The sequence below is a fragment of the Podarcis cretensis genome, assembly GCF_951804945.1.
Source record: "Podarcis cretensis genome assembly, chromosome: 10".
In the NCBI taxonomy this organism is placed as follows: Eukaryota; Metazoa; Chordata; class Lepidosauria; order Squamata; family Lacertidae; genus Podarcis; species Podarcis cretensis.
In genome coordinates, this window is record NC_137179.1 from 36,643,376 (window position 1) to 36,744,327 (window position 100,952).

Below are 100,952 nucleotides of genomic sequence, written 5' to 3' on the forward strand. Positions count from 1 at the left end.
GCTTATTAAAAGTAATCTGTTGATATGTGTGTGATTCTCCAATGTAATTATAGAAAAAGGATACAGTACTTAGAACATAAGCAGTTTTTTATTGGGGATGCATCTGCTAGGTCTCTCTGCTTTTTGAGTGATAAGGCATCAAGGCTCGTTTTAATATTATTAAAAGTGCGTAAGACTAACAACAAAAATGCAGATGAATAGCATTAATAATGTAAGATAACTATACAAAATAGAGCAAATGCTATACAGTACAAGAAATATTGAAATTGCCTCATACTTTCCATATTTTAGAGAACTAATATTAATTATTAACATGATTTAAAAACTGAATCTGTCTGAATGTTGAGCCAATCAAGTGATCTCATTGGGAGAACATTCTTTCTAGTGTTTTGTATGTAGAATGTATTACAAGTGATACATTTGCGGGTGGCGCTGTGGTCTAGGGCTTGCTGATCGGAAGGTCGCTGGTTCGAATCCCCGCGATGGGGTGAGCTCCCGTTGCTCAGTCCCTGCTCCTGCCAACTTAGCAGTTTGAAAGCACGTCAAAGTGCAAGTAGATAAATAGGTACCACTCTGGCAGGAAGATAAACGGCGTTTCTGTGCGCTGCTCTGGTTTCACCAGAAGCGGCTTAGTCATGCTGGCCACATGACCCGGAAAAACTGTCTGCAAACAAACGTCGGCTCCCTCGGCCAGTAAAGCGAGATGAGCGCCGCAACCCCAGAGTCGTTTGCGACTAGACTTAACTGTCAGGGGTCCTTTACTTTTACCTTTATGCAGAATGTATTACAAATGAGGGAGCTGGGTATGTTTAGCCTGGAAAAGAGGAGACTGAGAGGAAATATGATAGCCATCTTCAAATATTGTCAAGGGCTATCACATGAAAGAGGGAGCTTGTTTTCTCCTGCTCTGGAGGGTAGGACCCAAACCGATAGATTTATGTTACAAGAAAGGAGATTCCGACTAAATACGTATCAGAAAGAACTTTAGGGCAGTAAGAGATGTTCAGTAGTGGAATGGACTTTTCTGGACTCCATATGCAATTTCATCAGTCGTTCCCCGCCCCCACCCTGGCTTCTTAATCAAAAGTGTTACTTTACTGGTTTCCTTTTCAATATACTTTGACAGTCAAGGCAGCATGAAGTCTGTCTGGCACAACAGCTCCACTGTAGCAATTAAATGTCTGCCAGCCAGTCAGCCGACTTCCTGAGACATATTTCCAGTGTTGGAAAGTATACATTGTGTGGTATATTAGCAACTGAGTGTGCTGCTCCAGTCCAGTTCCTTCAGTGGTGCCAGTGTTTGTGATAACTGATACACCTGAGCAAATAAATGTGTGCTATTTTGTGCAGTTTCAAAATATATGACACAGTACCAAATGCATATGTAATGTTATACAGTTGCCAGCCAGAAACCTCTGGTTTCTTTCTTCCACCCTGCATTGTTTTCAATCAGGAGTAGCCAACATGGTGCCTTCCAGGTGTTGCTAGACTACAACTCCCATCAGCCCCATCCCACATGACCAGTGGGCAGGGATGATGGGACCTGTAGTCCAGCCAATATCGGAAGGGCACCAAGTTGGCTACCCCTGTTTTAAGTGGAGACACATTTTGTGGATGGGAAGGGGCAGGGAAGGTTCCTAATAATGCTTACCTGGACTATTAGCTCTGAAATTTTTATACCAGTTGTAGCTATGAGAGATAAACTACTTCCCCAAACCCCATAGAAGGGAGGCAGAAGGTCCAGTGGGAAAAGAAGGCTGAGGTTGCAATAACAATAGAAATGAAATTTTCTTGGGACACACTTGGCTTAAATGTGGGTGTGCATATACCAGTATTGCAGGGTGGGGAGCTGGGTGACATCCAGATGTTGTTGGACTACAACTCCCATTATCCCTTATCGCTGACCACTGGCTAGGCTGACTAGGGCTGATGGGAGTTGGGTCTCCAACAATATTTGGCGGACCACAGCAGGCATTTAAAGCACATTCAGCACACCTTTAAGGCACATGGTTTCCCCCAAAGAATCTTTGGAACTGTAGTTTGTTAAGGGTACTGGGATCTATAGCTCTGCTACATTCCCCAGGATTCTCTGGGGGGTGTTGGGTGTTTTAAATGTGCTTTCAATGTATACTGTGGATCAGCAATTTTGCTGAATAGCCCTCGGGTCAGGTGCAAGTTTTTCCTGAGCTGTGGTCGGAAAAAATGGTCATGAGGAAATAAGTAGGGACAGGAAACCTGCTCCTCCTATCTATTAACTGAATCTTAGTCCACTTCCTAACTTGGATTTAAAACAAAAACAAAAAACTACTTAAGTCTGGTTAATTACATTAGTAGTGCAGAATGTACTACATACTATATAATTCACCCTATTAGAATAGTGACTTCCTTCATATACAGTGGTACCTCAGGTTAAGTACTGTATTTTTTGCTCTATAAGACTCGCTTTTTTCCCAGTGGCGTAGCGTGGGTTGTCAGCACCCGGGGCAAGGCAAGTAATTTGCGCCCCCTAACCCGTGGATTTGCGCCCCCTAACCCTAACCCTACCTCTAACCCTAACCCCCAGATGTTGCGCCCGGTGCAGCCGGCCCCCCCTGCACCCCCCACGCTACGCCACTGTTTTTTCCTCCTAAAAAGAAAGGGGGAATGTGTGTGCGTCTTATCGAGCGAATGCAGGCTGCACAGCTATCACAGAAGCCAGAACAGCAAGAGGGATTGCTGCTTTCACTGTGCAGCGATCCCTCTTGCTGTTCTGGCTTCTGAGATTCAGAATATTTTTTTTTCTTGTTTTCTTCCTCCAAAAACTAGGTGCGTCTTGTGGTCTGGTGCGTCTTATAGAGCGAAAAATACGGTACTTAATTCGTTCCGGAGGTCTGTACGTAACCTGAAACTGTTCTTAACCTGAAGCACCACTTTAGCTAATGGGGCCTGCTGCTGCTGCTGCGCCGCTGGAGCACAATTTCTGTTCTCATCCTGAAGCAAAGTTCTTAACCTGAAGCACTATTTCTGGGTTAGCGGAGTCTGTAACCTGAAGCATATGTAACCTGAAGCGTATGTAACCTGAGGTACTACTGTATAAGCTTTGTTTTTCTTTTAACCACCTGCTTATCGGTTTCATTTACCTCAGTACATGCCACAAACTTACAAAACTTAACACACTTGCAGTAGAGATCAGACCTTGCAACAAGTTTCAACTCTAACACTGCTTAGCTTGCCTTTTTTTTTTTTTAACTGCCAGTTAACATTGTTTAAGTATTCTTGATGAAGAAGCTGATAGAAATGTGCAGGAAAACCTGGTTGCCTGGATAATAGTAACACTGAAGTATCGCTACCAAAAACTCAATAAAGTAAACAAGCAGCAAAGGGCTGCAAAGGACAGAGAGTACATATGGGAGCAAATTTGGTTGAGTGAGGCTTCCCTCACAATCTAGGCCAGCCTCCCTGGATTTGTCATGGAGGGCTAAAATCTTGGTGACACTGGGTCCTACCTCAGGACTGAATTCGCTATTACTGAAATTGCATATATTTATTATGTTGTTACTTGTCACCCCAATCTCTGTCGAGAGGTACACAAGATTACAGGGGGTCTTGGAACTCAACTAGGGTCTGTGTTCCTTTGGGGGAAATGAGGTGTGGTGCAGTCTACAGTGTCTTTGAAATATGATTTATTTCCACTGAAAGCTTTCAATGGAGAGAGATTTCATGGCATCCACATCTCAGGAGGAGCCGAGCCTTCACAGCAGCCCAGCATTATCCCCCAACCTCTAAATTTCAAAGGGACGCATTTTTCCTGTGTGACACCATGCCCTGCCTGTTACCCTGGCAACCTCCCATTCTCAGCTTTGCTATTGTCTCCTGTTGTCTTCTGCTAATGGGCACACAGCTGGGGGAAAGACAGCACCTGCCTGGGGCTACTTAGAAATACTTTTATTTCCCCCAGGGCCCAAGGACCCTCATCCCTGCCCTAGAATCTGCAAAGCCCTTTTTTGTTGCTATTGCCTTCCAGTTTGTGTAGTTTACTGTGAATGCTCTTCCGCATATTCCATGGCAGAAACAAGTAAGCAATGGGCTATGAAAAGCCATTCCTCAGACTACATAATAATAAACTTATTATTCACTTCAGATGTGGATGACTGTGAAAGGAATCTGACTCGAAATACAGAACTGTACACTAAAGATCTTTGCAGGGATACTAAAAGCTTACCACATTATTAATATTAAAAACAAAATTCTAATAGTCTACCCAAAGGTTTTTAAGCTGGAACACAAATATGAATTACTGCACATTCTAAGTTTACCAGATTCTGTTCTTACTGTTTCCAGCTTCCAGCACAGAGCATCATTTTTAACTGTTGTAGATAATCAGTCCAGTCAGCTCGAAACCAACCAACTGCATAGCAGCCTGCTCTTAAGTGGAATAATCCCCCATTTGTGCCAGTGCCACAAGATAAGGGCATTATTGCCTTCCATTGTCTATAACCTTTTCTGACTCCCATTGCATTACTGGTAATAAATATGTAAATTTTTTGCTTGCTTTCCTGATACTCATTTTGTGTTTTTATGGTTTCATAGCTCACTGAAGAGAAACAATTTATATTTCCCTGTGAAAATTTGCTTGCAGTGTTGTTTTTAAATATAAGGCTTTAAAAGATTAAGAACTGGTGGGGAAAATACTATTGCTGCATGTCACATTCACTTATCAACTGTATATTTTGGCAAGTTGTTTGCTGTGTATTTGGACACCTCTTAAGATATTGTAACTGAATCTTGCCTGATGCTTTCTGATATCAAAGAGATTCTCTTCCCCATTGTACATATCGCAGAAGTGCCACACATAATAGCAGAGATGAAATTCACACCAGGATTTTTGTTTTATTTCCTATTCCAAATTTTAATTTAAAAAAACTGAGTTAGTTTTGAAACTATCATTTCCAACTCTCTCCTCTATTTTCACAAAGTATTTGTTTGTTTGTTTGCTTGCTTGCTTGCTTGCTTATTTGCTGAAGCATTGACAATGGTACACCCTAGTGGTTGGCAGCCAATTTATGGAATGCAGACTGGGGTGAAAACGACTTCTTCATAAGTTGAATTGAATCTGAGATAGTTGCTGTAGCCCCTCAAACAAACCAGGACTGGAAGCAGCTGTAACAGTTATTCTGAATCTATTCAGTTTCCTCTGCAAATAATAAATTGCAAATAATACTGGTGAAGATAATACCTGTGGTTGCAAAAGTCTCATGCAAGACATTTTGGACTTCAACTTTTATCAAACTTTTCTAAATATATAAAAAAAACTTGTACTGCTCCCTCTAGCAAGTCCACCTTTGTACCTAGAGTGCGAGGTGTTTAACTTGTACTCCTGCTTCTCCATTGCAAGCTGTCTCCAAATTAAGTACTTTTTGAGTTCCTTGTTTTAATTTGGCTTTATTTTATTGTCATGGCATTCTGTTAGCTGGTGTCTTAAAGCCACCTTGTAGTAAGTTATAATTGCATTTAACAGTGGCAGGAGAGACAGGATATAAAGGTGTCTGCCTTGGTTTGCTGGTTTTTAAAAAAGACCTCTATGATGACATGCAGGTTTTTCTTATTCTCCTATTTCGACTGGGCTTGCATATAAACAGCAGATGGTTAAGTAAATAACAAACCTATTTTTGCTGCTAGCTTTTGTTTTGGGGGAGGAAGAAAGATGGAATGAATAAAGTGTGCAGCCAATGGTTGGGGAATAAACCAAATGTAGGTACATATCTCCTTTATTTCACCAGCTTCCAGCTTGAAAGACGTGGTTCTTATTAAATGCAAATAATATATTATATTTGGTGGAGGCTGCAACCACAAGTGTTATCAATGCGTCCTCTCTCTCTTTCTCTCTCCAGTAAAGGTCTTGTCACATTGGGGGGGGGGTGTCAAATTTATTTGAACCAACCAGTAACTGAAAGAGTTAGGACACAGGAAACTGCTTTGGGCTGATAAGACTATTGAACTCTTTTGCTCAGTATTGTCTACTAACTGTGACTTCCAGGCATTGAGAAAGGAGTGAAATTACATTAGCTTTTGAATTACTTTTAAAAGCTTATGTCCCGCTTTTCCCCACTAGGTGGACTCCTAACAGCTCACAATATACTTTTTTAATGGAAGAGTTCACAGCCAATACAGAATCTTAGAACTGTAGAGTTAGAAGGGACCCAAGGGTCATCTAGTCCAACCCTTTGCAGTGCAGGAATTCTGCTCACAGCCATCCCTGGGTGTGCTTGAACCACCAACCTTCTGGTTAACAGCCAGAGACACTGACCCACTGTGCCACAGGAGAATTTGTTATCCCGGGGGGCCCCAGAAGCAACTTTAGTCCACATTACTTTTTTAAAAAATGGGTTGCACAACACAAATTTATGAGTGTTTTGTTGTATGTATTTAAACAACCCCAAAGTCTGAGAGTCAGTAGCACAGCTGTTGTAAAGATGGTTGTGAACAACCCCACTAAAGAAGCCTTAAGTGGTTACCCAGACTTCATTGCTGGTTGCAAAGAGGCACCCATAAAAGCTTAAACTTCAGGGTCACAAAAATGTAGGTCTACCATTATTGTTAAGAGTGGTTTAAGTTCATATGGTGGTACGCTGAAGTGACTGCAGCATTGCCTAAACGAAAAATAAGATGAAATGTGCGGCAGCTGAAAGAGTGATGCTCTGATGCAATAGTAGTTCCAGCTTGCATGCAGAAATATTGATGCATGCTTAGCACTGCGTGGGGCTGCCCCTTACACTTCAGCATGGAGGAATGAGGTAGCCACAGATTATGTGGAGCAATCTTGAATGTCCGATCCCTGTGAAGCTTCAGATCATGTCCTAACCGGTTTGCTCTTGTGTAAGCTTTCAAAGGCAACGGACAGCAGTGCCGTCCTTCACACCACGGGGCAATGATATGATCGAATGGATGGAACTTACTACAGCGCCTCTTTATGCTTGCACAACACACCCATTGCACTAGCAAGTAGTCAGCCCCCAAATGCTCTTTGCAATGAGAACGGGGTGCAAATGTTAAAATAAGTGATTAGAAACTGACCGTACTATAAATATGCACGTCTGCTTGAACTTGTGATGCCACATGCTTAAAGATCAGTATATATTTTAATGCAGTGTAGCAAGCAAGTTAAATACAAAGGGATGTACCACAAGAAAAAGGAAGTTATCCATAACTCTGAAGTCAGGAAATTAGTTCTGAGGAACTAAAACTACTGGTTTTGCAATGCATGGTCTTAGCACAGAAATTTCAGCATTGTAGATCAACATGCAGAAAGCAAGATTAAGTAAGCAACTGGCCATGAATATAATGCTTTTCATATACAGTAAAGCTAACACAAGTAAGACCATTAATTTCTATAACCAGATTTTTTTGTGTGTGTGTGAGAGAGAGAGAGAGAAAGAGAGAGAGAGAGAAACACAGTTCCTTAATTTTCCTAAACTAGCATATCTTTGAACTGATAAAAGGTCCTTAAGAGAGAATAGGCTTCCATTTACAAGTTTCTCAGTGCCCAACACCTAGGAAGAGACTCAGATGCCCATGTCCAGGCCCTCCTTCCCCACAGTGACTTCACTTCAGAGAGGCATAAATAACCAATGAAATGAACACATGACAGAAAGAGCATTCTATTGGCAGGTTGTATGATAAACTTTATATTACTGCCGTACTGGGAAAATGTTACAAAATGATCCAAAAATTACCCAAAGTCAAACACAACCAGACTCAACTCTTTACCAGAATTTTTTTTGTGTGTGGCATCATTTTATTTCTTACACAAAAGCACCACACATCAATCTTCAGTGCCCTACATCTCAATCTGGCTGCCTCAAGTTTTCTTCTGCGCTGAGGACTCCAGTATAACATAGATTTTCAGACCTGCGCACAGATGTACCTATACAGATAAAAGAACAGACTAGTTTGTCTTTTTTTTGGTTGTTTATATTTGTAATTTGCGGCTAAGATCAAGTGTAGAACCTTTCGTTAAGAAACAAATGAATACAATTTTTTTAAACAAGCAGACCTGATCCAAAGATCCATGTGGTTATCTATTAGCTGGGCACATGGGAATCTCTGTATGTGCTAAAAATCAATGATTTTAGGAAAAATTATAAGGATTGGTGTTTTTAGATATGTTGTAAGCTGCCCAGAGTGGCTGGGGAAACCCAGCCAGATGGGTGGGGTATAAATAATAAAATTATGAGTTATTATTATTATTATTATTATTATTAACGGAAGAAGAGTCCCTCTCTACATTCAAGTTCCATCCCAAGCCACTCCAACAGGTGAGCCACACAGTCCAAGTGGACAGTTGGAATCAACTATCCATTTGCCACGATTGTGAACACTATTCATAATGAATAATCCACAATTAATTTTCATCACTGGTCATAATTATACATTTTGAAATCACAGCAGTCTTGCAAAATTCCCCCATCCCTGATGAAACAGGATGGCACTTCTTTAATCAAGTAAAATGCACTAGCACTAATCGCAACCTAAAATATGAATTCACTTAATGATGCCACCCTAGGTTTCCTGTAATCGCCTGAGGTATGAATAATGAACTTCTATTAAAAAGCTGCTTTTCAGCTTAATATCATTAGCCATTGCTGTAAGCATTGCTAGTGCAAAACCGGCACTTACTCTACAAGCAGAGACAAGTATTAATAAACCAGTAGGTGAATTGTACATGTTCGAAATAGTTGCTGTAAACTGTATTATATATACAGTATAGACAGAGCAAAGGAAGGAAGGAAAAAACGTAGTATCTCCCCGTCGGGGAATCGAACCCCGGTCTCCCGCGTGACAGGCGGGGATACTCACCACTATACTAACGAGGAACCACTTGGTCAACCCTCTTCCTCTGTCAATTTAAATTCTTCCTCCGGAGAATTCGCGGCGTGCCATAGGATAACCGGCCCATCCAAACAGAGCCATTGAACGAGGCTTTCCCGTAGTGGATTGTGGGAGTGGTAGTCCGCCATCCGTATTTTCCTTGGGCTCTCCCCATCTAAAGAACTGTCTTTCCCAGAATCCCTTTCCCTTGACCCGCCTCACGAGGCGGGGCCTGCGGGCGACAGGCCGGCTCTTAAGCGCCGTGGGCCGGCTGGCGTGAAGGCGAGAGCGCAGCCATGGCCGAGGCGGATCCCAGTTCCTTCGCGTCGCCTGGCTGCTGCCGCACCCACCACCTCCACCTGCGCTGCCGCGTGGACTTCGCCAGCCGCTCGCTGAGGGGGACCGCGGCCCTCACCGTGAGGGCGGAGAGGGACAGCCTGCGCAGACTGGTAACTTCTTCCCTAGACGGGCGGGGCGGGGCGGGAGAGGGGAAGACCGGCCGCCCTCCGTCGTGGAGCCGGCAGGAGCGCAGGCCCCTCTGTGGGGCGGAGGGCGACGGCCGCCCCAGAGGGGAACCGGAAGGGACCCCTGGGAAGCCGCACCGGCTGGAAAGTTACTGGGTGACACCTTCTCCTTTGACGCCTCCTTCGTCCCAAGATAATCTCTCTTTCTCTCTCCTCCTCTTACCTGGGGGCGCGTTTACCTTGGAGAAACCCAGCGGAGCTTCCTTTGGAGCAGAGGTTCCCTTTTTTTTGGCCATGCCCCACCTAAGTATCTCTAAAATCCTGATGCCGCGCCCCCCCCCCCGTGACATATAATTTATTATTTAAAATTTGAACTCCTGTTCACGTGGAGGAAGCCTAAAAGGCCACTAACTTGGTCTAAACAGGCTTCCAAATTGCCGCCCTTAAAAATCAAATTGCCCCCCTGTGGGGCATGTGCCCCGCATTGGGAATCACAGCTTTGGAGGAAACGGGCGTAGGGATTGTGCGCAAAGCAGGCTTGGGCTTCTGTTTTAAGTTGGTTTGTCTTAAGCAGATGCTCTTGAGGCTGGCGACTTTCTCTTGTGCCTGCAGTATTCGCATTTTGTTTCCTTGGAAGTTGTACTTTGTCACGCTGGTATGGTAGGGGCTTGCAAAAGCAAGTTCCTCAAGGGCTTTCTCTCTCTCTCTCTAAATTTAAGTGGCCGATTTCTTGATAAAGAACGGTGGCGATTGCTAAAGTCTTTCGGTTGATTTGAAGTTGGAGAGATCGCTGGAACATGCAAGGAAAGGCTGGGCTACATTTTTGAGCCTTTGTAAATGTCTGCTTCTCTATTTCTTTGGGAATTTATGAACAGATAGAATTTATACTGGCCATTTGGCCATTTAAAATATTGAATATATTGATTCAATTTTCAATATATATTAGTGCGTTTGTCAATAATAGCTCATGAACTCACTTACAGGTTTTGGACACAAAGGATCTAACAATACACAAAGTGGTTGTCAATAAGCAAGATGCACAATTTGTTCTTGGGGAACGTCATAGCTTCAAAGGAGCACCGCTGGAAATCACACTACCTTTTGAGTTGGGAAAGTATGTGTGTTCAGTTTATACCCCTTTTCTGGTCTCTTGATGATCTTATCTTAAAATGTGCTAGATTAAGAGGCTGTGTCATGCTAAACTAGCAGTTGCGCTTGTGTAATATCGTAGCATATGACATGATGCCATACTTGCAGAAATTTGCTTAAGAGTCTGGCAAAATATACTTACTTTGGGCCCGTATAGGTTTTTTCTTGCTATAAAATCTGATAAGACTTGTTCCTTGAGGTAGTTATGACTCATTGTCCTGAAATTCTAATATACACCACTCAATGTATTTGTGAGTTGGGGCTACTGTTGCTCATGCACGAACAACTTTGTAGTTGTTTGAATGGAAGATTATTTGCCCACTACATATTCTTCATTAACATAATTAAATTGCTTGGCTGTTAAAATTTTAAGAAAACGACTGCCTAAGTTTGTCCCTAAATTTGCAGTTACAAATTTAAAAGTTAGAACTTTCCAAAGATGATGGAAGTATCACATCTGACCTGTTCTCAAAAATGCACACTATTCCAATATTCACAGGGGGCAAGATGTGGTTGTAGAGATCACTTTTGAAACGTCTCCAAGGTCTTCAGCACTCCAATGGTTCACTCCAGAGCAGACATCGGGGAAAAGGCACCCATTTCTCTTCAGTCAGTGTCAGGTGAGCAAACCATTGTTTTCCTTCTCTGCTATGGGCAACCTTTTCCCACATGTTACTTAGTTTTGTGTATCCTGCACTGCTTCCACTTGGCCAAACGGTGCCTGTCAACTGAATTGACTTGAGCCAAGACTGTCTGCCACAGACTCTCTTAAAGTATATATCATACAATCTTACAGTGTGTTGGGGGAGTGAGTAGCAGTCTGTAAAGGCTCTCAGGATCCCATTGTGTGATAACTTCCCATTGCATAGTGGGTACATTGGCTGGGTGCAAAGGCGTAAAAGGCCTCGGTTATATTGGAGCTGAGGAATTGATCCTGGTTGTTGCTTATCTCAAGAAATTGAACATTCTTTAAAAGAAGTTTTATGACCTGGTGGCTAAGAGAACAGGGTCATTGTGTCTTACAAATCTTGTGTACTATCTTCTAAATGTCAGACATTTATGCTTCAACACATTTGTATGAACTATAATACTAAGTGCAACTGTTAATAGGGTTGTAATTCTTTACCAAAGGTCAGAAATAATGTGATAATAGTGTTGAACAAGATTTGCAAAACGAAATCGTTTTGATACTTAGAACTTACTTTTGATGGTAGCAGTGTAGTGCAAAGAAATTTAAAACCATTTAATTTCCACCAAAGTCAATTAATGATGGAGGTGCTGTCTAGACTTTCCCTGTGGTCTTCTGGAGATGAGCAGTAAAGGGAGAAAACTTTACCCATTTCCTAAAGTCCTTATCCTGGGGTATGAAAATAACTTAGTAGAACCATTCCTGTAAGGAGCTTGCTTTAGATCGATCCATTAGGTGCAGGATGAAGCAGATGTAGGATGTGCTACCAGGTAAATTCAGAGAAGCTCATATAATTACACAGAAACAGATACGGTAGGGAGGGGAATGCTTCATAGTTGCTGAATTTTTGGATAGAACACTTTTTTGGTGGAAAGTCTAGGAAATTTCCTGCTTTTTCTCCAGAAAACCCATATCACTGGTTACTGCCTTTTTATGATTACTTGGAAGCATGTATGTTGTATAAAGTTCTGGAGGGTGCTCTATTATGACATTTTTGAAGCAATGCTTATAATGTGGTGAGGCAATCACAAATAGTACATGTGCTTGTGATCTTACTGGTCCACTTGCATTTCAAATTGCCTTCTAAACTAAGGGGCATTTGATTGGTGGACTGCATTAGGGAATGTGAAATGTATATATGAATTTGAAGCAGGCACATGAGCCTTATTAAATTGTGCCTAGATGTGGTTACTTGGGGGTATTATGCTTTTGATGGTAGCAGTGTAGTGCAAAGAAATTTAAAATGTAATATTAAAAAATGTTCCTTGTGCATTACTTTATCTGCCTGTAAGAATAGCAGCCTGTAATCTGTGTCACTTTGTTTTTTAGGCCACACACTGCAGAGCTGTTCTTCCCTGCCAGGACACTCCTTCAGTGAAGCTAACATACTATGCAGAAGTAGGTGAACCTGAAAGCGCTGTACCCCTGAGGTGCAAACTTCGCTCTCTTATTTAGAAGTCATCCATAATCTCAATTAGTGCATTGTTAATCATTAAAACCCTGCCTCCAAACTGTGCAGCTTGAGTGAACATGCAGACTAAAAAACTGAAAATGTATAGCGGGTACCCAATTGTTATTTTGTTCGTAAAGCTTTGGTGCACAAATTTAAGTGTCTACTGCTTTATAAGATTCCAGTTGGTTGCCTTATCATGCACTATCTGGAAGGTGCCATTGTCTTTCAACAAATAGATGGGGTTTGGAGAAGAACTAGGTGTTAGTACAGACCCGGGTGCTCCACGTGCTGATGTCACTCGCACATGTCGCAGGGCGTGTGAACGCCTAATGGTGTGTGTGCAGGGCTGCTGTAGAACTTGGGGAGGCTTGGCCCCCATGGCCCTGCATAGATGGTGCGCCTGTACAGACTAAACAGTCAGATTCTTGCTTAATCAAACTTGTCCATTTCTATAAATCATGGCTTAGGAAGCCAGGATAGTTATTTGATCTGGAGCCACTCTTGAATATGCAGAAAACCAGTTGGTTAGCCTCCACTGTAAGAGGGCGCCATGGGATAGGTGTTGACAGATTGAATTTGCAATGTTGGAAATAAAATACCTTGTTCCATGGAGGATGGCCCAGCAGGTGAGAAACCCTGCCATCTAGTGTCCAAAGGCAGGAAAATTGACTTCTGGAAGCAGCTGGTCTTGTGTGTCCCTTTTCCTGCCTTTTGTCCATGGTGGTTTCTCTTTTTAGCTTCAATTTTTTTCTTTCAAGTGGATTTTTTTCCTTTGACTGCTTCTCTCTCCTGGGTTTGGGTGAGTGTGGAAGAAATGTTTGTATATAAAAGTGACTGTTCGAATCCAACAAGCACTTGTCAAGCTGTCTGTTTGTTCTAGCGCTTGGCAGAAACTGCTTAGGATTCATAACACAGGAATCTTAACAAATCGGCTAAAGTAAATTGACTGAGTAGAAGTTTTTCCCACTATAAGCTTACAGTAAAACCAATTTCTGTCTTCAGGGAAATCCTTAAAGAAAATGTTGCTAAATAAAGGAGGCTTGAAGATGTTTGTTTTCCCAGCCCAAGGAAGCCAAGCTCTCTGGCTTTGAAAACTTTCTTCTGAAATGGTGCTTATGCTCCATGACATAAGTCCTTTGAACAATTGAGCCGTTCAGTGAGCTGGGTAGAGTTTGATCTATTTGCTTATCATCAGACTTGCATGGTAAATTTGCATCAGATAATTAGGAACATATGAAGCTGCTTCATACAGTATCAGAATTTGGGTCCTTCTAGCTCAGTATTGCTTGCATCAGGGGTGGGGAACCAGTTTCAGCCCATAGCCACATTCCTATCTGGACAACCTTGCAGCGGCCACATGCTAGTGATTGCCAGGGCTGGAGGCAAAAGTGGGCAGAACAACACTGTGAATGTTACCTTTGCACAGTAAGCTAGTTCCTTTATACTTTTACATCCCTCTCTATCCTCCATCCATGAAAGATTTATCAGAGTTTGAAGACACATTCCAGCAAGGCAAAAACAGTCAAGGAGGTTGCAGAGAAAGTCTGGTCAGGGGTGTTGCTCAGGAGGGTGTGGCTTGGGGCTGGTTCTCCTAGCATTCAGACAAGTGACTCTCCCAGTCCTGCCTGGAGATTTCAAGAACTGGACTTGAAATTGTAAAGCATGTTCTCTCTCACTGAGCCACAACTTCTTCCCTAAAAGAATGGGCACACTGACAACAGTTACTTGGCTGCATCTTTAACATCTCAGACTCATCTGGGCCCTGGACAAGGGTTTCTGGAGGGACCAGTGGGATAATTATGTATCAGTAGAGAATGGCCACAGACAGGCTTCATGTAAATTAGTTGCCAAAGCCTGCACCTCAGCAGCAGGAGCCGTGGAGTTCCTTGAACTCATTGCTTTCCTAAACCTGAAAACAAGAGGATCTGGCAGGTGACAAGTCATGTATAGACTGGACCACATGACATCTCCCCAATCTGGCCTTAAGACAAATCTGAGAAAAGTAGGCATGTTTTTCCAAGATCCATGCAAATATCAGAGTTTGGATAAAAGGATTAAGGATGCATGCACAAAGTACATTTTTTTAAAAAAAATCCCCTTCCTCCCTCCTTCCCACTTCCTTTAAATTCCTATAAATGTTAATTGTTATTGATACAAAATACCAATGCATGTTACCATACGTCATTTCATATCTGCAATTATTGCAATAATTTGGGTAGATACTTTGATACAACTTTCTTAATATATTCAGAAATGTTTATTTATTTTAATTTTATGTAATTGTTGCATATCATATGCTCTAGTGTAAACAAAGGTAGATGGGTATATCAATGCTGCAGCCATGTTAAAACGCTGATAATGAATAAAAACTGTTACCAAGAAAAAGAGGGGACATTAGGAAAGAAGAAAAGTGTAGGCAGATTCTTGAGGGTACATGTTGCAGCCACACTGCTGAACCCAAGGAGGCCTGGGCATGACCAGTGCCTGCTGGGAAATCACTGGAAAATTCCATGTGCACCACTTTGAATTCTGTAGTGGAAGAAGATGGGCAATAAATATTACCAATAAATAAAGCAGAGAACATTTTGCAACTTAGTCTCGTGCAAACTGTCTATGCTGCAGCCTCAACCCAGCAACTTTTCAAGTTGCTGCGGTGTTGCTGTTTGTGTAAATTGCACCTTAGAACACACTTAAAACATTCAAGGGTATAATTTACCCTTGCCTATAAAGAATGCCGTAAGAAACAGATGGATATAAAGTTAAGTTTATTGGAAGTCAGAATCTCTTGCTTACCAGCCCCAGACACTTTATTACCCATAACCAGATGGCAGAGTGACAAGTTTCGCATCATTTGTGCCAGATTTGTCATGATAAGCACTTAAATAGCTGAAGGGGGAGGTTGTGAGAATGCAGTTTCAGCACTTAGAACTCCAGAATGTGGGAATTGTTGTGGCATTATTAACATAGCTGACTCAACATTTTAACATCAAATCCACATGTTCTCCTTGAGAGTATCTTTCTTTATGCATTGCAGAACATCAGAGGTTACTTTTGTCAGAAATCTGGAGAGGGATATGTTGGTGGTTGGTTGCTCAATGTTGGGTGCAGGTTCCCAGACCTTATGGGCTGTTAAGCCCTTGCACAGCTTTTTTTTTTTTTTTTTTTTTAAAAAGAGTTGATGGGGAAAGCAAAGCAGGCCAGGACCATGGGAGGCAGTTTTAACCTTAAATTCTCTGTCACACTTCCAGTCTAATTTGGGGCAGAGGACCTGCAACAGTTCTTACCTGCCAGAAAGTGTTTTACTGCCCACACAGCACTGCTCAAAGTGTACGTCTTATGGGTGTCTTTTTGCAGGAACAGTCACTGTTTATTCTCTCCAAGAGATCAGTATGTTACAGGGAACCAAAAGATCAAAATTGCACATTGGCATGTGTTACTTGTGATCAAGTAACTTGGTGTTTGTCATGACACCGGGGAATGTGTCACTTAACACTTCTGAAAAACCCAAGTGTGAACATGGCAGAAAATAAGGGGAGCTTTCAGGTAAGGAGAGAAGTGAATTATTTCTGAGCTGCACTGCTACGGAATTGCCATTCTAGGGTATAATTGCCTGCAAGGTGTGAAATAGTTAACACTATTAAATAAAAACAAATGTATTTTTGTACTTCACTAGATATCTGTTCCGAATGAGCTGGTGGCACTTATGAGTGCCAAGAGAGATGGAGACTTGCCTGACCCAGAAGAAAGCACAAGGAAGATATACCGCTTCATACAAAATGTAAGCCATTATGCACTTTCAGCCCACAATGGTCGGTTACATAATGTAGATTTGCATCACTGGATAACTTTGGCTTCAGCCTTGTAGGTGTAAAATATGTGACATGTAGCACTGTTATTGTTTCTATTATTTTTCTCTCCTTTGGGGTTAGGTTCCAATACCCTGCTATCTGATTGCTTTAGTTGTTGGTGCTTTGGAAAGCAGGTGAGTATTACTCAATAACTGTAGAAATTCCTTGATTTGTAAAGTGTAGAAATTGCTTGAGTCTGTCCCCTCTCAAGGGATCGAGAGTGGGCTGCAGCCTATTTATCAATATTACTACAATGACACTTTGGAGGACGGTAAAAATGATTCAGTAGGATTCATATCTGAACAGGAATCTGAAAGCACACTTCGTCTGTTGTTCTACATTGGCTGCTAACAAAATATTATAGTTCAATCTAGCTTGTGACAGGCAAGACAACTTTCTACTTTCCCTTTCTAATTACTTTGTATGCAGTAAGAATGGGCTGTTTTGGAAGCGATTTCTAGAATTAGACGGTATTTCTTTTGTTGCTTCCTCACTGAAGAATATAGTTGAGCTACTGGAAGAAGTAGAAGTTGCAAGACAGTTGTGCAGAAACTGACTGGTACATGCACATTGTTTGGGCAATGCATCTTTGCATCAGTCCTTCCAGGTCACTCCAATTGTTGGGCTACAGAATGCTTAAATAGAGAGGAGTGTATGACAAAGGCTGGCAGGGAGAACTTGCTTGCAAAAGGTAAAGTGTTGAAGGGTTTGGTGAAGCCCTGTCACCTTCTCCTAATGCACAAACTCTGGCCAGGATATGAACTTATGTCTGCGCCAATCTTTGGAACCAGAGGCAATTAAAGGAACTGTTCACATCTGCTGTTCCCTTTCAATAATGCTTTCTACAGCCACTCGCTTGTCCACAAACAGCTGCATTGAAATTTTCGCTAAGATATAAGCAGCTAGGAAATCCAAGATGGTATTCCTGGTTTTTCTGACTGAATTTTGTTCTTCAGAGAGATTGGTCCCAGAACTTTGGTGTGGGCTGAAAAGGAGCTTGTGGACAAATCAGCACATGAATTTTCAGAGGTTAGTGAAAATTATGATTATATGACTTTGGTATATTGTGAAAAGGTGAATACCTGGTAGAGGCAGTGACCATTTTAGGTATATCTAATTTACACGTAGTTGCCGATGCACAGGTCCTTTTGGACCTGGAAGAAGGCAGAACGGGCAGGGCTTAGCTGATATTTGTGGGTGCTGGGAATAGAGCCCCTGTGCGAAATGGCCATTGCCTGTACTTAATTATTCCTTAGATGGCTGTACATTTTGCATAAGAAACACAAACTTGAGTGTTCTCCCAAGACCCTATGTAAAGCAAACATATAGCAAGTTTGAACATTAAAAGCTAATTGACTAAGCTGACTGCATTCTTCAGCTTCAAGATAGTCTCAGAGGATCGCTCCACAACTGTCACCTGCATATAAGATGACTTGAAAGTGATTGTATCCTACCTCTATCACAGTTGTGTTTGTATTACTGCAATTCAAAATGCCACGTTTGTGACAGGTTTGCAAGTTCTTTCCCACTTCTTAAAATATGAAGCCACTTGTATTATTTCCCCACTAATAATGACTTTACAGATTTCCTGAATTTCAAGTCAGGAGGGACATGGTTTCTATTGTCTGAGTAAAATTCATTCTGTACAAATAGGTCAACTACCATCCTGCCTGTGATGTATCTTATCTCACTAATTGGGCATTACTTGCATAAATATTAGAACCTATCTCAGTTTACTGACCTCTTTTTTTTCAGACAGAAGCCATGCTGAAAATTGCAGAAGACCTAGCAGGTCCTTATGTATGGGGTCAGTATGACTTGCTAGTGTTGCCACCATCATTTCCATATGGTGGTATGGAGAACCCCTGCCTCACTTTTGTGACTCCCACATTACTGGTAAGTGTGTCTTCCTCTCTTATGGGTTACATTACATAGCTTTCCTTAGGACATCATATTAAAGCCATTTAGAGTTTGGGACTTGCATGGTGGCTTTCATTTTGCTAAGTGACCTTAACTTAGCCTGAATTGGGAAATGATACTATATTAAGCTTTCATCTGACATGGATTAGAGAGGTAACTTTTTTATCTCTGTTTGCTGCAGGCTGGTGACAGATCATTATCCAATGTAAGTATAAGTCCAGCTGTACTCAAGTATTTATACTGAAGGTGCTCTTTTCCCCTGAAATCTAAACAAGGTGCCTGAAACATTAGGTGCTATGTATGTTTTCTAAGCAGTAATCATACTTGGAATAGACATAGACCCACTGAAATGAATGAAATTTATTTTAGAATTTGACTAACATTGGAGATCACGTACTATTTTTCACTGTTTACTTGTCTTGTAAGTTTTAAACTTCAGTATTAAGAAACTGAAAACGTTGCAGCTTTATATAGTTCTGCACAATACAGACAGTCTGTTAGTTAACACTTAGACCAACGGTTCTCAAAACATTACGTGAATTTAAAAAGGCAACAAATTATGGTGAATTAAAAAGACGACAATAACAGCAGTGGTAGTAGCTGCTGGAGTGGAGGTTGATGGTGATTTGGAAACCAGATCTATGGAGCCTCACTGGGATATTGTACATTAAACCTGCCTTTCTTGGAACAAGTGTGGTTTTATTTTTATGTTGAAGTTGTTTTGGGACCCTCTTCTGTATGTGAGAAAGGCCAAAAAATCTATTTAGGATCATGGAGTTGCTGGTGCTCCCCCCCCCCCCCCAAGTTTTTAAAAAAATCAAAAGGCTTCTCTATTGAAACCATAATAAAGCTGAAACCAAACAAATTTAAAAATGTTAGGTTAGATGCCACTAAAATGTGTAACAAATTAAACAGTATTTTGCATTTGGGGAGTTGATGATTAATTTCAGTGGAGGATAACCCAAGTACCTCCATGAAAACTGAAGCAACTTCTCCATGGTTATTACCATGTCTGCATGGGGCCAGTTTAGGGCATCTTTGCCACCTTAGTGGCACCCTTCTTTCTGTTACGGATATGTGTGTTTGTGACAAAAGAGACCGCTATGTGCTTATGCCACTTCTATACATTTCAGGTTATCGCCCATGAAATTTCTCATAGCTGGACTGGGAATTTGGTAACAAACAAGACCTGGGAGCATTTTTGGTAGGTGAAATCCAAGTGCTTTTAAGACGTAATTGGTTTTTCTTTTGGTGTGTGTTTAACTTATTAAAATTTCTCTAATTTACAGAAATAATGACTTGTGCGCTTGGTGTTTCAGGCTAAACGAAGGACACACAGTTTACTTGGAACGCAGGATCGGTGGCCGGCTCTTTGGTGAGCAGTTCAGGCATTTCCAAGCTCAGGGAGGCTGGAGAGAATTGCAGAACACGGTGAGTGCTTCTGGTTGATTTGAAGATTAACTTACACATAACCTTTCTTCAGAAACACTGGGCACATGTAAAATTAAGAGCAAATTTATTGCTTTTATCTAGTATTGCAGATAGAATTAATTTCTGCTCCATATTGCGGTAATTATCTTTAGGAAAGTTCTATCCTGCCTTTTGGCCTCTAAGGCAGCTTCCAGATTAAAAAGCACAACTTCAGTAAAAATTGGAGGGAAATAAACAGTATATCAATTAAATAACAAAGCAGCAGTATAAGCATGGCATAAAATCAATGGGTATGTTTTAAAATACATTCCAGTGCAGGAGATGAATTAGGATACAAATACTTTGTTACTCTCCGAAAACACACAAGAGGAACAACCAGACTTCTCTTGGGGCAAAATTCAGCAATTTGGTTGCTGGCAGGTAGAGTTCTGTTACAATTTACAAGCATATCAGTTTCCAGCAATATGTGTCTCTTTCTAGATAAACACCCTTGGAAGCACAAACCCTGTGACTCACCTGATCCCTAATCTGAAAGAAGTAGATCCTGATGTTGCATATTCTTCTGTTCCGTATGAGAAAGGCTCTGCTTTACTACTTTATCTAGAACAGCTTCTTGGAGGGCCAGGTATTGGTTAATTTACTTTTAAATATGTGTGGCTTTTTTTCCCTGTTGCAGCACTTTATTTCCTGTTAATGCATCTTATATGTTCCTAGATGTCTTCATTGGCTTCTTGAGGGCATACATCCAGCAGTTTGCATACAAGAGCATAGACACGGAAGACTGGAAGAATTTCCTGTACTCCTACTTCAAGGACAAGGTTAGGTGCTAATCTTCCAATTCAAGATGGAGTATAACCCCATCAAGAGCAGCCAGCCTCCAATCCCTTTGGCTATGCAACAAATGTCAGCAAGAGTTATAGTGTCATAGGAAAGTAAACTTCCACCTAGAAAAAACTTGTACTGCAGGTACCCCTCTCTCCTAGAAGTTCCCATATTGCAGAGATATGTGTACCTCTCCTGATTAGCTGCCTGCTTACTTGTGTTTATCATGCAACAACAGTGTTAATTGAAAAGTTTAATCTGACAATGAGTCATTCTCCCCGCCCCCAAAAATGTCCACTTTGCTGAATGATTTTTTTGAGAGCTTAGTCTTAAGTCTGTAGCTTTCAGTTTCATAAGGCCTTCTCAATTATGCCATCTTTGCTCTGTCATCAGTGTGGCAAAATGCTGGTAGAACCACACATTACACTGGTCTTGTTATATGGAATTAAGCATGAAACGAGTAGAAGAAACTTTAGATTTCATAATTCAAGTTACTCAAATCATTTCATTGTATATGCAATTCCCATTAAAATTATCACTGAACAGTTAAAAATAAGTCTTCAAAAATATTGGAATCAATATGAGTTTCAAAGAAATAAAACACTTCCAAGATTTTGGATAATTTGTTGGTCTGTTCATTTTAGGTTGACCTTCTTAACAAAGTTGACTGGAATGCATGGATGAACACTCCTGGCATGCCTCCAGTAAAACCAACGTAAGCACATAATCTTTTTCTGTAACATTTCTATTTGTTTTGAAAGAGCACCTCTGTATAATAATAATATTTATTTAATTATAATATAATTTAAATCATTAAATATATAATTAGAGCTATTTATATAGCTGAATTTATTAGAATTTAATATTCAATTATATATTTAATAAAAATATATCCTTGATTATATTGGATCCTTAATATAATCACTTTTCCTATTTTTAAATTTTTTATTTATAGTCAATTTTACACACACACACACTTGATTTGATCCTTTTGGACTGGGGTAAGAAATGTTTTAAGTATGACTATAGCAAATGATCTAAATGCAGCATAAGCATGTCTCTTTCAATGATTAAAAATATTCCTCAAACACCTGCACAATTTTGGTTATGCCAGTTTCTAAATGTGTCTGCTCCAAAAAATGTCCCTTTAGACTTCACTTTCCATTTTCTACTGTTGGTTGTGACAGTAATAGTCTATTCTCTTTCTTCAAAGCCAGATGTGATCAGTGAGGAGTATAAAAGAGAGCTGCTCATAAGCTATATTGTAGCAGCTAGCAAGATAGAATTTGGATGTGTGCTCTAGATACAAATGCGTGTGTTCTGTGTATGTTCAAGATACATTTTCTAAACAAGACATACTCATTTTTATGTCTTCAGGTATGATTCAACATTGTCAAATGCTTGTGTTGCCTTGAGTCAAAGATGGGTCAAAGTGAGTTAATGTCTCATGTACATAACGTGTTAAACACATGTTGAGTCCATTACTTGTAAGTGTTTTATTTTGCATTGTCTTTCAACATGCATAACTAGGGATTCAATGCAATGTAGAATTTAGTAAAATCAATTTACAATTGAGGCAAACTTCAGGTTTTATTGATTTTATTTTTTTGTGACTTCAGACTTCATATTTTTTTGACATGAGCTTTCAAACTTCTCTTACATTAGAGGCAATAAATGTGGTATAGGGGGAGATAGGGTGTTGGAGGTTGGGCAGATCAGATAAAGAGAAGGGGCTATTGCTCAAAAGCTAAGCCATTTTCTGAATCTTCCTTCAGGGTCGTGGCTGCTGTCTCAGCCTGCCTCTCTAGTCTGGTGCTGTTTTAAGAACAAGTTAGTCATAATACAGTACTTTATTCATGATTTGATTATGGATTGGGGGATAGATAGAGGTGGGTTGGGCTGATTTGATCTACTTGTGCCCATCTGGCTATCTACTGACACATTAGCTGAAAGGTCACTGTAATTCATAAGGATTCCATGCAGATAGCATTCCTCCCAAGATAAAAGAATCCAGAGCCCTTGAGTTATTCTTTTGACTTTTATGTATCCAAATGAGGTTTTCTAAACAAATTAAATTCAAATCTTAACTGCTGGTGTTTGGAATCAAAGACAATATCCCCCTGTAATTTCTTAAAGGCCTGCTTCTCCAATTTCCTTCTAATTCTGCTTGTCTTATAGGCCACGGAAAACGATCTTGGCTCCTTCAGCTCAGCTGATATAAAAGAGTTGTCTTCACACCAGCTTATTGAGTTTCTTGCACTACTGCTGCTGGAGGTAAATATAGGCAAAAGGTGTTTTTTTACCTTTCAGGATAAACATTTGTGCCACCATCTTTCTTGTTGTGTTTCCAAGTTTGTAGAGTGAAATTTAGGGGAGGTTGGCATCCGTTTGTCTCAAGAGACAATGGAGGAGTGCTTTTGGAAGGTTTCAGTTCCTGCTGTGGCTGAGGAGACAGATGCAGGAGAGGCGTGTTTCGTTGCAGCTGGGGCAGATGAAGGCGTTCAGTTATTAGTCATAGCATGTTCATTTCTCAATGACTGTTAGATCTTGTCATCTTAGTGGATAAGAGACTAAGTCTTAGTCGTACCTTGGTTCATGAACGCCTTGCGAGTCGAATGTTTTGGCTCCCGAACGCTGCAAACCCGGAAGTGAGTGTTCCGGTTTGCGAATGTTCTTTGGAACCCAAACATTTGACATGGCTTCTGCGGCTTCCGCTTGGCAGCAGGAGCTTCCTGCAGCCAATCAGAAGCTATGCCTTGGTTTCTGAACATTCTGGAAGTTGAAAGGACTTGCGGAACGGATTCCATTTGACTTCCGAGGTACCACTGTACTTCTAACTTATTGCTGTGCTTATATAGAATTGTAGAACCACTGTGGGATGTTGGTATCTTGTCCTACTGTTCTGACCACCCTGAACAGTATGCATGCACTTTGGCAGCAGACTGCAGAATGAGTGCCATTTTGTTGCTTACAACTTTGGTCTGTGTGTCATTTCAGAAACATGTGGTCCTATTGTGCGGGCACAATGGCTTCTTGCTTCAGGGGTGAACTCTAGAGCTGGCACAATTATTTAGAAGTGAAGAGTCGTTGACTTGATGTTGCTTTTCTTTGTACCCCTTGTTTCATATTTTTAGAATCCTCTTCCAGTGAGCCATGTAAGGCGAATGCAGGAAGTTTATGACTTCAATTCTGTGAACAACTCTGAAATTAGATTCAGGTTTGTAAAATGTAGGAATATTCTGAAATTTTATAAATGTAATGGATTGATACTATATAGTAGTAACTTGTATTAAATCTGCAGTCGAATTGCCTGTTATCTATAAAATATAAATGAAAGCACAAGTACATAGAACTGAGCAGTGATGTGTGTGCCCATTCATACCTGAGGTTGTAGAACAACTGTGAAAACAAATAATCCTGTTCGTCCCTGGTATAGATCCCTGAAAGTAGTTTTGAATACTGTCCAACCAGGAACAGCTGGTTGCAAAGTTCTAAATTTACCTGTTTATTTAGAGATACATGCAAGCATGTGGTTTGTGGGGCCCTAACATCTTGCCAATGAGATCCAAATTCATTGAATAAGCAATCTTAGATGCAGAATAAAATATGCAAGCATTTTAAATATATATAAATTTAAAGATTATTACTTACATCTCACATTTCCTCCAAAGAGCAAAGGGTGGTATAAATAGTTTGGTCTTCACAGAATCCCTGTGAGGTAGATTAGACTGTGACAGTGACTGTCCTGAAGTATCCCTGGTCCTAGTCCCAACACTTTGGAGACTGCTTGTTGTTAAACTTGGATTTTCTTGATCTTGATTTTGCTAACTAAAGCTAATTCTGCTTTTCAGATGGCTGCGTCTCTGCATTCAAGCCAACTGGGAAGATGCCATTCCTTTGGCCCTGAAGATGGCTACAGAACAAGGCAGAATGAAATTCACTCGTCCTTTGTTTAAGTAAGACAATTACCTAAGCGGGCAGGCAGTGGTTCAATATAGGAAGTTCTCTGCATCTTACATGTTAAATATGTACAAAGTGGTTCTTCAAAGATACATGGTACTTGTCTTGATTTTTTAAAAAGTTGTTTAAAATTTATTTTATGGCGTCTATTTCAGGGACCTCTATAAGTTTGACAAATCCCGTGCTCAAGCTGTCAGCGCTTTCCACCAGCACAAAGCTTCCATGCATCCAGTGACTGCGATGTTGGTAACCAAAGACCTGGGACTCGACGGACAAACAGCCCAACCTTTGCAGACCTAAGGATAAACTCCAATAAGAAAACAACTTTCTTCTCCCCGCTCCCTCCGTGAAAAAGAATCATTGTAACTTGCATGTTTGATTACTGAACTGGCTTTTTGTTCTGATGCTGAATGAATAAGTACCCTCCTGCCCCCCCCCCACCCCTGATTATTCATGCTGGCATCTCAATCTTGTGCCTCATTTAAAATTCTGCAAAACCGGGAAAATTAAGATATATTTTGACACTGCATTTGGCACTTCACCACAAGTAGCATTCATAGTTTTGCTACATGTACTGCTTTATTTGAAGCAATAAATCTTTTATGATAAATCAGATCGTCTTTCCGTATATTTAATTGCCTCCAGTATACAGAGTAAAGGTAAAGGGACCCCTGACCATTAGGTCCAGTCGTGATGACCCTGGGGTTGTGGCGCACATCTCGCTTTATTGGCCGAGGGAGCCGGCGTACAGCTTCCAGGTCACGTGGCCAGCATGACTGAGACGCTTCTGGCGAACCAGAGCAGCACACTGAAACACTGTTTACCTTCCCGCCAGAGTGGTACCTATTTATCTACTTGCACTTTAATGTGCTTTTGAACTGCTAGGTTGGCAGGAGCAGGGACCGAGCAACAGGAGCTCACCCCGTCGCGTGGATTCGAACCTCCAACCTTCTGGTCGGCAAGTCCTAGGCTCTGTGGTTTAACCCACAGCGCCACCTGCGTCCCAGTACACAGAGTATGACATGCAAAAAGCTACTGTCTAGCCCTTGCATTCCCAGTGGTGAGTGGGACCAGAACTGGTGTTGGGTGTGAAACACAAACATGCACATGCTCTCTTCCCCCTCCATATATATATATATATATATATACTCTTATGCATACCCTTCCATTCCATTCCCTTTTGTCTCCATCCCCCACCAAGCACTCACCATCCAGCAAGCTGCTAGCCTGCAGGAATCCAGTTGCCATAAGGAGAAAGAGACGAACCAGACAGACACATGCAGATGCTAAAGGCCTGAGTATGCAACACAGTTGCTTTCCACCATGCTCTGTTGTGAAAGGGACCATGGCCTGAATCAGAAGGTTCTGCAGGCCTGATCTAGTCTCAAGGCTGCCCATTCTCCACCCCTCTCAGAGACCTTAACACTGGATGATAAAGCAGTTAAATTTCTGAACTCCATTTGATCTCACTTGCCATGTTCTCTCCATGGAGGTGACTTAATCTGTTTTATTGTCTGTAAGCCACCCTGAACGTTCTTAATTGAAGTTTCATTTTTTTAAAATAATGGCAACATCACTTTCCCACTGTTTTGGAAATGCATATTATCTGAATTCTGCCATATTTGTTACTTAAATTACCTTGTCTACAGAACCCTGAGTGGCTAACAACAAACAAGTATGAAATAGCAATAACATTTAAGACCTGAAAGTGCTACATAAATGTTCAAGGTCCTTTACATGTGTCACCTAGTTGTAATCGTTAACAGTTCTGTAAGGTAAGTCGGCAGTATTCTTTATGGCAGCATAAACACTATTCTCTCTCCCCCCCCCCCCATGCATTGTAGAATAATAAAAGTACCAACAGGCATGAAAGCAACTTAATCAGATATAAAAACAACTTAGTCAGAAATTGCCTAAGTTAAGAGCAGTTCAGTGAGAGCAACCATGTATACTTACATAATACAGTGCCCAAAAGATGCATCTGAATTAATGATTAATAGTTAGCCCGACTACGAACGACTCTTGTTCAGGTTGCTGAAGTCTAAAGGTTGTTAAATTGCCATGGTTGAGTAGTGCTGATTTTGTAGCTGGGATTGCAGTAGCTCATGTTGTTGTTTAGTCGTTTAGTCGTGTCCGACTCTTCGTGACCCCATGGACCAGAGAACGCCAGGCACTCCTGTCCTCCACTGCCCCCCGCAGCTTGGTCAGACTCATGCTGGTAACCTCGAAAACACTATCCAACCATCTCGTCCTCTGTCGCCCCCTTCTCCTTGTGCCCTCCATCTTTCCCAACATCAGGGTCTTCTCCAGGGAGTCTTCTCTTCTCATGAGGTGGCCAAAGTACTGGAGCCTCAGCTTCACAATCTGTCCTTCCAGTGAGCACTCAGGGCTGATTTCCTTCAGAATGGAGAGGTTTGATCTTCTTGCAGTCCATGGGACTCTCAAGAGTCTCCTCCAGCACCATAATTCAAAAGCATCAATTCTTCGGCGATCAGCCTTCTTTATGGTCCAGCTCTCACTTCCATACATCACTACTGGGAAAACCATAGCTTTAACTATACGGACCTTTGTTGGCAAGGTGATGTCTCTACTTCTCAAGATGCTGTCTAGGCCTGTCATTGCCCTTCGCCCAAGAAGCAGGCGTCTTTTAATTTCGTGGCTGCTGTCACCATCTGCAGTGATCATGGAGCCCAAGAAAGTAAAATCTCTCACTGCCTCCATTTCTTCCCCTTCTATTTGCCAGGAGGTGATGGGACCAGTAGCCATGATCTTCGTTTTTTTGATGTTGAGCTTCAGACCATATTTTGCACTCTCCTTTTTCACCCTCAATAAAAGGTTCTTTAATTCCTCCTCACTTTCTGCCATCAAGGTTGTGTCATCTGCATATCTGAGGTTGTTGATATTTCTTCCGGCAATCTTAATTCCGGCTAGGGATTCATCCAGCCCAGCCTTTCGCATGATGAATTCTGCATATAAGTTAAATAAGCAGGGAGACAAAATGCAGCCTTGTCGTACTCCTTTCCCAATTTTGAACCAGTCAGTTGTTCCATATCCAGTTCTAACTGTAGCTTCTTGTCCCACATAGAGATTTCTCAGGAGACAGATGAGGTGATCAGGCACTCCCATTTCTTTAAGAACTTGCCATAGTTTGCCATGGTCGACACAGTCAAAGGCTTTTGCATAGTCAATGAAGCAGAAGTAAATGTCTTTCTGGAACTCTCTAGCTTTCTCCATAATCCAGCGCATGTTTGCAATTTGGTCTCTGGTTCCTCTGCCTCTTCTAAATCCAGCTTGCACTTCTGGGAGTTCTCGGTCCACATACTGCTTGAGCCTTCCTTGTAGAATTTTAAGCATAACCTTGCTAGCGTGAGAAATTAGTGCAATTGTGCGATAGTTGGAGCATTCTTTGGTACTGCCCTTCTTTGGGATTGGGATGTAGACTGATCTTCTCCAATCCTCTGGCCACTGCTGAGTTTTCCAAACTTGCTGGCATATTGAGTGTAGCACCTTAACAGCATCATCTTTTAAAATTTTAAATAGTTCAGCTGGAATACCATCACTTCCACTGGCCTTGTTATTTGCAGTGCTTTCTAAGGCCCATTTGACTTCACTCTCCAGGATGTCTGGCTCAAGGTCAGCAACCACACTACCTGGGGTATATGAGACATCCGTTTCTTTCTGGTATAATTCCTCTGTGTATTCTTGCCACCTCTTCTTGATGTCTTCTGCTTCTGTTAGGTCCTTTCCACTTTTGTCCTTTATTATGGAAATCTTTGTACGAAATGTTCCTTTCATATCTCCAATTTTCTTGAACAGATCTCTGGTTCTTCCCATTCTATTGCTTTCCTCTATTTCTTTGCATTGCTTGTTTAAGAAGGTCTTCTTGTCTCTCCTTGCTATTCTTTGGAAATCTGCATTCAATTTCCTGTATGTTTCACGATCTCCCTTGCATTTTGCTTGCCTTCTCTCCCCCGCTATTTGTAAGGCCTCATTGGACAGCCACTTTGCTTTCTTGCATTTCCTTTTCATTGGGATGGTTTTCGTTGCTGCCTCCTGTATAATGTTACGAGCCTCCATCCATAGTTCTTCAGGCACTCTGTCCACCAAATCTAAATCCTTAAACCTGTTCCTCACTTCCACTGTGTATTCATAAGGGATTTGACTTAGATTGTATCTTACCGGCCCAGTGGTTTTTCCTACTTTCTTCAGTTTAAGCTTGAATTTTGCTACAAGAAGCTGATGATCTGAGCCACAGTCAGCTCCAGGTCTTGTTTTTGCTGACTGTATAGAGCTTCTCCATCTTTGGCTGCAGAGAATATAATCAATCTGATTTCGATGCTGCCCATCTGGTGATGTCCATGTGTAGAGTCGTCTCTTGTGTTGTTGGAAAAGCGTGTTTGTGATGACCAGCTTGTTCTCTTGACAGAACTCTATTAGCCTTTGCCCTGCTTCGTTTTGATCTCCAAGGCCAAACTTGCCAGTTGTTCCTTTTATCTCTTGACTCCCTACTTTAGCATTCCAATCCCCTATAATGAGAAGAACATCCTTCTTTGGTGTCACTTCTATAAGGTGTTGTAAGTCTTCATAGAATTGGTCAATTTCAGTTTCTTCAGCACCAGTAGTTGGTGCATAAACTTGGATTACTGTGATGTTAAAAGGTCTGCCTTGGATTCGTATCGAGATCATTCTATCATTTTTGAGATTGCATCCCAGTACAGCTTTTGCCACTCTTTTGTTGACTATGAGGGCCACTCCATTTCTTTTACGGGTTTCTTGCCCACAGTAGTAGATATGATGGTCATCCGAACTGAATTCACCCATTCCCGTCCATTTTAGTTCACTGATGCCCAGGATGTCAATATTTATTCTTGCCATCTCATTTTTGACCACCTCCAACTTACCCATGTTCATGGTTCTTACATTCCAGGTTCCTATGCAATATTTTTCTTTACAGCATTGGACTTTCCTTTCGCTTCCAGGCATATCCGCAACTGAGCGTCCTTTCGGCTTTGGCCCAGCCGCTTCATCAGCTCTGGATCTACTTGTACTTGCCCTCCGCCCTTCCCCAGTAGCATGTTGGACGCCTTCTGACCTGAGGGGCTCATCTTCCAGCGTCATAACTTTTATATGCCTGTTGTCTTTGTCCATGGAGTTTTCTTGGCAGGGATACTGGAGTGGCTTGCCGGTTCCTCCTCCAGGTGGATCACGTTTGGTCAAAACTCTCCACTATGACCTGTTCATCTTGGGTGCCCTGCTCGGCATAGTTCATAGCTTCTCTGAGTTCTTCAAGCCCCTTCGCCACGGCAAGGCAGTGATCCATGAAGGGGGCAGTAGCTCATAGAAGTAATAAATTGTAGATCACACTTCTGCAGCTTGTCCCATCGTCTTGATAACAGTGTGCAGTGGCATGTATGGTTTGCTAAACATGCTGACTGCTATAAGTGGTGCCAAAGGCTGAGAATCATGAGATGTGTCCAAGGGTAGCATCTACTACTGGGGACATAAGTAGTTGGGGATGGAACAGCAGAGAGCAGACTGGAGTCCTTGAGGCTATTACATTTGTTGCTTTGTGATGAAAAGTGGAGTGCTGGCATGCAGTCTCTTCCACTTTCAAACTAGTAATGTGCATAGCATGTATGAAAGACACCCACCAGCTCTGACTTTGATGGTGCATAATGACATTCTCGTGCTCACTGACTTCTTTCTGGTGCGCATGCAGAACCCAGCTCAAGTGCTGCCATTTTGTGTATTGATTTTTGAGATTTTTTGCCTTGCCAGATGGTTCTGCAGAACCTTCAGCATGGCTTATAACAAGCATGGTAAACCTTTCACCATTGCTTTTGCCTAGCTGGAGTGTGTCCTTGAACTATGATAATTCCTCTTGCTCAGGTAGATTGAGAGGTGTAGGTGTGTGTGTGTGTGTGTGTGTGTGTGTGTGTGTGTGAGAGAGAGAGAGAGAGAGAGAGAGAGAGAGAGAGAAGAGGCTTAATGCAGCCTGCTCCGCAAGGGCAACAGATATATTTGCCCACTATTGTCAGTGTAGCCCCCTGAAGACTTCCTCTAAAGTGGGGGGCGGAAGGGGGGAATAACTCTTAAGCTAAAAAAATGATCCACATCCCTGACTTGCAGTCTATGAATAAAAACAATAAAGTGCAGTGGTACCTTGGTATGCATACGTCTTGGTTTGCATACGTTTTGGATTACAAACACGTCAAACCTGGAAGTACATGTCCCAGTTTGCAACCTTTTTTTGGATTACAATCCTTTTTTTGGCGGGGGGTGGGGGGGATTGCGAACAAAAAAATTTTGGAGGCTCCATTGGTGAAACAACCTGTTTCGGTTTACAAACTGACCTCCGGAACGGATTATGGTTGTAAACCAAGGTACCAGTGTAATGGATAAAGGCAGTAGAGCCATATTGGCTTTAGGAAAGCAGCATAAAATGTCAACTGCTGCTTAAATAAATAACAATTTTTTGGAAGGGTCCATGGGTCAGGTTCAATCATGCACCCTGCCCCCAATGAAAAAACATCTGAAGCATCCTTCCTAAAACTGAAAACTGCTTGTTTGCCGAACTTATCAGGAGATGAAGTTCTATAGTGAACTTAGTAGGGCAAGGTTGGAGTATGGATGTGGGAGTGTGCTGAGTCCGGAATAAATGCCAATGTGTACATAGCTTTGGATTCGTCTTTTCCCGTTTCCTCATTGCTTTGTTGTGATAGGGGTGTGTCACCCGTGTGTGTGTGTGATTTGATACTTGGCTTAAATACACATGCTTGTTTGCAGAGTGAGGGAACTTTTGGGTGGGTGTGTAGCTTTTTGGCCTTTTCTGATTGGGACAGTGGAATTCAGTCAGGTGGCATGTGCCGCAGATTGCACACCTATGCGGTGCTCACACCGACCCTCCGCAGTGGAGGGACAAGCCCAGGCGGAGGACAAGCATGCCAAGGTACACGGTGCATGTCCGAGGGGAATGGCTTGCCGTGCCATGCCGAAGTGGCGCAAGCACAGTGAGGTGGCTGGGGAAAGAAGCCGTGAGGCGTTACATGAAAAACAAGCCTGACAATGGAGGCTTTGGTTCTGTGGAAGAAGTACAGTTCTACGTTCGCCGTTGCAAAGGCCTTGGATTGCTGGATCAGGATGATACTTTGGAAGATGCCCTCGAGGACAATGAATTTGTGGAAGTTGGTAAGTAAGCGGAAGACAAGTTGCAATGTTTGCACATATTAAGGAGAAGTTCATAAAGGGAAACACTTGGCAGGAAACAATGAAAATGTTTTGATATTGTGATGGGAAGTCTCTCCAAGTACCATCAATGTCTGGGGGGGACTAGCATGCATTTTAAGCGTGCAGTATTTCAGCCAGTTATTTTCACAAGGGTTGCTTAGAGCACTGTTTCCATTTTCCATGTTGGTAGGCTGAAAGGAAACTCCACATGTATCCAGATATACATTGGACTTAAACTGGGGTGTCTTCTGCATCTCATTAACTGTAACATCCCAGACTTTAACTACAGCAAATAGAGGAAGAAAAGAAGCAATTGCTTCCATTTTGTGCTGTGGTATTCCTCCTCGTTTCCAACTCTCTGCCATATGTAAATTAGTTGATAGGGTCTTTGAAGCAGTAGCTTGTGGGTCTTTTGGCTTCTGCTGTAAAGCATCAGACACCCCCACTGATATGGATCATATAGTAGATTGATCACATCCAGGCCTCATTGATATGTTGCTTACATACTGGAGTTGCTGGTTGGAAATCAGAAGTGCAAAGAGACTCAGGAAGCTGCCTCACACCAAGTCGGACACTTGGCTCATCTTGTCTACACTGACCAGCAGCTACTCTTTGAAGTGTCTGGCAGTTCCCAGTCCTACTCAGAGATGCCAGGGATTAAACCAGAGACCTTTTGGCATGTAGAGCAGATGGTTTCCCAGAGTACCACTGAGCCACAGCTTCTCATGTGAGAAAATGGAATAAAGGTGTTTAGGAGCGATTCCAAATGCTTAGCAAAATACACTTCTGATTACAGGGATAGCCTGTGAAAGCATAACTACACTGGCCACAGAATAAACAAAATGTCATTGATGGTTGTCTCTCTTTCCTTTCAGTGATACAAGGAGATGTAATGTCCCCAGACTTCATTCCATCACAGCCTGAGGGTGTTCATTTGTATCCTTGATAAAAATGTGTCTATTGTTTTTCTGAGGCCTCATAAGTCGAGGGTGCTTAGTTTTTGCATGTTGTCTCCCCTATACCCACAAATGTGGACTGAAATCTAAATGATCTTGTATTACATTATATATTTTCCTATGCTGTGATTCAGATATAGTAAATATCGAGAACCAGAACAGGTATGGAGCAAGAGTAACTTATGAAGAACTGGTGTTTGAATTATGTCTTTCCCTGTCCTTAATTCTCCTCCCTATGTGCTGAGTTCTAAGTCTGCTATATATACTATGCTAAATGCTATGTGCCTGTACTCCTATTTAACACGGTGGGATTTGCTTCTGAGAAAACATTAACAGGCTTGTGCTGCACAATAAATAGTAACGAAATAGAACTAAAAAAAAAATAAATCAGTTCTGTAATGCAACATACAACATAGTCACAGATTTTTGAAGTGCTGAAAAATATTAACTGCAATAGTTCTTTTAAACACTTATATGAAAATGTGATATTCCCACTGTAGCAACACTGACTCTACAGAGACATAAATACTGTGTCCACATAGCACAACTGGTTATTTACGCTTATCCATGGCATATTCTCTTATACTAATGCTGTTCTTTTATACAGTATATTTATTTAGATGGGAACCATTTGACAACACAGGATTTAGTCAATTTAGGAAAGGGGCTGTATAAGATTAAGGTGAGTACTGGAAAGATTATAACTCTAAAATACCCAGGTGTGGAATTTAGATGATTTTAGACCCTGGACCTTTGACCCACTTCCTGTTTTAGCCCGCCCTGTTGTATCTGGGGGCCCTTCTGCATGTTTTCCTGAGTGGGGCCCTAGACCTCTGCCCAAATGTCCTACAGTGACAGCACCGCTGTAGATACTTTATTTGCACTTTAGCTCGAAATAAATAAATAAATAAATAAATAAATAAATAAATAAATATATAAAGGCAATTTTATTTCTAGTTAACCCCTGAAGCTGAAACTAAAGTCAGAGAATCAAGAGATGTTATTGAAAGTATTCTAAAGGAACAGAGAGGTAACCATTAATTACTTAATTTTTTAAAATTGGGTGTGAGCAGTTGGGAATACTGCAATATATGTAAAAGTGATTGCATATATTCAAATACAATTTTTTTATTTAAAATATGCAAGTAAAGCATTTGTTTTATCATTCTTCTTTCAGTTGTCTATGGAATTACTACAGGTTTTGGGAAGTTTGCACGAACTGTTATTCCAAACAGCAAGCTATGGTATGTCTCTTTTTTAAATTTACAAAAGAAACCTATAGAAAATGCAGCAAACAGATTCTAACATGTTTTATTTAGTGAGGTTACTTTCCATTGGGTAAAAGTTCTGTCTATAATTTTATTTGTTCAGTTTTTGCAAGAAATTTAAAACTTTGCCTGCAGTTGGAACTAATTGTATTGTGTTCTTTCTTTCTCTCTCTCTCTGAGGGAACTTCAAGTGAATTTGGTTCGGTCACATTCTGCAGGTAAGGAAGAGCAGATCTTCCAGATGCTTTCCTACGATTTATTATAGGCTATACTGAGGTGGTTGTTTATCCTTGCAGGTGTTGGGAAGCCTTTGATTCCAGAGAGATCTCGTATGCTCTTAGCTCTAAGGATCAATGTCTTAGCAAAAGGATACAGTGGAATATCACTGGAAACTCTTCATCAAGTCATTGAAGCATTTAACGGTAATGTAATCTGTGCTATGCCACATTTTTGCAGGGTTTAGCTTTCAGTGCAATAGGCATAATTTTGAAAGGGGATGAAGCTCCCATCAAAAAACCAATTTTGTCTCTTTGTGCCAAAAAAATGCAGCAACTTTCCCATTTGTACCTAGAAGAGAGGCGGTGACATTCTGCGCCTTGCAGTTTAACCTGCACCTGAAGCTTCTAAAGAAAGATTGATTTCAGATTATACTTTCCAAGAGAGGCAAGGCCTATGCAATGTGTTGTGGATTGTCTCCTTGAAAGGGGCAGTACCATTTGGGATATTGGTGGTCAATAGAATGTTGTAGCTATGAAAGGCAATAGGCAAGTTTGGTTTGCATCAGTGGCGTAGCGTGGGGGGTGCAGGGGGGGCGGCCGCACCGGGCGCAACATCTGGGGGGGCGCACGCTCGCACTCGCAGCTCTCTGCCCCTACCTGGCTCCACGGGTTAGGGGGTGCAAATTACTTGCCTTGCCCCGGGTGCTGACAACCCACGCTACGCCACTGGTTTGCATAAGGCACTCCTTCTGGTCACTGGGAGTAAAACTCACTGCTAAATTTCAAGGGGCAGGGTGAATTCTGGTATGTGTATTTCTGTAACCAAGGTCTGCTTCTCTCTCACCCTCTTGTTATTATAGCATCCTGCCTGCCCTACATTCCTGAGCAAGGGACTGTTGGAGCCAGTGGAGACTTAGCCCCTCTTTCCCATCTTGCACTGGGACTCATAGGAGAAGGGAAGATGTGGTCTCCAAAGAGTGGATGGGCTGATGCAAAATATGTAAGAGACAATGCTCTGCTGGTTCCTTTTGGTTTGCTGAAGCATTCGTGAGAATGGTGGAAGGTGAAGAGGGGTGTTTCATTCTGATGCTTTGCGGATTAATGATTTGTAATAAATTTAGGCTTCTTATAATGCAATCCTATAAGTAAATGTAGGGTCTCAGTCCTAGATTTTAATGGGGACGAGTTATTGACCAATTATAACAGATGTGCAAGAGGGAGACATATGAGGGCTTTGTGTCACAAACTGAATGTTCAGAACTTATTTTTAATGTGTGCTTGAGTGGCACGCGACCATCCACACACTGTCCGCTGCCCCGCCCCCCGCGTCCCACAAAGTCTTAGAGCTTTCATAGATTGTCCACTTTTTCTTTGATGGAATGTTTCTAAGTTGTATTTTCTGCCCTCTCCCTTCAAACGCTACTCCCCACTTTCAACTTACTTTCTTCTATTCTGGGCATGTGCAATGGTATTTCTGTACCTGTGTACCTTTTAATTCCACCCCCTCCCAAAGGAAGAGTGCAAGAGGAAAAATTTGATTGGGATTGCATCCAGTCTCTTGGTATTCTAAGTCTAACGTTACTGATCAGTATGTATGGAGAACTACAAGTTGAAGAACTGGAAAAAGACAGCAGTAGAAATAATCTATCCTGAATGTTTTGCCGGCTTTGCAGCACGATGGGAGTGGCAAGGTGCCCTTCTGTTGTTCAGTGACAGTGCCTGAGTGCTGCTCATGATTTTCTGGTAGCACGAGCAAATGATGCTGCACAATGTCTACCATGGTTTTAATATAGATGTCGTAACCCATAGACAAAGCAAAGGATTTGTGTATTCTTAGCATGCAAATGCTGGAACTTTTCTGAAGCCAAAATGCTCTGCCAGCAAAGGATCTGTTAACTTCAAATGGTTTCAAGTGATGAACATAAATGAATTCTGACAGCAACTGTGGTAATGTTTCCTTATAAGCATGTCCCACTGATTTAACTGGGACTCACTGCCAAGTGAGCATGCACAGAATTGCAGCTCAGAAGGAAACACGGGGTCATGTTTTTAATTAATATTTATGCTGATAAGGCAATATAGGGAGAGGCTTCCTAAAACAAATATGTTGTTTCCAGCGCAAACTAGAGGAACTGCTTGAGGCGGAAAGGGCATGTTAAAAGAATGCAGAAGTGGGATTCCATGTATGGAACTGAAACTACTACTAATTTAAACCATTAGTTTTTTAAAAATTATGGGTGTTGAAACATCCTTGAAGCCACTTCTTCAATTCTGCTCGGGCATCTTCCTTCTCAGTAGAGTAGTTAAAAATATTTAAAGGTAAAGGTAAAGGTACCCCTGCCCATACGGGCCAGTCTTGACAGACTCTGGGGTTGTGCGCCCATCTCACTTAAGAGGCCGGGGGCCAGCGCTGTCCGGAGACACTTCCGGGTCACGTGGCCAGCGTGACATCGCTGCTCTGGCGAGCCAGAGCCGCACACGGAAACGCCGTTTACCTTCCCGCTGGTAAGCGGTCCCTATTTATCTACTTGCACCCGGAGGTGCTTTCGAACTGCTAGGTTGGCAGGCGCTGGGACCGAGCAGCGGGAGCGCACCCCGCCGCAGGGATTCGAACCGCCGACCTTTCGATCGGCAAGTCTAATAAGCCCAATAAGTTTGTTACTGATACTGTTTTACAGGTGCTGGAAGCTCATGGACTGAAACCAATTACACTGAAGCCCAAAGAGGTAATAAAATGAATAGAATCTCAGCAATGGTCCAGTAGGCAGAAGCATGTACTATGTAGCTAGACCATGTCATACGTACCCTCCAATATTCTGCTGATTAAAATTGGGATGCACATTTTTTAGTGCCAAACGCACATGCGAGCCGGCTGGGGTTTCCCCGCCACAGCCCCCTGTCTCGGTTACCAGTAGCAGCTCCTTCAGCAAGCCCCGAAGTGGCTGCTCCCCCTCCCCCTCCCCATTGCCATGCCTGTCTTTGTCTTCTCCTCCATCAGTGGTGGTGGCCTGGCCTGCACCACCAGCAGCTCCCTCTCTCCCCCACCCCATGGGCTCCAGCTCAGCCGCCTCCTTTTGCGTGAAAGATGTGAATCTTTCAGTGTCAAACTTTCATGGGAGCCAGCTGACTCTCAAGAGAGAGCAGCACCAAAAACGGGACATTATGGGATCTAATCAGAAGCCAGGGTGGCTTCTATAATTCCAGGATGTCCCAGTCAAATCGGGATGCCTTGACAGGTATCGTAATGGTGAAGGGAGCGTTTCTTATTCGCACTGTTCCCTAGAAGGCACTTTTATGGTGAAGCGGCTTTAAGTCAGGAGAAGCTTTTTCACTCCAGTGGGCAGGGCCAGAGCAATGGATGTCAAGTTCATAAACTCCAAATGTCCCTATTTTCCAGGGGCTGTGCCAGAATTACGAAAGCAATCCCAGCTTCTCATTTGATCCTGGAATGTCCCTATATCCCCCCAGCCGTTGCCTGTGAAGGGAGAGGGGGGAAATGCACGTGTCTTTATACAGAGAGAGCCACTGAACATTAATACTTTCTGTTTCTTTGAAGGGCCTGGCTCTTATAAACGGGACACAAATGATTACTTCTCTAGGATGTGAAGCAGTTGAAAGGGCCAGTGCAATTGCTAGACAAGCTGACATAGTGGCTGCCCTCACACTAGAAGTTTTGAAGGGCACAACAAGAGCCTTTGATACTGGTTGGTATTGCATTTTCTGAGGTAACTTTTACAGAACATACTTAAATCTGGGGCTTTGGATATTTGCTTTGTCGCATCTCCCACATTTCTGTGACAATGTGATTCTGATCTTCACAGTGCCAGCAGAATTGTGGCCATAGGAACTACCAACGTCATTGCTTTTAGTGTCTGCTATGCCCTATGGAAAACGGTTTAAGTGATCTATACTGCTTTAAAGCCCAGTCATATATACTAAGCTCCAACATCTCATTCTCCCAAGTGTAGATTCTTAAGGAGCCAAAATGGTGCCATCCACACATAATAGCCAGGTACCAGTAGGCTTAGGAGAACCACAAAGTTTGCAGAACCACCCAAAACAATGTAAGCGAGAGAGACTGAGCATGCTCAGTGTCACTGAATGTTAGCTGATATGGGATGAGAGGCAATGGAATGGAATATACTGGAAAGGGCATGGCTGGCTAGAATCCTGGCCAGAATCACTCCACACTGTAGCATTTGTTGCAGATGCTACTTGCACTATATATCTTGCAGATCATATCTCTTCAAAGGAACAGGAAAATGCTGTAAATGTATTAAATGGCTTTTTAAGGGTTTTATCGTATGAATTTAAAATTTTGCTGTATATTTCACGTAACTATAGTCCCAGGCTTAAAACACCTGTCCAAGTGCTGCTTGCAAGACTGTCCTTAATTTGAAGAGAGGGGATAAGTGTTATGCTGTAACTCTCTGTCTTTATTTTAAAACAGATATTCATGCACTGCGACCACATCGAGGGCAGATAGAGGTGGCTTTTCGATTCAGGTCACTTTTAGATTCTGATCACCATCCTTCTGAAATAGCAGGTGAATGGCCATTTTGGGTGATACCTACTTGGCATATTCGCTTAGAAAAGAAGCTGGGACAATCTGATAATTTCAACTCGGTTTATTTTTAAAATGCTGTATCTAGCCCTCAAAAGTATGTAAGAAAAAATAATTAAGTCCTGGGTATAATTTGCTAAAGGCCAAGAATCCTAAGGAATGTCTCTTCTTCAGCTGGGTAATTGTTTCAGCCCCATCCACAGAGTTTTCAGCCCTGGTCCAGTCACCAGAAAGGCTTTCCTTGAATTTTGCTCCCCCGTTTCTTACTAAAAAGTCCCAGATATTAAAAAAATATGCAATTGTTCATTAAATATATCCAACTGTCAGACTTCAGCCTGACAATATGCAAATCTCATTTCATTTTCTTTTTTAAATCTTGTTGTAAAACGGTTAAAACAGAATACACTATAAGCTACAAAAGTGGAAGGAGATCATAACATTTCACATTATCCAAGCATGTGATACTCCAGGGCAAATCTCATATTTTGACTTGGCGCTAGAGAGGCTTAGTATTAAAATACTAACCTTGCTATGTTTTCCTCTTCTTAAAATAATAAGTTTTCATTTTGCTGTGTTGCAGAATCCCATCGATTTTGTGATAGAGTACAAGATGCATACACACTGCGTTGCTGCCCTCAGGTAAAGCTGAATGTAAACTTGTTTCTGACACGTGTAGCCAGGAACTCAATTATCACTTCCACATGTAAAGAAAATGGTTCAAATCTACCAGTGAGCTGAATTCTATTCTTGTTAACAAAAGTTGGAACCGTGGAAGGCAAAGCTTGGAGGTCCCAGGAGCAGGACAGAAATAAAACTAGGTATTTAAAACAGTAATTTACAAAGATGCAAGATATGTGGCTAATATCTGAAATTTCTTTTAGGTTCATGGCATTGCGAATGACACGATAGCATTTGTCAAGGACATAATCACCACAGAACTCAACAGCGCAACAGACAATCCTGTATCTTTTTCGTATAATTCTGCTGCCTGAGTCAAGTTTATGTTTCACATGGTTCCCCATGGCTTTCAGTGTTTCTGTAGGAGCTGTCAGACAAAAGTGATTCTGCATACTTGTGCATTTAGGTTGTAAGTTTTAAAGCGTATTGTTCTTAACTTACCTGAGGCCTATCATCTTTAAAGTCCTAACCTAAACAGTTTAGGACAAACAAAATAAAATTTTTTTTTCCAGTACTAGTTTGTTACTAGTATGAGCTTTCGTGTGCATGCACACTTCCTCAGATACATAGGCTACCTACCTGTAGTTTAGGACAAGGATACCTTAAGGACCATCTCTTCCCATATGAGCCTATTTGCTCATTATGATCTACTAAGAGGTCTTCTCTATAACCTATTAGTATTGGAGTGCAATTGGCAGGATTGTGGGAGACTGTGCGGCCACACCTAGCCTTTGGAACTCCCTGCCTCAAGAGGCTTATATCAGCTCCCTCTCTGGTCTTCCACTGTCCCATATGAACACCTTGTAGTTTGGTGGTCCAGATGAAAAATAAAGTATTTTGTTGACCCTCTGGAAATATATATATTCTTTATCATACATTATTGGTTTAAAAACATGTTTAAACATGTGCCTTTTTTGTAATGGAAAAGTAGAATAGAAATAATTCTAACAAATTCAATAATAAATGAATAACTTGGGCTTTGCTATGGCCAACCCCACTACTGTTGAAGCCTTAATGTGTTCCTTAAGATGGTTTTTGCTGAGAGGAAGGAGACAATTTCTGGAGGAAATTTCCATGGTGAATACCCTGCCAAGGTAGTTAACAACATTCTCCCCCCCCTTTTTTTTTTTTACTTTTTACAGTTTAGGGCTTTAAAAACCATCACTAAAAACCAATATATATTTTTCAGGCTCTGGACTATCTTGCAATTGGGGTCCATGAACTTGCTGCGATTAGCGAAAGGAGGATCGAACGGCTCTGCAACCCATCCCTCAGTGAGTTGCCGCCATTTTTAGTCACAGAAGGAGGTCTGAACTCTGGATTCATGATTGCACACTGCACAGCAGCATCCTTGGGTGAGTACAAAATGACTGAAGGGGCTGCCAGAGGGATTGAATACACTGACCTCTCAATATCCCAGAGTTAATCTGCTGCTCTGACCAGTCTTCTTGCATTTCCCTCTCAGGTATTTGAGTCTTGGGCTATGTATACATGACCATTACACTTGGGGTGTGTCTCCTAATTCCTAGATCCAGCATGAATTCAATTGCTGGAATAGCCAGGCCATTTCTAGAATGCCAAGGCATTTAAATAAATCACATGCAACCAGTACGTTACAAGAAACTACAGGATAGCTCTAGATATTCCCTAATGTCCTGAGTACGCAGATTCAAAACTTAATGGAGGGAGTGCACTGGAGCCAGAGTTAACAGTAATGTGTACATGGCCCATCTCTGGTTTAAATCTCTTCTCTGCCCATTTATTCTCTTAATTCACTCTCTTGGCCTTTCTCCCATTGGCAGCACAAGGATACCTTGCAGGGCTGCTGTAAGCATTACTGTGATAAACATTGCTGAGATAATGTATAGGAAGCTTTGAACAGGTAAAAAGAACCCTGTTAGGTCTGACCCAGAAGCTCATCTGATCCAGGCAGATGCTTATGGGAAGCACAAATACAGGGCTTGTGATTGTGTTCCTCCCCTGTTGTCTTTCTCCTTGGCAGTGTGAGCACTTTTGGAGTGTCCTCTATATTGGGGGGAAAGAAGGTTTATGGGTGCTATATATTGATATTACGCTGCTGATCTGCACAGAGTACTGTTACAAAAGCGTTTTTGCGTTCCTCATTTCCCTTGCTGACGGCTGCTCAAAGTGGGGCATTGTTTACATCAAGCGTAGTCAACCCTTTTATACCTACCGCCCACTAATGCATCTTTCTTGATGGTAAAATTTCCTTACCACCCACCAGTGCTCGATGGAAGGAGGATTCAGCTTGTGCCATAGAATCCCCTACCGCCCACCTAGAATCCTGAAACGCCCACTAGTGGGCGGTAGGGACCAGGTTGACAACCATTGCTTTACATGGTGGTTTGCCTCAGAGGCTACCATTTATTCAAACTGGACTTTTGCAGTTTCCGAGAACAAAGCCTTGTGCCACCCGTCTTCTGTGGATACTCTTTCGACCAGTGCCGCTACAGAAGACCACGTGTCCATGGGAGGATGGGCTGCAAGAAAAGCACTCAAAGTCATTGAGCACGTTGAACAAGGTAAAGTCATAGGCACAACTGGATATTAACAGTGGTCACATCTACGCCACACACTGAAAGCATAGAGCTTCCCTCAAAGAATCCTGGGAACTGCGGTTTGTTAAGGGTCCTGGGAATTGTAGCTCTGTGGCAGATAAACTACAGTTCCCAGGATTGTTTAGGAGAACCCATGTGCTTTAAATATGTTTTAAATGGGACTTCCGGAGGCGGCGCGAACGGCAATGGCGGTCCTCTTCCTTCTGTGAAGAGGAAGCTCCGTGGGAAACGGGTCGTCTGCTACGGCGAAGCGGAGACCCACGTCGGAAACCCACAGGCAGCAAAAGCCTGTGGTCTCGGGACCCGGCGGGCGCCAGAAGCAACCCCTGAAACGTTGAAGGAACCCCGTAAGGGGCTCCGGAGCGGGGAGGGGGTACTGGCGTTGTGGGTCGTTTCGCAAGCTATGGAGTGAAGCCGCGCTGCTGCTGCCGGTGAGCGCTGACCTCTTTTCCTGAAATTTCTGATTTGGAAAAGCAACAATCCGTGAGTAAAGAGGACTTTACAAAATTTGAGACTAAAAATTATTGAATTTGGCTGAAAGCGGAGCGACGTAAAACAGGAAGTCCGTCTTCGCTGTCACTGAACTTCAAAGCAAAGAGCTGGAGGAGTGGAGGCAAAGAAAGAATTTTTAACCTAATCGATCCGAGCAACCGTTGAACTTTCTTGTAAGCAAAATAAGGACTTTAAGCATTTGATTTTATGCTCTTTACTTGCATTGTGATACCTTTCTTCTATCGGAAATATAATTTGAGTAAGAAACCCAGGTTCTGGAGCTGCCTGAGTGACTGAGCTGTCAGTCTGCAGATTTGGTTACTTTGAATTAAAAATTGCAACATTCTGAGGGAGTTTGGACTTGCTACTTTGAAGCATCATTTGAAATACCAGTTTGCACTGTTTGAAACAATGTGGTTGTTAATACTAACTCTGCTTAAAACCTGCTATTGAAGGTTCCTCGACTTTAAACTTGATTTTAGCAATTTTACCAGAATTGATCTTTTCCCCAAAGACATTTTAAGCTCCCCCTAGAGGATTCGGGATTTACAGCAGTGACATTATTTTACTTTCCTTTCCTGGCCTCCTGTTTGACTGTTAACATCTGGGCTGTTGTTTTCTCATGGGAACAACTCAGCTTGACCTTGACTTTTAGATAACTCTGGAATGAGTGGCGCAAGAAAAAAGGGACCAAAAACTAGACAAACAACTTTAACAACTTTAACCGCAGCCTCTCAGGCACGCAGATCATCTGTACCTACTCTGCCTTCAGAAGAAGAAGCTGCTTCTCGGCCACAAGCAGGGGAGGGAGAAACTGAGCAATTACAACTGGAAGATATGGCCTCAGGAGCAACTGCTTCTATTTTAGAGAAAATCTACGAAAAACTGGAATCTTTGGACAAGAGAGTAGAATCTCTGGATAAGAAAGCTGATGAGCAAACAGCTAAAATTGATCAAAATACAGAATGTTTAAATAGATTAACTGGACAAGTATCTCAGAACGTACAAGCAATTGGAGAACTGACGGAGGCCACGGCAGAAAATCGGAAATTGGCTGAGGATACTAGCCAAAGACTGGGAAATTTGGAACAAGAGGTAAGACCACTCAGCAAACAAGTAGGTGAACACCAGACCTACCTCTCCATGATAGAACTGCGGAACCGGGAGAGCAACCTTAGGATAAGGTCGATACCAGAAGCGGAAGAAGGCAACTTAGCTGAGTTCCTGACTAAAGAGTTTTCCAAGTTTTGGAATTTAGAGGAAAAGGACTTTAAAATCGTATCAGCCTTCAGGCTTGGAAGACTTGTAAAGAAAGAGAAGCCCAGAGACTGTTTGATAACATTGAGATCAAAGGAGGAAAGGGATAAGATTTTGGGCCTACACTACGGAAAGTCACTGGACATTTCGGACAGAAGAATTGAATTTTACAAGGATATCCCTAAACAACTGTTGGATCTTAGATCTGACTATCTTGAACTGGCCAAATTGTTGAGGAGCAACTCAATTATCTTCAGGTGGGAATTTCCCCAAGGAGTATCTTTCACTTTTAGAGGGAAGAAGGTTAAAATTAGAACATTGGAAGACAGAGATTTTGACTGCATACGGAGAGGACCTTCAAAAGGGAATTGAATTACCCTTTGGGCCTGGAGCACCAGCGGTACCTGCACCCTCGGAACCTGAAGATCCAGTGAACAAGACACCACCCCCAGGAAAATAATCAGATTAATTCAGGATGTCTCTGCAACTCTTGAGTTGGAATATAAATGGCTGTAAAATCCCGGAAAAAAGGAGGAAAATTTTTCACATATTAAAAAAGGAACAATTGGATATCATTTGCCTACAAGAAACACATGTGACTAGGCTTCACAGAAAAGTGTTAATAAACAAAAGACTTGGCCAGGAATTTATATCTTCGGACAGAGTAAAGAAGAGAGGCGTGGTGATATATGCAAAAGAGAGCCTGTCACCCAAATTCTTATTTAAAGATGAACATGGAAGAATTTTAGCAATTGAGATACAACATCAAGGAGAGAAGATTTTGTTATTAGGAATTTATGCACCAAATGAAGGGAAATCGGAATTTTACAAGAAGTTGCATGAGACAATGCTGGATTATCTGGACTATGACAACATCATTATGATGGGAGATATGAACGGGGTCGTATCAACTAATATGGATAAGTCACAAAGCCAAAATGTTACAAAGGACGGCAGACTACCAAAGACTTTCTTTGAAATGACAGACAATATGGACTTAATTGACATTTGGAGAACGAAGAACCCATTGGGAAGAGAGGGAACATTTTTCTCTGAAGCCCAGCTGACTTGGACAAGAATCGACCAAATATGGATAACTAGAGGTCTGGCACCCAAGGTCAGAAAGGTGGAAATCTGCCCAAAGGCCTGCTCCGACCATAATGCAACGAAGATGGACATGACACTACTACCAACCGGCTCCTTTAGATGGAAGATGAATGACAATTTGTTTAGAGATCAGGAGATTGTTGAGAAGGCCCAAAAAGCCTTGAAGGACTATTTTGAGATAAACATGAACACTACGGTGGAAAAAAGAACTATCTGGGACGCAAGTAAGGCTGTAATGAGGGGGTTCTTGATACAACAGAATGCTGTAAAGAAAAGGTGACAAAATGAGAGGAAAGACAAGATATTGGAGAAAATCAAAGAATTGGAGAAGAAGTTAAGATCAAATCCGAAGTCACGGCCGACCCTGAGAGAAATCAAACTTCATCAAGCACAATATTCTAAATTGATAAACCAGGAAATAGAGTGGAAGATTAAATTAATGAAACAAAAAACTTTTGAATCGGCAAATAAATGTGGGAAACTGCTAGCTTGGCAGTTGAAGAGGAGACAAAAACTAAATACAGTTACAAATTTAGAAATTGAAGGAAGAAATATTCAGAACCCTGTGGAGATCAGAAAGTGCTTCCAGAGATATTTCAAAAGATTATATACTCAAGGGCCGCAAGATGAGGTTGAGATTAAACAATTTTTGGAAAAAAATGGACTAACAAAATTGTCACAAGAAAATAGATCAATCCTGAATTGCAAAATAACATGACAAGAGATTGAACAAGCCATTCAGAACATGCAATTGGGCAAATCCCCAGGGCCAGATGGGCTGACCTCCAAGTACTACAAGACATTAAAAGACTATCTGATACAACCACTGATGGAGGTCAGCAATGAAATTATGGAGGGGAAGAAGGCGCCGGAATCGTGGAAAGAAGCTTTTATCACATTGATACCAAAATCGGAAGCTGAAAAGACACAACTTAAGAACTATCGTCCCATCTCCCTTTTAAATGTGGATTACAAAATATTTGCAGACGTTTTGGCAAGTAGACTCAAAAAAGTATTAAATGAAGTAATTCATAAAGACCAGGCAGGCTTTCTCCCAGGTAGACATTTGTTTGCTAACACAAGGAATATCATTGACATTTTGGAACTTTTGCAAACAGACATAAATACAAAAGCAGTGTTAATTTTTATAGATGCGGAGAAGGCCTTTGACAATATCTCTTGGAAATTTATGAAGGGAAATTTAAAAGAAATGGGAGTGGGACGGGGTTTTGAGAATGGGATTGATGCAATATATTCAGAACAAAAAGCTAAATTGATAGTTAACAATGTGGTTACAGAAGAGTTTAAAATTGAAAAAGGAACACAACAAGGCTGCCCCATTTCCCCTCTGCTATTTATTTCGGTTCTGGAGGTGCTCTTGAACATGATCAGAGGGGACCGGTTGGTGGAAGGAATCCAGGTCGGAGCGAAACAATACAAACTTAAAGCTTTTGCAGATGACCTAGTTTTGACCTTGCAGGAGCCAGAATCTAGTACGAAAAGAGTGCTACAGTTGATTCAAGACTTTGGTCGGGTGGCGGGATTCAAATTAAACAAACAGAAAACTAAGGTGCTGGGAAAAAATTTGACAGATACAGAGTCAGAACGGTTTCAGAGAGAGACAGAACTAACTGTGGTTAAAAAAGTAAAGTACCTAGGGGTTAACATAACAGCAAAAAATCTGAGTCTTTTTAAGGATAACCATGAAAAATGTTGGTCTGAAATTAAAAGAGACTTAGACAGTTGGACAAAATTGAAACTTTCTTTGTTAGGCCGAATTGCTGCTATTAAGATGAATGTATTGCCAAAAATGTTGTTTTTGTTTCAAACACTACAGATTGTGGACAAGACGGAGTGCTTCCGGAAGTGGCAGAGAGACATCTCTAAGTTTGTCTGGCAGGGCAAAAAGCCCAGAATTAAGTTTAAGATATTAACTGATGCGAAAGAAAGAGGGGGCTTTGCCCTGCCAGACCTAAAGTTGTACTATGAGGCCGCAGCTTTCTGCTGGCTAAAAGACTGGCTACTTCTCGAGGACACTGACGTTCTGGATCTGGAAGGTTTTAACAATGCTTTTGGTTGGCATGCATACTTATGGTATGACAAGGTTAAGATCAATAAGGCCTTTAAGAATCATATTGTCAGAAAAGCAGTGTTTAATGTCTGGACAAAATATAAAGACTTATTGGAAAATAAAACTCCAAGGTGGCTTTCACCGCTGGAAGCTAAGGCCCGAAAAAGACCCAATATGGAGGCCAAATGGCCAAAATATTGGGAAATACTAGAAAAAGATGGAGACAATTGGAAATTGCAGAGTTTGGAGAAAATGAAGGATAAAGTGCGAGACTGGCTACACTACGCTCAGATTAAAGAAGTTTTTAAAAATGACAAAAAGCTAGGGTTCCAGGTGGAGAAATCGAAATTGGAAACAGAACTGTTAGAGCCTAAGACTAAGGTACTTTCAAGAATGTATAACTTGCTGTTAAAATGGAATACACAAGATGAAATGGTTAAATCGGCTATGATAAAGTGGGCACAGGACATTGGGCACAACATTATGTTTGAGGACTGGGAAAGGTTGTGGACCATTGGGTTGAACTTCACTGCATGTAATGCTTTGAAGGAAAATGTAATGAAAATGATATATAGATGGTACATGACCCCAGTTAAACTTGCCAAAATATACCATTTGTCTGATAATAAATGTTGGAAATGTAAAGAAAATGAAGGAACATTCTTTCACCTCTGGTGGACTTGCCCTAGAGTGAAGGCTTTCTGGGAAATGATATATAATGAGCTGAAAAAGGTATTTAAGTATACCTTCACTAAGAAACCAGAGGCCTTCCTTTTGGGTATTGTCGGCCAGAAGGTGTTAAGGAAGGACCGAACATTTTTTATGTATGCAACAACAGCAGCAAGGATACTTATCGCTAAGCATTGGAAAACCCAAGATCTACCCACACTGGAAGAGTGGCAGATGCAGCTGATAGACTATATGGAACTAGTCGAGATGACTGGCAGAATCCGAGACCTGGGAGAAGAGAAGGTTGAAGAAGACTGGAAGAAATTTAAGATTTATTTTAAAAAGCATTGTAATTTGGTTGAATGTTAAGAAGGATGCTAGATCATAAATAATTGTGCACCACTAAACTAGATGGAATTAGGATGACAAGTGAGATTGAGGAAAAAACATAAACCTTTGGGAGGATTATTAGATTATATTTTAAATGAATGGGATATAAGAATGTAAACAAGATGATAAATTGCGGGTAAGAATTGACAATGATGCAAGTGGGAGCGGGAGACGTGAGGGAGTCCAATGAAGTTAAGAAAATATGTTATGATATATGTTTCATTGTTTTTATTTCTGCATTTATGTTTAAAAATTTTAATATATATATATATATATATATATATATATATATATATATATATAATATGTTTTAAATGTATAGTGTGGATGTGACCAGTGTTTCATACCACCTTAAGCACACTGACTTGGATGTAAGCTTCATGGAAATCAATGGGAATTGCTTGCATTTTAAAAATACATTTGACTGGATTTCACACTTATACATATATATATATATATATATATATATATATATATATATATATATATACACACACACACACACACATTGCAATTTATATATATAAAAAACCCTGTAGAAATGAGATGAAGATGATAATAAGTAGGAACAAATATAAATTATAAAGAACAAATAATTTCAGAAAACGTTACAGAGGAACTGCTGTGGATTGTCAATAACAAGACATAATACTAAGAATTGCCTGCATTATTTCATGCCAAAGTGTTTAGGGTCAGAATAGCAAGAGACTTAATGCAGACCCCAAAACTATTTAAGAGATCAGGAAAGGCCCTGCAGTACAACAGAGTGGAGCAGCCTCCCTCGGTTGGCTTCTTGAGGGGAAGATAGATGAACGCAGGAATTGGTGTCAGTGCTGCTACATGTATTTTTAAACTAAGTGTGGGGCTCTAGCGGATTTGGGCTTCATTCAGGCAACAAAATTTCTTAGACTGACACTGTAAGAAGAGATCCTGGTTCATTGTGCTTCATTGCATAGATCAGTGGTTTTCAACCAGTGTGTTGTGGCACCCTAGGGTGCCGTGGGCAACACGGGCCTCTGTCTCTCTTTCCTTCCCTCCCTCCTTTGATGCTCTCTTGTGTCTCTGCCTCCCAAAGGCTTGCACAGCTGTTTGTTGCAGCAGCCCTGGCTACAAGCTCCGCAGGTGAATGGTGCCTCTGGGGCTGGCCAGGTTTCCAGGAGCTGAGGCGACCTCAAAGTAAGCAAGCAGGCAGGCAGGCGAGGGAGCCCAGCCCAGCCAGTCCACCAGCCCTTGCTGTTGGGAATGGGCAGACGAGTCCTAGGTCCCTGTGGCAGTAAGGCAAACTAATCTGACTTCTGAATTTAGGAAATCCAAGCCACAGGGAGAAGTCAATTCTTCTGCCTTTGATGCAGAACCTCACCTCCACCTTGGCATCACAATTCCTCTTTCCAAGGCTTCAAGTCCTGACTCAGTAAAACTGTTCTAGAATCTTTGCATGCTTTTCATGTCATGCTTTTGTGTTGTGTGTCTGTATAATTGTTCACATGTGCATATATATCTGCACAGAGTGCCACAATATTAACACACTCCATAGGAAAGTAGATTTAAGTTTCTTTAGTCTTTTACTTGCATCTAAATTCATAGAACCATTTCAAATATAAGATTCTGCATTTCATATATCCAGTCAATGCGCCCATTTGATTGTGAGCACTAGTCCCAAGATCTCATCTCATCCTCATCTGTTTACATCGAACGTTTTAAAAATGACCAGAATTTGCCATGGTTTTTTATGTTGCCTTTGTTTTCTAGTATTGGCTGTAGAACTCCTTGCGGCATGCCAGGGCATTGAGTTTCTACGCCCCCTGAGAACTACGACCCCATTGGAAAAAGTCTATGACCTTGTGCGCTCTGTTGTCAGGTATGTCAAACAAACACTTGCCCAGAGACGGTAACTTCTGAGAACATTGGCCAAACATTAACCACTTACCACCACTACTAGCAGATTTAGAAGTTGTTCAATTTGTCTCCTTTCAGGCCTTGGATGAAAGATCGCTTCATGGCCCCAGACATTGAGGCAGCTCACAGACTGCTTGTGGATCAGAAGGCAAGTGTTGATATTGGCAGCTAATGGGAGTCTGATGAGGAGACTCCATGATTTTTAAAAGTTCCTCTGTGTGTTTAGCTACTAGCTGCATAATATGTGCCCTCATGCTTATGATTTATTCTGACATTCTATGAGGAAGGAAAACAATCTTGTACCAAGAAGACTTAATTTGCTATCTAGGAAAACAGGTTGGAGGAAACCATATCTTTGACACTTGTTCAGCACCACAAGTCTACCACCAAACATTTGAGTGATTGGGGTTAGAGAAGTAAATCTTATCATAAAGTGAAAGATGGATTGTAGCTGGGCAAGCGAATCATGTTTATTTATTCCAAATATTTCATTCCCACTATTCAAAGCAGCTCACAATCAAAGAAACTGAAAGCATGCAATAAATACACAATACAATAAATAATTAGAAGAACAATAAAGCCAAATATTAAGACCAGAGCCAGGTCAGATTAAAACAGCATCTAAAAAGCCTGGAAAAATAATTCACCTGGCAACAAAAATAACAAAGCTTGAATTCACGTGATTGGGGGAGAATCTTCCAAAAACAGGGCAGGGTGGGAGGCAGAGGTGATTAAAAAGGACCAAAGGTCACCACCAATCTCACTGATGATGGCAAAGGGACTCAAAGAAGGACCTCTTAGGAAGTTTAACATCTGGGCAGGTTCATGTGGGAGCAAAGGGCCCTAAGACACAAAGGGCTTTAGCCAACACTTCAAATTGTGCTTCTTAGTGGACTAGAAGCCTGCGCAATTGTGTTACAAATGGCAAGTCATATTCTGTATGTCTGGCCATAGACCACATGGAATCCACAGCTGAATTAGCATGCATGTCTGCAGGAGGCTTGAGCTTCTGACAGGAAGTTCATAATAAAGAAATGAGAATCTTGTTTTTGATCATTCTGTGTTGAGTGTGTTTTATTGTTCAAAAAGAACATGTTGCACGTGCTCCATCTGGCTAGTATACATTTTTCAAAGCCATCCCTCAGCATACCTGAGTCCCTGACAGCCTTCTAAGGCCAAGTACATCCTCTGGATATATTTTTTCTCAAGTATTAGTTCCAGCATGTGAGAAGGGGGTGGGTGGAAATGATAGCAGCCTCCTGTGCTGAGTTTGGCATTTGTTTGCTAAAGTGGGCCCACCATAAAATGCAGCTCCCTCTTCCCCTCCCTCCCTCACTTATAGAGCCGGTCTTGTGTTTCCTTGTAGAGAGTGATGGAATGGAGTATGAAGGCAATATACATTGGACACACATCAGTCCTCTTCAGAAACCACCATCTGGGCATGCCCACAGGGCCTATTTTGTCCAGATGTTTGCACTGTATATTTCTACTGAAAGTAGTTTTTTTGCTAACTTGCACCAATGGTTTTTAAGTATATGATTAGGATCATGTATGAGAAATGTTGTCTGCCAATATTTTGGTCCAAAATCTAAGTCTTTGCCTTTTGCTTCTGACACCACTTTCTTTCTCTCTTCCTACCTGTAGGTTTGGGAAGTAGCTGAACCATACATTGAAAAATACAGAAGGGAGCACCTTCCTGAGTCCAGGCCAATCTCCCCTACTGCCTTTTCATTAGCAGCAAATGAAAATGCCTCACGCTGTCGCCACCAACATCATCATAGCGACTCAGAAGAATTTGATTAAGAGTAAATGCTATCAGAAACGAACCTCAGTACTTCAGTTGATAGCAAAATCCTGTGTTTTCAATAACTCCCGTATTCTGTACTTTATGCCAAAGGCCAAAAAATAAAGATTCCAAAGCCGAAAATATTTGTGGGCATTGAGAAAGTGCCATATCAGTTTGAATGATTTCACAATGGCTGAACTTTGTACAAAAACAAGGTGAATGTTAAATTTATCTGTAGCAAATGGGTGGGTGCGACAAAACCTGTGCAGATGTGACTCAGCCACACTAACATCAAGCTATAATTTAGCCAACTAAAATTAGCTAGCTTTTTTTTAATTTATAAGAACAATAAATCTAATGTTGCAATCATTTCAGAGACTCCTCCTCCTCCTTATTGCATTTATATCTCACCTTTTTCTCCAAGGTGCACAAGGTAAGTTAGGCTGGGAGTCAGTGACTGGCCCACGGTCACCCAGTGAACTTCATGGCCAAGTAAGGATTTAAACCCTGGCCTTCCAGATCCTAGTCAGACACGGATGACTATACCATACCAGCTTTGGTCTCTTACAAAAAAAATTAAAAAGCCAATGTGCTGATTCCTGGGCCATATAAATCTTGCTTTGTGAAGTCATCTCTATAAACGACATATCATGTTGTGGAGAGGAGGTTGCTACTCAAAGAAAACACACGTTCATAAACCACCTTAGGTAGATGGAAGTAGCTGGGTAGTTATTCAAATCCAACCCACTGCGTAAATGTTATCTGTGAACTCCCTGCAGTCATCGGGGCCTGCTTGTGGGCTTTCCAAAGGCACCCGCCTGACCACTGTGAGAACAGGACGCTGGACTAGATGTAGCAGAACTCTTCTCATGTTCTTAACTCTGGTTGTGAAAAATTATGAGGTGTATGTAGGCACACTGCAATGCAGAGCTTTGATTTCTTTATACAAGAGGACCTTCATTAATGGAAAAAAAACCAGAGTTAATTGTTTGCATACATGTAGGTTTATTTTCTAGCGGACCATAAAACTACCAAGCAGATAAACATGGCCTAGTGTTCCTCATGCGAATACAAACGAAGAACTAAAATAAAAACCAGTGAAATTCTGAGCTTTGACCGGTAAGGAAGTATGATCTTATAGATGTGAGTCCCTGCCGATTATCATCCTGTGTTTGCCTCAGAGAGTCTTGCAACTGCTGTATTTCTTCCTTCTGGAATTCCTCAGTAGCCCAGAACACTGTCGTTTTTATAAACAACTTTTCCTTTAACAATTACGTATTCAATCAGTTCTTGATGGCCGCCAAACTGGTAAATCAGGTGTTCCCATCTAAAGATTTTTAAAAGGTTACAATCATATTTTAGAAAAACAACAACAATCTCTCATGTGCATAGGACTAAAATATAAAGCATGATAGATAAGCTGCATGTTCAAAGTAAATAAACAATGCAGACAGAATAGCGTCAAACCAGCCTCCTTGCCCATTTAGCCCTAGGTGCACAATAGGAATTTTTGTTGTTTCATATAGCAGAGCTATATGCTATTATCAATTAAACTTGATAACTTAAAACTGACACACAGTAGTATCTTTTATAGCAGGGGTAGGAAACTGGATCTAGCTAGTGGGATGGATCCCTAATTCCTCACTCCCCATAGGCAAACTTTGACAGGTGGGTGGGACTGCTCACTTAGACAATCACCAGGCAGCATAATGACATCAGGTGACTGACACATGCAGAAGTTCAAAGGAGCTCAATCACTGTAACTGTTGATTGGCAGTTACAGGGAGCCCCTTTGAAGTCAGTTTGGGTTCCAACTACTACTTCCTCCAAACAAAGCAATTTTACCTCTGCAGTGGAAGAAATGCACCATTTGGAGGAAGCAGTTTGAATCAAAAGAGTTTCTTCTAAATTGAGATAGTAAGTCCCTCAGCTGCACTGCAGAGTTCTCCACAAGGGTTACATGGCAGTGATCATCAGCACTAACAGGGAGCCAAGCTTGCAGAAAGAATAATTGGGAGCTCACATTAAGCTCCTGGTGGTTCTTTTGTAACTGCCCCATACGTAACCTCACCTTCGACATCAGGAATGTGGCAGGAGGACTGTTTTAAAGCATATAGTTTTAACATAACATGTTGAGTGATTAATAGAAAGCAGGAGCCAATTGCTATCAATTCATATGCCTGTTTTGTAAAGACATTGTGAATGTTTGTAGTCATTTATTTATATGCTGCCCTTTGGGGGCACAGCCTACTCAAGGTGGCTCATGGTATATAAAAAAGCACAATAAAGACAAATCTAAAACTGACAAGCGTATCAACATTAAAATATACTTGAAAATATAGATCAGTTTAAATAAATAACAAAAACTGAGGGTATGTTTAGTTCACAACAATATATGATATGAAATTTGGGCTCTGGCATGGTGCCAGAAAATTGTTACCTGAACAATTCAATGTTTATTTTTAAAGAACAACTTTCAACTGACATGGCTGTAAGGCAGACTGAAAAAAGTCTGAACTGGGGGTTTAAAAGCATATAAAAGTATGACTTTTTTTAAAGGATTAAGGTTTCCCTTTATGTCTGGTCAATATGTTCTGTATTGGGAGAAGACTCAAATACTGCACTTGGATTGAGTAATTATTGCTCATCATAATGCATTTAATTTATTCCGAATGTTAGATTCTCATTCCAACTTATGCAGAGCATTAGGCCTTTAAGAGCTATTTGCATCCTCACCTTGGTGAGTTGATGATAATGAGGTCTCCTTGCTTGCCAGTTTCTATGGAGCCATGCATGTGCGATTTCCCAAGAGCATAAGCTGCATTGATGGTGGCAGCAGCTAAAGCCTCTTTCATGGACATCTTCATGTTTACACAGGCCAGGTGCATAACCATAAGCTAGTAAGAGAGAGGTAGTTAAGCCTGAAGTCACACATAGGTGCACAGAAACCAACAGTCTGTTAGCCATTGGAATTGCCATCTGAAAGCCTGAGTTCACTGTGACAGGTAAAATTAATTTAACTGTAACTCTGGCTCTGGCTCTGGCCAGAGCAGTGATGTCACGCTGGCCACGTGACCCGGAAGTGTCTCCGGACAGCGCTGGCCCCTGGCCTCTTAAGTGAGATGGGCGCACAACCCCAGAGTCTGTCAAGACTGGCCCGTACGGGCAGGGGTACCTTTACCTTTACCTTTAACACTCTTCAGCTGTTCTAACTGCAGGTGGGGCTGTGGAGACAAACTCACTAGCACCCTGTTGTCTTCTGTGATCTGGAGATCAAACTCCATGGACTTTTGAGAATCCTGATTCCCCAAGGTTTTAAAAATGAGTGGGGGGACTTCACAAGCACAGAAGGCCTCTGTTGCAGACAGTTGCCCTCTACAAGTTGACAAATGAATGGAAAAGTGATGCGTATGTGTAGAATAAGTATGCTTGTTTCTGCTGTCCGTAGCTCATGCCTGAATAGGGCTCATGTCTGCAAGAAAGACAGGGCTTATCTGTGCTGAAAGCCAATATCCTGCTTGATAACCATCGGCTCCAAGCAGAAGCTGCTTTTCAATGGCCAGAGTTCATGGGTGAATTCAATAGTGTGTGTATTTAAATTCATGTGGTCTACTCAACTGCCCTGCTAGTACAGAAAATTAAATAAGATTCCCAAGGAATCAAGGCAATAATCAATACTCCAAGCCTGACGCTCAAACTGACAGAAGAAAATTAACATTAATTTTGCATCCGCTCTAAAGAAACATCTTACCATGGAACAGCAATAAGCATTTGGGTTAAAATCACTGCCAAGAGCGACAATCACTCCTTCTTTTAACATCTTTCTAGCTTGAGGCTGCTTTAATCTGCAAAGTAAAAAAAAAAAAATGGTTACTACCATTTGAATTGCAATGTAAAATGCAGCAAACCACTTCAGCAATATTATATGTTTTTATCAGAATCCAGGAGAGGGAGATATGAAGAGAGAGAGATGAGACTCTAGGTTTCTCCATTGTCTCTGTTAAGAGACCAGCTCCATTAGGCTCCTCCCTAAATTGTCACTCATAAGCAGCTATTCCATCAGGAGGGAGAGAGATTGAACTGCAAAGCATCTCCATCGGCTCTACTAAAAGACCGGCAACGTTTTGCAGCCTTGGAGGATCGCTCTTAACAGCAGTTGTTCAGTGGATGCATTCTTTCAAAAGATAATACGTATTTTCCCAAAGGCATAGCAAATGACAGTAAAATACAGCCTAGCAATACATATTAGAATTATGATTACCTCAGTATATAGGCAGTGGTTGGTAACAGGACAGCTGCACACTTCGCCTGGGCCATTGCAGCAATACCTTCATCACTGATTTCTTCTAGATGACTGACAGCCTGAGCTCCTAGCTCAGCTCCAAGCTAAACAGATGCCAAGGCAAGGTTTGAATTAAAAGTCAGTCACATAAGAACCTCCATTATCCGTAAGGCTGCACACACAATAACCTGTTTATATAGCACAAAAATGCAGTTCTCCTCAACCCAGAATCATTTATGCTCAGCTTCAACTTGCTGCTTTCAATCTAGGTTGAAGTGGGGCTTAATGCAGCAGTGTAACCAGAGCCCTGCTACTCGTACCAGACAGAATGGAAAGGAGGGTTGGGGGGGGGAATCTATTTGCTACACCAGCCTGGGCAGCAAAGAAGCTTGGATCATGCCCAGTACCATCATGTGACAGCAGCAGGCCTGGCTCAGGATCCAGCAGATCCTGTGCTGGCTCAGCACAGCCCCTTCACTGCCCTGAAACACCCCATTACTGCCAGTAGCAGCTTCCACCTGCCTGGGCAGGAGCATTGAGGCATTTATAAATGCTACAGCTCCCCTCCCAGTGGGAGCAGGCAGAACTGAGAAGAGGGACAACTATGACACTTCCAAATCCCCTCCAGCATCGGGTTTGTTCATCCTGTCTTGACAGAGTGGCTGGAGCAACCCAGTAAGGTGGACCAGGTACAAATAGCAAAATTAATAATAATAATAATGATGATGATGAAAAATACTATAGAAATATTAGAAGTTATAAATACATTGTAATCACCACAGGTGAAACAAATGTACCCTATGAAAGATATTAAAGACACAAACATTAACTATTAAAATGTGTATGTGTATCTAGCAATGTTATCACCAATGAAAGAGTTTATCAGATGCTCCTCTTTTTATTTTACATCACAAGGAAAAGATAAGCAAAGTCAATGTTTGAATGGATGTAAAAAGCAAAGGTCAGAAAGTCCATCTCGCTAACTCCATCAACCTCACATTTTCTTTTAACTTTACTGCAGAAACAAAGAACTGTGCTGTGGTGCTTCCAATACGCTAAGCCCAAATCAGAATTCGTGTAAGATTTTTCCTTCAGTGAAGACGACCACCTTGGCTGTGAGTGCTGGAAGACCTGTTCCCTGCCTTGCAGGTCTTTTTCCGCCTGGCCTGGGTGGGCAGGGCCCTGACTGACTCCAGCTACAAAAGCTGAGGCTGCCGAACAGATTCTTGGGGTGGGGTGTTGTTGGTTTTTGGGAGTTGTTGCTGTTGGGGTGAGGGTTTTTTGTATCTTTATTTTAAATTTTGTTGTGATTTGTGTAGTAATTATTCAATTTGGTTGTGTGTGTTTTTAACATTTTCTTTATTGTTTATTACTATTTCAGTTATGTTGTGGTATGTATTTTTCATGTTGTAAGCTGACTAGGGCATAGTTTGAGCTGTGGAAAGGTGACATACAAATAAATTTATGTAATATAATCAATATAAGTACCTCGGCGCTTTTCATTGGATGCAGTTCATCCCCATGGAAGTTGATCTGTAACCCTAAATTTTTCCCAGCCTGAAGAATTCTTCGGGTCGAAGGCAGATCAAAGACTCCCTTCTCACAGAAAACATCTATACTGTCAATATGAATTTCACCATTAAGCTCCAGTTGCTTCAATTTAGGAAGGTGGATGCTAACAATGTCATCTGTGGCTTCAATGGCACTTTTCCCCCTATTCAACAGACAGTGCAACAAAAACCAGATTAAATTTTCATGTGGCCTGCAAAAGTTCTGGGGTGGTCTCACTGTTTCACAACCAGTGCATATCCCATATAAAAATCCTTTAAATTTTTATATCGCAAATGTTCTAATTTATTTTTGTCCTGCTTTTGTTGTGCTGTAGCCCCTCTGGATAGCAATAATGTGGGAAACCACTGAAGCACAAACTAAAGCAGAATAAACCCATGACTAATGCACTATTATGATGCTAAGAATATGATGCAGGATACACCCACATAAAACACCAATCTGGAGGGGGAGCAGACTCTGGCCCTTTGGGGATAACTTAGTTGTTTAAAGCGCCATCCGTCTGACCAGAAATTCGGGGCTACTTTCTGGTGGACTTCCTATATGGCTGGGCTTGTGAGCTACCCTGGGTGGCATTTGGTTCTTCACGTTCAGCAGAAACTGCACCTGAAGGTCCAGGCTTTGTCTCCACAGGCCCTGATGCTATGGAAGGTTGTTCCACAGGTTCCTGCCTGCCAGATTCTATGTCAGAGATCTCACAATCTCCAGCAGCAGGCTGAGAGCCCTGAACCTGGTCTGGCCCCTCAGCAGAAAGCACTACAGGCTCTGTGTCCTGGTCACTGCTGGGCTCCAGGGCCATGACAAGAGCCAATGCACTTGTATATCTGCTTCCTTCTCTCGTGATTGTATGAGAGCTCTGCGATTTCCCCAAGTGTGAGAAACAGCTGGACTGGGGCAAGGATTTATTCCCCCCTTAACCAATATCTTTCTCTTTTAAGTCAAATTATTCAAGATTCCCTTTCTATGTTCCGGCTGATTTTGAAAGAGGTTAGGGTAACACTGCAAACGCAAGTGGTGCCTTAAACTTCCTCTCGCTGTGTTCTCCTCCGTCACATCTGAATTAAATAATAATAATTATTCTCCCTCAGATGCTTTACAGGAAATGTCAGGCACACCTCAGGCTTTCCACCCTCCCTCAGTCTTCATTAAGCTTGAATACTCTCTTGGGGCACTTCCACATATCACTCTAATAGTAGATGGCAAACAGAAACGCTGCAAGAATTAGGTATGTTCTGTTTTGCAGAAGAACTGTTCAATGCGTGACCCAATTAATCTTCAATTGTGTTCTAGCACAGCGCTTAAAATGACAAGACAGAATAGGTACATTACTTAGGAACAGAATGAGCTCCGCAGTAAGTAGAGGAAATGCCTATGTCCAACTCCCGCCGAGCCCGTTCAATCACTCTCAGCATCTTAACTTCCGTTTCCAGGTTTAACCCATATCCACTTTTGCATTCAACCAAAGTGGAGCCTGCTCTGAGCATGCGTAGCAGCCGGTGTCTGAAGCTGCTGAAGAGCTCATCTTCTAAGGCATTCCGAGTGTGCTCCACGGTGAAATGTATCCCTCCTCCTGCTTGATGAATATCCATATAGGAAGCTCCTGCCAACTTTAAAAGAAAGTTATCTGTTAAACGTGTGTTAATGGGCAAACTATACCCCTCATGCAATGAAATCCCAGAAGTAGCAAAAGGAAGAACAAAGAAACAGTGGGGTCACTCAGAGGAGAAGATGGTGAAATGCAAACAGGGGACACAGAAAGGGCTGAACTCCTCAGTGCCTTCTTTGCCTCAGTCTTCTCCGATAAAGAAAAGAATGCCCGACCTGAAAAATTTGGAGCAAATGATTCAGCAGAGGAAACACAGCCCAGAGTAACTAAGGAGATAGTACAAGAATACTTGGCTAGTTTAGATGTATTCAAATCTCCAGGGCCAGATGAACTGCATCCAAGAGTATTAAAAGAACTGGCAGATGTGATCTCAGAACCACTGGCAGTCATCTTTGAGAATTCCTGGAGAACAGGCAAAGTCCTGGCAGACTGGAGAAGGGCAAATGTTGTCCCTATTTTCAAAAAGGGGAAAAGAGAGGACCCAAATAATTACCGCCCAGTCAGTCTGACATCAATACCAGGGAAGATTCTGGAGCAGATCATTAAGCAAACAGTCTGTGAGCACCTAGAAAGGAATGCTTTGATCACCAATAGTCAGCATGGATTTCTGAAAAATAAGTCATGTCAGACTAACCTGATCTCGTTTTTTGACAGAATTACAACCCTGGTAGATGAAGGGAACTCAGTGGATGTAGCCTACCTTGATTTCAGCAAGGCATTTGACAAGGTGCCCCATGATATTCTTGTAAAGAAGCTGGTAAAATGCGGTCTTGACTATGCTACCACTCAGTGGATTTGTAACTGGCTGACTGACCGAACCCAAAGGGTGCTCATCAATGGTTCCTCTTCATCCTGGAGAAGAGTGACTAGTGGGGTGCCACAGGGTTCTGTCTTGGGCCCGGTCTTATTCAACATCTTTATCAACGACTTGGATGATGGACTCAAGGGCATCCTGATCAAATTTGCAGATGACACCAAACTGGGAGGGGTGGCTAACACCCCAGAGGACAGGATCACACTTCAAAACAACCTTGACAGATTAGAGAACTGGGCCAAAACAAACAAGATGAATTTTAACAGGGAGAAATGTAAAGTATTGCACTTGGGCAAAAAAAATGAGAGGCACAAATACAAGATGGGTGACACCTGGCTTGAGAGCAGTACATATGAAAAGGATCTAGGAGTCTTGGTTGACCACAAACTTGACATGAGCCAACAGTGTGACGCGGCAGCTAAAAAAGCCAATGCAATTCTGGGCTGCATCAATAGGAGTATAGCATCTAGATCAAGGGAAGTAATAGAGCCACTGTATTCTGCTCTGGTCAGACCTCACCTGGAGTACTGTGTCCAGTTCTGGGCACCACAGTTCAAGAAGGACACTGACAAACTGGAATGTGTCCAGAGGAGGGCAACCAAAATGGTCAAAGGCCTGGAAATGATGCCTTATGAGGAACGGCTAAGGGAGCTGGGCATGTTTAGCCTGGAGAAGAGGAGGTTAAGGGGTGATATGATAGCCATGTTCAAATATATAAAAGGATGTCACATAGAGGAGGGAGAAAGGTTGTTTTCTGCTGCTCCAGAGAAGCGGACACGGAGCAATGGTTCCAAACTACAAGAAAGAAGATTCCACCTAAACATTAGGAAAACTTCCTGACAGTAAGAGCTGTTCAACAGTGGAATTTGCTGCCAAGGAGTGTGGTGGAGTCTCCTTCTTTGGAGGTCTTTAAGCAGAGGCTTGACAACCATATGTCAGGAGTGCTCTGATGGTGTTTCCTGCTTGGCAGGGGGTTGGACTCAATGGCCCTTGTGGTCTCTTCCAACTCTATGATTCTATGATTCAATGGCTCTCCAAAAGTGCCCTGGTAGGGAAAGGATCACAGCTCATTGGCAGAACAGTTGCTTTGAATGCAGAAGTTTCCAGGTTGAATCCCTAGCATCTCTTGGTAGAGACAGCCCTTTCTGAAACCATGGAGAAACAATGATGGTCACATTAGACACTACTGAGCTAAATGAGCCAATGGTCTGGTTCTGCGTAGGGCAGATTCCTTCCTATGATCTTATTAGAGATCAATTTGCATCCGAGAAGGGGCTGGAATGAAGGTATTTGTGCCTTTTACAGAAGAGACTTAAATAATAAATAAATAAATAAATAAATAAATAAATAATAATAATAATAATAATAATAATAATAATAATAATAATAATTTATTATTTATACACCGCCCATCTGGCTGAGTTTTCCCAGCCACTCTGGGTGGCTCCCAATTGAGTGTTAAAAACAATACAGCATTAAATATTAAAAACTTCCCTAAACAGGGCTGCCTTCAAATAGGATAGCTGCTTATTTCCTTGACATCTGATGGGAGGACGTTCCACAGGGCGGGCGCCACTACTGAGAAGGCCCTCTGTCTGGTTCCCTGTAACCTCACTTCTCACAATGAGGGAACCACCAGAAGGCCCTCGGCGCTGGATCTCAGTGTCCAGCTGAACGATGGGGGTGGAGATGCTCCTTCAGGTATACAGGACCAAGGCCGTTTAGGGCTTTAAAGCTCAGCATCAACACTTTATGGAAACTTTAATCTACAGTAAAGGAAGGTAAAGGTAAAGGTAAAGGTACCCCTGCCCGTACGGGCCAGTCTTGACAGACTCTGGGGTTGTGCGCCCATCTCACTTAAGAGGCCAGGGGCCAGCGCTGTCCGGAGACACTTCCGGGTCACGTGGCCAGCGTGACATCGCTGCTCTGGCCAGAGCCAGAGCCAGAGCCAGAGCCGCACACGGAAACGCCGTTTACCTTCCCGCTGGTAAGCGGTCCCTATTTATCTACTTGCACCCGGAGGTGCTTTCGAACTGCTAGGTTGGCAGGCGCTGGGACCGAGCAGCGGGAGCGCACCCCGCCGCAGGGATTCGAACCACCGACCTTTCGATCGGCAAGCCCTAGGCGCTGAGGCTTTAACCCACAGCGCCACCTGAGTAAGGTAGACGCAGGTAAAAGAAATCCTTTGCAATTACAGTATGTAAGTTTACCTTCATCGCAAACTCATGGACTCTGTCACCAGCCCATACAGGATGTGTGTGTGCATCTACCAGACCTGTTTTTTTTAAAAAACAAACACAGCAAACTGCACAATCTCAGACATATCCACTAGGAAACAAAATCAGGAAACATTAGCAGTTAATAATTTTATCTATGTGCCCTCGGAGAAACATCAAAAAGCATGATCCTTCAGTATATAAAATGCTATTATGAGCCAGTGTGGTATAGTGGTTAGAGCACTGGACTAGGTCCTGGGAGACCAGGGTTCAAATTCCCAGTAAGATATAAAGCTCGCTGGGTCGTTCACCATCCCTCTGGCTAACATACATCACAGGGTTGTTGTGATGATGATGAAAAGAACAAGAAGTATGCCACTTTCTGCTTTGCTGGCTGCTTCATCGTATTGGGCTGGCTACCGAGAGAAACCCAGACCTAGACAAGATGAAACCTGAAATCAGATTCAGCAGGACTCTTCATGTTATGTACTGAGTTGAATAGGATCCAAACTGCAGCAGTCTGATTGGTCCTAGAACAATAGGATCAAAAATGCAGCAGTCTGATTGGTCCTAGAACAATAGGATCCAGAATGCAGCAGTCTGATTGGTCCTAGAACAATGCAACAGTATGATTGGTTGGCAGGAACCACCCAATCAGGCTCCAGATAGAAGTGAATCCACAACCTGATTGGCTTACAGTAGAATTCCGGAATTAGCCAATCATGTGCAGCCCATTGTGTAAATAATGTATATAAAGCAGATACTTTGAGGGGACTTTCATTCATTCCTCCTCACCACTATGAGCTGAATAAAGAGCATGAAATCACTTTGCGACTCTGAGTATATTTCACTTCACATACTCTTTCTCTCGGGATTTCCTGGGATTTTGACTGGAATGCTTCCAGATGGGAGCTTGGTCTTTTATTTTATGTCATTGACCCTGTGCCTTCAAAAGCTGCCTGAAATACAAACATTGAGCAACAGACATTTTCTCCACCCTTCACTTCCAAAAGGGAAAAAGAGAAAAGAAAAAAAAGCATCAGATGCTTAATTTCTGCATGCCGTACTGCTGTTGACACGCACCAAAGCGGGATCAGGATCTGCTAAACTGCACCTTTCCTGCAAGAAACTCAGCAAAGCATATGAAGCCCCTTCCCCTTTATCTTCACATCAACCCTGTGGGGTAGGTTAGGCTGGGAGAGACTGCGAGGCAGCAGCTGAAGGTCATCCTGAAAGATTTGTGGCTGTAATTGGAAAAAGTGACCCAAAACTTGTTTGAGGGAAGGGAGATGTTCCCCTAAAAATCTCAATAACTTTGACCCCCCCCCCCAAAGCTCACTTTTCACTTTGGGGAATATGGCACCCTTATGTTAGGCACTAACTTGCACTGACTTTTTGACAAGATATGGTGACTGACAACCTTATTTCTAAACTGAGCTTTGCTTAAACTTCAGTGGCTAGTTGTACTGCTTGAGGATACCCATTACTAGCAAATTATGTGGAGCTGTCCCATTGTCCATGCTAGATCAAACAGTACTTTGGAAAGAAGTAGGGTCATAGACTTAAGTCTCTCAAAATCCAGGCTAATGGCTCTGTACACACCATATGTTTAAAGCACACCCCTCCCACAAAGAATCATGGGAAGTGTAGTTTATCACACACAGAGCTATAATACACAGTCAATACTTATTTCCTTCAGAAACTACCCAGCTCCTTGTCCTCACTTGTGTGCTAAGGTAGACCAGAGGGGGAGCCATCACATTTTATTCCAAAGGAAAATAATTCAGAGGATGTTAGACTACCTGAAGCTGACAATCTCTGCCTATGTAAATATTGCATATTTCTGCTTGGTGTGTTGAACTCTGAAATATTAGACACCAACCTGGTAAGATGCATTTTCCTGAACAATCAATGACTTTTTCAAAAGATGCTCCTGAAAATTGCTTGCGAATGGCTCTTGAGTCGCCCACAGCCTTTATACAACCATCTCTGAAAATAAACCGACCAAAACGCTTACCATTACTTTCAAAGCAGGTGAGACAGAATTACTTTTTATACCCCGATCTGAAACTTCTTTTCTGAAGCAAATGTGCTTAAAACTTAAACCAATGTCTTCTTTAGTAAGTTATTTAGCTAGCATCATTGTTGGATTCTTCAGTGTAGACAGGAAATTAAAATTCATTAACTGTCACATTGTTACTGGCCCAAAGTAACTAACTACTTAGTTCAGGGGTCAGCAACCTTTTTCAACCATGTGGTGGGCCGGACTATTTTTTTTTGGGGGGGGGGGAATGAACGAATTCCTATGCCCCACAAATAACCCAGAGATGCATAAATAAAAGCACACATTTGACTCATGTAAAAACACCAGGCAGGACCCACAAATAACCCAGAGATGCATTTAAAATAAATGGACACATTCTACTCATGTAAAAACATGCTGATTCCTGGACTGTCTGTGGGCCGGATTGAGAAGGTGATTGGGCCGCATCCAGCCACCAGGCCTTAGGTTGCCTACCCCTGACTTAGTTCATCGGCTATAAAAAAGTTAATCGTTTTTTGTATTTCAAAAGCCTAAGTTTTTTGGTCAGAGCCAGACATTACAAATTGAAGGCCTTTGCAGATGACTTAGTATTGACTTTGCAAGAGCCAGACACTAGTACCAAAAGAGTTCTAGAATTAATTCAAGTATTTGGTCAGGTCGCAGGATTTAAGTTGAATAAACAAAAAACTAAGGTACTGGGAAAAAACTTAACAAATGTTGAAAGAGAGAGATTCCAAGAGGAAACTGGGTTAACGGTGGCAAAGAGTGTAAAATACCTGGGGATTAACATGACATCTAAGAACGTAAACTTATTTAAGGATAATTATGATAAGTGCTGGACAGAGATAAAGAAAGATTTAGAAATATGGTCGAACCTGAAGCTTTCCTTGTTAGGTCGAATTGCAGTAATCAAAATGAATGTATTGCCTAGAATGTTATTTTTGTTTCAGACATTACAAATTGTTGATAAATTGGACTGTTTCAAGAAGTGGCAGAAAGATATATCTAAATTTGTCTGGCAGGGCAAAAAGCCCAGAATTAAGTTTAAGATACTTACTGATTCCAAAGAAAGAGGGGGGTTTGCCCTGCCGGACTTAAGACTATTATGAATCGGCAGCTTTCTGCTGGCTAAAAGACTGGCTACTTCTTGAAAATGCAGACATTCTAGACTTGGAAGGATTTGATAATAGCTTCGGTTGGCATGCATATATTTGGTACGACAAGGTTAAAGTGTATAAGGGTTTTAAAAATCATATTGTTAGGAAAGCACTATACAATGTTTGGATTCGGTATAAAGATTTACTGGAAAATAAAACTCCCAGATGGCTTTCACCAATGGAGGCTAAGGAGGTAAAGAAACTTAATATGAGAACTAATTGGCCAAAATATTCTGAAATTTTAGAACAAGAAGGTGGTGAATTTAAACTACAAAGTTTTGAGAAAATAAAGTCCAAGGTACGGGATTGGCTCCATTATTTTCAAATAATGGAGGCCTACAAACAAGACAGGAAAATCGGTTTCCAGGTGGAGAAATCGAAATTAGAAACAGAACTGTTAGAACCCAATACTAAGAATTTATCAAGAATGTATAACTTGCTGTTGAAGTGGAATACAATAGATGAGACAGTGAAGCCAGCTATGATTAGATGGGCACAGGACATAGGTCATGACATTATGTTTGCTGACTGGGAGCAGTTATGGACCACAGGTATTAAATTCACGGCATGTAATGCCTTACGAGAAAACATTATGAAAATGATTTACAGGTGGTACATGACTCCAGTCAAGCTTGCGAAGATTTATCATTTGCCCAATAACAAATGTTGGAAATGTAAAGAGACTGAAGGTACCTTCTTCCACCTTTGGTGGACCTGCCCAAAGATTAAGGCCTTCTGGGAAATGATTTATAATGAGATTAAGAAAGTACTTAAATGCACCTTTCATAAGAAACCAGAGGCATTTCTCTTGGGTATGGTCGGCCAGCTGGTGCCGAGGAAGGATAAAAACTTCTTTTTGTACGCTACTACGGCAGCAAGGATTCTTCTAGCAAAGTATTGGAAGACACAAGAGCTACCCACGCTGGAGGAATGGCAGGCGAAAGTGATCGACTTTATGGGACTGGCAGAAATGACCGGCAGAATCCGCGACCAAGAGAAAGAGACTGTGGAAGAAGACTGGAAGAAGTTTAAAATATATCTTAAGAGCTACTATAAAATTGAGGAGTGCTAAAATGCTAAGGGAGAGGAAGACGTAGAATTACAGCGGTAAATTTTGTTTGATTTAGGGTGAAATTGAAAAGGAGAATGAATTTATATTTAATTGGCTAAAAGGGTTGTTGAATAATTGTTAAAAATAAAAGGATGCAAAAAGGGGAAGGTATGGGGAAGTCCGAGAAAAGAGGCTTATGGAAATAAGGTTAAGAAATTATGAATTTATGTGTTTGTTTGTATGTTGTTTTTGTTGTGTTTGTTAAAAATTGGAAAACTAATAAAAAATTATTAAAAAAAAAAAAAGCCTAAGTTTTGGTCAGCTGGTGACTGTCAGGAGACAGAAAATAATTTTATTTTTTCTGTAAAAACTTCATTTATTTTCCTGTCCTTAGAGAAGGTCAGTACAAAAACAAACAGAAACCTTCCCATTCGAGAAAGATTCTGCTGGAGAGACTCCCCCACCCACCCACCCCCAGCAAGCAACACCCCCCCCCCCCGGGAGATTCACTTACTTGCCAATCACCACGCTGCCGTTTTCCAGCACGGCCAGATGTTGCATGCCAGCTTCCAGGAGGTATTTCTCACCTTTGGTGCAGACAAGCACCAGCTGTTGGGCGCCTTCAAGCAGGAGCTTATACTCGCCAGCCATGTTGCTCTTTCCAGACAGATGCAAAAGAGCTTGGGAAGTCCGGGACTGGCCCAGACAGCGTCAACAGGGCAGAGAGAACGCTCACGAGTTTTCCAGGGCAAGGTCTTTCTCTTTGCTCCTGGAATCGTCATCATTTCTCTTAGTTGGCAGTTTTCATCCACAACAAGCAAACACACACGGGGTGGGAGTGGGCTTGGACTGGACAGAATTCAAAATGAGGTGGTGCAGTCCTGAGGTGGTTATAGAGAATGGACCCCTAACTATTTCAATTGCAAGTAGGGGAATCTCATTTTTAATGCTCCCCAATAGTCCAAATAGGGACGCAGGTGGCGCTGTGGGTTAAAGCCTCAGCGCCTAGGACTTGCCGATCGAAAGGTTGGCGGTTCGAATCCCTGCGGCGGGGTGCGCTCCCGCTGCTCGGTCCCAGCGCCTGCCAACCTAGCAGTTCGAAAGCACCTCCGGGTGCAAGTAGATAAATAGGGACCGCTTACCAGCGGGAAGGTAAACGGCGTTTCCGTGTGCGGCTCTGGCTCGCCAGAGCAGCGATGTCACGCTGGCCACGTGACCCGGAAGTGTCTCCGGACAGCGCTGGCCCCTGGCCTCTTGAGTGAGATGGGCGCACAACCCCAGAGTCTGTCAAGACTGGCCCGTACGGGCAGGGGTACCTTTACCTTTACCTTTAATAGTCCAAATGATGCTTTGGACTCCCATCAACTGCAGCCAGAATGGCAAACGACAAAGGATGATGCAAATATCAAAAACATCCCAGTGGCGACCAGGCATCAGCTTGGTGGAGGCTCCAATAAGGCTCAGCTGGTGGGTCACATGTCAAGGTGTGAAGCGCGATTGATTGCAATCGGAAAAGCCTGAGAAAAATTTGCATCGGGCAGTAAAACTAAACTTGCCATACGTCAGGAAAAGCTTAAAATCTCTAATTTTGGGCTAGGGTTTTTTTTGAGGGGGGGCAGTGAGAGTATATGGCAATTACTTTCCCGTACAATGACATTCTGCACATGCTCAGAGGCACTTTTCATTATGTCCTGTTTTAGATGTAGCATCTAAAACAGACCCTGGGACTGAGCTTTGGCTCCTGTTAAGCCTTCACAAGATTTAAAAAAAAACACAACTTGGGTGGTTTCCTTTAAAAAAAGTTCAACCATTTTGAGGGTGTCAGAAGCACAACGGCAGTGCTATGCATGTTCGGCTGGAAGGAAGGAAGGAAGGAGGCAAATGTGGAACTCTTCACTCAAACATGTGCCCAGGGTCGGTGCATTGGAGGAGGAGGCCAGCTCCGCTTTCATCCCAGCGGTGTTTGGGCTGGCGCGAAGAAAAGGCTCGGCGAGCTCCTTGCAAGCTGCCAAGGCGCGCGCGGCCCCGCGCAGAGGTGGGCGGAGCTGCGCCGGCGCTGAGCAGCGTTTGCTTCCCGCCTCGCGTTGCCGGGGGGGCTTCTTCTTCCCAACCGCCTTCACAGCCCGGGAGGCGCCGTTGCTGCGGTGGCGGCTCTCGCATGTCTTTAGCTACCTCCTCCGACTGCCCGGGCGCTCTCCGGTAAGGAGGAAGTCAGACTTCTCGAAGAAAGGGCAGGGGCTGCATTTGGGGAGGTTTGGGATGCAGCCGCTGTGCGGTGCATTGGTTCCTCCCTTCGCCCAGTTATTGCAAAAAAAAAAAAAATCCCCAAAATCCCACATACATAAATAATAATAAAAAGCAACAGCTTACCTGGAAGAACCAGCTGTACGTCACACCTAGCGCTCTGCACATGCATCAAGGCAGCTTCGCCTGTACACGTGTTACATTCCGCGGATTGATTGCTTATGTATTTACACACACCCGTACAGTCGTGGGCGAAATTTTATTCAGTGGACCCAAAATAAAATAACAACTCTCTGAACCTGCTGGCCATAACCTTCTTTCGATCTGGCTATGAATAATAGGTTGAGAGAGATTTCAAAGAACAGATGAAGGGTTGTACTGGTACGTGTATTATTTCCTTGGAACAAGCCCAGTGAAATAAGTGGACTTAAGGCCATTGATTTTAATGGGTCTGTTCTGACTAAAATGGGATATCATTCAAGGGAAACATTGTACAGTAGAAGACATAGGTGTGAGCCCAAAGCTTGCTTTTTTATTTTCTCTCATAAAGGAAGAAAAAGGTTTCATACTTGCACCTGATGAGTCTATTTTCATCTAGAGGCATGTCTAGGACATTTCCCATCCCGCCTCATTTAAAACAAAGCTAAGGAAATGTAATACTGGAAGTGGAGTGGGGGGGGGAACATTGTCCCGCTTCCCCATTTATTTGTCGTGTAGTCCCTTCTCCCCCACCCCCATGGTAGTTTAGCATTACCTTGAAGGCAATAAATAGTCATTATAATACACAGGGAGATAAATGTAAAAATGTTTTATTGACCTAACATCTCTGTCTAGCAAGCCTCACATTCATGCAATATATCTACATTTATATGCTAAGTCTCTTTGTTTCATTCAACTACTGCTGAATTTTGTCAGATTAAACAGTCATTTGCCTTTGTTCATGCTGTTGTTTATCCCTGTATTGAATTTTAAAACAGCTAAAAAGCAAATGTGTTTTTAAACTTTCTTGCAATTATGTTTCTTTCTAGATCTCGGGAGGGTGTTAAAGTATGGAGATGGCTTCAACACAGTGCTTGGGATCAAAAGTTGATATGGGTAATTCAAAATATCAAATAGCTTTAGAAACTGTAGGTTGAACTGTCAGGGGCTCCAGAAAATCAACATCTGGAACATGGGGGAAACAGTGAATTCTGTAATGGGCTCTGCGTGGTGTCTGGGCATTCATTGGACCCAACTCTAATGAGGTATTCAGATGTGGAGGCGATGATCTTTATAATGCAAGCAATGGCTGACCAAGAAATTCAAGATGGCCCTACACATGCTTGGTGCATCTAGGAGTTCCCATAAATAGGTACTTCCTTAGATACTTCTGCATTATGCAAGAGTGAAGTGGCACCCTTCTGGCTGCAGGATTGCACTTTACAGAATGGCATGATGTCAGGAACCTCCAGGTTCGCAGCAAAAGCCCCACAGGAGCACATGCACCTTCTAGGGGTAATGCTGCCAACCCAGACCCCCCCATCTGACTGTCACCACATCCCTATCCTGGTATGCCCTGCAGAGGACCTTAAGGTCCATGAATAACCATAGTTTAGAGGTCCCAGGCCCTAAGAAAGTCAGACTATTCTCCACCAGGGCCAGGGCCTTTTCAGTGATGGCTCCGACCTGGTGGCATGCTCTGTCCCATGAGGCTAAGGCCCTTCAGGATTTAACCTGCTTCTGCCGGGCCTGTAAGACAGAGCTCTTCTGCCTGACCTTTAATTTGAATTCAGCCTGATCTTTTATTTCCCTTCTTTTCCCTCCCCTCCCCTTTTATGAAGATTACCCACTCTGAGACCCCACAGCTAATTCTCCCCTTGCCTCATTGCTGGCCCAAGTAGGACTAATTCAGCCAGCTAGCCCTGGTGACTAGCCAATGTTTATCGGATGGATTTTCCCCAAATTGATTTTTGAACTTTGGATTTTCTTGTCATTCATGCTTTTATACTGTATTTTATGCTGCTTCTATGTTATATTACAATTAAGTGTTTTAAATTTGTTGTTAGCCACCCTGAGCCCGGTTTTCTGAACCCGGAAGGGCGGGGTATAAATAAAAAAATATTTATTATTTGTCCCTGGTCCAATGACTGCAGCACCATCACTAGAAGAGCACGACTACTACTTTGTCCCTTGACATGCATCACTGCTGCTACAGGCAGATTTGTGTTTGTTTTCTTCCTCATTGTTCTACACATGGCACATGTATTTAAATTGTTCGCTTATTAAATTTCTGCTCCATAACTCATTTTAAATTAAGCTGACAGAAGTTACTACCCCGCACACTTTTTTTTCACTAACCTGCCAAAAGCCTAGTACACTGTGCTAGCTTCTATGCTGGCCACAGCGGCGGAAGCCTGGAAAGGCAGGCTAAGAAAAATATTCGCCTTCTTCCAAGGCAAGGAGGAAGACTGTGGTCTGTTCCTTCTCTGCCAGCCTGATGTACTTCTTTGCTGGTTGCTGAGGAAGAGACTTTTCTTTCTCTGCCAGGAACAAAGAAAACAAGCAGGTTGGCAGAAGAGAAGAGTCATCTGCTCATTGACTTTACTACAGTGGTGCCCCGCAAGACGAATGCCTCGCAAGACGGAAAACTCGCTAGACGAAAGAGTTTTCCGTTTTGGAGGTGCTTCGCAAAACAAATTTCCTATGGGCTTGCTCCGCAAGACGAAAATGTCTTGCGAGTTCCTGCGGGGTTTTTTCCCTCCCCCCCCCTTTTTCTAAGCCGCTTATCCGATAAGCCGCTAAAAGCCGCTAAACCGCTAATAGCGCTAATCCGCTAATCCGTCAATGGGCTTGCTTCGCAAGACGAAAAAACCGCTAGACGAAGAGACTCGCGGAACAGATTCTTTTCGTCTTGCGAGGCACGACTGTACTTGGAATTCCAGGCACTCACTGGCATGGAATTCCTAGGTGCCTTTGGCAGCTAGTCTGGTACTTAAATATAAAGCAGTCATAAACTTCAGCACAAAGTGCTCCCAGAACAGATAATATATATCATTTTATGCTTTTTTTTTCTTTTAAAGGGATGTGGGAAACTCACAGAAGTGATGAATGAAAATCAAAAGCCATTCTCATTCATGCTGGATAACTCTTTAGCTGGGTTTTCCTTGAGTTGAAATTTGCCATTTTTAGTGGTTTGGGATCGTGGGAGGGCTGGGAGTTGAATGCTAATATTCCTAAATGGTATTAGAAAGCAAATAGTATTTTCTTTCATATTTTATGTGGCAAGATGGCAAACCAAAGAGCCCTTTCAAAGCCATGGATGCTGAAATATATCTTTATAGAGATATTGAGTGCACAGAAAAAGAAAAGGTATGTATTTCCAATTGTCAAATATATAATTGACTATAGTTGCCATTGTAATTGTTTTCATTAGTTGTTTATTTTTATTTTTCAAACTTTCATTAAATGAAAAATCAAGCATAAATGAAAACATCACAGGAAACAGAAATATCAGAGCAGAGACGCAAAAGTTGGCCAGAGGTATCAGTAATACCTTCCAGACTTTTAGTGTAATAGAAATTATAACAAGTCTAAAACATTTTTAAAAACTCAATTAATATGGAGATCCCTTATTTTCCAAGGGTTTGTGAAGCTCCACAATTTCTTATTTTATTCTATCATCCACAGCCATTTGTAGGCCAGGTGAGCAGTTTGATTTTATTGTTTTTGTAGATAATACAGAACACAACCAAACAGAAATTTACTTTTTTTGACCTCTAGAGGCTCTTAGTTTATAAGTCACTTTTTCTGGTAGAATTCCCATACCTTCATGTACTTATTATTTAAAATGTTTACCCGATTAGGTTGGAAAAGTGGGGCAGAATGGTAGTTATGTGTAGAGATAGTACATACTTCTCCCAGTACAGTGGTACCTTGGTTTAAGAACAGCTTAGTTTATGAACAACTTGGATTAAGAACGCTGCAAACCCCAAAGTAGGTGTTTGAGGTTGTGAACTTTGCCTTGGAAGCAGAACATGTTCTGCTTCCTGTTGAGTGTGTTCCATTTGTCCCCCGCTGCTGTGGGAAAGCACGTTTTGGTTTAAGAATGCTTTGGTTTAAGAACAGACTTCCGGAACGGATTAAGTTTGTAAACCACTGTAATTCATATAATGGCAACAGTTGTAAAACAATGCTATGAGACAAGTTCCTCTAAGCGTGTAAATCTGTTAATTGGATGTGTATGGGTGGCTAATTTTTTTTTAAAAAAATTGCGTGAGGCTCACTCTTCTGGCTGAAATGCCCACACTCATGTTGTATTGGCTGTCATTTAGCTTCTGGCATCATTCAAAGTTCACATTTGTTTGGACTTGCATAACTTAGAGCCTTTTCAGTCAGTGAAATGATGCGTGGAAAAGTTCACACACCCACATGCAGCAGTGACTTTGATGCATTTTTCCCTCCCCCGTGTCTACTTTTATACATCACTCAGTAGATCCAGTCATGGGTCTCGCGTGTCTCATCTAGTTCAGTTAAGTGTGAAGTTTAAGTGAGAGAAGAGATTATCTTTCTCAAAAGCTGGATAACATGGATTTCAATTTCAGGTTAGAACAGTTCAACACAATCTGAAGGTGCATGAAAAGAGCACATTTTCATCCAGAGCTAGGTCTCGAAAGGCTCTCAAAAAGCTGGAAGAAGCCATTGAAAGAGAAACAAAACAAGAAATAGAGAAAGAGACTTCTGCTCTGGACTGGACTCTTGCTTTTGCAAAGTGTGAGTAAAATGAGTTACAAAAATATAAATCTGAGTTTACCAGATCGTGTATTTACCAAGAATTTTCAACTATTCATATGCAGGATCTTGTGATTAACTGGTTTATAGATTAATTTATATACTATAGGACCTGTAGTACAGGTCATACGTAATTTAAGATATATATTTAAATTCAAAAGAAGGTCCACAACTTATGATAATATAGTATTGTCCTTTTTTCTTTTATATCATTATTAAATGATGTTTCAGTGATACATTTAAGTCTTCATGCCAAATCATGTTTGTGCCAACTGTGGTTTAGAACCCAAACCATATGACAAATCACATTTTGTCTGCTCTCATTTTCAGCACTTTTGTTTCTAGATTCCTGCACCTTAGAGCCAGAGCAGCAGCTGTAGCTATGGCTTCTCAATTCAAATATCATGGCAAACCTCTTTCTGATTCTAGTTTGCTAACTCATCACAAACCATGGTTCATTGATTCAGGTATCGCACCAAATCATAGCTGCGTTAACCATGGTTTGGCATTGGGTCCAAATTGAGATAGTATGCAAAACTAGTGAATCCAAGATATCCACATAATGTATGGAAAGATGGTTATACTTCAAATGTTGTTTGTAATTGAGTACACATTTAAGTTTATTTAAACCTACAAATTGCAGAGGTTTGGAGATGGAATCTAACAATTCTAACTGTCTTAAAGGTATTCAGAGTGATAAGCAGTCTATAACAGAATACATCAGTGAACAGAAAGAGTTGTTTCTACTGGAGGTAACCATTTTGTTTCGTGTAGTTGGTGCACTTAAAAATGGGAAAGTTCTAGTTACAGTAGCTTCAGCTACACACTAGAACATTTCTGTTTAGTTCAGAACAGATCACTAAATCAAAGCAATTGAGCACGAAACATGGTGGCTGTATGGCACTGATTTTGTTTGGAATAAATCATCCTTTAATACGCACTCACTGTCCTAATTCTCTTTAAAAATAAATAAATAATATTTATTACTTTTCCAACAATTTAAACACTACAAAAAAGAAGAACAATACAATACAATACAAAAACACTACATAACACTAACACATTGAACTAACAAAACAAAACAAAAACAGTTTAAAACATATCAAATAATTTCAATATCTTATCTTTCATTCACTTATTTCCGCGACCTCACACCTCCCTTTTTGAATTCCACTTCTGTTAATTGTTTCAGCAATTCCTTTCCATCTTCCTCTGTTTTCTATCCTATAATTATCTTAGCACATTCTAACCTTATTTTTTCCTTTAATACTCTATTAATCTGTTTATACTTAATTCCTTATAACATTTCTACTAAAGCCATATAACTTCATTCCAACATTTTTCTAACATTCATTAATTTTACAGTATTTCTGTAAATAGTCTTTAAACTTTCCTAATTCTCAACTATCCCTTCAATATTTACTATTTAGTGTCCTGACTAATTATATTGGTTAGTGAATAAGCCTGAGTATTCCATTCTGACCCCATGCACCATTAACAGCATAATAAACCTGCCCAAGGGAAGACAGAAACAAGTTTCTGACTAAAAACCCAAAAATTCTGTAAACCCCGATTTACTCTTAAGTTAATGAGAATATGGTTTCTCTGTAGCATGCACTAGCTGTCTGATAGGACTATTAACTGTTAGGATGAGAATGCTTGATCGAAAAGCCTTCGGGGTAGTAATCTGAAAGAGTAGTGACCAGGCCTTGCATAGCCTTTTTATGCTATTGGAATGGCATTCAGCTTTGCAAGGCGCTTGAATACGAAGATCCTTTCGTGCTTAACTTTTTGCAATGTTTCCCCTTTCCAGTATGCGGTTAAAACGAAACAACGCACCATAGCCAAGCTGGAGGAAATGGTATCGGAGGAAGAAAGGAGGGCCAAACTCGCCGAAACAAAATTAGAAGAAGATGCAATAGCATTTGATGAGTTTCTCAAAGAAAACGACAGACGTTCTGTTGATGCTCTTAAAAGGTTAGACACTTTGTTGCAATTTCTATTATTAATAACAAGCTAGATGGTTTGACTGTGGGGCCTGCACACGGAGAATTCTCATAGGGCTTGGTGGTCCTGTTTGTGCCCTCCTACCTTCCCACGCAAATGTGCTGACACAGGCTGCCCCAGTAGCCATTGCAAAGAACAGGAAGGCCACGTGGGCCTGCTGTATCGCTGTAGCAGACATTCTTCAAGCATGATGTGACCCAGCCAATGTTTTCTTTTCTTGCTAGTACGCTCACAAGTAAGAAACCTGGGGACTTTACATCCAAAAACAAGCTTTCAACCACCCCAGATCATTCTACCCTGCCACTAGGAGATTGCCCCCATCAGATCCCAACATAATGTCTGACCAGAGATTACTTTTTGCTGATGTAGTTGTCGAAATGTGATGTCTCTGCCCCAGTTTTTGCTAATATACCTAAGAATAATGAATGGGGGGCGGGGGAGGTCATTATACCGTACCTACAAATAAGGAACTGACAACGGCATCAGACGAATTATATATATTTGAAACAGCAGTTCATCAAAATGTTAGCAGCTCACATGAATAGTTCGGTTTTCAGTAGCCATCTGTGTGCAGGAAGAGGGCAAGATGAATGGATGTCAGCAGGGAGGGTGTTATACCGGTAGGTTTTGGTGGGAGACAGCAAGGCCTCTGCCTCAAGCTTGGGCATAATGGCTTTGAAGAGATGGGTTGGTGGGTTGGCGTTTGCTTCATTCTCTAATGTTATTTCCTCTAGTCCGTTGACTTTTAAGAGGTGAAGAATTTCTGGTTGATTTTTATGGCTGCAAGTTTCCATACCGACATGGAGAGGTTTTTAAATGTGCTGTGCAAGGTGTGACTGTCATTAGCGGAATAATTCATCAGTCTGAAAATGTTCATTGGTTTTGTAATGAACTGATTACTAAGGAAACAGTTTGAAACTGGTTTTCAGAGCGATTGCAGATTTGTGCTACTTGTGGACAAAAGCAAACCAGACTGTTCACCTACTTTCTGGGGGGTGCAGGCAGAAAAATGTGTTTCTATTTTAAAATCTGCTTATATGCACCCAGAATTACAACATCTATATTATTTTTAGTGCAACTCATGAAGCAAAAGCTAAAATGGAGGTGACAGCAGAAGTGAGGTCAGCAATGAATGAGCTGTTCTCTCTTAAAAGGTGAGTTCTTTATTTCACATATTTAGCAAAGCATAACCTAGGCTGCTGCCAGGTTTTTTTGGGAGGTGGTTATGCAGCAATGAGTGTTCATCCTGATTTGCTTGCAGGGTGTTTATACATCTATGTGTAAGTCATTCACTTATTCAACACTTCTTATTGCATTTCCTAATTGGTTTTCAAACTACAAGAAGTCAGATAAGGGATAACTTCTATAGCAGTTTTCATACTACAGCTTGCACAAGTGGAATACTAGTTATGCATTTAGTTCTTTTTTATATTGCTCAAGGCCTGCACATAATATGTCAAAGCCCTTCTCTGAATGGAAAATACCTCTTGTAGGCAGGATAGCTATGGATCCAATACTTTCAAAATAATAGAATTCAAACACTAACACACAATATTGTTGCACGCTGCTGCTACCCCGCACACAAACAGCAGGTAGAGAAATAAATTGTGTGTGTGTGTGTGTGTGTGTTAAGATTTAGACTTAATTAGAGTTAGCATAGCTCAAAATGTTAAGATGAAACAAACCTTAAGGTGACTCCCATAACTCTGATAAAAACTCGTTCATTTGCTTTTGCATTGTTTATTACAATAATGTCAGTTTATTTTCTTTATAACATTTAGCTGTTGTACTTCACTAAAATATGACTGTCTGCTTGCTTATAAACTATCATCCTTTAATGTCTGCAGTGAAATTGCAAACAGTGAAGATAATCTGAGACTGTATTTATCCTACGAAGCTTTTTTGTTGAGTGTGTCTCCTAAAGAGTGGCAAGAACAACAGATGGCAAAAAAGAAGTTATTGAAAAAGGATAAAAGAGACGTTTCAAAGTCTTTGCTTTCTTTTCCTGCTCGTGAGAAAAGCAGGATGGGGTCTACTTCTTTCATATTACACCAAAAAATAAGTAAGTCTGTCATTTTAGTACTGTCCACTAGAAACTTATATTGCACTGCACCCCTGCATGTTATAAGTCACTTCAGTTTCCCCTTTTTTCAATTCTCCCAGAGTGGAAACTGAGAAACAATGTCGAAGGATCAATGTTGTTCCCATATCTGCCCCATTGTTGTATAAAGTGCAGACCAGTGAAGCAGTATTCTAGTTTGCTGGATGATGCAAACTCGACATTCCCAACTGATGGGATGGCAGTCCTTGTCAGCCTTCGGCCTTCTCTTCCACCTCAGGGTCTGACTGGTCCTGCCTAGAGTCAGTGAAGGTTGGGTGTGACAGGTTTTTTTAGGAGCCTTGGTTTTTCTCATCGTTTACCTTGTATTAGAGAGATTTTTTAAAAAAAACAACAACAACTTTCTAGCCTTTGTTTTGTGTCTATTGTACTGTTTCCCTCCAACTTTTACCTCACAGTGGTGTCTCTGCTCTCTGTGAACCTTCCTCCTTCCTTCCTTTTCCCCTCACCATCAGTTTGGCTCTGGTACTTGAAGGATGTGGTCTTATTATACCAAGTTAGACCATTTGTTCTATCTAGCTGTCATCACCCTTAACAAATTAAAGTTCCTGGGATTTTTTGAGGGAAGCCATGACTGTTAAACCAGTATACAGTATGAGTGCTTTAAAAGTATGGTGTGGGTGTGTCCCACTCTGGTTTGGATTTAGCAAGCTGGTGTGTATAAATAGCCTATCAAGTTACTTACTACCAAATATTTCTGTGCTGTTTGAACCGCGTCTTTAGACAAATGGGCTCATGTCAAAGGGCAACAACATGCCAAGAAACTGCTACCTTCATCATTGACGTCAGTATTTTTTTCTGAAACTGATGTGAAGAAAGACCATCAGAAAAGCCAAGGTAAGGAGCCAATGGGAAGAAGGACTTTCTTGTAGGAATATCATCTTTGCCTGCACCAGATATTCCAGGCAGGACCGTATTATGAATGGAGCAAGGGCTGCAAGAGCCACAGTGGTGTGTAGTGGCTAGAGCAGGGGTCGGCAATGTGTGGCCCATGGGCTGGATGCGGCCCACAAAGACTGTTTTACCGGCCCACAAGCCGCCCTGAACCACCTGCTCGGCAAGCCCCCAGTGCAGGGCGGGCACTTGCCGAGCGGTGCCAGAAATCACATCTGCGCATGTGCAGATACCAGAAATTGCGTCTGTGCAGGCGCGATTTCCGGCGTCTGGGCATGTGCAGAAGCGATTTCTGGTGCCACAGAGATGCGCAGACGCGATTTCTGGTACACGCTGTGCCAGTCCAGCCCACGGACGATCTCCGTGGGAATGATCCGGCCCATGGCAGGTAAACCTTGCTGACCCCTGGGCTAGAGCATTCGACCAGGTTCAAATCTCCACTCCGCCATGAAACACCCACTCCCCATCTGGGCTTCTGGACAGAGTCTTCCTCCCAGGGGAACCCTGAGGCATTGCACTTGATCAAAGGCAGTGAGGCATCACCTCCTGGGAACAGACTAAGGATTCGACCAAATGCCTTATCCACCATTGCCAGGGCAGTCAGAAATGGGGCAGGCAATGGAGCTTTCCCCTCTGCTAACTTCTGTATGCAGCTTTTGATTCCCCACCCCCACTTCTGAAGCTGGCATAATGTTATGCCAGTGCTGGGGATGGGATTAGTCTCCCCCGCCCCCCTCCACTACATTTTGGCCACTCTGCCAGTATGGAGTAGTACCGGTATATCTGTGATGTTCTGCTGGCATATCATCATTGGGAGAGACATATTTGGGCTTGTGATGGAATTCTCTAATTCGTCCCACCATCCCTGCCACCAAAGTATATTGAGTATTGGATTGTGTCCCAGCTGTATATGATCTAAGAGCCTTAAATTGTGTGCTGTGAATCATATGCCTCCCATTGCCCATCTGTACAGCAACAGTTTGAGGGAATACATCGCTCTTTCCACCAGGGCAGCTTCTGCTCTGTAATTTAAGTGTTGACTGGAGCTTGCGCACAGAAAGTAGCTGAAGGAAGGCGATAAGGAATTTCAGCCACTCACATTATGGCAAATGGGATCAAGGACCACCTCTTATCTAAGCAAAACTCAGGAAGTGATACATAAGGAATGATAGGGCGAAATAAGTTAAGGCAGACAAAATACCCCCACGCCCTTACCTTTCCCCCCCATGGTAAATGCTAGTGGCAAGGATGCCTTTCTAGTTCTGAATACAGGCAACAGTTCATTTGGGCAAAGTTTAACAGGCACTAGCTGCACAACGAATACTTGTATGCAGGATCCTGATGTCTTTCTTTAAGGCAGCTCCACATCCTGTCTTTAATATAAGGCAAGGGCTGTGGCCCTACAGATGTTGCTGGACTCCAGTTCAGAGCAACCCCACCCAGCGTTACAATTAGGAATTGTAACCCAGCAAAATCTGGATGGCCACAGGATAGGCACTCCGATATTAATGAAAATAACGTAAGATATGTAATATAGTTCTTATAACCCTGTTGCTGAATAATAATTCAGGTAATAATAGGTAATAATACAGACTTGTTAATTTTTGAAGGAGGCGACTACAGGTTTTTTAAGAGGGCATCAAGACTATCACTGAGCAAAAGATTCTCAGCAGAAGGGAGCAAAAAATCGCTAGCAAGGTACTCTGAAATTTAATTGCTTTTAAAAGTTCTCTCCGTTTCGGGTTGTAGATGTAACATAAAGAGCTTCTCTTCAAGAAAGAGAAGCGCTTATCCCTTTGGGGCACGTGGAAGTACAGTGGATGCTCTGGTTGCGAACGTGATCCGTGCGGGAGGCACGTTCGCAACCCGCAGCAAGTGCCGAAACCTGAAAGTAACCTGTTCCGGTACTTTCAGGTTTTTGCGCAGTGCGCAACCCGAAAACATGCAACCTGAAGCATCTGTAACCCAAGGTACCACTGTAGTTGTACAATTCTGCTTTTGGGCGCCAGCTCTCCCATCTATTATCCCCCTGGCTACTGGCATGTGAACTAGAGTGTCAGCGGGGACTGCGGGGAGTTGGAATCATAACATCATCGGGAGCACTGCACGTTGGTTAGCCTGGGCTTACAAAGAACAAGGTCTCGATTTTATCGAACACAACGTTCCTTCCACCACTGAGCACTGACTTGGCAAACTTCAATGTATAAACACAAATCTGAATTAATTTTTCCTTTTATAACAGCTGTGCAAGTGAAAAAAGTATCTCTGCCTCTTCAGATGATGATATTTTGCTTGAAGATCTAGACACTGACGAGGTGATGAATTAATCCTATAAAACCCTATAAAAATGGGACCTTTTGTTGCTTTTCATTCAATTGTACAACATCTTCACAACCTCTGGGCCAAAACTGCCAGGAGGTAGCTACTGGCTGCAAGCATGGCTGTAAGATTCCTGCATGTATGGATTCCATCCGTATGTTTAAATGTAAATTCTTCATACCTAAGGGAACTTTCTGTGTAGATTTCAGTGTTCTTGGCCCTCTAGATCAAGAATTTGCATATTCGTATTCATACCTGCAAGTATGCGGTGGACTTGCATTAGGGAATCTGGCTTCAAGGCAGTGTTCTGAGATTAACGTGCAGCAGAAAAAGAACTTGTGAATTGGCCTTCACTTGGACAATAATTTTTAACACTTTTTGTTAAAATTTAGTAGCAAGGCTAGTGCATTCTGTCATACCTAATGCAGCCCAGTGTTAAAAATCTCCCCTCCCATTTTTAACAATTTTTATTTTATCAAGAACTGTTTGCAACTGCATTGATATAACTCATTTTTCAGCAACTCTATAGTATTCCTTCTCCTGCATTAGGAACCAGAGATATATTTCAAAGAGCCAGATGAGTTGCTTCAGATGTACAGGCATCTTGAGGAACAAAATCTATCACTGTTTCAAAATATTCAAGATCTCAGTGGAACACTAGAAGACGCAAGGCAGAGAGAACACGCCATTGTTCAGGGAATGTAAGTAATTTAAAAGTGAAATGTTTTGAAATATGCTGCTTCTGTTCCTCCTCGGGTACAAAGTGGGTCCCCTTCGCTTCTACTAACACGACTACTACATATTTGTTTAGTGAAGCCAATATGTTTGCCACTATATAGAAAACTAACATGACAAGAGGACAGAGCTTTGTAAAGACAGAAGTAGAGTTAATGTGTAGCAGAATTCTCATCAATTCAGGGAATGCTTTGCTGGGCTCCGAAAGAGGAGAGTGAAGTGGCTTTGATGGAATGAGATGGGAATGTTCCGTTCCCCACCACAACTGAAGACCATGGATTAGTTTAGGCTTGAGGTTGGTAACAGCTGAAGCCTTTACACTGATTCCTTAAATCGGAGATAACCAATATGGTACTCTTCAGATACAGTTGCACAGACCTGGACTTTGGCCATGCTTGCTGGGGCTGATGGAAGGGGGTTTGGACTCGATGGCCCTTGTGGTCTCTTCCAACCCTATGATTCTATGATTCTATTCTAAGTTATAGCCCTAAACATCTGTAGGGCACTAGGGTTAACAGATCCCCACATGGGTTAACAGATCCCCACATGGTGTCCCTTAGAGAAAGATTGGAAATAATTTTCCTTGAAGCTTGAATTTGCTTTATTCTGGATTGTTTTATTTGATGTTTTGATGTCTTGCAAACTGCTTTGAGATCTGTTCTTTAAAATATAAAGCAGCATATAAATGAATAATATTAGCAGAGTTTATTGCAAAAAAGGCACCTAGGCATTTCATTGTGGTGACTGTAACCTAGGTTTAAGGTGCCATTTGGCGATTAGATTTTATATCTGAGTTTTTAACATTGAATATTGGTGGAACATAGTGCAATTGATATTGAAAATATCAACGTTATTGGAGAGGCGGGGTTCCCCCCCCCCCATTGACCAGGAGGTAAATACTGCTGGGGATTGTATGTGTTCAAGATGAGGGTTAGTACGTTTCAACTTTCAGTTTGTTGTCGAAAGCATCTGAACAATTTCAGTGCCATCATCAGTCTTTTTACATCTTTTTATTTAAGATGTATATGTGTTTCCATGCTAAACGTTTTCTCCAATATCAACATCGTTTGCACAAGTATGTCTCTGTTGTTTTACAGGTATCTTCAATTTTTTAAAAAAGAAAAACAATGGTTTTTCTAGTCAAGGGTGAGTGATTTTTAATGAGCTCACTCCCCTTGAACCTATTCTGTTTATACAAGTAGGCCACTTACAAGCGTTAACCATCTTGTAGGAGCACTTGCACAAGCTATTTGCCCATCATCACTGAACTACGATTCTCAGAATTTCCTAGGGAGACAGAAATCCTATTAAACCTGTTAAAAGTCTTTAGAATAAAAATGCTGCTTTGCCTAGAACAGCCAGAATATGAGAGTTGGGTTATTGCACAGAAAAACTAATCTACAAAATAGTTTTGAATACTAGTTACAACTTTTCACAGCCTTTTTTATAGGGAAAAAAGGATAAATGATATAGTAAATGAGAAAAAAGCTCTTACAGCTGCTCGCCTCAAAGAAGAACAGAAAAGTGCTGAACTGGAATTAAAAATCAAAGTATTTTCTTCCGGAGACTATAATCCAATATCCATGGTAATTTTGTATATTTATACAATCTTTATAATAGAATAGCTCTCTCAGTTCTAAAAACCTTGACAGGCTACAAAACCACAGCGCCAGTGGTATTCTGTGCTTCTCCTACTCAGAGTAGACCAACTGAAATTAGCGTCATTAATTTCAACCGGTCTACTTTGAGTAAAGCTGTTTAATACTATCCCTAATGACTTGGGTAGAAGTATCACAATTTGTCTATGTGATACCACATTGCCTATCTGTAGCAGTTTGAACTAGGGCCAGTATAGCTAGGGGACACAGTACCAGGGAGCCCAACACTGGCATCCTACCTGGTGCCCAAAAAGTGAACACAGAAGTAGTGGTGTAGGCATATACTGGAAACAGGAATGTGCACCGGTTCCATGTGATTCAGGGGTTCTGCTAGTTCTGAGTTGCACCATTAACAAGACATCTCAAGGCGTATCAGGGACTCCCTGAGCTGGTTTAGTTTCTGATTGCAGGAAGTTATTTTCCCAGGGTACTCCAATGACAATGATTTGGAGGAGGGATCTACAGGAATTATGTCCCTATAGTATTGTAAAAACACTTTCCCCCCTGGAGAGTCCCCAAAAGCTCAGAAACGCATTGAGCTATTAGATTTATTTGTGCCTTTATTAGATTTAATCCTACTTGACATTCAACACTGCACTGATGGTTCTGCCTTATGTGCTGAATAAGTGGCCATCACATTTTCAGGACTGTTTCCCTTTTTAGGACTGTAGAATGAATTGTCTATATTATATTTAAAAAATGGTTATATCTTTTATATTGCTTGCGAGTTCATCTTATTTTAAAGTTCCAGTGTTGACTTTTTTTTGTTTAGTATAATGTAAGCATTTGCTGTGGTTTACATAAAAACCCTTTCTTAAATCTTAAGGATAAATCGCTGAATACACTTAAGAAAAAAATAACAGAAGTGTATAGGGCTTGCTGTGGAACGATTGAAGTATCCAGCATGACCGCCTTTCAAATGCTGAAAGCAATAGAAATCAGAGTTTCAGAACTGTGTGAGATGTTGGAAATACTTCCACCAGAATACCTTGAGACTGTTGAAACTATGGAGAAACTCCGAGCAAAACAAAGGCGCCAGAGGTAACCTTAATGCCAGTGCTTAAAGAAGTATGCCAGTTATGTATTCCCATCACTTAGTCACATCTGAGTTTGCAACACTATCTTCTGGACCAAACTTTTGAGACAACAGTCACCAGTTTTTAGCCTACAGGCATTAGTTTCACAAAGTGAAAAAGATTTGTTTAGATGGACATCCCCACTCTAGTATTAGAAGTAATAATAATAAATGACTATTAGTTGTCCCACCTTCTTAGGGCCAGACTAGACATAACATCATTCACATAATTTAGCAATTACGTAGGATCTGGGTAAATAGCAGACATGGAGGTGTCAATCCAGGCCCTGTCCCTGGGGCTTGCTATTTCTAGCAATACAGTTATTGCCAGTGCTTTCCTCTCAATTCAAATAGCAAACACTAGTGCAACAATTCAGTCTAAGGCTGGAGCAGGAGGGAAAGATTGAAGTGGATCAGCCACTTTTAATTAATTCACCAATTGTTCACAGTGTGAATGGTGTTGCAACTAGTTTATTCCTTAGAAATTCTGTGCACAAAACTCTCTAGCTCCCTCATTTTTGTTACCACAGTAATGCTGAATTTTACAAGCATAGGCACAATTCAAGGCTGCATCACTGGAGGGAGAAGATGTGGACACCTCCCTCTCACAATATACTAACGTCCTCTAATTCCTAAAATCTCTCTCTGATTCTTAAAAGAGTTCGTGAAGATAAACTGAAAGAACTGAAGAGAATCCAGGAAGAACGGCTGAAGCATGCTCTGGAAAGAGCAATTGCAGTACCAAAGACAAGGGTTAGTAGGAGTGCTTAAAAGTATATCTTAGGCTGTACATCTTACTGAACTCAGTAGTACCCAATACTGAGTAGTACCCAATACTGATTAAAAATGGTTAGGGGCATACTGCAACATGGTGATAGTGTGCATGTTAAAAAGAATCTAGAATCTGTATTAGAGAAAAAAGTTTACAAAGAAAAACTTGCATGCTGATTTAACAAAGTAGGTTTATATTTTCTGTCTTCATTTTAGGTGGGAAGAAAACTGGTTTTCCGCTCCCAGCCGCCAGAAGCTAAACAAAAAGGGGTACAAGTTGTAGATTTAACTACAAAAAGTGAAGATGATTACTATTTCTGTTGAATTCTTCTTGTTTCATGACATTTCTTTTTGGAATAGCACTAGACCTTGATTCTAGCTGTTTAGCAGAGTTATAGTAGGTAAACTGTGACAGATGTTTGATCCAGTTTCCTTTTAAAATACATATTTGTTTGACTATAATATAATTATCCATTAAGAACTGTCGGAAATAGTATGTTTATTTTTCTTCCATAGTGGTAATTTTTCTTCAATGACAATGTTTATTGTTTGGCCATAAAAAATGTTACTTGACAAAACTTGACAAAAACAAGCAAACAAAACCGGACAACTAAATTTCTTAGCACAGTCAAAAAACAACAACAACTTTCCCCCCAAAATAGTTATTCTCTCATTTCTCCATCTTCTTCTTCTTCTTCCACACCCCTTATATAAAGGACATTATTGCACCTGCAAATCAAACCAAAAGTTACTTAGTTCTGCTGTGATCCACATGAGTTTGGAAGACTGTTTTCTAAAGCTAGTTACACATTCCCTCTATTTCATATACCAAGTTATTTTGAAGTATTCTATGTTTGCTGCTATGTTCAATTAATTGGTAATAAATAAAAATTTACCTTTGTTCATTGCATACATCTTGTTACAATTTTTTTCCATTGCTATCATTGGTGTAGGCTTAAATACTAAACTTTATAGGTTTACTATTACACAAATGCTTCTCTTTCAGTTGCATAAGAAAGCAACTCTACATACAGGTAGCATTCAGTACAGTGGTACCTTGGTCTACGAACTTAATCTGTTCTGGAAGTCTGTTCTTAAACCAAAGCGTTCTTAAACCAAGGCGTGTTTGCCCATAGCAGCAGGGGACTCAATTTATAAATGGAACACACTTAACAGGAAACGGAACATGTTCTGCTTCCAAGGCAAAGTTCACAAACCCAAACACCTACTTCGGGGTTTGCAGCATTCTTAATCCAAGTTGTTGATAAACTAAGCTGTTCTTAAACCAAGGGACCACTGTATGGTCTTTCTACTGACAGAAGTAATCCATTGGTATAGGGAACTGAGACAATTTTCAGTGCTTTCTGCCACCTCACCCATCACAATTACACTGTCAGTGAGCCAAGGAAACCCCCTGCAACATACTGAGAGGAGGTGCAGCAATCTGTATACTGTATTTTTCCGTGTATTGGACGCCCCCATGTATAGGATGCCCCCTATTTTGGGGGACTCCAAATTAAGAAAATGGGGGGGAATTGCCCTGACTTGTTCAATTTTTTTTTTTTTGGGGGGGGGGAGAATCCCCACAGGCTAACAGTCGCGCACACATCTAACATGCCACCTATCAGCTGTTCCCTTGCCAGCAATCACTTAGCTTGGGGGGGGGGGAAGAGTGGTGATTTTTTTCCCCAATTACTTTTAGCACTTTTCACCTATCTTGCGGGATCTCCATATTCTGCTTGCCTCCTCCCACTCTGCCTGCCCTACAGCCGGGAGGGAGGCTATAGGCAGTCCGCTTTTGTGCAGTGTTTTCGTGCGGCTCCATTTGTGTGCAGGCGGCGCAACGTTAGACAGGAGGAGTACGGCGATTAATACTGCCCCCTCTGCGCCTTTCACATCAGTGAAACATTGCACCTTGTGCTCCTACTGTGTAACGTTGTGCCGCCCGCACACAAATGGAGCCGCGCGAAGACGCCATGCAGAAAAAACAGATTGCACGCAGCCTCCCCCACAGCTGTAGGGCGGGCAGAATGGGAGGAGGCAAGCAGACTAAGAATGCCCCACAAGAAAGGCGCAGAGGGGAGAGAGATCTTCAATCGCTGCGTCCAACTTGAGTGGCAGCACCTTTCCTGCGCGATGTTTCGCTGATGTGAAAGGCGCAGAGGTGGGGATATTACTTCAATCGCCGTGCTCCTCCTGTGTAACATTGCACCGCCCCCGCACAAATGGAGCCGTGTGAAGATGCCACACAGCAAAAACGGACTGTCTACAGCCTCCCTGCCAGTTGTAGGGCGCGCAGAGTGGGAGGAGGCAAGCAGGCTATGGACGCCCCGTGGCTTGCCACTGCCAGGATCTGTGACTGCTAGAGCAAGTACTGTATTTATTTATTTATTTATTTATTTATTTATTTATTTATTTGCTATATTCCATGGATAAGACGACCCACCTTTTCAAACCTTAAAAATTGGGTAAAAAAAACCTCGTCTTATAGACGGAAAAATACGGTAATTGCTAAAAATTGCCCTTCCCCTCTTCCATTGAGATTCCTTCCATCACCAGAAAGATGGCACAGATTTCAGAGAACACCTGAAATAATTTCTTCTCACCAGTTAGTCTGCTTCAAGTTGCATTTTAAGTAGTATAAATTTCTGGTATCAATATTTTAATATTCTAAATAATGGATTTTAACATTCACATGTGTGTGTGCGCGCAGACACACACAGCGTGTAAATACCGTTAATTCTAATGTTAGTTACCTTATCAGAACTTCACCAAGGTGTCCAGATAATGCACCATCAATATATTCTTCTGTATTTGCAAGCTTAAAAAAAAAATTGACACAGTTTTATAAGGAAAAGAAGCTACAAAGGATAGCATATGTTCCTATACCAATAGAGCTTTTCCACAAGACTTTCTTACAACTAATATAAATTCAAACATTAAATACTTGCTTCCACTGGATCAGAATCGCTTCAGCAAACAAAAAAGCATGCCTTAATCCTACTCAGTGTTAATAGTTCTCTTTAAGTCATAAATATAGCACTGTTGTTGTTTTTTATAATTTTAGATTATAGCAAAAAAGAAAAACATTTCACGAGTCGTTCAACAATAATTTTAACATTTCAAGCCTTGAATTCCCTCCCCCTTTCTGCAGTTCCTTAAAGTTATTTTCATCTTTCCCTGCATATCCTAAATTATCTTGTCTTAATTCTTTTTATATATAGCACTGTTTAAGGACAGCCCCTTGTTTTCACATAAACTTTGCCGGCTGACAGCTACAGAATCCAAATAATTGAGCTATGGATCTGCTTAGTTGCAAATCCAGCACTCTGTATTTTTATTTATTGAAAGCATTTTTATCCCACTCTTCAACCAAAAAAAGGCTTTGAAAGTGACTTACAGATATCTTAAATGAGACAATCTGTGTGCTCAAGCTTACAATCTAAAAATATGAGCACAAAAAGAAAACAGATTTGGAAGGAGGAGATTAATAGTTACAAGTTATTCTGATGACCAGCTGGGTTGGAAAAGCTCAGGAAGAAGCAGCAAAAGCATAAATCTAGATGTGCAGACAGATGTACAGCCAACTGCTTGCCCAGACAGCAAGCATCTATTGTAAATAGCTAGAACTACACTGAACAGTTTGAGATGCAATAAAGTATCCCTTTAAAGTCCATATTTATTGCTGCAATTAGCACAATACATTAGGTCTTCCCTTTGTTCCTCTCTTATTTGGGCAGCCCAGTCCTGTGTGGCTTCAATGTTTATCTGAAAGTAAGCCCTTCTGAATTCAGTAGGACTTACTTTTGCATAAAATACATAGAACTGGGATACTAACCTGCTTTCCCTAGTACCCAATCAATGTGGGAGGCCATTCTCTCTTTTGACCAAGCAATATATATCAAGGCACAGAAATGAGAGGAGTGAGTGAAGAACAAGTAAAAGTAAACAAAGCTTCTAAATAAAGAGTAGAATAATGACTTCTATAGAGGAGGAGAGTAGAGGTTACAGCAGTGTTAAATAAAAACAGCTTAAAGGTAAACCAATTAAAGTTGTATGAAAGGTCACTTTTTAAAAACAGCCTGTCTGCTTTTAAGTGAAACCCAAATTTAATACAAACATGACAAATTTGAACAATTCTAAAAACTATCACACAATGATTTAAAGCCAAAGGCTATGGGGAAAGTGTGGTTGGTGTCAAATGTAATAGCTATGAAACAACATAGGCAAAATTAGTTTTGTCTGCTTTACTTCCTTGAAGTTAAGGCAGCAGTCTAGTTTAGAGTGATAGTTATGGGCAAAAGGGTCAGTGTTTTTCAAAATAAGACTCCTAATCTTGAAAAATCCTTGCACATGCATAGAAAACCAGATTTCAGAATTTGTCCTTTCATCATATACAAAATGATGTAATGCAAAGTAATAAGATCTGCATGATTAGAAATGTCAGATTATACTCCTAGGTAGAATAAAGGCTTGTTTATTAAAGATTGAAATCTATATAAAATCACCTTACCATCGGAGCTTTTGTTGATCCAGCCTAATATTATCTACATTGAACAGCTGCTTTTTCCCATTAACTTCTACTCAAGAACCTTTTCATTGAAGATGCCAGGAACTGTACCTCAGACTTTCTACATGCCTAACAGAAGCTGTACCGCTGAGCAGTGGTCCCACCCCACTAACATTCTATCAAACAATTAAGCTGCAATCCTTATACACACTTACCTGGGAGTAAGCCCCATTGAACTTCAGAGTAGATATGCATAGTATTGCACTGTTGGTATGAACTCTTTATTCAGATAATCAGCCTGATTAAATCATCTTTATTTCAAACCAATCCACCCTGAGTTAGCAGTAGACAAGTGAATAAAAATCCCTTGCTGACAATGACAGTAGACGAAAACAGTGAGAAGGCTGGAAAATGGGGGGAAGCAGTACATAGTTTTGAGTTTGAGGTGAAACTGTGTACATGAAATTCTCTTTCCTTTTAAGTAAGAATTTACACCTGCGTTTTATACTGCTGTTTCTATGTTAAAGAAGAGTATACTGAAATTTTATACTGCCTGTGAGTCAGAATGGTCAGAATGCCAGACTAGGCCCCTGGGTTCAAATCCCCACTCGGCCATGAAGCTCACTGGGTGACCTTGGACCAGACACTCTCAAGCTTCATCTACATATAGCATTTAGCACTGTACTTAGTTATTCTAAGAGTACTTAGAATAACATTGAACATAATGACCTACAACACTGAAGTTGAAAGTTCCTTCAAAGTCATCAATATGACAATTTGTGTTTCCCACTGCGTTCTGCATTTCAGGACCACATATTCTACAATGATGGGTTGTGGTTCTTTTTTTAATACACAGGCACATCAGTGTGTGTTTTCTCCCTGCTGCACCAGCTACTAAATACCTAAAAATGTTCAAATGGCACAGGGGCTACAAAATAGCCTCCCCAGACAAAGGCACAGTCTTGACTGGATTTTGTGTGCGTGCACCAAGAAGCTGTTGAAACATTTTTCTGTAAACTTTTTATGCCGTAAGGGATGCTTTGTGTCCAATGCTAGGAAAAATTCTTTTTTTAAAAAAAACTATCTTTGCTGTGAATCGTCACCTTGAATTACATCACTACAAGTTTTCAACCTTGTTCTAAAATGCTCAAAGAGCACCTAATATTTAAAGCAACAGTGTGCGTTAATTAAAGAGCGGTCGTGCAAGCTCCCCACCAGCCAACCTTGCTTACCTGCATGTTCATGTAGCCATCGACGGAGACGAGGTAGCCTTTGTATTCCATCCCCCACTTCAGCTTCACCATCACTGGCTTCCCAGTCAGCCCGTTTAGGAAGGGCTTTGGATTGAGAGGCAGACTCTGCGCGGGACAGGAAAAGGAGCATCATCGCGGGGGGCTTGCGACCTACAGTGGTGCCTCAGGTTAAGAACTTAATTCGTTCCGGAGGTCCGTTCTTAACCTGAAACTGTTCTTAACCTGAGGTTCCGCTTTAGCTAATGGGGCCTCCCGCTGCCGCCGCACTATTTCTGTTCTCATCCTGAAGCAAAGTTCTTAACCCTACTGTTCTCATCCTGAAGCAAAGTTCTTAACCCTACTATTTCTGGGTTAGCGGAGTCTGTAACCTGAAGCGTCTGTAACCCGAGGTACCACTGTGCAACCTCCTCGTCCACGCGCCCCCCCCCCCAGAAGCGGGGCAATGCCAAGGACTGGACATGGGGACCTCTGAATGCGCGACGACCCTTCCCCCCCACCCAAGGAACGACCCTCCTCTCGTCCTCCCTCGCCTCCCGCCCGCAGACTCGCCTGGGACTCGCGAGCCGCCAACCTCCCCCACGTCGCGGCTCAGCTCACGCGCGACAGAGACACATTTCCACTCACCATAGCAACCAGACCAAGCTAAGGGCGGCTGCAGCAACAAAAAAATTACTCGCAGGCAGCACGTGTGCCCGCCAAAGCTCTAAAAAGCAAAAGCACGGAAATGACGAAGAACGCTTCCGCTTCCGCTAGTCTCCGAGCGGCTCTTCCTGCCGACCTTTCACCTTAACGGCGTGTCCTTCGTGCATTGCCGCCCATCGGTTCGTTCCTATCTCTATGGTCCCGACCCAAGGAGCCGATGGGAAAACAAACTCTTTTCTGATTGGGGAGTTTTCCGAGGGAAAGGCGGGGACTAGAGCCGAGGAGGAGAGATAGAAATAGTAGAGTGATACTCAGCGTGAACTGAGTATCTGCCAGGGATGGAAAGGCGCGGCCGATGCAGAGCAGCGTCACTCTAGGCTTCTGATAGCTCCAAGGTGGAAACTCTATAGTATCTTGCATTGGAATTCAGAGGGGGAAACCGACTCAGTTTAATGCCAAGGTTAGATAGCGATGGTGGGTAACTTTCTGTCTCTGTGGTTCAGAGTCATTCCGGCAGGACGGCTCCTCCTCCTTCCTTGTTTGCGGGTGTCTGTTGCGCGGAAAACAGAGCCAGCTGTAAACCTCCTTGCTGCGCCCTTCGATCTTTATTTTCAGTGCTGTTTATAAGTTCCAAAGGCTGCAATCCTTTGTGAGCGCTTATTAGGGAGTAAGAACTATTGAACTCAGTTGGGCTTACTCTCGAGTAAACACGCACAGGTCAGAGGTGTGCTGATATTCTATGGTGCACTTGGAATGCTGTGTCCCCTCACTTAAAAAAGGATTTTGCAGAGCCGTCTGGAAACCTATTGGATCCATCACCCCATCTCTGCAGAGGAGAAAACTAGACCAATTCGTGGAGGAGGAGGCTATTAATGATGGCCATGATGGATATGCTCTGTCTCCACATTGGGAGGCAGCAATGCTTCTGAATACCAGTTGCTCCCCTCCAGGATGCGGGAGTGCTCTTGTGCTTGGGTCCTGCTTCCCAGTTTCCCACGGGCATTTGGTTGAACACTGTGAATATAATGCTAGACTAAATGGACCACTGGCCTGGTCCATCATCCTATTCGATTTTTGCATGAGACCCTGTGAGGCAGAAGGAAGAAGCCAATAGTTGGCTCTAAAAGGGGTTGGGGTGAGAACTGCTCTCCAAGTGCAACTATCCAGGCAATCTGTAGTAGTGATGGAGACAAAGGCTGTATCAGCCCCCTTTGACTGGGTTTCTTTCCTTAATACACTACCTATTCTTTAAGGTTTTCATTAATTTTTTTATAACGTGACATTAAATTAGGAGACTGAAGCAAGCTGCTGCTATCCTAAACACACTTAACCAAAGAATAAACACATTGAGTTCAGGCAGACTTACTTCTGAGTAAAGCTTGAGGTATCACTATTAATCATACAAAAAGCCTAATAAGATTAAGGGTTCCATAATTTAGGTATAAACATAGGTGCCTTTTACAGTAACAAGAAGTGTTTTTTACAGCCTGCTGTCTTGTAACATAACAACCAGGTATGAGATGTAGCAATAGTGGAAGCAAATTCATTTGAAACCTCAATCTGCAGGCTACACTTGCTTTTGTTTTAAAAGTGCCAAATTATTTTGGCACAAATTACATCCTACTAAATTTAGTTCAGTTGGTTATATAACAGTCAGAACCATTTATAAGAATATAATTGTCACTAAATAGTTTTTAGAAGTTTGAAAATTATTTTATTTTTCTTTAAAAAAAATGGTTTACTGTATGAATTTTTGGTTTTTTGACCGCTAGGTGGCAGGAACTGGTTTATATCAGACTGTTGTAGTGCACAGCAGACTTCTCCAGTGAGGAAGTGCTATAAAAGGTAAAGGTAAAGGTACCCCTGCCCGTACGGGCCAGTCTTGACAGACTCTGGGGTTGTGCGCCCATCTCACTTAAGAGGCCAGGGGCCAGCGCTGTCCGGAGACACTTCCGGGTCACGTGGCCAGCGTGACATCGCTGCTCTGGCGAGCCAGAGCCGCACACGGAAACGCCGTTTACCTTCCCGCTGGTAAGCGGTCCCTATTTATCTACTTGCACCCGCAGGGATTCGAACCGCCGACCTTTCGATCAGCAAGTCCTAGGCGCTGAGGCTTTAACCCACAGCGCCACCTGCGTCCCTAAGGAAGTGCTATACTGTACTGTAAAACAAACTTCTCAGCTCACTTTTATTCATAAAGAACAAAATACCCTATGTTGAATTCCCTGGGTCCATATATATATATATAATCAAGTAGAAACTGAAGGTTGTCTGATATTTGCTGCAGCACAGACTGAATACCAAATAGGCATGCCATGAAATTGGCAACAGTGGAGAGGAACAATCCTCATAATTGGGGCACTATGAGGACAGTGCATCTGAGGATAGGCATCAGAGCATAGGTGAATAAATGAGCTATGCCTCTGATTTCCAGAGTACATGGAAGAACTGACATTAGATCCCTGGGACGGGGAATATAAAGGGCTTTCTTTCTAAGGAATACTGTAGCAGGACATCTTACAGTAGCTTCACTCATGGAGGAGAATACTACTACTGTATATTATTTGACTTGTGTAAATGCAAGCTTCTGACATCACGTGAAGCTCATAAATGTTTAAAGTCAGCCTAGGAGAGATAATTCTTTCTTTATGAGAGTTTATATACATTCCACTCCTGAACTGTTACAACTGGTTACAACAAGGAAACTAACCACTGTTGCAGCAGCATCACAAGGAGTTCTGCTGTGAAACCTGTGCAGTACAGAATCCTACTGTGCTATTGTAACACCACAGAGAGGTCAGGACAGGAGCCAATGAAACACATTTACACTACAGCAGCTGTGGGTGGGTGTGGCTTGGCCACACTGGAACGGAGTAGGTGGTTTTCCACAATAAATCATTGGGTGGGGAAAAGAAATATTCTGCTTCTCCCCTCTAGTTAAGGGCTTCTCTGGGTTAGATCAGTAGTTTTGATATCAGTTTTTAGTGCTCATATTTTGTCTGTCCTCATTAATTGTAAGTTTGTGTTTCAAATTACTCATCTGTTTAGACAAAAAAAGTTTTAAAGGTAAAATCTATCTTTGTCCTAGTGTCATTGTTAAAGGTGATTTCCCCCCTAATTTCATGAAAGTATTTTTTGTACTAAAACAGTTGACCTTACGGCAGCATAGTGTGAAACTGCAGTCATATATCTATTTTCAGCATACCAAATACAACACGCACCTCCAGATTTATCACACTGAGAATCTGTCAGACTTGGAAACTGCAGTGTGAAGTGTACCAATATTATGATTTTATTTTATTTGTAACTGGAGCTCTTGAGTGAAGCTAGACACCCCAAGGGCAACCTTTTGTTATTGTGCTTTGTGTGGATGGAAAAGCATAATTTGCATATGGTAATAAGAAACACACCAATTTATGCAGCCATCCTAAAGGGAGTCTCTTAAAATATACAGCTCTGAAAACACTGTAGATTATGCCAAGAAAAGAAACCCTTGACTTTCTTAACATTCAGCTGTCCTCTTTGGTCCTGACCAAAAGAAGAAGAAAATCATTGCATTCTATGTAATTGTTTCTTTCATATTTTTTTGACGTTAATGAACTGGAATTGAAAGTATGTGCTTAGAGAAAACAAAGCCATTTGTATTAGGAATAACATGTTGCTGTCACACTGTCAGAAAAGAGGAAGAACATTGCCACTATCATAAAGGAATTTGGAAGCTCCACTTTCACATCAATGTTTTCTCAACCGAAACTCATTGCTGGCTATGAATCACAGAAATTACTCAAAAGTCAAGTTGCTGCCAAGGGAGATTAGCGGAATGGATGCAAAAATAGTATTATTTAGGGAAACCTTTTAGGGCCAAACAGGGCCAATTCATTGGTGAAATAACATTTTTAGACTATTGCTACACAGACATACCCCAAATTCCCAGTGGTGAGAACTGCAGGGGTACAATGTGCATCCAGATGTCTTTCTTAGGGAGAGCAAATAACTGCCCCCTGAGTCTATGCCTCTTTGAGTATGTTCACCCCTGCCACCCACCCAAACTGCAGTCTCAGTTCACACAGAAACAGCTGGATGACATCATCCCGCACAGGGAGGCGAAATGAGGACATGTCCCCTTCTAGAAGGAATCTGTGGCCATTTCCTTAAGTTAGGCAAAGGCCATTGATTCTGTCAACAAAAGCAAATCTTCCAGGTAACACTTGTCCAATTGTCTGTCCCACTCTAACAGCCATATGTGTGTGGCTGTTAGAGACCCACAGCTGCTAGAGTGGGTTAAACTACTGTAGTTGGACAAGTGCAACACACACAACCAGGATTCAGATCACCCTCCAACCCGTAACTATAGTTTTTTAGGCCAGGCTGTGAGGATTACAATGCACAATCTGCACTGGGAATCACTAGAATATTATTATTTTTGGGGGGGAAATGTATCAATGTTGTTGGTTAGCAAAAAAATAGAAGTGTGTCATCACAAACTTTATGTTTCATTATTCCTTCTAAGCAGAACTGTGTGATGGGTATGGTAGAGATGGTTCACGGTTACAGCAGTGTGTCTGGTATGAAATGTAGAGCAGGCCTCTGGACAGCACTGGGAGATTGAAGTTAGTCCCTATTCCCCTCTTCGAGTTCAAAGCATTGGTCTTTGTAAAAAAAAAAATACCCAACTCCCTCTAGTAAGAAACTGAACAAAACAGAGGTCACATCCACAGCATATATTTAAAGCACTCTTATACCACTATAACCAGGGGTCAGCAAACTGTTTCAGCAGGTCCATGTCCCTCAGACCTTGTGGGGGGCTGGACTATATTTTGGAAAAAAAATATGAACAAATTCCTATGCCCCACAAGTAACCCAGAGATCCATTTTAAATAAAAGCACACATTCTACTCATGTAAAAACACCAGGCAGGCCCCACAAATAATCCAGAGATGCATTTTAAATAAAAAGACACATTCTACTCCTGGAAAAACACGCTGATTCCCGGACCATCCGCGGGCCAGATTTAGACGGCAATTGGGCCGGATCCAGCCCCCGGGCCTTAGCTTGCCTACTCATGGCTATAACAATCATGACTTCCTCCTCTAGCACAAATCATGGGAACTGTAATTTGTTAAGAGAGTCATTAGGAAAATCCTTCACAGAGCTACAATTCCCAGCACTGTGCAGTTCCCATAATTCTTTGGGGGAAGTCAACATTCACACCATACCTTTAAAGCACTATTATACCACTTTAAACAGCCATGGCTTTCCCCAATGCAGTCTGGGAGCTGTATGTTAAGGGTGCTGAGAATTGTTGGAAGACTCCTATTCCCCTCATTGAGCTAGAATTCCAAGAGTTCTCTGTGAAGAGAGTTTGAGTTTTGGAGATGGATAGACACTACAGCACTGAGAGGTTTCTTTCCACATTATGTGTTATTTATAGATGGTTCAGCACAAATCAGTGCATATTTACTTAGAAGTGTCCTGCTTTCATTTGTGGGGCCTAGTCAGTGCAGTATGTTTTATATTGAAGCATTAGACTACAGTGGTACCTCAGGTTACATACGCTTCAGGTTACAGACTCCGCTAACCCAGAAATAGTGCTTCAGGTTAAGAACTTTGCTTCAGGATGAGAACAGAAATTGTGCTCTGGCGGCGCGGCAGCAGCGGGAGGCCCCATTAGCTAAAGTGGTGCTTCAGGTTAAGAACAGTTTCAGGTTAAGAACGGACTTCTGGAACGAATTAAGTACTTAACCCGAGGTACCACTGTATAGTACTATTTTTTCTTGGCAGCAGATAATGGTTCTAAAGAAAATAGACACAATCATTTACATTCTTTTCCCCACCCCATTTAATAATATTTCAGAAACCTTTGGGGAGTCTCCCATTAATATTTTTAAAGTAAAAAAATCAGAATCCCAGTATAGAATGTGGCCTTCCACAATTCCAGTTTTCTATGCATTTAATTATACATGTTGATGCTACTTTTCCACTTTTAACAAATGTGCAGTCGTATACAAATTAAATAAATCTCTTGCTTCAACAGTAGCTCCACAGTTTTACTTCAATTAAACAATTCTACTGGAATAGAATGGACCAACATGTTCTAAAGAATGAGTCAAATCTGTGATCACCCTGCCTAAAGAGAACACTGACATACTAATTGCCTTACTATCTTGTCATTATAGGTAGGCAATTGTTCACCCAAATCAATGGAAGCTTTGGCCTTGGCATTATACTGGCATAGTGCGATGATATAGAAGTACATCATGAAAGCTGGGACATAAGCCACGATCAGTACTGATCCAAATGACAAGAAAGGGAACATTGCTATGAAGATTAAAATAGCTTTCTTGGGTGTGACTTCCTCTCTGGCATTTAGAGTAATGGGCTGCTGCCATGCTATGTGCTGAAGCCTGGTCCAAGTGAGTCCTGCTTGCACATGCCTGGGTATCACATCCTCCAGAGGATTTAGTGTTGAAACTTGTTTCCTTTCATATTGTCAGCCTTACCTTCGCATGCTGGGTTAAACAGCCAGTGCTGCTTTGGGTTGCCTCTCAGGTCACTTTCAACCTCTCCAGTGACATGGGTTGAAGCACAGTCTACTTCAGTCTATGTTGGGTGGACACGAGGCAATGTCTTCTGGATAACTTGAAATGAATCCACACCCAGAAACGGCATTGCCTATACCACCAGATTATAGGTGCTATTCAACACTAGTCCTACTCATAGTAGACCCATTACTAAATTTATATCAGCGAGTCTCCCCTAAGTAGAATTTAGCTGAATACCTTCACTTAGTCCAGTGCTGCTCAGTCTGATTGGCGGTTGTTCAACTGGAGATGTCATACACCCTGATACCTTTCGCATGCAGTGCATGTTCTTTGTCCTTGAGCTACAGCCTCTGTGACTATTAGTAGGTTCACATGTTAGACAGTCCAGATCACTTTGGGCTGCTGCTCTTGGTGTGTTGTTTGATCCTAAGACGGAGCACCTCAGATGTTATGACCATTGAGAAGCAATTCCAGCGTTAGATTAAACATAAGCCTGGTGAGAGTCCTTCAAAGCAATAAAATTCACCTGAGATAAGATAGAAGCCATGTATGGAAGAAAAGTTAAATGGTTCAAGGAAAAGAAAAGGCGGGGGAGGGAGTAGTTTTGGATCTATTCTGCTCCTTTATTACATCCATCTGCTACCTATTCTCCAAGAAGCAATGTGTGTGTATATTTTAAAATCATAACAATTCTGAAGTTACATTACAATTACTTGCACAAGGCCACCTACTGAGCTGAACAAGTATTTGAACTTGGCTTTCTCACACTGAACCAAGAAAAGATGATGCTAATAAGACACACAGAAGATACTAACCCATTACCTGCAGAGCAGCAGATTAACAGGAAGCACCTGTTTGCTCATTGGGCAATATAAGGCATTTTATTTCCCACCTCCTTGTTGTCCCCAAAATTATATCCTCTTAGGTTACAGCTCTCTTATCCTCTTTCTTCTTCACCTATGTGGAGCAGCTCACAATTTTAATCCGTTATTACTTGGATTCCTCTCTGGCCAGAATTAACCTGTTTCTGTTCTCCATGTATTTTATCTGAGACAGGTAACAATCTTCTCTGGTCCCAAACTTGATTAGATCAGCCACCTCGCAATTCCAGATGGATAGTAGTTGCTGTTTATTTCTATAGGGTCATTTAACATAATGGTCACCAAACAGGAGGGCAATACCTAAAGTAACAGGGAGAGTTGGGTCTGATTTATATACCACCTTCCGTTCCAGGAGAATGGCACAACATCTTAGCCTCACAACAATTCTGTGAGGCAGGTTAGGTAGAAATACCATGCTTTCTTATGGGCACTGGATTGCTTAGCAAAGTCTTGAACCTTTGAACCACATCCAAGTCCAGCACTCCATATACCACATTGACTCCCACAGCAGCATTTTGTAGGTCACCATATTGCCAGTAGTACAAAAAGTAGGATAGCAATAAGGGGAGAGGAGTTTAATTCATTGTTATGCACTATTAATTTCCTGCAGAAGTCAGAAATATCAAGTTGAAATAACCTGTTATGAAACCTCAGGGCCTATGAAATGTGTTGTTTCCTGTTAGACAGTATGAATCTAGAAGTTCCTTTAGATTCATGAACCTTCCCAGAAAACCTGAATCCAATTTGAAACAAGCCTGGGCCAAATTATTGGTATTTGCTGGTTTCATTCTAGGTTCATTTCAACACGGCACAGCTGCAGGGGGCGAAACTCGCAGAGCATGCAAACCATTACATGTGCCAAAATGAACACAGCTCCAAGTGTGTTATTTTAAAAAGTTTTTGCAAATAAATACTTTCAGAGTGTTTATGGGTTTCCACTGTGCTAACTGCTTGGCTTTGTACCAGCTCTGAATTAGAAAAGCCAATGGATTTATTTGCTAAAGACTGTAAAGTGAAACTCAGGATTTTGCAAGCAGAGTCTAATTCTGTTTATATAATGCTTGTCTGATCTAGTAATAATAGCAGTATACACCTTACAGCTAATTCCAGATATACATAAGAACAGAAATTACTAACGTGTTTGCATGTGAACATTACAAGCTTGCCATTTTCGATATAATCATCAAATTAAACTCACAAATTATGATGCTTCTATAATGTTTAATAAAACTAGACAGAGCTGAAGCATATAAAAGTAATTTAGTTATTGATTTATTTAATTTCATCTCATGTTAGTAGATCAAATGTGCATAGCTGTCAACCTTCCCTTTTTTGCGGGAAATTCCCTTATTCCAGTGCTGTTTCCTGCTGCTATCCCGGATTGTTAGATATCTTGTAGACTGTCCCCGGGACAGGTGAGGCTGCTGATCCCTTATTTTGAGGCTGCTGAACCCTTATTTTCAAATCTGAAAGTTGACAGCTATGCAAATGTGGCTTACAAAAATTTAAATGACAACTTTAAACAATAAAAGAATAACAATGGATTTGGTAAGATCCCGAAAGAGGAGTCCTGCATTGCCAAAGGATTGGAAGTTGGGCAGGTATTTCACAGAATCAGAGAGCTAGTTGTCAGTGTTCTGCTTCACACAGATTTGGCCTCACTAGTGGAAGGGAAAGTAGCAGGCCATGTAGGAAAGTATGGGCCACATGGCTCTGGGGAGGGGCCCCTCCACCAGTCCAGTGTCAAAGGACAAAAATAAATTTGTAGCAGAGAGTTTAGGATGGGTTTTTTTAATAGTCTGAAAAATAGTGGCAGTTTGTTAAACGCAGGGACAGAGGGCCATGGTTGATTTCTGCTGGCATCCAAAATTGTGGTCGTGTGAGAAGCAAGAACCTCTTGGAGTGTTAACACTGAGAGCCCCTCCATCTTAGGCTCAGGTTGTGTATATATGCAAATAAACCATATATCATAAAGGCACCACCATCTCCACTGTGCCTCATTTGCAAAAGGAAACACAGACCCTGGATAAGCAGAGGTGGAACTCCTGGAATTTTA

The 100,952-nt window shown here is 41.7% G+C and overlaps 5 protein-coding genes and 2 long non-coding RNA genes across 9 annotated transcripts; 3 read left to right on the forward strand and 4 right to left on the reverse strand.

Annotated features, from left to right (window-relative positions):
* Nucleotides 1-7,751: 7,751 nt before the first annotated feature.
* On the reverse strand, nucleotides 7,752-8,958 carry LOC307225817. The gene is made up of 2 exons (XR_013843178.1): nucleotides 8,836-8,958; nucleotides 7,752-7,903 (listed from the first exon to the last, which is right to left on the reverse strand). It is a non-coding gene; the product is annotated as an uncharacterized lncRNA (long non-coding RNA).
* A 180-nt stretch (nucleotides 8,959-9,138) lies between these two features.
* On the forward strand, nucleotides 9,139-25,197 carry LTA4H (leukotriene A4 hydrolase). The gene is made up of 19 exons (XM_079993988.1): nucleotides 9,139-9,296; nucleotides 10,295-10,425; nucleotides 10,960-11,080; nucleotides 12,478-12,546; nucleotides 16,275-16,379; nucleotides 16,531-16,583; nucleotides 17,406-17,478; nucleotides 18,205-18,345; nucleotides 18,551-18,574; nucleotides 19,503-19,573; nucleotides 19,689-19,800; nucleotides 20,281-20,425; nucleotides 20,515-20,618; nucleotides 21,267-21,337; nucleotides 22,000-22,054; nucleotides 22,801-22,896; nucleotides 23,757-23,839; nucleotides 24,474-24,578; nucleotides 24,738-25,197. The coding sequence occupies exons 1-19, from the start codon at nucleotides 9,144-9,146 to the stop codon at nucleotides 24,880-24,882; spliced, it is 1,857 nt and encodes a 618-aa protein (XP_079850114.1). The 5' UTR covers nucleotides 9,139-9,143; the 3' UTR covers nucleotides 24,883-25,197.
* Nucleotides 25,198-31,451: 6,254 nt separating this feature from the next.
* Nucleotides 31,452-51,883, forward strand: HAL (histidine ammonia-lyase). Its single transcript, XM_079991908.1, has 20 exons — nucleotides 31,452-31,770; nucleotides 32,685-32,745; nucleotides 32,900-32,927; nucleotides 33,373-33,447; nucleotides 33,723-33,795; nucleotides 33,943-34,009; nucleotides 34,214-34,251; nucleotides 34,330-34,455; nucleotides 35,112-35,251; nucleotides 36,930-36,977; nucleotides 37,808-37,955; nucleotides 38,702-38,797; nucleotides 39,396-39,454; nucleotides 39,697-39,777; nucleotides 40,522-40,587; nucleotides 40,683-40,848; nucleotides 41,902-42,036; nucleotides 49,808-49,916; nucleotides 50,033-50,102; nucleotides 51,599-51,883. Exons 1-20 carry the CDS (start codon nucleotides 31,524-31,526, stop codon nucleotides 51,755-51,757), a joined length of 1,992 nt encoding a protein of 663 aa, XP_079848034.1. The 5' UTR covers nucleotides 31,452-31,523; the 3' UTR covers nucleotides 51,758-51,883.
* Nucleotides 51,884-52,725: 842 nt separating this feature from the next.
* AMDHD1 (amidohydrolase domain containing 1) lies at nucleotides 52,726-67,241 on the reverse strand. 2 transcript variants are annotated; one of them, XM_079991934.1, is made up of 9 exons: nucleotides 66,994-67,241; nucleotides 64,110-64,216; nucleotides 62,222-62,286; nucleotides 58,921-59,198; nucleotides 57,511-57,736; nucleotides 56,002-56,126; nucleotides 55,492-55,585; nucleotides 54,477-54,637; nucleotides 52,726-53,067 (listed from the first exon to the last, which is right to left on the reverse strand). In XM_079991934.1, exons 1-9 carry the CDS (start codon nucleotides 67,128-67,130, stop codon nucleotides 52,962-52,964), a joined length of 1,299 nt encoding a protein of 432 aa, XP_079848060.1. In that variant the 5' UTR covers nucleotides 67,131-67,241; the 3' UTR covers nucleotides 52,726-52,961. The 2 variants fall into 2 exon arrangements, with proteins under 2 accessions (XP_079848060.1, XP_079848061.1); XM_079991935.1 differs by lacking the exon at nucleotides 54,477-54,637.
* Nucleotides 67,242-68,521: 1,280 nt separating this feature from the next.
* CCDC38 (coiled-coil domain containing 38) lies at nucleotides 68,522-85,978 on the forward strand. 2 transcript variants are annotated; one of them, XM_079991929.1, is made up of 16 exons: nucleotides 68,522-68,678; nucleotides 69,752-69,818; nucleotides 71,989-72,071; nucleotides 73,304-73,472; nucleotides 74,175-74,242; nucleotides 75,304-75,467; nucleotides 76,571-76,651; nucleotides 77,345-77,559; nucleotides 78,340-78,453; nucleotides 80,121-80,208; nucleotides 80,753-80,825; nucleotides 81,379-81,530; nucleotides 83,003-83,150; nucleotides 84,049-84,263; nucleotides 84,957-85,050; nucleotides 85,285-85,978. In XM_079991929.1, exons 2-16 carry the CDS (start codon nucleotides 69,773-69,775, stop codon nucleotides 85,390-85,392), a joined length of 1,818 nt encoding a protein of 605 aa, XP_079848055.1. In that variant the 5' UTR covers nucleotides 68,522-68,678; nucleotides 69,752-69,772; the 3' UTR covers nucleotides 85,393-85,978. The 2 variants fall into 2 exon arrangements, with proteins under 2 accessions (XP_079848055.1, XP_079848056.1); XM_079991930.1 differs by having other exon boundaries at nucleotides 83,015-83,150.
* On the reverse strand, nucleotides 85,548-91,600 carry SNRPF (small nuclear ribonucleoprotein polypeptide F). Its single transcript, XM_079991949.1, has 4 exons — nucleotides 91,456-91,600; nucleotides 90,811-90,936; nucleotides 87,825-87,889; nucleotides 85,548-85,797 (listed from the first exon to the last, which is right to left on the reverse strand). Exons 1-4 carry the CDS (start codon nucleotides 91,456-91,458, stop codon nucleotides 85,731-85,733), a joined length of 261 nt encoding a protein of 86 aa, XP_079848075.1. The 5' UTR covers nucleotides 91,459-91,600; the 3' UTR covers nucleotides 85,548-85,730.
* A 1,602-nt stretch (nucleotides 91,601-93,202) lies between these two features.
* Nucleotides 93,203-96,268, reverse strand: LOC307224819. Its single transcript, XR_013842766.1, has 2 exons — nucleotides 93,606-96,268; nucleotides 93,203-93,290 (listed from the first exon to the last, which is right to left on the reverse strand). It is a non-coding gene; the product is annotated as an uncharacterized lncRNA (long non-coding RNA).
* Between the last annotated feature and the right edge of the window lie 4,684 nt (nucleotides 96,269-100,952).

What these genes read in the sequence shown, in the direction of transcription:
- LTA4H (XM_079993988.1), top strand. Translation starts at nt 9,144, where the DNA reads ATGGCCGAGGCGGATCCCAGTTCCTTCGCGTCGCCTGGCTGCTGCCGC. An exon ending in ACAGCTTCTTGGAGGGCCAG is followed by an intron (nt 20,426 to 20,514) that starts GTATTGGTTAAT and finishes ATATGTTCCTAG; the next exon opens with ATGTCTTCATTGGCTTCTTG. An exon ending in ATGCCTCCAGTAAAACCAAC is followed by an intron (nt 21,338 to 21,999) that starts GTAAGCACATAA and finishes TTATGTCTTCAG; the next exon opens with GTATGATTCAACATTGTCAA.
- HAL (XM_079991908.1), top strand. Translation starts at nt 31,524, where the DNA reads ATGCCAAGGTACACGGTGCATGTCCGAGGGGAATGGCTTGCCGTGCCA. An exon ending in GGTTCGGTCACATTCTGCAG is followed by an intron (nt 34,252 to 34,329) that starts GTAAGGAAGAGC and finishes TTATCCTTGCAG; the next exon opens with GTGTTGGGAAGCCTTTGATT. An exon ending in CCATCCTTCTGAAATAGCAG is followed by an intron (nt 38,798 to 39,395) that starts GTGAATGGCCAT and finishes GCTGTGTTGCAG; the next exon opens with AATCCCATCGATTTTGTGAT.
- AMDHD1 (XM_079991934.1), bottom strand. Translation starts at nt 67,130, where the DNA reads ATGGCTGGCGAGTATAAGCTCCTGCTTGAAGGCGCCCAACAGCTGGTG. An exon ending in TCCATGAGTTTGCGATGAAG is followed by an intron (nt 59,199 to 62,221) that starts GTAAACTTACAT and finishes TTTCTTTTAAAG; the next exon opens with TTGGCAGGAGCTTCCTATAT. An exon ending in ATTATCATCAACTCACCAAG is followed by an intron (nt 53,068 to 54,476) that starts GTGAGGATGCAA and finishes AAAAATCTTTAG; the next exon opens with ATGGGAACACCTGATTTACC.
- CCDC38 (XM_079991929.1), top strand. Translation starts at nt 69,773, where the DNA reads ATGGAGATGGCTTCAACACAGTGCTTGGGATCAAAAGTTGATATGG. An exon ending in TCTGTTGATGCTCTTAAAAG is followed by an intron (nt 75,468 to 76,570) that starts GTTAGACACTTT and finishes TATTATTTTTAG; the next exon opens with TGCAACTCATGAAGCAAAAG. An exon ending in CACGCCATTGTTCAGGGAAT is followed by an intron (nt 81,531 to 83,002) that starts GTAAGTAATTTA and finishes AACTTTTCACAG; the next exon opens with CCTTTTTTATAGGGAAAAAA.
- SNRPF (XM_079991949.1), bottom strand. An exon ending in ATGGCTACATGAACATGCAG is followed by an intron (nt 87,890 to 90,810) that starts GTAAGCAAGGTT and finishes TTTTTTTTTAAG; the next exon opens with CTTGCAAATACAGAAGAATA. An exon ending in CTTGGTGAAGTTCTGATAAG is followed by an intron (nt 85,798 to 87,824) that starts GTAACTAACATT and finishes TTTGATTTGCAG; the next exon opens with GTGCAATAATGTCCTTTATA.